Raw genomic sequence first — 144,179 nt, 5'->3', positions numbered from 1 at the left:
GGAGGGATTACTGTATTCTGATTCTGATTCAGTGTGGAAGCACCCAAGCCTGCATCACGACACGGGCTCCGCTCCGGCCACAATGCCACGCCTCCTCTTTACGTGCGGCGATTATTTATTTTAAACTGGCCTTTCCTTCTGAGCTATATCACAGCTGGAGAAAAAAAAAAGCAAAACCTGCAGGGGTTACAAAGCCAAAAGACCACCCAGCCCTCACTGGACATTCAACCTAACAGAAATGCCCTTAACTCGTTCTTTATTGGGTTTTTTTAGGCTTTGTCTTAGAGCAGTGGTTCACAAACTGTGGGGTGGGCCCCCCTAGGGGGGTGCGAAGTAACAAAAAGGGGGGCGCGAAGATGTGAAAAAAAGAAAACAAGAATCGAAAATATGAAAAATACATCTATTGAAACCAAAACAAATTAACTTAAACTACATTCTGATACTAGATAAAATAAATATAGAGTTAGATAAATGTCGATAAAAGTTAAGTAGGTATAATAGAATTATACATCTCATAATTATAAATATATAATGTATATTATAAATGCATCTATGATATATCATTAATTAAAAAAGAACAAATTGGTATTAGTGGGCTCCTTTCAAAAAAATGTTAGGGGGCCACGATTAAAACTGTTATGAAAACTCGGGTCACAAATACTTAAAGGTTGAGAAATGCTGTCTTAAAGGATTTGACTCACTCACGCGTCCGCCTCCATTCTAGTCATTCTACCTCTCGCCACGTGTCGGAGTGCACCTTGCCTCTGCTTAGCTAGCGATACCTGTTTGTTCAGCAGACATTATCATCTACAGATTGTTAAGGAGTAACGTTTGACGTTTTTGTGACAGAGATCAGAGCTACGTGTGTTTTAGAGGGTAGCTGCTGATTTCGCTTTCCCCTCAGAGCTGAACTCGATTAGATATAGTGCCAGCGTCTATTCATTTTTAAAGTTTGTCCTGTTTCACTATTACGTGGGCACAGCCGTGGGGAGACAGCTAGTATGATATAAGACGAGCATAACACATCATTTAAACAACTTATCATAAGAACAACCTTTTCCTGTAAGACCTAAACCATACTTCTCACTGTGAATGAAACTTAGGCTTGCAGCCAGAACACAGAAATGTTTACAAGTGGAACGCCTCTTATGCCAGCAGTTGATGCCCCATGCACCGCCTTTTGACACTGATCGGTCCTTTGATTACATTCGGTTTTGGGGTGATTAGCGTGTAGTCTTGAATTGAAATGCAACACACTCGGAGTAGCCGCTAAGTGAAATGCAATATGTTTACTTTACTTTTAGATAAGACACACAACCTATGATCACAAATTGAAATATAATACACTTTCTTAATTGCATTTTAAGGTAATGTGTATTATTATTATAATTATTATTAACATGAAAACTGTGCTTTTCAGTGAAAAGCAATCAATCACTTGGTGATAAAACCGTATCAATGTTAAATGCACCGTGTCGGCCTTGCTCTCTTTCTCATGGGTGGGGGTTGATTTGAATTTAGTTTTGTCAAGTTTGACGGGCTTGTATGGAATGATAGTTGCTTTTAACAAATTCAGTAAAAGGCTATAAATAAATAAATGCACCATGTGCTATGCATTGCATTACAATGTAGCCAGCCTGTCGGATTTCTTGTAATTCTGTCACACATAATCTTCTTCCATACGTATGAGCTTTACTGTAAAGCCACAAGCAAATGGCAAATTACTTATCCCTACGACTCTGTGACCACCAGGGGCGCACCATCTTCCCAAACCTGACACAGACAGACATTAGCACGGGTTCCAGAACAACACACATTTACTTTCCAGTGGGAAACGCTTCTCACTCGCTTCCCACCTGCACAGCACAATGAAAGTACAAAGCACGGCACTTTTCTTGTTTCCTCCCTTCTGCCTCCACTCATCCTCTGGCAAGCTTCATCCCTCTTCTTCCTGACTCTGGCTCCCTGAAAGGAGTGATGCTCCTTTTCTATAGCACCTGGAAATGCACCAGGTGTCCCATGAGTTCCTTCCAACAGCATTGCCGGGAGTGGCGGACGTGCTGCAGTAAAGGCCTCCTCAGTTTGTCATAGATAGATAGATAGATAGATAGATAGATAGATAGATAGATAGATAGATAGATAGATAGATAGATAGATAGATAGATAGATAGATAGATAGATAGGAAAGGCACTATATAATAGATAGATAGATAGATAGATAGATAGATAGATAGATAGATAGATAGATAGATAGATAGATAGATAGATAGATAGATAGATAGATAGATAGATAGAAAAGGCACTATATAATAGATAGATAGATAGATAGATAGATAGATAGATAGATAGATAGATAGATAGATAGATAGATAGATAGATAGATAGATAGATAGATAGATAGATAGATAATAATAATAATAATTCTTTGCATTTATATAGCGCTTTTCTCACTACTCAAATAGATAGATAGATAGATAGATAGATAGATAGATAGATAGATAGATAGATAGATAGATAGATAGATAGATAGATAGATAGATAGATAGATAGATAGATAGATAGGAAAGGCACTATATAATAGATAGATAGATAGATAGATAGATAGATAGATAGATAGATAGATAGATAGATAGATAGATAGATAGGAAAGGCACTATATAATAGATAGATAGATAGATAGATAGATAGATAGATAGATAGATAGATAGATAGATAGATAGATAGATAGATAGATAGATAGAAAAGGCACTATATAATAGATAGATAGATAGATAGATAGATAGATAGATAGATAGATAGATAGATAGATAGATAGATAGATAGATAGATAGATAGATAGATATGAAAGGCACGATAGATAGATAGATAGATAGATAGATAGATAGATAGATAGATAGATAGATAGATAGATAGATAGGAAAGGCACTATATAATAGATAGATAGATAGATAGATAGATAGATAGATAGATAGATAGATAGATAGATAGATAGATAGATAGATAGATAGATACCTGCAGTACACAATATATAAGCACAGTATAAGCACCAAGCACACGTTTTTTCTTTTCTTCTTTGTGTCTCCTTCCACCTTCATTCCTTCTCCAGCAAGCTTCATCTTCCTCCTTCCTTTTATGCTGTACCTAGGAGTACTCCAGGTGGCTCTTAAGTGAGGTCCAGAAGCACTCCCAGGTGTGGTGGAAGTCCATCCAAGTAGGGCTCTGCAGAACCCGCAGAAACCCCTGGTGGTAACCACAGACCCCAGCAGGGCTGAGTTTTCAAGCTCCAAACCCCATGACACTGCTACCCTCTGCCATTCCGGGGGAGGTAATGTCCCATACAAGCTCTGCCCCCCGGTCCTTTCATCAACAAGGCGTCCCAGCCAGGTAAGACCCCCAGCCGTCTATCACAACACACAATAGTCTTTTAAAAAGGGGCTGGTCAGATGCAGGGTGGTCATTTCGTTTTGATGTTCAGTAAATTCTAAAGTGTGATTTTTTTTTTTTAGTTTTCTTCAATTATGTTTTCAAAAGGAATATTATGAAAAAAACAAAAATGTTGTTTCTCCACAAGACTGAAAAGATGGATTTTGCCCGAGTGCTACTTTAAAATTGAAATACATCAACATACAACATTAAAATAAAAAGATCACAGACAATGAAAAAATTGTGTAATAGTGAAGTACTCGTGCTGTCTGGAGACATAATGAAGAAAGCAAATCAAAGGGAAAATGAAGGACTTTGAAGCCCTTGGATTCTTTCACAGACAAAAGCATACGTCCCTCACGTCTTTTACTCTTTGTCTCGTTTCCTTTGAACTCGATGCCTGCCTGCCACTTCAGAGTGATTAGGATCGCCAACCAAATAATTACACTCTGCTTCTCCATGGAAAATAACAAATCACAGTTTTATACAAATGTGCATGGGTGTTTTTGTAGATTTTTGAAGTGGTGTGTTTGAGGCAGACAGGCAGAGCATCGGTGGACATCTCGCTACGAGAAGACCAAGATGAGGGCGGTAGGTGGGCAGCTTGGACCCCGCACTTCACATTCGTCCGACCCACTCTGCTTCAGCCCAGGAGCCTCTCGTGTGGGGTTTCAATCCAGGCCTGCTTTGTGTAATCCTCAGAGAACAAAAGAATGCCTAATGCCTTTCCTGTTGTTGGTCCATTGTAACATTTTTAGGAAGGATAATTGTTTATTTATATATTTATTTAGATTGCATTCATTTAGTTCAGCATCTACTGTCTATTTATGGTAAAACAATGACTTGGCTCAGCAGACTGGGAAAGGCGCAGCATTACAATAAATTGAATTACAATCTAGCAGAAATGTAGAAAAAAAAACTACAAATTATGTGAAAGAGAATAACTACATTAAAAATGTTAAACCTTCAAATAAGAAAACAAGCTTTCCAGTTGGCAGCGAGTGAACTCGCATGAGGCCTGCCAGCATGAAACCACAGGACAGCTTGAGGCCTTCAGTGGGAAAGCAGATCAGTGCACCTTGAGCTCACCCAGGGATGGAAGTCGGTCCTGTTATTAGAACGCTTCAGCGTCACCGGAGAGTGGGGACTAAAATACAGCAATTAGCAAAGAAGATGAATACATGAATTAGATCAAAGCTGTGTAAGGCACCATATAACACAAAGAGAGATGAGGAAGACACTACAGAGTAGAGAGATATGAAATTCACATAGATAGATAGATAGATAGATAGATAGATAGATAGATAGATAGATAGATAGATAGATAGATAGATAGATAGATAGATAGATAGATAGATAGATAGATAGATAGATAGATAGATAGATAGATAGATAGATAGATAGATAGATAGATATAACATAGAGAGAGACCAGAGATATGAAAGGCACTATAAAACACAAAGATGGAGGTGAAAGGTACTACATAATAGATATGAAAGACATTATATAAGATAGATAGATAGATAGATAGATAGATAGATAGATAGATAGATAGATAGATAGATAGATAGATAGATAGATAGATAGATATGAAAGGCACTATATAATAGATAGATAGATAGATAGATAGATAGATAGATAGATAGATAGATAGATAGATAGATAGATAGATAGATAGATAGATAGATAGATAGATAGATAGATATGAAAGGCACTATATAATAGATAGATAGATAGATAGATAGATAGATAGATAGATAGATAGATAGATAGATAGATAGATAGATAGATAGATAGATAGATAGATAGATAGATAGATAGATGTCAGACAGCCAGTGTGGTGTCATGGTTAAGGCTTTGGACCTCGGACTCTGAGCAAGCCATTTGAACTCCTTGTGCTCCAACTGAAAAAACCAAAAAGATATGGAACCAATTGTATCATAAATGTAGTAAGTCACCTCGGAAAAAGGTGTCATCCAAATACATAAATGTAGACAGATAGGGACTTCACTGATCTCAAAGGACATGGTGACAGATGCTGCAGCAGTTATATGACACTGACCACTGCCACAATACATTTCAACAAGTGAGATGTAAACTCCTCACCAGTAGTAGGGGGGCTCACTAGATGGCACACTCATGTTGAGGCCAGAGACAGCATTCAACTTCAATGCCTTGACCCACAGATCCAACCGCCTACTTAAAATTAGAAATCTAAAAAAAGAAAAGATGCATTTCCTAATTTACAACATCATTTTTATCTGGGACTGTTACTGTTCTCAATGTAACGTATAAAATAAAGGTGTTAAAAGTATTTCTGAAAGTGTTAACCTTAGTCTGATTACATGTGTTGTGATGTGTTGAATTGTTTTACTTTTAACTGGAATAATTTTAGCATCGATACACATGTGATGAATGAATGTCACACCTGATTCTGTAATTGGCTGCCTTAACACTTTAACAGTTTTACTCCTAATGCTAATTAAAATGTATGAGCCTCACTCTTGCAATACTTAAACTTTTATACATAAAGCATAGTAGGGTGCTACTCAGCTGACCACCAAACCCAAATAAAGCTAAAGAGGCCATAAAAGGTCTATCTATCTATCTATCTATCTATCTATCTATCTATCTATCTATCTATCTATCTATCTATCTATCTATCTATCTATCTATCTATCTATCTATCTATCTATCTATCTATCTAGTTTATAGTGATGGTCTAGAAAATTTCTTAATCTCATGTTTTTTTGGAGAACAGTGTCGTACGAGGCTGGGGGTCAGACCTGGCCGGAACACCTGGAAGGACCGGGTTGTGGCATATTCGTCCTCCGGGCCACGACCGGGCAACCACCCTGGATTAGAAGAGGCCCACGGAAGGGGAGCAGGGAGGCTCAAGCTCGTTGGGGCCAATATCCACCGCCAGGGGGCGCCCAGAACCTCATGGAGCCTGGGACATATTTGCTTCCACCACACCTATGGATGTTGATCCTTCCAGGGACACCCGGAGTGCTTCCGGGTGCTCTTCTGACACTTCCGCCACACCAGAAGGTGACGTCAGGCAGAGCACCTGGAGTTCATCCAGGTAAAGATAAAAGGGGCCGCCTCCATCCACTCAGTAAGCTGGAGTCGGGAGCAGGAGCTGTGGGACCTTATATAGACAGGTGTGTGCCTTTCCAAATCATGTCCAGTCAACTGAATTTACCACAGGTGGACTCCAATGAAGCTGCAGAAACATCTCAAGGATGATCAGGGGAAACAGGAGGCACCTGAGCTCAATTTTGAGCTTCATGGCAAAGGCTGTGAATACTTATGTACATGTGCTTTCTCAATTTTTTTATTTTTAATAAATTTGCAAAAATCTCAAGTAAACTTTTTTCACATTGTCATTATGGGGTGTTGTGTGTAGAATTCTGAGGAAAAAAATGAATTTAATCCATTTTGGTATATGGTTGTAACATAAGAAAATGTGGAAAAAGTGATGCGCTGTGAATACTTTCCGGATGCACTGTATGTTCTTCTCCCAGTTCCTTTTTTTCTTATTATAATGTTTTATAGTAGTTACCAAAATGCACTGTAAAAATACATTTCACCTTCTTGGACTCAGTGAAGGGCTGCATCAACGTGCATCCGTAAAGGAAAATACACCTTCAAGATTATTCCATGCTGAAAAAGATTGAAGGTATAAGACACAACATTTTGGCTGTAGAGCCTTCATCAAGTGTGCAACTAAAAGATAAAGAGCGGGTAACACGAGGGAACAAAGCCAGGGCTGATACAAGGAGAGAAGGTGAAGCGAAGCAGGTGAGAAAAAGCTGCCATTTGGGAAGATGAAGGGCGAGATGAAACGAGTTGGTCATTAAGACCTGGAGAAATATGAGGTCTTAGGCTAAGAATGAGCTTAGGATCTTCAGATTTTCTTTGGAATGTGTCTTTGAAACCCTGTGAAGGAACACAAACACAGAGACCAGTGTGGCTATGATGGAGAGATGTGAAGTGTTCCGCCATTGGCTATTTGAGATCTTTGATTTGCCCACCACAGCCTTGTCGTTCTGGCCCCCAGTCATCCCCAGTCTCTAATTGGCTATCTCTCTTTCACCACCTAACAGCTAATGGCTGCCGTCACATCATCCAGGTAGATGCTGCATATTACTGGTGGCTGAAGTGGCTCCTCACCCACTTGTCTTTAAATACAGATAAAACAGAGATGTTAATTGTTGGAGGGAATGATGCTGATCATAACAATATTTTGTCATCATTTAACTCAGTTGGAATCCCAGTCAATTTTACTGAATCAGCCCACAATTTAGGAGTTATCTTTGACTCTAGCATGTCATTTAAAGCGCATATTACAAAGTTGTCCAAAACATGTTTCTTCCATCTTAAAAATGTTAGGAAATTAAGGCACTTTTTAAATAAACAGGATTCTGAGAAACTAATTCATGCATTTATCTCTAGTAGGATTGACTACTGCAATGCGGTGTTCACTGGATGTTCAAACTGTTCTTTATACAGCCTCCAGTTAATCCAAAATGCGGCTGCAAGAATTATTACAAGAACAAGAAAATACGAACACATAACTCCAATTCTTAAATCCTTACACTGGCTCCTGGTTAAGTTTAGGGCAGATTTCAAAATCCTCCTTTTAACATATAAAGCATTAAATGGCCAAGGTCCGGCTTACTTGTCTGAACTTATCATGACTTACAAACCTGAGCGCACATTAAGATCTCAAGATGCTGGTCTGTTTGTGATTCCAAGGATTAATAAAATAACAGTGGGAGGTCGAGCTTTTAGTTACAGGGCCCCTAAACTGTGGAGTGGTCTGCCTGCTACTATAAGAGATGCCCCTTCAGTCTCAGCTTTTAAATCCTGGCTGAAGACTCACTACTTCAGTTTAGCACACCCTGACTAGAGCTGCTGATTAACTGTATAGACTCCATCTCTGTTGTTAGTCATTAGCACTAAAACATAAGTAACATGATAGTTATATTTGTATACTAACCCTCACTTATTCTGTTTTTCTTCTTGGTACTCAAATGTGGCACTTGGTGCCATGACCCACCTGCCAAGTTGTTTTGCCTGCCTAAGGTAAAGTCATCCCAGATGGAGGATCGCAGGAATCGTGGGAAAGAGGGGTCCTTTCATCGGATTGGCTGGCCCAGCGCTGTTTCAGCCGTGGAATGGCCAAATGGGGGAGGCAGCTTGAAGGATGAGGTCTCTAGGACTCTACACAAATCCAAATCTTATTATGGGATATATCATCTACTGTTAAATTCTGCTCTGTACTTCTAAAATTTATATTTTTTATTTCTTACTGTATTGAGGATTTGTTCTATTCTGTGTATAGTATTGTATTGACCCCCTTCTTTTGACACCCACTGCACGCCCAACCTACCTGGAAAGGGGTCTCTCTTTGAACTGCCTTTCCCAAGGTTTCTTCCATTTTTTCCCTACAGGTTATTTTTTGGGAGTTTTTCCTTGTCTTCCTAGAGAGTCAAGGCTGGGGGGCTGTCAAGAGGCAGGGCCTTTTAAAGCCCATTGCGGCACTTCCTGTGTGATTTTGGGCTATACAAAAATAAACTGTATTGTATTGTATTGTATTGTATTGAAGTGCTTTAAGTAGTGAGAAAAGCTCTATGTAGATGTAAAGAATTATTATTAATACCACTTATTTTTCAAACAAAACACAAATATGATACTCATCTTTATGTACAGAGTATTTGTACTTTAAATAAAAAGGTAACAACAAAACTGTAACCATACAGTAAAGACAACATAAAAAAAATGCAAATCAGTACCACACTCACCAAACAAACTGAGAATAAACAGAAGAGGTGCCAGCGGTGGGATCATCGCCATGGCCTGGTAGTAAATGAGATTGTGCAAACATGTAAATGGAACCTTCATATACCTGTATTAGGGGATATCTGCAAAAAGCTTCCTCTTTTTATGTCACATTTTTGACAGAAACATTTTATTCTGCTCCCTGTGAGCCCAAAACTTGGTTTAGTGAATTCAGGTAATGGATGAAGCATAGATGGACAGACAGGATAAAAATCTTAATTTAGGGGGCCTGAGAGGCGGACACTGAATGTCTGAAAACAGACTGAGGTGAAGTGAAGTTCTTTCCCAGACTTCATCCGCACACTTTGCCATTGTTCGTATACTCTCTGACAATAACATTTACCAAAGAGGTTTCTTGCAGCTAAAAATAGAAGGTTCCTCTTATAAACAAAGGTTCATGCACAAGTTAAAAACGAGTCTGATAAATCTTGCCTGTGTAATGAAAACACATAGAATAGTAAATTATATCAAGATGACATGTGCCTTACATTTGCAGTTAATAATAGGAGCAATTTTAATAAATAATCTTCTGGCACAGGATAATCCTGCAGCTGTGAAAATGTTAAATCCACCATGAAAATTAATGAGATTTGAAAAAAAGAAGTGCTAAATATACCCAACTGGCACAAAAACACCTTGTGACCGGGCAGCTGCCGTGGCCACCTACTCTCGTTTTTCAAGACACATATTTTTAAAAACAGATAATCCAATTCAGGGCCACCAGAGACTGAAGCCTATGCAGGTAGCACAGGGTTCAAGGCAAGAAAACGACCCTGGACAGAGCAGACGTCCATTTCCGTTAACACATACCCACACTTGGCCAATTTCGAATCCTCGATTAACCTCTCAGACATCTTTGAGGATGGAGGAGGAAGACAGCAGTGTCTGGACAATACTCATAAGGAAATGTGATGTACATAAAAGATCTGGATAAGAATATACATAACAAGATGGTGAAGTTTGGAGATGAGGCTAAAGAAGGTGGAAGGGTAGATCATGTACAGTTACGTTTATTTGCTTAGCAGACACTTTTATCCAAATCAGCTTACAAAGGAGGTCACCATAAGAGAGCAAGGAGGCCAACATAATCAAGTAGAAGCAGTCGAATCATTGCCGTGGGACTTGGACAGCTTAGAGGCAGATGACTACAAACTAAGTCAGAATCATTACAGATGAACTTGATAACATACACACTTGGGCAGATCTCTGGATAAATGATATAAGGAAATGTAAATTAATTCATGTAGGAAGTAAAAATGTTAGATGTGAGTTCACAATGAGGGGGACTGAAACTGGAAAGTACTCTGTCACACACAAGCGATTAGGGGGGGCAGCTAAAGGACCCGACGAGTCGCGCAAAATGCGTGACGCAAAAGGACGGAGTGGTGGCTCTGAGGCTAGGGATATGCACTGGCAATCGGAAGGTTGCCGGTTCGAATCCTGTAAATGCCAATAGGGACTCTGCTCTGTTAGGCCCTTCAGCAAGGCCCTTAACATGCAATTGCTGAGCACTTTGAGTAGTGAGAAAAGCGCTATATAAATGCAAAGAATTATTATTATTAAAACCACAAGACGGGGGACTAAGACAACGTGGTAACATCTCTCTCTTTATTTTAACAGGAAAGACGAACAACAAAAACCCACGGCACCTTGAATTTGTGTCAAAAGCCTCGAACAGACATCCGAGCCGTGTTATGAATTCACCTCCGGTCGCTTACAGATGACGTCACCACCATCTCAGTTTTACTCAACAACGGACAATTACATATCACTGGTCTACAAAAAAAGATTTTTTGTTTGCTTCTGGGAACTTTAGAGCAGCTCTTTATTAAGTTTTTTACACTGATTCCACATATGAAATCGGAATTGAGCTAGCACGTCAGGTTTTTGAGATACACATCATTGACGTTTTGACACTTTTGAATATCAATATAATATTGAGTAGTGCCTCTACTAAGAAGGTACTAAGGGATTTGGAAATTGTAGAGAGGGAAGTGCTGCTTAGATTAAATAGGCTGAAATGTTACAAATCACCAGGAACAGGTCATACAGGGTGAGCCAAAAAGAAGTACATTTCAAACATTTGTTCTATAAAAACACTACAAGATAAAATACATTTCATTACGACACAAGAAATGGTATACAAAATAGATTTTTTCACTGTGGTTTACAAATGATGTCTTCAAGGTGGTGGCCGTCATTAGCGATGCACTCTTCAAGACGATTTCTGAACGCTCGCATGACTCATTCGGCCATTTCAAGGGGAATAGTGGTGATTTTGTGGGGAATAGCATCCTCGAGGGTTTCAAAGTTTTGAGGTCGGTGTGTGTATACCTTCAACTTGAGATAGCCCCACAAGAAGAACTCACACGGAGCAAGAACGAGATGGCCACCCGTCATCGCTGCACAGGGAGATCAGCTTCCCCGGAAACATCTCCTGTCAAACTTGCATGGATCTCCGCACCATATGAGCTGTTGCTCCATCCTGTTGAAACCAGGCATCCAACACATCCATTTCTTCCAGCTGGGGCCGCAAGAAGTTCTCCAGCATTTCAATGTAATGGTCTGAAGTGATGGTAACCATTGATCCTCCCTTCTCAAAAAAGTAAGGGCCTACAATGCAAAATTCTGCAACGACACACCAAACTGTAACACGCTCACTGTGCAGGCGTCTCTGATGAAGTTCACGAGGGTTGGTTTCAGCCCAGTAGCAAACATTTTCCTTATTTACGCAACCATTGAAATGGAAATGTGCCTCATCGCTGCACATGACGATGGCATCTCGATGAACGGTTTGCAGAATGTTTTGTGCACAACTCTCTATGGTTCTCCCAGTCTCTCTCAGTGAGTTCCTGCACTACCATCATTTTTTATGGATGGAAATTAAGGTCCTCATGCAAAATCCTCCTCAAAGATGTGTTGGAAATGCCTAAGGCATTAGCAGGTTTGCATGCTGAACATCTAGGAGACTGCAAAATTGACGCCCTTACAGCTTGGATGTTTTCAGGTGTTCATACAGTCCAAGGACGGCCTGTAGATTTTCTGCTCAATGTTGTACCCGCCTGTCTAAATTTCGCCACCCACTGAAGAATTGTTTTCCAATTTGGGACGTCACCTTTAGCAGGAATGCTGAAGTGTGTTCAGAAGGCGCATTGCGTAGTGATGATGGATTCGTTTTTTTCAAAGAACGCTTTTACAGCAAAAGCGCAGTGCTCACCAGACCAAGGCATGTGGCTGACTGAAAACTACAAGGGATTACCTATCAAAGGACCCCCTCATCCCAACCCACTCAGCTGCCTCTACCTGTCGCAATGACCTTGAGAAATGTGGTACCTCATTTTGCCACACCCTGTATTTATCTTCAAGTGCTTAAAGAAGTTAGTCAGTAAAGAAATAAACCCTTGCCACATATTTTCAGAAAGTCACTGCACACTTCAGAAATTCCTAAAGAGTGGAAAATGTAAATATTATCCCATTATATAAAAAGGGTGATTGAGCAGATCCAAACAACTACAGACCAGCAAACTTAACGTGCTTCACAGGGAAAGTAATGGAAGGAATTATCAAGGAAAATGTTGAGCAGTACATGTCCAGAACAGGAGTGTTAGTGAACAGTCAGCATGGGTTTAAACGAGGAAGGCCATGTTTTACTAACATGCTGGAATTTTGTGAGAAACTAAGATAATGTGCAAGTATTATTTATCTGGATTTTCAAAAAGCATTTGATATGGTGCCACATAAGAGGTTGGGCATCAAATTAAAAGAAGTGGGATATTCAGGGTGTTGTGGGTGGATAGGTGCAGAACTGGCACAGACACAGGAAGTAGAGGGTGATGGTGCGAGGAACCTCATCAGAATTGGCTGATGCTAAAAGTGGTGTCCAGAAGAGGTCAGTGCTAGTTCTGTTGCTATTTTTAATATATATGAAAGATATGGATAGGCATAAAAGTTACAAATTGGTTAGGTTTGCAGATGATGCCAAGTCTGGACAGCAGGAGGCACTCCAGCTCCCCAAACACCCAACACAAAGGATCGGACAAAAGTATTAAATGAACAAGAGGATTTATTTCCAGAAACTCTTCCCCAGGAATCGTTTTCCACAGTACAGTCATAGAACAAAGCATGAGCAATAAAGCACAATTCTGTCTTCTTCTTTTTCTTTCACTCTCTCTGTCTTGGTCACTGTCTCCACTGCTTCCAACAAGCTTTGTCCTCCTTCCCTCTGACTCTGGCTCCTGGAGCTGAGGCAGCTAGCCTATTTTATGCAGCCCTGGAGAGTACTTCTGGTGTCCCAAAGGATTGTACCACCAGGTGAAGTGAGAACCCGACAAAGTAGGGTTCCCCGGTTCCCGTAGCACTCCCTGGTGGCACCCATGGAACCCAGCGGGGCTTAATCGGAAAACATCCAATTCCCTTGTTACCTTATGGGAATCTGAGGTACTGCTGTAAACCAGGGGGACTTCCACCTAGTAGTTCAGGGAAGGCAGTGCCTTACAGAAGCTGCCTTCCCCCATCTTTCCCCTTCATGTGCATTCCAGCCAGGTAAGAATGTTGGCCATCCATCACATAAGCAAGATGGACTAGCAGATAATTTAGAATCGATCAAATCATATAGAGGGACTTGGGCAGCATGCAGGCTTGGGCAGATTTTAGGCAGATGAAATTGAATGTAAATAAGTGTAAAGCATTATGCATAGATAGTAGAAATGTTACATTTGAACAAACTATGGGAGGTCTGAAACTTGAAAGTACCCCTTATGGAAAGGATCTAGGAGTTGTATTGGGCTCATCACTATCAACCTCCAGGAAGTGTTCAGATGGCAAGGCCAGTCCATCACAGAACCCAACCATATACAAACCCCCAGTCACCTTCTCATTGGGCTGATCTAAAATTACAAACTAACCTAACGTGGATTTGGGGTTGCAGGAGGAAAACCAGAACATTCAGAAGTAAAAACTGTGCACACACATGGAGAACATGCAAAATCCATAAGTCAATGACCAGGCATGGGATTCAAACCCTGGATGCTGAATCTTTGAGGCAGCAATACCAATCCCTGTGCCACTCACATCCTAACAGTGCCTTTTGTTTCAGGGGTGGGTATCAACATTTCATCTAAACACCAGAATGCAGGTTCGCTTTTGCTGCTGTTTCTTCTCTGGTGACTGTGATGCCTCCCTGTTCACTTTAGCCATCAATCTGTTTCAGGTTACTGTTGAAGGTTCAGCTCTGCCCAGGCTGGTGCTCCTCACAGTTATGGGGAGCAGAGACACTGATGAGAGCAGAGTGACTGACGACTGGGTGAAAGGGTTGGCTCAATTGTGTGAAATCTTCAAAGTAGGCTATAGTCAGCAACAGAAGCAGGGCGAAAGTCAGGGAATGAAAATAAAGTGAGGAAGCAGGCAGGAGGTCAAGAAGACGTGCAGCCAAAACACGAAGCAAATGAAAATCAGACAAAAGATGAAGGACTCGTGAATATGAGGGGCTTAATAACTGAGGGATGACATGGGGCCTGCATGTGGACATTTCTCACATCTTAGGTGTGACAGAACCACTAGGGGTTCCATCCCATCCTGACACAGACAGAATCAGGAGGCACACTTATAAAACACACAAATTTTATTTTTGTTTCATCCTCGCTCATGGGCAACGCATTCCCTGTTCCCACAAGTATAAAACACAGTCCCAAGCACAAGCACAATATTCTTCCTTTTCTCCTCCACTCCTCCTCTACAAGCTTTGTCCACCTTCCACCCGACTCTGGCTCACTGAGTGCTGTCTGCTGGCCCCTTATATAAGGCACCCGGAAGTGCTTCAGGTGCTTGTTTTCCCACTTCCAGCTGCACTTCCGGGTGTGGTGGAAGAACCGTCCACACTGGCTCAGAAACCACTGCAGTGCCCCCTGGCAGTGCCTCCGGATCCCATTAGGGCTGTGTCAAACTCCATCTACCATGAAGTCCGAGGCATGGCATCCCAACCGGGCAAGAGCTACAGGCCATCCACGAGAGGTGGTCTTTTATTTTTTGAACCTGTTTCATTAAGGACTGACAGATTTGGATATTTAGTTCCTCTGTAAGCAGGATGTGGGTCACTACACTACAGATGGTGTGTCACTTGCTCACAGATTCCTCTAACAAATGCCTCCTTATGTGTCCTCAGAGCCCTTGCAGCTGTCCTTCTCAGTTCCCGGTACAGACCAGAGTTGCCATCAAGCCGTCCTTCTGCGATTCCTCTCGATGATATCCAGGGTGCCCTGCAAGATGAAACACCACCTTCTGGGAACACAGGATAACACCAACACAACCCTCAGCGACCTTCAGCGTCTTGTCACATTACATTAGGATCCACAGTTGCACCCAAATTTGTAAGTTCCTCACACAAACTGTGTGCAAACTTGTGATCCTGGAGTCTGGTCTGGTCCAGCCTTATTCTCCTAGGAGGTGGTAGCCTACTGGACCTAAGCTGGATCTTTAGAGTAGCAACAACAAGTCTATGGTAAGAATTCACAAACTGGGCACTCCTGTAGACCTGGCAGTTTTGTAAGAGCCTCCAGCATCTGCCCACGACAATATGATCGATCTCCTTCAGCGCACCACCAGTAGTGGAGTACCAAGTCCAACGATGTGGCTCAGGGCTCTGGAACCAGGATTCAGCGATCCGCAGCCCGTGACCTTTAGCAAAGTCAAGGAACATGGAGCCACTTTCACCACAGTCACTAGAACTCATATTGTGAGTAGATTGGAAATGGTCATCCAAAGGGACTATTGTGGTGTGAAATTTTACATATAAGTGGATAAATATTTTGTATGTCTTTATTTGTAACTTATAACACTAATGCCTATCATTGATAAGAACAGCAATGGTTAGATGGTTAAGAACCCCTTCACCTCTTTTAGGAATGAGTCTCTTTGTAATTTTACGACAGGAAAGTGCCTCAGACAAGTTTGGCAAATGTTTCTAGGACTCTCTCAATCAACCCCCACAGGAAAGCAAGACTGTCTATTTGGCAAATTTCACCTCAACAAATGGTTCTGGGGCAGGTATGAAGGTATTCTGTGCCCCATTGGTCTGAAGTATGGCTGTTTGGGGTTGGCTTATATCAGAATCCTTTAACACCCATAACACCCTATTGGCTGTAGGGTTTGGACAGAAAATCTATACATTTGCTTGCTTTACCCAGCTCTCTCTCTCAACAACAGATAAAGGAACATTTCACACACCATGAACTGAAACGGACAACACAATGAAGAGCACAGCTCGGCAGCCATATTGAGAAAGGCCTGTTCTGAAGAAAGCTGACCAAAAATGAGGACTTAACTAGAGACATTGTAAGTAACTAACAAGTCTGTGTGCCGCCTAGGAAATCCATTCCTGGGCTCCCGATTACCGGGAGCCCGGGATTCCCGGACATTTTTCATTCCCAGGACTGCTGTAATTCCCGGGAAAACATACATAGCGTGTAAAAGTGTAAAAATCGATCAAGAAATAACAGAGTTATAGTTGAAAATAATTAAGATGGCGCCATTGCTGCAGGCTGCATCAGACAACAGCTTTGAACAGCAACTTGAAATTGCAATGTGTCAGTCTGTTGCATCCGCATTATCTGTGCCAAGAAACTTGCCATCACAGAATGATGACAAGAAGCTGGATGCATCAGTAAAAACTGAAACGGCGGTGTCTCAGAGCAATGGCAAGCGCGGGCATTGTTTAGAACAAGTGTATCAGTATCTGATGATTGTGCCGCCTACTTCAATGGAGGCAGAGCGTGCATTCTTAGCGGCTGGCGTACTCTGCATGAAGATGCGCTCTAGCCTGGACGACCGCACGCTGGACACGTTGTGCTTTCTACGCTCTTATTATTGCAACTCACTAGATACATGTACTTATATGACGGCATGAACTGCTTGTAGATAAGGTTAGTCTTTTATTTGTGTCAACATATTGCAATAGTTTTATTAAAAATAAGTGTCGGTCGTTCTAAAACCGTTCACATGTGAGATGCCCGTGCACTGTGTCATCCCCGGGTGCCCGGGATTCCCGGGAATGAAATGTGGGATTCCCGAATTCCTGGGAATGGATAAACCTGTCCGGGAATGGATTCCCTAGTGCTGCCTGAAACTACACATCAGCATTTATCAAGCTGAATGGCTGCCAATATTCAAATGTACTTGGCTTGTTATTATTAATGAATATTACCAACTAGCCAACCCGCGGCGTAGCATGATGGCTGAACAGTTCCGGAAAGACACAGTTGTCTAAAACTGTAGTTTTGAGGATACAACAGTAAGTGAATGAAAAGATGGAACTCTGGAGAGAGCAACATACAACTGTCCGTGACTGAAAACTGGGTTAGGCAGATACATGCATATCTTTTTGAAAGTTTGGCCCTGTGCCTTATTAATTGTCATCGCAAAGGCCAATCTGACAGGAAATTGTCTTCGTGTAAAAATAAAAGGAAAATTATCCGTGACAAACAAACTGTTTTACATGCTGCATACCAACCCGCGGCGTAGTATACGCTGCATAATCACACCGCTTTTTTTAATGTTTTTTAAGCAGAGGGAAAAAAATGAACATTTGCAAAATCCGGAACACTGCTTTCAGTTAAGTACAATGCACACACGTTTAATTTGTCGGCCACTTTTTGCCAGCCATCTTTTCTGGTTTGGACTGCTTTTGCAGTGTTACCGCTTGTGCATATTAAATCTTGAAATCTTTCGAGTAACTAACTAACTAACTAACTAACTAACTAACTAACTAACTAACTAACTAACTAACTAACTAACTAACTAACTAACACCCACACACCCACACACACACATAGCTTGTGTGAAAAAAATAATAATAATAATTTTGTTGCAGCCTATCAAAGACTTGCTGATCACATTTTCTAGACTCGATATACATTGGCTTTTCACTCAGCGCGGGGGCGCGCATTCATCTCGGATTATTACATCCAGCTAGTCTGCTAAACTAATCTGCTACACGGCTGCGTTTGAAAAACCGACTTATCCCGGATGAGTTTCACCGGCATTAATGATTAGGAATCTGGTTGGAACAAAACCCTGCAGCCACAGGAGTTCACCAGGACCGAGTTTGGGAAACACATGTTCACATTGCCTCATTCGGTTAGTGTTGTGTTTTTTTAAATGTGCGTTCAGATATCTCTGCACTCGGAAGCTTTTGGAACAAAAGGTGCATTGAAAGTCCTGTGTGGAATGCATGTGTTCAGGGGAGTGTGTCTTTAAATGTTTTTCAGAAGAGGAGAGCGGGCAGGTGACGTCACATTAGTGTGGCAAGCAAGTGGGTGTGCATACCGACAGCATCAAAAGATGTCATCAGAAGGTTATCACGTGTGTATTTGAGAGACATGAGAAACTCGTAATGCCCATGATCCAAAGGGCTGCTAAAGAGCAGGGATATGGAGAGACGTTGGGCCGGATTGTAAACTCGAGGAGAGGCATGAGGACGTTCTTGGAAGTAAATGGTGATAGTAGCTGGAAGCATTTGGGACATTGCCACAATTTCTGCCTCGCCACCATAGACTCCGGACGTATTCATGTAGTCAATGTATTGTTGAGCAGACTGTATAACAATGCCTCTGTGACTAACAACAACGGACACCACGTCGCCAAAGTTATCCCAATGTTGGCAAACAAAGCCAACAACCATGTTACGAAGCTTGAGAGCAACAGTTTCGTCAATGACATTTTTCCAGAAAAACCCGACTGATAGAAACAAACAGTTACCTGATGCAGAATTTGTATAACATTGAAAGAGGTGTTGTTTCCATGAAATACATTTGAAGCGGTAGCCATGGAGAGCAAATGAACAGTCAATGTGGCTCACAGCTGGATTTGGACTGCAGCACAGACCAAAGCGAGTGAGTATGTGTTTGGTGAGCTATTGGGGGCGGGCACATGAGTAAGCCATGCCTCGAGAGCGAGGGTGGACATGGGAGGACGTTTCGAGTTGGCGGGCGGTGCTCTGAGGTGCGTTCCCTATCACGTGGGAGGAGGGTTAGAGTTTGTGGACGGGGCTTCATTGTTCCTTTCCAATGGTTTTCGATGGTGAACGCGGTCGGGTGTCGTAACCGAAAAGAATAATGAAAAGTCAACGTGGCTCAGAGGTGCATGTGGACTGTAGCACAGACAAAAGCATCTTACGGGGTGGTTGGTGAGTTGTTGCGTCCGGGCACATGAGCAGGCAGCGTGAATGCCTGGAGAGCAAGGGTGGACGCGGGCCGGGGAATAAGGAGTGTTGGTGGGCGGGGAAACGTTTTCCGTGTTCCTGCAGGACCATCTAAGAAGACGCATGTTTGTAGTGGATGCGAATTGCTGTATGTAGCGTGTAAAACAGTTTGCGATGGTGCACGCGGTCGTGCGTCATAACCGAAAACTCAACGTGGCTCAGAGGTGCATGTGGACTGTAGCACAGACAAACATGAATGACGGCGTGTTTTCCGAGGCGTCGCGTCCGAGTTGGTGGGCGTGGTTCTGCGAGTTGTCGTCGTATCCAATGGTCTTAGAGTTGGTGGGCATGGCTCCATCCTGCGTGCGCCATGGGTGTCTTACTTGTCGGCGGCTTAGTGAATTATATATATAGATAATACATTATATAAAGTGTCACTTGCTTGTCTTTTACTACACCTAATTGCCTGAGGTTATAGATGTAGAAGGGAAGGTGGGGAGAAGTTATATGGTACAGTACCTTATAAACAGTGATAAGTCTGTGAGATCTGAGGCATTCTGACAAAGGCTACAAATTAATAATACAAAAGGGGAAAGTAGAGGAATAGAGAACTCTACCAAGACAAAACAGGACTGATAATGAAGATTAAGGTATTAAAAGGGAGACAACAAGAAAACGGACATGCAGAAGAATGACAGATTAAAACCAGAAAGTCAATGGCACTTGGCAATGGCAATGATTAGCACTCATCGGGTGTTTTTACATTTGCTGCAGGGTTTTATTCTAGACAGGAATTCAATTCTTAAAAAGTTTTTTGAATTGAGGTGTACATTAATAGTTGTGATTTTTTTTTTTTTTGTTAGTTTTTTATTAATATATTTTTTTCTTTCTGATTAGCCATGAAACCTTTAAAACATTTTTCCTTCCTTGTCAGAAAAATTATTTGATGGCCTCATTTGAGTCTCTTTAAAATGATCGAATTCGCATGAGATTACCCTACAATAAACAGGTCAAGCTAATAAATTAATCCTTCTGAAAGAAGGGCATTGTAAATACCAACCCAAATATTTAATAGCAATAAAATGGTATGGCATTGAAAAATGCACATGATGGATGTATCTGCTGCAGCTTGGCATTAAACAAATGCCCACAATAAAATCCACAACTTCTCACTTGCGAGCTTCCAAATGCCACACTTTGATTCAAAGCCCATCTGAGAGCCCTGAGCTGCCGATTGAAAGAGCTGGCAGTCAACTGGTGCTTAATGAGTCGCAAGGCTGAATGTTTGTTTTTATAACAAATTCCTTTTATTAAATTGACGCTGCAGCAGTCTGGAGGCCTCGCAACATCTGCAAACTGCAATTCAGCAGATTTCCTGGTAGAGGACAATACATTTTTACTACAGAATTCAAACGAAAATTCCCAAGAAACTGCTTTGATGTTGCCCATGTGAGCCCCCCTGCTTCACCTTCATTGACGTGTGTGGCAAATTTCTCTGCAGCATTTTTTTATCCGTTCATCCATCTCTATATTTATTTTCTAAAACCGCTTAACCAGTTCAGGGTCGTGAGAAGTCGCCGTGTGCAGTAAGACAAAATAAACAATAAAAATTGGAGCAAATTAAAAGCCAACAAATCCGCTAATGTAGCCTGACATAAAAATCGATAGGGGATATGGGAATCCAAGCATTACTTGTGTTCAATCTGGGTAGTTTTGAAGATGTGCTTGGGTTTTCTACCTACCTAGCATATTAACCTCCTTAGCGTTACATTTTTTATCAAAAAAGTTGTAAAAAGCGTTGTATTGTTTGGCTTGAAAAATTACATTTTTATTAAATCTCATCTTTCTACTGTAAAACGTGCAAAACACTTAAAGTAGAAAGTCAGAAATGTAAAAACTATAACAATGATACAAATAATAATGATAATGATGAATAATAATAATAATAATAATAATAATAATAATAATAATAATAATAATAATAATATGAACAGCACACTGCACATGTTCGGATTCCCAGAATCCTTTTTGGTTTCACCGACCGTTTCAGTTTCAACCTAAAGACAGATTCACCTCGTCAGTACTGCTAATGAGTGGCGTTTCTTATGAGACGCCATTATGAGGCTAGAAGAAGACGCGTCTACACTATTTCCCGGGTAACGCTTGCGTCTGACGCTTATGCAAGTCATGTCTATACCGTTGCCCGAGTGACACTTAGGACTAATGCTAAGGAGGTTAAAACAATAGAACAACTGTGACGAGAACAGACCATTCAGCACAACAAGTTCTCCAGTCTTGTTCAGTCCAGTAAGGCGTTAGACTTCAAACCATGAGGTTATGGATTCAAATCCTGATAATGACGATAAGCAGGTCACTTCACCTGCCTGTGCTCCAACTGAAAAAGCAAAAGAAATGGAACCAATTGTATCTCAACTGATCTTGACTTTGCTGACGAAGCTGTGATCTTCGTGGAGTCAATGGAGGCTCTGATCTGGGCTCTCGAAAGACTGAGCGAGGAGTCTGAGTGTCTGCTGGGCTTGCGAGTGTCCTGATAAAAACCAAAGAGCCAGGCCTTTAATGACCTCTTGGGCACAGCCATCAGCAGCGTGTCTGTCTGCAGAGAGAGTGTCGACCTCATTGAGAGGTTTACTTACCTCAGTAGTGACATTCAGGTCTCTGGTGACTCTTCCTATGAAGTCAGTAGACAGATTGGGAGAGTATGAGGGGACATGAAGTCGCTGGAAACGGGTGGTTCAGGTTCAAGTTTGGTTCACTCTTTCCGGTTGAAATATGTTTTCATCATAGTGAGTTCGAAAGAGCTGTCTGAGGTCTTCACAAAGAAAGTTCTAAGTACTTAGGAGTCTGGGAAAGGATCTAAAAAGATCTCCAAACAGTTAGAAATTAACCATTTCAGTTAATCGTCAAGTGGAGATTTCATGCAACTGCCAACTTGTCCAGGCCAGGCCACCCCAGCTAATTCAGCCCAAGAGCAGAATGTAAGATGCTCAGAGACGTCTCTAAGAACCCCAGACTGTCATCATGGGACCTCCAGGTAGCTCTTGCTACTGTAGAAGTCAAGGTGTATGAGTCTACCAATAGAAAGAGGCTACATTGGAGGTGAGCCTGGAGGAAACCTCTGCTGTTTAGAAAGAACATCAGGTCAAGTCAGGTCAGGTTGGGGAGTATGCACTGGTACAGCACGTTGCCACTTCTACCACAGCTGCTTGGGATCCTGGTTGGCAACCCCCACAGGCAGATGTGTGGTCCAGTTCCACCCTCCGGAAATTACCATCTATCTGCTGCAGCCATGTGTTACATAGGCATCCCCTTGGCCTGGTCCAGCCACTCAGGTCCTCAACAATGAGGATCCTGTGAGTCGGATCACCCTCAGAGAATTGTGCCACATGGCCATAGTGCTGTAACTGACTCTCCCTCACAATGCAGGTAATGTGTCTCATTCCGGACTCCATTAGTAACTGCTCATTTGAAACAAAGTCAAACCAGCGATACCAAAGGATTCTCCGACGAGACACAGTACGAAAGGAGTCCAGTGTTTGTCTCAGGTCACTGGATAGCATCCTTGTCTCGCAACCATATAGCAAGACAGGAATCACCAGGACTTTAAAGACTTGGACCTTCGTCCTTTTGCGGAGATATCAGGAGCACCACACACCCCTTTCCAGAGACCTCATGATCCCCCATGCTCTCCCAATCCGTCTACTGACTTCATAGGAAGAGTTACCAGAGACATGACTGTCACTGCCAAGGTAAGTAAACCTCTCAACAAGGTCGACACTCTCTCCGCAGACAGACACACTGCTGAGGTCATTAAAGGCCTGGATCTCAGTTTTTATCAGGACACTCACAAGCCCAGACACTCAGACTCTTCACTCAGTCTCTCAAGAGCCCCAATCAGAGCCGCCATCAATGGAGTTGTGGAGTCAATGGAGGAACATCAGGGCAAGACTAAAATTAGCCTATGAACATCTACTCAGACACCAGAACATCTGGAACTACATGCCCTGGACAGATAAGTCAAAGATAGAGTTATATAGTCATAGTACCAGAAGACAAAACAAAAACACCATTGGACAAGAACAACCTGATAGCAACTGCAAAGCATGGTGGTGGAAATATTCTGGCTTGGGGCTGCTTTGCTGCGCTGGAGTCTGGACAACTCCCATTCATGAATCCGTTAGAAATTCTTCATTGAACCAGAGGATGCTTAAGGATAATGTGGGATCACCTGTCAGAAAAAGGAAGCTCACCTGGCAACATGACAATGACACTAAACATACCAGTAAAGAATGGCTGAAAAGATAGAAAGAAATGGAGGATTCTGGAATGGCCAAGTCAAAGTCTTGATCTGAATTCCACCAAGATGTTGTTGGGGGAGGGGATTTGAAAAGGGCTGCACATGCAAGGCATCCCTCAAACATCACACAGATGAAAGAATTCTGCATGGAGAGGTGGCAAAATATCCTTCTCCCAGTCGATGTCAGAGACTGATAGACAGTTATAGGAGACGCTGACTTGAGGGGGCAACACCAACAATTTTCACTCATGTGAGAGTTAACTGGAGAACCCAAGTGAAGACCTGCAAGAAGAATTTGCAGACTCAGCACACAAAGTCTCGGGCCTGGGAACTGAAATCCGGTCCTTCTCTCTGGTTACCTTTCCAGGCTAATCGCTGAGACGGTACAGACCACTAAACAGAGAACACAAAACAGAGAAAGTCCAAAGTGAAACAGACTGATGTTATTTGAGCACTTGAACTCTGTGCAGTATGTCTGCTGGCTTCTTCTGTCATTATTTCAAGCAGGAGGAATTTATTTGCTAAGAAAATGAGCTTAAAATTCAATTACAAAGGGTAGATATAAACAATTCAATTATGTTGAAAGAGTCACTTATGACAACAAAGAGATGCTGAACTTTTTACACCTTCTTAAGCAATCTTAGACAAAGTTGAAAAGTCACATGAAGTCCTGAGCTCTTCCAGTCTGGCTCTCTGAGAGTCTCCTCAATCTAATGTGTGTGGGCGTCTTCACTTTTTATGAGAAGTAAATAATTACAGGCGGAAAAGCTCTTCACTACACCCCAAGTTAAACCACAGGGCGAATACATGAAATGAGAACAAGGAAAATGGAGTGGGTCATCGTCAGATGGATACCTTAAGGGTGAAAGCAGCAGAACATGGGACAACTGGTCATTTGATAGATAGATAGATAGATAGATAGATAGATAGATAGATAGATAGATAGATAGATAGATAGATAGATAGATAGATAGATAGATAGATACTTTATTAATCCCCAAGAGAAAATTCACAAATTCCAGCAGCAGCATACTGATAAAAACAATATTAATTAAAGTGATAAAAAATACAGTGCAAGTTAAAAAATGCAAGGTGGAGAGTGCGAGGCAGGTATAACAGTCAATAACTTTGTATAATGTTAACGTTTACCCCCCCCTGCCCCCCCCGGGTGGAATTTAAGAGTCACATAGTGTGGGGGAGGAACGATCTCCTCAGTCTGTCAGTGGAGCAGGACGGTGACAGCAGTCTGTCGCTGAAGCTGCTCCTCTGTCTGGAGATGATCCTGTTCAGTGGATGAAGTGGATTCTCCATGATTGACAGGAGCCTGCTCAGCGCCCGTCGCTCTGCCACAGATGTCAAACTGTCCAGCTCCATGCCTACAATAGAGCCTGCCTTCCTCACCAGTTTGTTCAGGCGTGAGGAGTCCCTCTTCTTTATGCTGCCTCCCCAGCACACCACCTCGTAGAAGAGGGCGCTCGCCACAACTGTCTGATAGAACATCTGCAGCATCTTATTGCAGACGTTGAAGGATGCCAACCTTCTAAGGAATTATAGTCGGCTCTGTCCTCTCTTGCACAGAGCATCAGTATTGGCAGTCCAGTCCAGTTTATCATCCAGCTGCACTCCCAGGTATTTATAGGTCTGCACCATCTGCACACAGTCACCTCTGGTGATAACAGGGTCCGCGAGTGGCCTGGGCCTCCTAAAATCCACCACCAGCTCTTTGGTTTTGCTGGTGTTTAGTTGTAGGTGGTTTGAGTCACACCATTTGACAAAGTCCTTGATTAGGTTCCTATACTCCTCCTCCTGCCCACTCCTGATGCAGCCCACGATAGCAGTGTCATCAGCGAACTTTTGCACATGGCAGGACTCCGAGTTGTATTGGAAGTCCGATGTATATAGGCTGAACAGGACCGGAGGAAGTACAATCCCCTGTGGTGCTCCTGTGTTGCTGACCACAATGTCAGACCTGCAGTTCCTGAGACGCACATACTGAGGTCTGTCTGAAAGATAGTCCACGATCCATGCCACCAGGTATGAATCTACTCCCATCTCTGTCAGCTTGTCCCTAAGGAGCAGAGGTTGGATTGTGTTGAAGGCACTAGAGAAGTCCAGAAAAATAATTCTTACAGCACCACTGCCTCTGTCCAAGTGGGAGAGGGATCAGTGTAGCATGTAGATGATGGCATCCTCCGCTCCCACCTTCTCCTGGTATGTAAACTGCAGTGTGTCGAGGGCGTGGTGGACCTGTGGCCTAAGGTGGTGAAGCAGCAGCCACTCCATGGTCTTCATTACATGTGATGTCAGGGCGACAGGCCTGAAGTCATTCAGCTCAGTAGGACGTGATACCTTTGGGACTGGGGTGATACAAGATGTTTTCCAAAGACTCGGGACTCTCCCCTGTTCCAGGCTCATGTTGAAGATGCACTGAAGAGGACTTCCCAACTCTAACGCACAGGCCTTCAACAGTCGTGGCGATACTCCATCTGGACCCACTGCTTTGCTGGCACGAAGTCTCCTCAGCTCTCTGCTTACCTGCGCTGCTGTAATTGTGGGTGGGGGAAAACTCTCTCCTATGCTGGTATCAGCAGAAGGATGGGTGGAGGATGCAGTACTCTGAGGTGAGAGTGAGAGTGGGTTAGGGTGATCAAACCTTCTAAAAAAGTTGTTCATCAGGTTTGCTCTCTCCATGTCTCTCTCTATGGAGGCACCCCGCTTCAAGCTGCAGCCAGTGATGATCTTCATCCCATCCCAAACTTCCTTCATGCTGTTATTCTGCAACTTTTGCTCCAGTTTTCTCCTGTACTGCTCCTTTGCTGCCCTGAGCTAGACTTGGAGTTCCTTCTGCACGCGCTTGAGCTCATGCTGATCACTATATGCTCATTGAGCAAATTCTTAGGACCATTATACTAATACTGGGTAGGACCTCCTTTCGCTCTCAACAGCGCCTCAGCTCTTTGTGACATGGTGTGACACCCCGTGTAGTGGAAAGGTTGGCACTAGACTACACATTGGGCATCTTGTAGTTCGGGGCCGACCGGGATCAGACTTGCGAGAAGTCAGACCTGGAGGCACAGACACAAAAAGGTGGCATTTCCAAAATAAAAGTGGGTTTAATTTACAGGTGCACAAAAAAAATACAAAAAATAACGTCCCAATCAAAAATATTTACAGTGAAGGTGTGTCAGTCCTAAAAATTAAAAATAAAGACAAAAATGTATATACACAAAATTGTAGTCTTCCTAAAGGAAAAACAAGCAGGAAGAAACTACACACAATTAAGGCCAAAGAATCCACAAAAATATTTATAAGTAAGAACAAAAAAGTGTATATACAAGAAGTGCACCACAAACCCGAACAATAAGATACCACCGGCAAAGCAATACTACAACTAGAAGATATCTATATCTATAAAAATATTTACATAAATAAGCACAAGCCACAGTTTAGTACAATAAATGAATTCGCTTTACCAACCACGCTACACACACCGCCGAGTCTAATGACAACCCCACTGAGGCAGGAAGTTCCTCTTATAGTCTGGGAACAAATCTTTAGCCAATCCTGCGACACGCTGCTCTCTTTCACCAATCGTGACTGATGCAGGTGCCTTCTGCACCAGGTGCTCCTCTCAATCCTTGCAAGGCATGTAATTAAATAGGGATAGCGGCTTGCGTACATCCCGACGCATTCCCCTCGGAAGAACCGTTACACACTACAAAAGTAAGGTATTTTTTCTTAGGGATCCCCTTCTCACACTAAGGCATGCACTAACTAAATACTCTGCACCTTTTTCTTTGCCAGAGCTAAAGAGACGCTCGCCTTTATGACGGGGTACGCCAGCATCCTCCAGCAGGCCTGACCTAGAGGCGCGCCCAACCCGTCGCCGGTGTCCTGCTGTGTGAACCTGCCAAAGACAACGTTAAAATGATCACAAAAAAACGCACCCCACACTTCAACAATTTTAACAGGTTAAGTGCTTTAACTTTAATTCCGTAAAAATCAACTTTAGCTTATTCTTAGGACTTTTTCTCCTTTGAAGTGGTAATGCCTGGTAGGCGAATGACCACACATGGATTCCATAAGATGTTGGAAATTCTTCATCTTTCATCTGCTCCCATATAGGGGTCACCACAGCGGATCATCCGTCTCTATCCATCCCTGTATTTTATGTTATTTTTGCCACTCTGACTGCCTTCATGTCCTCCCTCACCACATCCATAAGCCTACTCTTTGGCTTTCCTATTTCTCAAGTCCATTGTCAACATTCTTTTCATGACATACCCCTCATCTCTCCTCTGCACGTGCCCAAACCATCTCAATCTAGCCTTTCTGACTTGGTTATCAAACTCTTGTACCTGTGTCATCCCTCTACTATACTGATTCCTGATCCTGTCTACCCTCGTTACTCTTCAACTCTGCCACTATGTCAGTGTCACCTTCTCCAAACCACACCACATAAATATAAGATGTTCCAACATCAACAGATAAGATTTCAGAAACGTTCCTTTGAAATTCTGGTCCAGGTTGACATGACAGGTAATGAATTGCAAACAGTCTGCATTGTATACTTTAATGTACCACAACAATGAATTAAAAGAAGTTAACAATCCACACCAGATTGTTCTCTATGTGCATGATACTTTCTGCTAGCTACTCATGTTCCTCCCATATATCACAGGGACATGCGTGTTGAGTTGAGTTCATTGGTAATTCTCAATTAACCTCATGTGAGCGTTAAGACCCTGCAATGCCATGCCGGTGCATCTTGGGTGCACTCATCTGTATTGAGGTCCAGCATACTTTTCATTAAGGATCTCTTGATGTCTTCTTGGTTACGCTCCAGTTTCCCCGTGACAAGGGTTTGGATCAGCAGGTTTCAACTAACAACTAACTAACTTGCAGCCATCCATTGGCCTGGCATGAACCTTTTGGGGACGTGGAAGTATAGCAGAGTTCCTGGAGAAAATCCATGCAGGCATAAGGGACAGAACAACCTCCACCCAGCAGCACCTGGGCCAGGGTTTAAGGCCAGAGCTCCAGAGTAATAGTATAAACATTTAGACTCTTCAATTATCAATAATCCAAATTTGTAAACAGAAGAAAATAATGCATGAAACTAGAATATCAGTCCTCACAAGAACAGCACTCTGCAAATGTTAATGGTCCACCGAAGGACCTGCTCCTCCGCCTCAGATGAATAGTTTAGAGGTTCCTGCCTCTTGAAGTTCCTCCCACAAAGTAAAAGGAACAAAGGAGAACACAAAATACACAGAAACTAATTCATAAAAAAAACAGAGCAACATGAACAATATTTACATCATTAACGAAAACACATCTTGTGATTTCCCCTTGGGATTAATAAAGTATCTATCTATCTATCTATCTATCAAAAAAACAGACACATGGAATAAATTACCAGTAATGCGGTAGGGAGGAGGACTTTAGAGACCTTCACATCTCAACCTGATTTTATTTTGGACAATCTAGGTGAAAATTACAGTCAAGATTTGTTTGACTGAATGTCCTATATATGTGCTCACCCGACTGGAGCTGTACCCCCAAGTGAAGTAGGTTGCCATTGATGGTGATGTCTTACCACTCTCTTCTCCCCTTAGATCTATTTATCATATAGTGCCTTTCTTATCTATCTATCTATCTATCTATCTATCTATCTATCTATCTATCTATCTATCTATCTATCTATCTATCTATCTATCTATCTATTATATAGTGCCTTTCCTATCTATCTATCTATCTATCTATCTATTGTCACACACGTGCGCATGGGAGGCAGCTAAAGGGCTTTAGTGACGGCAGTTCTGAAACAGGCCGGGAGGTGGCAGAGTGCACTGACTCTTTTTCTCTCTTCCCTGTAGACCATTCCCGGGAGATCCCATCTGCCTCTCTTCACGTCACTTCCCGGGACCTAACCAATGGAAAGTGACCTTACTGGCTCCGGCCCCTGTGATGTCACGTCCGGGCCCAATCCTTATGACCTCACTTCCTGTATTCCCCTTTAAAAGCCTTCCCCTTTCCCCAGTTTGTCAGTCTTGTTTTGGACTCAGTTGTATGCACATCACTGCTGTTTAATGAAAAAACGACTTTGCAGCCAGGACACCATATTATACGGGTGGCTGCCCCAAACCTTTATCTGTTTATGTCTTGTTCTTGTGACACTATCTATCTTCTTATATAAAAAGCTACCATGGATGACCGTTTGTCTGTCCAGGATTTTAAATCACCTGTAGCTCACAAACTGTTTGACCGATTGACCTGAAACTTGGTACACATATACTACATGATGTCTATTATCCACTTTCGGAGTGATGATTGACCTCCAAGGTTATTCCTCATTTTATTTTTATTTTATTTTATTGTAGAACAACTCTCGGCAATGGTCAGCAGGGTGGCCATGCAGCGCCTGTGTATGGGCGTCATTCTCATGTCAATTCTTAGTGAATTTCCCCTTGGGAGTAATAAAGTATCTATCTATTTATCTATCATCCTTACCACCTTTGCCATCACTTCCCCTACCTCTTCATATCTTAAATAATTCTTGAGGAAGATAGAAGACTTAAGTGCCAACTTATGTGGAAAATTAAGAAAAATGTACTAAGTGATTGCAACACAAAAACTGATGTAATCAGTTTTAATGCGAAAAGATGGCGATGAAAGAAGAGAAGAAGTGGGCCGCTAGGATGGAGAAAAGAAGAGCTGCTCAGGAAGCAGCAAGTGCATCAACTTCTGAGCAAACAAATGCTAAATATACAGAGAAAGAAAGTCAAGTGTATTCACTGCATGTTATCGTGCAGTGCACCATTACTGGTAAAAAAATAATAGATGAGAAAATACAAAAACAGACAAAAGAAATGAAAATAAGCATAAGCAGGGAGGAGGCCTTGGCTAGTCCCAATCAGTGATGTTGGAAATCTGACAACCCCTACGCAGGCGCAGAGTGCTATGACAAGTTCTCAAGTCTAAATTTTACAAATGACTAAATGCAGAATTAGTACACCCCACACTTCTCTTTGACCTTGAACGAGATAAGCAGATTAGTTAAATGGACAGCTTTTCAATCACCCGCCGCTCCTAAGGGCCACGCCATTCCGATTCTGGGTTTTTATTCACCATCCCAGACCTACAGATCCATGAAGGCTGTGTGAACCAACCCTAAAAGTGACTAATAAGCCGAGCTCTCACGTCTGCCGAGTCGATGGCCCCACAAAGGAAAGCACTTGGGAGTTTTGTATAAAGCTGAAGATCCGCCCAGTCAGATATGGGCCAAGTCCAACCAGGATGCCAGTTAAAATTGATTAAAAGGAAACACAAATTCCTCCTGAATAATTCTTGGGCTTTCAGTCATCACATCTGCACATGGAAAAACAATCAGCCCACCAAAGCAACTGCCAGGTTAGACACTTGGGGGAGGAAGTTTTTTTTTTTTTTTACCTCTTACATCGATTTGTCAGATTCCCGGCATTCCAGTTTACAGTCTTGTGTAATTATGTGTTGAGAAATTCAAAGAGAGGAAATCGATTTGGTTAAAGGTTTTCCACTTTCTTTAATATCCTTGCGATATAAATTGACATATTATGCCCAACTGGTTTTTCAAAAAAGCACAGTTTTAGGAAACTACAATATTTTTTAAGGATCAAGAAGTAGAATCACATCACACACCTGTGGCCAAACACAAGGAAAACATATATCAGAAGAAAATAGAGGAGACTAAATCAAGGGAGAAAGTGACACAGTCTGAATAAAAGCCAATTGTCCTACCAGAACAAAAATGGCAGAACAAAAAAAAAACATTTCAGCAATTCAGGGCCAAAAATACCAAAAAAGATTAAAAAAAAAAAAAAGAGCCAAACCCCAAACTCGCAGTGCAGAATGGCCTGACTCCCTAAATAGACTTTTGTTTTGGTGTGACCCTAACCTAACCTTTTGATAAGTAGACCCTCCCTGTCACACACATGTGCATGTGTGGCAGCTAAAAGACTTGAATGAGGGCAATTTCTGAATCAGACAGGATGTGGCAGAGTGCACTGATTCTTTATCTCGCTTTTCTGCAGACAATTCACGGAGAAATATCCACCTGGCCCTGTTGACATCCAAAACTATGGATGAAGACCTTTTCAGTTCCGGCCTCTTTTTATGCCATGTCTGGGCCTGAGCCTACGGTTGAAGACCCTTCTAGTCCCGGCCCCTTTGACGTCACTTCCTATACTCCATCAATTTTCCAACCCGCTGAATCCGAACACAGGGTCACGGGGGTCTGCTGGAGCCAATCCCAGCCAACACAGGGCACAAGGCAGGAAACAATCCTGGGTAGGGTGCCAACCCACTGACTTCCTATACTGACCTTTTTTTTGTTTTTTTTTTAAATATATTTTATTTATTAATTTTTATTGTAATCATTCCATACAAATAGATCAATTTATAACCTAACAAAATTGAAGACATATCAAACCCCACCCCTGAGAAGGAGAGCTAAGCCAAAGGAGAATTGCTTAGGGCTTTTTAACTCTTTCAGGGCTGATGTCGACTTTTGTCAAAAGGAGGAGTTGACGATGGTAATCAACTGTAAACGTTGACAAAACCAACCGTTATGTTTTAGTTGGACTCTCGTTGCTAGAAGGAAAGTTAGCTTCATTGGTTTTCCAGTGCTCGTGTGAATAGTAAGGCACAAACAACGACAGAAATGGCACTGACATAATGATGAGAGATCAAAGCGAATGGGTAAAGCAAAATAATCCGTGGACGAAGTTTGGCCTATTATCTCTGAACTGGACTATGACTTGTCGGACTCAGGTTTGATACAAGTGATCGAAAACAAAGGTGAAGTTCCAGCTGACTGGTCCCCAGCTAATCGTGGTGCTGACAATGTTCGCCAGGAGGACTGCCACTTAACAATGATAAGAGGTAGAAACCAGATTGCAATGCACTGCAACTGTAACTGCTGCTGCCTCAGCCACGTGAAGACAGCCTGGCAGCAAGCCTGACGCACATTCTTGGCAAACTGGCAGCCGCAGCATGCAGCAACAGATGTTTAATGTTGATTTCTGTGTGCAACCATTGCTTTTCAGAAACTATTTTTTTTGGAAAAAAATATTCAGCCCTCAAAGAGTTAATAAGGCAACAATAAATAAAAGAAAGGGAGAAATAAATATATAGGTAAATAAAAAATGGAAAAGGGAATTAAATGCGGTAATAGTTATTTCTCTTTTTCTAAAATAATATTGAATAGATCCTTCCAGGTTTTGAAAAAATTTTGTACAGATCCTCTAACTGAGAATTTGATTTTTTCCAATTTCAAATAATATAAAACATCGGTTTCCCACTGACTTATCAGAGGAGAGTTAGGATTCTTCCAATTTAACAGAATAAGTCTGCGTGCCAAAAGTGTAGTGAATGCAATCACCATTTGCTTGTCCTTCTCCACTTCAAGTCCATCTGGAAGAACACCGAACACAGCTGTTAGTGGGTTAGGAGGGATTGTGACCCCAAGGCTGTCTGAAAGGCACTTAAAAATTTTGGTCCAAAATGATGTTAGTTTGGTGCAGGCCCAAAACATGTGGCCCAGTGAGGCAGGAGCTTGGTTGCAAAGTTCGCAGGTTGGATCTTGCCCTGGAAACATTTTGGACAGTTTTAAGCAAGCCTATACTGACCTTTAAAAGCCTCCACTTTTCCCCTATCCCCTCAGTTCTGTTTTGGACTCTGATCTGTGCACATCAGTGCTCTCATTTGTTTTTTCAATTTTGCAGCCAGGATACACAATATATGGGTGGCTGCCCCAAACCTTGCTATGGCTCTTGTTCAAGTTTGTGACAACCCACAAATGTGTCCTCCACCCCAGCACTTGTCCTCTTTTCTTTATTGCATTCACCAGTACAAGCTGTACTGTTACATATATACATCACTACCCTGCACTATTACCAAGCCATTACCACCCGATCAAAGCACCGTACAGTCCTTACATTGATGGATTGAAGGCCAGAAGTCCACATGACCATCATCATCAAATTCTTCCATGTGAACCCTGAAAACCACGAGGACTGATTGAGGTTATTGATATTAGGTAGAATGCTTAGAAGGGGCTGGGTGGTCTCGTGGCCTTGGAACCCCTACAGATTTTTTTTTTTTACTCCAGCCGTCTGGAGATTTTTTTAACTTTTTTTCTGTCCTCCCTGGCCATCAGACCTTAATTTTATTCTATGTTAGTGTTCCCTAATTCTATTTTCTTATTTATTTTGTCTTTTTTCTTTTTCTTCATCCTGTAAAGCACTTTGAGCAACATCTTTTGTATGAAAATATGCTGTATAAATAAATATTGCTGTTGTTGTTCTCAAAAAAGCATTATCATCATACATAAATCATCAAAAATACATCACACATCATTTACATGTCGAAGGGTGGAGTGGTGGATCTCCACTGGTATCTGGAAGGCTGCCGAATCAAATCCTGTTTCTACCAGAAGGGATACTACTTTGTTGGGCCCTTGAGCAAGACCCTTAACCTGAAAGTTGCTCCATCTGTGCTGTAAAATGGCTGGCCCTGTGCTATGACCCCCAAAAGGTCATGTGAAAAGACAATTTCCCCTTAGGGATTAATAAAGTAGATCAAAGAAAAATAAGGAATATACAATATAAACAATTTGAGGTATGTCCTACAGTACTTACATTAACACATTTCAAACTTTGAAATTACGAGAAAGTATACCCAAATAGGAGTAACAATAGTTAAATGACAGAAAACATTGCTTGTTTAAGAATATTTGTTAGCTTATTGTAAACTCTTCAAAAAAACAAAGCAAGTTCTTGTTTTTTTAACAATTAACAGTTAGACAATGTACGCATGGCATGACTTTATGATACGCTGTAATTTTTAAGGGGTTTTCCCACTTCTAGTCTTTTTGCTTTGTTCCGAATCAGGGGATGTTTTGTTACTTTGTTTCAGTTTCCAGTTAGTTTGCTTGCATTTCACACTGTAAACTTTCAAGCGAACTAAACATATTGTCAAGGTTGCGTCGCAAAGTTGCACAGGGGAGCACGGAAGGTTTTCCAAGGAGTGGAAACTCTTTTGCTGTTCTGCCAGATACAGATCCAGCCTCACAAGGAACAGCTGTCAAACGTGACGCCTCAGCCCCGACTCCTGCTCAAATGAACACAAAGTTTTCTTCATCAACGGGGTCCAGAGGCCCGGTAGCAGCGGCCGGAGCAGAGGGAATCCGGGGGAAGAGAGACAGGAGAGTGAGAGAGCCCAGGATGGCTGCTGCTCAGCCTTTTAAATATTCAAAGCCCCGTGCAAGAAGTATGTCACTTGGCAAGCCAGCAAGCTAGCAGCTGATCCTGCAAAGAGGAGCTGTAAGAGTGAGTTTGTTTCCCATTGAAAAACTTTTTAGGAGGGAGTTCTGAAGGGCTGCCGCATCCTGAAGCAGCAGTGGTCACAATATCCATAAAAGTCCCGTGGGCGTATCATGTACATCTTTCAATGGGTGGTCTACTGAATGAGATGTTTTTTTTAAAAGAATAATAATATTAATAGCATAGCGTAATAATAGTTAAAATAATAATTAAAAGGTTGTTAATAAATCATGTAGGACAGCCATAAATGAAAAAACATTAACATTTAAAGATTATCTTGACTGTGGTCTTTTCTATGTTTTATTTCATCATTCTGTTATGCATCATGCATGCATATAACATTTCCCTAATTTTCATCCCCTAACTCTAAAACTATAAGGTGTTGGAAATTTTTATTCACTCCAGTGATTTTGACATGCAAATGAATCCAGGACACCAATTTGAATCAAAATCTGAAATGCGGTGGTTAAATTTAAAAAAACTAGAGGGCTTTGCCCACTACTCACTTCGCACACCAACCCCCGGGCAGGCGCTATGCACTAACCACTTCGAGGATCTGCCGCTCGCGTATAGGGAAGCGGATGTACAATTTAAACAGATTGTTATATTATTCATATGTAACAATTCCCATGAAAATAACTATTTTACATTACATCAAGAAATTAACAATAGTAAAAATTAGTAAAACATAATAAATTGAAAGAAAACTGTTTCATGTTGCGTTGGAGGTATTCGTTGCATTATACATTTTTGTTCTGTTTGGCTTTGAAATTAACACGCAAATACTTTTTGAACTTACACTTTTACTGTAAAACTTCAGTAAAACCAATATTTGGAATTAACTTTTCGCCAATATTACATTGAATTTTGATTCCGTGTTTGGAGTTACATCGTGACAACGCAACGTATAACTGCCCATGAGTGAATATCATTTCTTTCTCTCTAATAAATAAATCGACTTTTTCGAATGTTTGTCTGTGTGATTTGTTAATTGTCTTTGCAAAAGCTATTCTAATTAGAAACTGTAAATGTTTTAATATGAACTGGCATATCAAGATCTCCTTTGGTGTCTAATGTTATGTGCAGAAGATGTACTACATTACTTTTCTTGTCACCTGTTAAAATTGTCAGAATTGTTCGAACAATTTTGAATACAACTAATCTTGTCTTATTGTATAGCCCATCACTCATATATAAATTACACAATAATATTACGATACATCTTTCTTTCAACAGTAATTCAGCCGGTGCAAAGCCAGACGATGTTAATGGTTGTAGATATTCTACGGGATATTGTAAGTTGATGTTTTCATCTTCCGCACCATCACCACCAACTGTTTCAGCATAGTCTATTGATACATTTAACCAGTTTGCCGTGTAATCGATTGCCAATTTTCGCGTTAATTTGTTTGACTTCATCGTTTCTCGGTGCTAGGATTGCCCGTATACTCATTTCTTCTGTTGATAACCCTTTGGGATAAAATTCTTCAATAAGATTTGGACGTAATAAGTCTTCTTTTATTGGGAACTTAAAGTGAGGAAAATGTAAAAATTTATAAGAGCTGAGAGCGCAGGAACTGTGTCTGTCAAAAGCATTCACAAGAATGAGAGGTGAGAGGACTGAGGGGGTGGGCCGTTAACTGGAAATGGCTGAGAGAAGGGCGGGAACCTGTCTACCAGCTTGAAAAAATCTCTTGGCAATAGTCTCGTCTTGTCTCAAGATTTTCTTTTATAATAGAGAGATTTACAGCAATCTGTCATGGAACAACCTCACTGAAGAAGATAACGGTGGTTACCCAGACCTCTATGAAGGGGCCTCAAAAATGTAGGCCGGCCGCTGCCAGACACATGCAGGTTAGTTGGATTGGCGTTTATAAATTGGCCTCTGTTGTGTGTGTGTGTGTGTATGTAAATCCTGTGATGGGCGTCTTGTCCAGGGCTTGTTCCTGCCATACAGTAGGCTTGATGTCTGGTGGGATAAGCTCCAGCTTCTATATGACCCTGCTCTGAATCACTGGGTTTCAAAAATGGAGGGCTGAATAAATTAATGATTACTATAATTTGAAATAATTAGGTAATTAGAAAATTGCCCAAACAAAAATTACAATCTAAACATCAACCAGCATGTTATAAGAGGACGGTCCTGCCAAACAAACTTGTTAGGTTTTTTTGAACAAGCAACTGGAATAGTTGAGAAAAACAAATCATATAACATAATTTACTTAGTCTTTCAAAAAGCCTTTGATATAACCTGACAGCGAAGATTAATTCTGAAACTAGAAACTGTAGGCATCAGAGGTGACCTACAACACTGGATCTCAAGTTGGTTAACCGGCAGATAGATAGATAGATAGATAGATAGATACTTTATTAATCCCAATGGGAAATTCACATTCTTCAGCAGCAGCATACTGATACAATAAATAATATTAAATTAAAGAATGATAATAATACAGGTGAAAAAAAAAAACAGACAATAACTTTGTATAATGTTAAATGTTAACGTTTACCCCCCCTGGTGGAATTAAAGAGTCGCATGCAGGAGACAAAGAGTGATTTATATTGGTGACATTGATTCTGATGTAGTTATTAAACTTGTGAAATTCACACATGACATTATAATTGGAGGGATGGCAGACACCAAGGGGGGCGTCAAAAAAATTTGAAAAAGACCTGGACAAGCTTCTGAACGCTTGGAAAATGCAGTTTAATGTGGAAAAAGTGCAAAGTATTGCATGTGGACTAAAGGAATATCAATTACAAATATAAGATGGGTGACAATGATCTGCAGGAAACAACCTCTGAAGAGGATATAGGGGTTTATGTTGACGCAACATTTTCATCATCTAAGCCACGCACAGAAGCAATTAAAAAGGCAAATAAAATGTGAAGTTATATTGTTAAAACAGTTGAATATAACTCAAGGGACGTCATGCTCAAACTTTAGAATGCACTAGTGAGCGTTGTATGCACTTTTGGTCACCACAGTACTAGAAAGACATAGCAACACTTGAAGCTGTGCAGAGGAGAGCAACCAAGTGCATCATGGGACTTAAGGACATGTCCTACTGTGACAGACTCAGAGAATTAAACCTGTTTAGTCTCATGCAGAGGAGACTGTGTAGGGACCTCATCCAGGTATTTAAAATCCTTCAAGGCATCGATAAAAAGGAGATCCAGCAACATTCTTTTGGCTTAAGGGTGAATTATGAGCTTGAGGACATCAGTGGAAATTAAAGGGAACTGAAGACTGAAGCCAGGAAGCAATTCTTTGCACAAAGAATTGAGGGACTTAGGGACAAACTACTGAGACATGGGGTTGAAGGAGACACCTTGACAATCTTGAAGAGGAATCTGGAAAAGATATTGGGACAGCTTCGCTATTAGCCCAACAAACGGGCTTCATGCACTGAAAGGTCTTGTCTCATTTGTCGAATTTCTTATGTATTCTTATGTATGAGCTCCATATTCCATTGATTTGTTCATTTCCAAGGATTTGCATTTCAATCTGGAAGGGCTGCAAGGCAGTGATCCACTCTGGATGGCTGGTTATCAATTAATCACAGATCTGCATATTCTGTAATTGTATTTTAAACACTTTAAAACAATGTGTGACAATTTTTTAGCAGCTTTCAAAACAGGTACTGTGTGACACGGTTCCATTATATTCAAAGCAGGTGACATTTATTTTCCTAGCTGTTGAATCATTTTTAGCTGCCAGCCCTGAAGCTGACTGAGTCACATCTGCTGCAGTTAAATTTAGACTCCGGCTCACTCATATTAATAATTCCTAAATTGATATCAAAGCCGTAAAACGAAAGTGAAAGCTGATTTGAGGCTCAGAAGACGATGAAGACAGTGTATTGAAAGGCTCGAACCTGCAAGACAGCGGGATCCTGCTGAGATGGCTGATTAAGCCTCCTTCACAATAAATGTGTGACTATAAACTGCTGGGCTTCACATGGAATGATGTTCACCATAAAATGTCTATCAGGATCTTCAGGGAATTAACTTTGATTTGGTTTCTGGTTGATATTTCTTCCACATTTCTCTTCAATTGAAATTTACGCTATTCTAGTTTTCCTTACACATCCCCAAAAATACATGGATTGAGTTAACTGGTGACTTTGAATTGACCCCAGTGTGAGGGTGGGCACCTGCACAATGGACTGGCGACCTGCTTGGGCTGATTTCTTGTCTTGCTCTCAGTGCTGCCAGGAGACACTCCAGCTGTTCAATACTAAACTCGTGTCAGTCACATGCAAGTCGAATGCAACCAACTCCCTCAAAAGATGATGATATCATGGTGAACCAGTGTGTGCTAACTCTTTCTCACTTTCTCCTGCAGACCGCCCGAAGGAAATCCCACCTGAGCCAGTCAACATCACTTCTGGTTCCATCCCCACTGACATCACTTCTGGTTTCAGCCCCCAATGATATCACTTCTGCTTCCAGCCCCAAGTGACATCACTTCTGGTTTCAGCCCCCAGTGACATCACTTCTGGTTCCCGTCCCACTGACATCCCTTCTGGTTTCAGCCCCCAATGACATCACTTCTGGTTTCAGCCCCCCAATGACATCACTTCTGGTTCCAGCCCCCAGTGACATCACTTCTGGTTCCTGCCCCACTGACATCCCTTCTGGTTTCAGCCCCCAGTGACATCACTTCTGGTTCCCGCCCCACTGACATCCCTTTTGGTTTCAGCCCCCAATGACATCACTTCTGGTTTCAGCCCCCCAATGACATCACTTCTGGTTCCAGCCCCCAGTGACATCATTTCTGGTTCCTGCCCCATTGATATCACTTCTGGTTTCAGCCCCCAGTGACATCACTTCTGGTTCCCGCCCCACTGAAATCCCTTCTGGTTTCAGCCCCCAATGACATCACTTCTGGTTTCAGCTCCCAATGACATCACGTCTGGTTCCAGCCCCCAGTGACATCACTTCTGGTTCCTGCCCCCAATTACATCACTTCCGGTTCCAGCCCCCAGTGACATCACTTCTGGTTCCTGCCCCCAACTACATCACTTCTGGTTCCAGCCCCCAGTGACATCACTTCTGGTTCCTGCCCCACTGACATCCCTTCTGGTTCCAGCCCCCAGTGACATCACTTTTGGTCTGCCCCACTGACACCACTTCCTCTGACCCGCCATTTAAAAACACCATCTTGTTCCTATTAATTCAGTTCTGTCTTGAACTCAGCCTGCAATGACCCTTGGATTGCTGATTTTTTTTTTTTTTTGCATTTATTTCAAACCTTTTTCTGTCTCCCTGTTATCTTTTCACACTTGATTTAAAGAAAATAAACAACTCTTACAATTCCCTCTTTTTATGAAGAAACATATGAAGTCTCACTACTTCAGTTTAGCACACCCTGACTAGAGCTGCTGATTAACTGCACCGACTCCATCTCTGTTGTTAGTCATTAGCACTAAAACATAAGTAACATGACAGTTATAATTTGTTACTAATCCTCGCCTATTCTGTTTCTCTTCTTGGTACTCAAATGTGGCACTTGGTGCCACTGCCCACCTGCCAAGTTGTTCTGCCTGCCTAAAGTAAAGTCATCTCTGATGGAGGATCGCAGGAATCGTTGGGTAGAGGGGTCCTTTCATTGGATTGGCTGGCCCAGCACTGACTCAACTGTGGAATGGCCAATAGGGGGAGGCCGCTTGGTGGCTGAGGTCTCCAGGACTCTGAACAAATCCAAATCCTATTATCTGATATCTTCTACTGTTGAATTCTGCTCTGTACTTGTAACATTTCCATTGCACTATTATACTGTATTGATGGTTACGTGTGTTCTATTCTGTGTATTGTATTGTATTGATCCCCTTCTTTTTGACACCCACTGCACGCCCAACCTACCTGGAAAGGGGTCTCTCTTTGAATTGCTCTTTCTCAAGGTTTCTTCCATTTTTTCCCTACAAGGGATTTTTTGGGAGTTTTTCCTCATCTTTTTAGAGAGTCAAGGTTGGGGGGCTGTCAAAAGGCAGGGTCTGTTAAAGCGCATTGCGGCACTTTTTGAGTGATTTTGGGCTATACAAAAATAAATTGTATTGTATTGTATTGTATTGTACAGTGCATCCGGAAAGTATTCACAGCGCATTACTTTTTCCACATTTTGTTATGTTACAGCCTTATTCCAAAATGGATTAAATTCATTTTTTTTTTCCTCAGAATTCTACACACAACACCCCATAATGACAACGTGAAAAAAGTTTACTTGAGATTTTTGCAAATTTATTAAAAATAAAAAAATTGAGAAAGTACATGTACATGTGCACAGAGCAGGGAAAGAAGTACTGCAAGATTTTAATTGTATTGCAGACCAGGCTTATGTGTGTTTATCAATTTGTGTCAGTGTTCAGGTCTACAGCCTGTATATTTGCTGCCCAGTAATAAAACTGAAAGTGTGACAGAACCACTAGGGGGCATAGCAGCCACCCAACCAGACACAGACAGATGCAGAAGGCACACTTATAAAAAACACAAATGTTCTTATTTTTCTTCACCTTGTTTTAGGGGGGTCTGCCATCTAGCATTCTGGGGGAGGTAATGCCCTGACCAGGCTTGCTCCTCCGATCCTTCTGTTTTAGTTCATTGTAGAGTCACCATTGGAAATGTGGACGTTTTGAATTCCAAATCAGCCTCTAAACTGATGCGCTGTGCAAGAAAGGACAGAGCCGGTTATACTACCTTAGAAGGCTGGCGTCCTTCAACATCTGCAATAAGATGCTGCAGATGTTCTATCAAACAGTTGTGGCGAGCGCCCTCTTCTACGCAGTGGTGTGCTGGGGAGGCAGCATTAAGAGGAAAGACGCCTCACGTCTGGACAAACTGGTGAGGATGGCAGGCTCTATTGTGGGCATGGAGCTGGACAGTTTAACATCTGTGGCAGAGCGAAGGGCGCTCAGCAGGCTCCTATCAATTATGGAGAATCCACTGCATCCACTAAATAGTATCATCTCCAGACAGAGGAGCAGCTTCAGCGACAGACTGCTGTCACCGTCCTGCTCCACTGACAGATTGAGGAGATCGTTCCTCCCCCAAACAATGCGACTCTTTAATTCCACCCGGGGGGGTAAACGTTAACATTTAACATTATACATAGTTATTGTCTGTTTTTCAACTGCATTATTATCATTCTTTAATTTAATATTATTTATTGTATCAGTATGCTGCTGCTGAAGAATGTGAATTTCCCATTGGGATTAATAAAGTATCTATCTATCTATCTATCTATCTATCTATCTATCTATCTATCTATCTATCTATCTATCTATCTATCTATCTATCTATCTATCTATCTATCTAAACTCACACATACAGATGATTAACAATTTGTGATGGTGTCAGGAATACCATGGAGTCTGTCTAGGCTGTAAGCTCAAATGAGGTGGGCCAGGTTGAGATCTCCCACTCTAGACTCTGTGCCACTTTTCTTGTTGGGTTGCCCACAACGTTCGTAGGCACAGCATGCAAGCGCTCATGTCTGACAGCTCTTTCTCTCTGTGAACTGCACACACACACAGAGCCAGCCATTATCCCTGAGCACACTCAGGCCCGGCCACTTTAGTGAATTAGATTAACTGAGTTTGCACATCTTTAGGGATGTGGGAGGAAGCCATCATAATAGAAACTTTTCCATGTTTTGATTCCCACCTGTTGTCAGATGGTTAACTACTTTCCCCGAGTGCTCATCATCATTTAGAATTTCAAAGTTAAAGAACATTGGTTCTGCCCTGTAAAGTTTATAGACCTTTTTTGTTTTTACAGTGACCTACTTTGGTGCCCCTAGAGGGGCGTTACTGTTGGCACTATTGTAAGACTACACAGTTTTGTTTGTGAATGATCAAATAAAGAGTGTTTTTTAATTACTTATGTATAAATGAAAAATCTTTTTTATCATATGAACATGAAGCAGGGAGAAAATAGCATCCTGTTTATCACAGTTTATGTCATTCTCAGTTTGCCAGCTGTGACCAGATTCCTCATTTGAGTGCTGAGAAAATTGAGACAAAAATATCCTTTCACTCTGATTATTAGATGCTTTCCAAAAATGTCTTTACTGCAGTCCTGTGATCCTCCTTCAGCTCTGCTGCAATTTTTACAAATTTGCTTGTGCTGGGTTAGTAGCATTGCGATCCATAATGTTTGGAACAAAGACATATTTTTCTTTGATTTCCACCACAGCCTGCTCCTCAGTTTAAAATTACAAATCAAACAATTCAGACATCGTGATTAAAGCGCACATTGAGGACTTTCATTTAAGGGGATCTGCAAATATTAAGGTCACACAGCACTTTTTCTACATGGCTTCCCATTTCAGGGCACCATCATGTTTGGGACAATTAGCGTCACAGGTGTTTGTGATTCCTCAGGTGAGTTTCACGGCTTCAGAAGACACCTCGGCTTGGTGCTACCCTTTGGAGTCTGTAATTATGATCGTTCAACATAAGGACAATGAAAGTCAAAAAAGCCATTATGAGGCTGAAAAAAAGAATAAAACCATTGGAGACATCAGTAAAACTTTAGGATGACCCAAATCAACTGTCTGGAATATCATGAAGAAGAACAAACACACTGTGTGGGTTCAGGAATCACAAAGGAACTGGTAGACCAAGGAAGACCTCTACTGCTGATGACAGAAGAATCCTCACTATGGTCAAGAAAAAGACCCCCAAACGCCTATGCCAGTCTGACAGATCAGAAACCGTCTTCAGGGGGCCAATGTGTGTGTGTCAGAGACAGCTATCAGCAGAAGACTTCATGAACAGAAATACAGAGGACACACTGCAAGATGGAGACCACAGAAACAGGATGGCCAGATTACAGTTTGTGAAAAAGGACTTCAAAGAGCCTGTAGAATTCTGGAAAAAGGTCTTGTGGGCAGACGAGAAAAAGATGAACCTCATCAGAGTGATGGTGAGAGCAAAGTGTGGAGATGAGAAGGAACTGCCCAAGATGCAAAGTAGACCACCTCATCTGTTACACATGGTGGTGCTGGGGGTGTTATGGCTTGGATTACACACGTCCTGGCACACTTCTCTTCATTGATGATCAAACTGATGTGAGCAGTGGCCCAATGAATTCTGAGGTGTAGAGAAACAACTGATCTGCTCAAGTTCTAGTAATTGCATACAAACTCAGTGGACGGAACTTCATCCTACAACAAGATAATGAGCCAAACATACTGATAAGGTCACACAGGAGTTTATCAAAGGGGAAAAATTGGAAAATCATTGAATGGCAGTGCCAGTCACTTGATTTCAATCCAATTGAGCAGGCCTTCCATATGCTGAAGCAAAAACCTAAGGGGTCAAGCAGGAGGTGAAGATGACTGCATTACAGGCTTGCAGAGCATCACCAGAGAAGATCCTCAGTAACTGGTGATGTCTGTGAATCGCAGACTTCAAGCAGTCACTGCATGCAAGTGATTTGCAACAAAGGACTAAATATGACAGCTTTAATAGACCTGACATTGCTATCTGCCAAACGTTATGGTGTCCTGAATTTGGGAGATCATGTAGGAAACAGAGAAAAATATATAAACACAGTATCATCTGAAAACACAGCAGAATGACACATTTCTTTTGCAAAAAGCAAGAAAATTTAAAACAAAAACAAAAAACAAAAGAAAACAGACCAGCAAAGTCCTAGTGAGGCATTATTCAAGCATTTTGCTGTTGGTATAAAGGAGCCACCGCCGCGTTTCTTGGCACACATCTGCTGAATAATTCATTGGCTGAAAGTCCTCAGTGTTAGTGTGGCAGAGAGAGGTTGTGCAGCATTGTTCATAATTGCACTCAGTTTTATTTTCATTCTCTACTTTAGTAGAACCTCCAGAGGGTCAAGAGCATGTCCCATAACTGAGGCTGCCCTTTTAATTAGCTTGTTGATTCAGTGGGTTTCTCTTGAAGTGATGTTACCAGCCTGGCACACCACACACTGGCCATCATAGAGTTATAGAAGATGTGAAGGATGCCACTTCCCACATTAAAGGAGCACAGTCTCATAAGGAAAAAGAGCCTGCCCTGCCCCTTCTTCTACAGCTCCTCTGTGTTATTAAACCAGTCCATCCTGTCACTGATGTGGACCCCTAAGTACTTGTAGTAGTGCACTGCCTCTACACCACTCTTTCAATAGTGACACTATTGGTATGAAGAAAGTCAATAAGCAGTTCCTTGGTTTTGCTGATGTTAAGATGCAGACAATTCTCAAAGTTCTTCACCTCATGTCTCGTCCTCACTATTAATATTCCCCATGACTGCAAATGATAGATAGATAGATAGATAGATAGATAGATAGATAGATAGATAGATAGATAGATAGATAGATAGATAGATAGATAGATAGATAGATAGATAGATAGATAGATAGATAGTACAGCAACATGTGGCCCTTCACAGGGGGAACTGGCTTTAAAAGTATGCAAATAAAACAGAAGTCCCAAAATACTGAAAAAATGCCCTAGAGGAGGGTGACCATAAACCTCTGGCAACACTGACTCTTTATAAATTTCTGGCAAACACTACATTTCACAGACGTCATCATGGGAACTTGATGTACAGCAGTAGCATACTACTACTGCTGTCCCCCAGTGGTTTAGGGAAGTATAGCTCATTTTGAAGCAGTCTGGCACTAAAAAAGTCATCAGCATGGTGCCCCGACCAAGTAAAATCATCAACACCAGGATGCATACTCACATACATTTTTCCCCTTTCTCGATAGATAGATAGATAGATAGATAGATAGATAGATAGATAGATAGATAGATAGATAGATAGATAGATAGATAGATAGATAGATAGATAGATAGATAGATAGAACTTAATTTGTCCCCAGGAGGATATTTGGCTTTTTACAGAAGTCTGAGACTAGTAGGATTAAAATGTCCAGGCAGTCCAGAGTTCAGGTATACTTAAACACTGAGCAGAAGCTCAGACTAATCAGTCAGAGTAAATGCATGTTGGAAAAAACAGTTTAGGTGACGTGTTGTTTGAGCTTTTACTGCATGAAGACATTAAGTAGATGATGCCCTGGGTGAGTTGGATCAGCTTCCTCTCCTTGGACTTGAATGACTGATACGTTACAGCCTACAATCTTTTCACATGTTCTGAAGATGCTTTTCAGATTGTCCTTAGCCTGAGATGAGGCAGCACCAAACCAGAACATGATAGATGAAGTCAGAATTGACTTCATGATGGCTGTGTTGTATTGGTCCAATATTGCTTGAGGGAGACTGGATTTCCTCATCTGATGCAAAAAGATCTTTCTCTAATGGGCTTTCTTGATAATGCATGTGATATTATCATCCCACTTAAGGTTTTTTCGATAGCACAGTGCCCAGAAACTTAAGGGATTCAGTCATCCCAATGGCCGAGCCATTTATAGCAAGTGATAGGTGAGCAGGTGGTTGTTTCCTGAAATCGATGATCATCTCCTGAATGCTAAGGTCCAGATTATTATGGCTGCACCACACTGTCATATGTTCCACCTCTCGTCTATTTATGGACTCATCATTGTTTGAAATGAGGCCCATTAGTCTGATGTCATCTGCAAATTTAAGATGTTTCATAGACAAATTGCCAGGTTCAGACATTTGTATAAAATGAGAAGAGTAGCGGGGAAAGGACGCAGTCCTGCTGTGCACCAGTACTAAGGGTCAATGGGGCAGACATGTGTTTTCGATATCTAAGAAGGTATCTGATCCAACAGTTGTATTGGGTGACTTTCTTATTTAGGTCCTCTGGGATGATTGTGTTAAAAAGCAGTGCTAAAGTCCACAAACAAGATCCTCTACAAATGCTGCTGGCTTGTCAAGGTGTTGGTAAATAAAGCTCAGAAAACTGAAACATCAGAGAGCACCCAAACAGCAGCAGAAGAATTATGAAAAGAGGGAATGAGTGAGGAGTCCAAACTACTAAAAATGTGCCCCCTTAGATTCTAGAATCCCACATAAGCACTGGTTGAATGTTCAAAGTAGGCACCTAATCCAAGATGTTAGCTGGGGTTCAAATGCCGTAACGCTGCAAAGCTACCCGCTCTGTCACTTTGCCACCACAACTCCTTAACCCAGTAAAGTATTAAGTTTATCTCCCCTGCAAAGTTCTTTCTGGTTTGGTGGTCGTATGTTACAGGAGGGCAGATACGCAGTTGGCATCCCAAGACAGGTGCCCAGTGCTTACATTTTACCTGGTAATTAATCACTCGTGAAGTACAGGTGGGCATAAATTCTCATCATTTCACATAAAAGACTTGCCTTAACTCATCGAAGACAACTTTAAAGCCATCAGCACAGTTGTAGAAGTTTTGAAACTCTAAATGAAACATCAAATAAACAAACAAACCAATGAATCAGCCATTGACATTTGAGCGGGATGACAAGTGTGTTTTTTGCTCGCCCCTGATCTTGTGTCTATAATTTAGGCATTATTTGTCACAGCCCTACCCAGGACTGCCCTGCTGTCCTCCATTGCCTTCTCTTTAATACAGCTGAGCTCTGTGCACAGCCACAACACACATGGCTGACAGATTGGATAAGGTTATTTATCCTGCTCTCCAGCGTGTAAGCCCACTGTGTGCAAAGCAAAGCACATGCATCACCCTGGCACGTTTTATCGTTCATTACTATAATATCCTTAGGCGCTGGCATCTTGCCTTTTATTGCTGGCTGCATGCAAATACATCCATGAGTATAATCTGACAGATGTGCGATTAAGCTGAGAAAAGCTGATTCATGCCCATGACCTTGATTAGGCCTCCACGGTGACACGCTGGACTGGAGACACGTGAATTCTCAGCACCGACTTCTTGCTAAGTAGATGTTCACAGAGGAGAGCCAGCTGCTGGCAAGAACCACTCTTGGAATAGCCAACTGTTGGAAAATAAGTACATAACAATGACACCTTCATTATCTCTTAAGTCGTTACACATGTTATTTGTTCAGCGAAAGAGAAGTTTTAATTGATTTTAAAGAAAATACGTTACAGCATATTGCATCAAACACAAATGACTTCACTTCTCCAATTACATTAAAAAACAGTCTTCAAGATGCAGATCAGTCACGGAAACTGGCACATTCAGATGATTTATCCAGTGCCTTCAGTACCATCCAGCTATCCCTGTTAAGGGTGTGGCAGATGGATGGGACCCTTACCCAGCCGGACGCCTCCACACTGGAAGGACCTGGGGAGCAAGCGTGGTGAGAGCGTTACCTCCCCCGAAGCGCTAGATGACAGCCCCCCCCTGGGTTGCAGTGGTATCTAGGACTCCCGCAGGGCTTCATGGAAGTTGGAGTTTGGTGCAGCCCCGTTAGCATCCGTGGGCACTGCCAGCGGAAACTGCAGCTGCTGCTGAGCCTTGGAGAGCGGCTCTTCCACCACACCCGGAAGTGCTGCCGGAATTTGGTCAACGAGCACCTGGAGCACTTCTGGGTCCCTTATAAAAGAAGCCAGCAGCCACTACTCCGGGAGCTATAGTCGGGAGGATGAAGATGAAGCTTGACCCGAGGAGTGTAGGTGGAAAGAGAAGGAAAAGGATTTGTGTATTGTGTGCTGTGCTTGGGGACTGTGTTTGGCTTGTGGGAGATGGGGAAGATGAAAAGAAAATAAAAGATCACATGTGCTTTGAACTTGTGCTTCTTGCGTCTGTCTGTGTCGGTTAGGGTGGCAGGTACGCCCCCTGTTGGTGCCACAGGGATAAACTCAGAGATATGCAGGTGGATGAGCCTGTGGGGTCCTGGATGATGAACTATCTGTCAGGCAGACCACAGTTTGTGAGACTCACAAGCACCACAAGGACCAGGCCTGTCTGCTTTACTCTTCACTCTGCACACCTCCAACTAGAAATATAACAGCAGGTCAGGTCACTGAGATTACTCTGCAGTTATGTGGAGTATTGATAAGGGGGACGAGACAGAGAGAGGAGTCAGGGGGCGAAGTTCAAGAACTGTCATCATCTTAACATCAGCAAAACCAAGGAACAGCTTATTGACTTTCACTGCACCAAAGAGCCTCTGTGTCTAGTCACTATTCAAGGAGCGGATGTAGAGGTGGTCTACTCCTACAAGTACTTAAGGGTCCACATCAGTGACATGCTGGACTGGTCTAATAACACAGAGGAACTGTAGAAGAAGGGGCAGGGCAGGCTCTTTTTCCTTAGGAGACTGCGCTCCTTTAATGTGAGAAGTGACATCCTTCACATCTTCTACAACATTGTATGGCCAGTGTGTGGTGTGCCGGGCTGGTAACATGACTTCAAGAGAGACCTACCGAATTAACAAGCTAATTAAAAGGGCAGCCTCAGTCATGGGACACTTCTCTGGTCCCCCTGGAGGTCATAGTGCAGGAGAGAGTGAAAACAAAGCTGAGTGTCATTATGAACAATGCTGCACATCCTCTCACGGACACAATAACACCGAGGCTCCTTTATACCAACAGCAAAATGCCTGAATAATTCCTCACTGGGACTGTGAGGGTCAAATAAAGTTCTATCTATCTACCTATACTGTTCAAAAAAATTAAAGGAACACTTTTTAATCCGAGTATAGTATTAAGTCAGTGAAACTTGTGGGCTATTGACCTGGTCAGTTAAATAGCAGAGGGGCTTGTTCATCAGTTTCAGCTGCTTTGGTGCACTAGAGGGGCAACAATGAGATGACCCCCAAAACAGGAATGAATGGTTTAACAGGTGGAGGGAGGCCACTGACATTTTTCCCTCCTCATCTGTTTTTATCACTCGTTTTGCCATTTAGCTACGGTCAGTGTCATTACTGGTAGCATGAGGGAATACCTGGACCTTACAGAGTTTGGTTGTACAGGTAGTCCAACTTCTCCAGGATGGCACATTGATACATGCCTGTCACTGTCAGAAGGTTTGCTGTGTCTCCCAACACAGTCTCAGAGGCATGGAGGAGATTCCAGGAGACAGGCAGATACTCTGGGAGAGCTGCACAGGGCTGTAGAAGGGCCTTAACCCATCAGCAGGACTGACTGGTGTCTGTTCCTTTGGACAAGGAGGAATTGGATGAGCACTGCCAGAGCCTACAAAATGACCTCCAGCAGGTAGGCCACTGGTATGAATGTCTCTGACCAAACAATCAGAAACAGACTTCATGAGGGTGGTCTGAGAGCCTGATGTCCTCTAGTGAGCCATGTGCTCACTGTCCGGCACCGTGGAGCTCGATTGGTATTTGCCATAGAATACCAGAATTGGCAGGTCCACCACTGCCGCCCTGTGCTTTTCACAGATGAGAGCAGGTTCACCCTGAGTACATATGACAGATGTGAGAGGGCCTGGAGAAGCCGTGGAGAAAGTTATACTGCCTGTAACATCGTTCAGCATGACCGGTTTGGTGGTAGGTCAATGATGGTCTGGGGAGGCATATCCTTGGAGGGATGCACTGACCTCTACAGGCTAGATAACGGCACCTTGACTGCCATTACATATCGGGATGAAATCCTTGGACCCATTGCCAGACCCTATGTGCTGGTGCACTGGGTCCTGGGTTCCCCCTGGTGCACAACAATGCCCGGCCTCATGTGGCGAGAGTATGCAGGCAGCTCCTGGAAGATGAAGGAATTGATACCATTGACCGGCCCCCACGCTCACTCATTAGACCTCATTCCAATAGAGCACTTCTGGGTGGGACATTATGATTGGTTGCATCTCAGACTGTCCAGGAGCTCAGTAATACCCTGGTCCAGATCTGGGAGGAGATCCCCCATGACACCATCCGTCGTCTCACTAGGAGCATGCAGACGTTGTCAGGCATGTATACAAGCACATGGGGGCCATACAAACTACTGAGTACGATTTGGAGTTGCTGCAATGAAATTTTGGCCAAATGGACGAGTCTGCCTGCCTGATTATTTTTTCCCTTTGATTTTCGGGGTGTCTTTGAATTCAACCCTCTGTAGGTTGATCATTTTCATTTCCATCACATGATGTGCCATCCTTTTGTTCCTAACACATTGCCATATCAGTCCATAGCAGTAGAGATAGCCAGCAGTATAGAAATCCCATTGATATCTGATGTGTTTTCAAAGTGTTCCTTTAATTTTTTTTGAGCAGTTTATACAGTATATTCAGGTGACAGTCTGCAGTCATCGTGTTTGCCATCTACTACAACCTGAAGTTGTGTTATGTGACGTCCGCTTCCATTCATTCCAGTTACTAAATTTCTTTTCCTTCTATTTGGATTGTGTTGAGGTTGATAGGGGGCTGCAGACAAACACACCCACCTCATAACCTGTCCAAGATGGGAGAGAGTCATATTAAATCCATCCATCCATCCATCCATTATCCAACTCGCTATATCCTAACTACAGGGTCACGAGGGTCTGCTGGAGCCAATTACAGCCAACACAGGGCGCAAGGCAAGAAACAAAGCCTGGGCAGGGTGCCAGCCCACCACAGCCATATTAAATCAAATTTCTTTTTTAATTATGTACGTTTAAACACAACAATTGGGCTGTATAAAAACTCAGAATAAAAAAATAACTTTAGAATAAAGTCAATACATGTATTAACTGTACAAGCATGTTATGCAAAACTTAAAATAAAATACATAAACAATACACTTTATTATTGTATAGCCCAAAATCACACCAAAGAGCCTCTGTGTCTGGTCACTATTCAGGGATTGGAAGTAGAGGTGGTCCAGTCCTACAGGTACTTGGGGGTCCACATTAATGACAGGTTGGACTGGTCTCAGAACACAGAGGAACTTGAGAAGAAACGGCAGAGCAGACTCTTTTTCCTTAGGGGACTAAGCTCCTTTAATGTGGGAAGTGACATCCTTCACAATTCTATATATATAAAATCCAGTGTGTGTCTGTCTGTCTGCTTTTCACGAGAGAACTACTTAATGGATTTAGATTGGGTTTTTTTCTAGAATTTGCTTGAACATTCCGGTTGATTTTGCGACTTCTCTCATTGTGCTAAGTATCAGAGTTCGCTTGCGGTTCCGATTTATTTGCGTGAATCCGAGAAAGACGCAGCGGGCTGAGGGGAGGGGTGCGGGGCCCTCCTTACTCATTTCAGCCTCAGGATGTATCTTACAGCCGCTTAGCTAGCAAACGAGAGAACTGCTTAATAGATTTAGATTGTGTTTTTTTCTATAATTTGCTTGAACATTCAGGTTGATTTTGCGGCTTCTTTCATGGCACTAAGAATCATAGTTTGCTTGCAGGAGTGATATATTCACTCTAATCCGAGACAGAGGCTGCGGGCCGAGGGGAGGGAGAAGCGTGACATCAGGAGTGGGGAGCCGGGCAGGGCCTTCCTCACTGTCCTCTTTCACTTCTACGTGGGTGAAGCCAACTTCTATAACTCTGTGATGGCCAGTGTGTGGTGTGGTGGGCTGGTAACATCACTTCAAGAGAGGACCACCAAATTAACAAGCTAATTAAAAGGGCAGGCTCAGTTATAGGACACACTCTGGAAATATAACAGCAGGTCATGTCACTTGTAGAAATTCTCAGATGATTCTGCACTACACAGCACAATGTCATTAGTACAAAGTCTGCATAAGGGTGATTGGTCTTTTATCCCACAAGTGAACGCATCCATAACCAGATCAGTAAGGTGAGGGCTTGAAGAAGATCCCTGGTGCAGTCCTACTCAAACTGGTATCTCATCTGATACCCCAGCACTCCTTCATCCATATCTTGGACAATCCTCACACACGTCTCTGGTCCTCCTTTCTCTCCTACACAGCACAACGTCATTAGTACAAAGTCTGCATGAGGGTGATTGGTCTTTTATCCCACAAGTGAACGCATCCATAACCAGATCAATAAGGTGAGGGCTTGAAGAAGATCCCTGGTGCATGTCCTACTCAAACTGGTATCTCATCTGATACCCCAGCACTCCTTCATCCATATCTTGGACAATCCTCACACACATCTCTGGTCCTCCTTTCTCTCCTACACAGCACAACGTCATTAGTACAAAGTCTGCATGAGGGTGATTGGTCTTTTATCCCACAAGTGAACGCATCCATAACCAGATCAATAAGGTGAGGGCTTGAAGAAGATCCCTGGTGCAGTCCTACTCAAACTGGTATCTCATCTGATACCCCAGCACTCCTTCATCCATATCTTGGACAATCCTCACACACGTCTCTGGTCCTCCTTTCTCTCCTACACAGCACAACGTCATTAGTACAAAGTCTGCATGAGGGTGATTGGTCTTTTATCCCACAAGTGAACGCATCCATAACCAGATCAATAAGGTGAGGGCTTGAAGAAGATCCCTGGTGCAGTCCTACTCAAACTGGTATCTCATCTGATACCCCAGCACTCCTTCATCCATATCTTGGACAATCCTCACACACGTCTCTGGTCCTCCTTTCTCTCCCATGCACCTCCAGACCTCTTGATGTGGTCCTCCATCATATGCCTTCCCCAAATCCATAAACAGAACATGGGGTCCTTTCTGTTTTTCTTGATGTTTCCCAATGCAAAGACTGCATCATTTGTTCCTCTCCCTGGTATAAAAACCAAACTGCTCCTCCACTATGGTGGTCCCTACCCTAAGCCTTCTCTCTAAAACCTTTTCTCAAATTTTCATCTGCTATAGCAATTACAGTTTTTTTTGCTATTTACTTTGCATGATAATAATCTCAATACACCCCCTTGGGCAAGACTGATTGGAAAACCAGAACTAATTAAGCCTAATGCTATCCTGACCTTCGTTGCTGAGTGGCCTTCTAAAAATAACTCCAAGAATTAGTGCTTTGTGTCAGAGAGTCACAGTCAGTTGAAAGACCCTCCAAGCCTGATGAGAATTCCCATTGTGAAGGCCTGTCTTAAAAAAAGACCTCGGCCCAAGCCCCACGCCTCGGTGTCGTGCTGTTTGGCACATAAATCAAAGTCTCTGTGAAGCTGTCTGAGAGGAGTCCTGATATAAAAAAACTCCTTTCTCTTTCTATCTGCGTCTCATCGACTGCTCCTCTTGCTATTTTGCTCACTCCTGGGATCTTGCTGATGCAGTATATCGGGCCTATTAGTGATTTGGCTGTGCTCATTGATTTCCACTGGCTGTATTAACTCTCAGATTAATCAGAATGAAGGTGGGCATGTCTCCCCTTTCAGTCAAATGTCTTTTCTGCAAACATTCATTTCTGCTAAAGAAAATTCTTCTTCGATCAACCGCTGCCTTGTGAGTACAGCAGCTCGGGTCTTCAGCTTTCAAATGGCAGATAAAAAAATACAAGAAAGGATTTAAAGAAAGTGTACGTGGTGTCCAGCCTTGCTGAGGCAGATGGGAGTGAAGCTAATTCAGGGTTAAATACCAGAAAAGATTAGAATTTATGCCATTTGTTTTGAGTGAATTAAAAGTGTATGTTGTTTAGTTGGCACCTCAAGCATTTATCTACAGTGCATCCGGAAAGTATTCACAGCGCATCACTTTTCCCACATTTTGTTATGTTACAGCCTTATTCCAAAATAATTAAATTAATTTTTTTCCTCAGAATTCTACATACAACACCCCATAACGACAACGTGAAAAAAGTTTACTTGAGGTTTTTGCAAATTTATTAAAAATAAAAAAACTGAGAAATCCCATGTCCATAAGTATTCACAGCCTTTGCTCAATACTTTGTCGATGCACCTTTGGCAGCAATTCCAGCCTCAAGTCTTGTTGAATATGATGCCACAAGCTTGGCACACCTATCCTTGGCCAGTTTCGCCCATTCCTCTTTGCAGCACCTCTCAAGCTCCATCAGGTTGGATGGAAAGCGTCGATGCACAGCCATTTTAAGATCTCTCCAGAGATGTTCAATCGGATTCAAGTCTGGGCTCTGGCTGGGCCACTCAAGGACATTCACAGAGTTGTCCTGAAGCCACTCCTTTGATATCTTGGCTGTGTGCTTAGGGTCGTTGTCCTGCTGAAAGATGAACCGTCGCCCCAGTCTGAGGTCAAGTGTGCTCTGGAGCAGGTTTTCATCCAGGATGTCTCTGTACATTGCTGCCGTCATTTCTCCCTTTATCCTGACTAGTCTCCCAGTTCCTGCCGCTGAAAAACATCCCCACAACATGATGCTGCCACCACCATGCTTCACTGTAGGGATGGTGCCAGGTTTCCTCCAAACGTGACGCCTGGCATTCACACCAAAGAGTTCAATCTTTGTCTCATCAGACCAGAGAATTTTCTTTCTCATGGTCTGAGAGTCCTTCAGGTGCCTTTTGGCAAACTCCAGGCGGGCTGCCATGTACCTTTTACTAAGGAGTTGCTTCTGTCTGGCCACTCTACCATACAGGCCTGATTGGTGTTTTGCTGCAGAGATGGTTGTCCTTCTGGAAGGTTCTCCTCTCTCCACAGAGAACCTCTGGAGCTCTGACAGAGTGACCATCGCGTTCTTGGTCACCTCCCTGACTAAGGCCCTTCTCCCCTGATCACTCAGTTTAGATGGCCGGCCAGCTCTAGGAAGAGTCCTGGTGGTTTCGAACTTCTTCCACTTACGGATGATGGAGGCCACTGTGTTCATTGGGACCTTCAAAGCAGCAGAAATTTTTCTGTAACCTTCCCCAGATTTGTGCCTTGAGACTATCCTGTCTCGGAGGTCTACACACAATTCCTTTGACTTAAAGCTTGGTTTGTGCTCTGACATGAACTGTCAGCTGTGGGACCTTATATAGACAGGTGTGTGCCTTTCCAAATCATGTCCAGTCAACTGAATTTACCACAGGTGGACTCCAATTAAGCTGCAGAAACCTCTCAAGGATGATCAGGGGAAACAGGATGGACCTGAGCTCAATTTCGAACTTCATGGCAAAGGCTGTGAATACTTATGTACATGTGCTTTCTCAATTTTTTTATTTTTAATAAATTTGCAAAAACCTCAAGTAAAATTTTTTCACGTTGTCATTATGGGGTGTTGTGTGTAGAATTCTGAGGAAAAAAATGAATTTAATCCATTTTGGAATAAGGCTGTAACATAACAAAATGTGGAAAAAGTGATGTGCTGTGAATACTTTCCAGATGCACTCTATCTATCTATCTATCTATCTATCTATCTATCTATCTATCTATCTATCTATCTATCTATCTATCTATCTATCGTACCTTGTGGGTATCCGATGGGGACCTAAATCCCAAGGACGCTGCCCTCTAGAGTATCGGGGGACGTAGTGTCTCTCCTAGCCCTCCCAACATACTGGCTTCCCTGCCGCGTTAGGACTCTTGTTCCCGTCCAGTCAAAGAGCCTGTCCTTCCATTTTCTTTTATCATCCTCCGGGATGTCCGTCCATCTCCTGCAGCATTCACAAGGAATGCTCATCTGGACGTGCAATGCTTATAACAAGACAAGAGAGGTTCAGACACACTCAGATACTGAAGAAAGGCATACAAGGAACACTGAGGGTACACAAAAGGCAAGAGATATCAAATAGTTTTAAAAGTATTCCTGTCTGTGCCTAGTTATCTATAATGTGAAGAGCAGAATCTGAAGCCTGGTAAGTGTTGGTGGGAGCCATGATGGATTAGCATCCCATCCTGGGTTGGTTCCTGACTTGCAGTTAACAACTCCCTGTGACACTGTAATATGCAAATGAATGGATGAATAATAAAAACTAAACTGAAGAAAAAAAAATATTAATTTTAACATTCCAGCCTGTACCTTTGTGGATTTCTGGATGACGTCACTTATGGCTGCATGCCAGGCAGAGAAGCATTTACAGCAAAAAGTTACAGTGACCTCATTTGATCAGCCTTTTCCTGTGGTGCCAGCACAAAGGCCCTTTTGTCTACTGAGCCCCCCCACTTTGTCCGCCACAATCTTCAGGACTGACTGTTATCTAATGGCCAGCTTGTGAGCTGATTGTAGGAGTCAAAGGCAGTTTTGTTCAGGGCAAAGTCTGCTGACGGTTCTCTTCCGATGCCTAAATATACCCGACGCTTTAATTATTCTGTGGCAACTTTCTAATTTTAGCTCTCATTTCACAAATACTCCGTAGAGTCAAAAGCCCCATGACTTCATGCTGTCATGTTGCACCAGAGTGGCTCGCTGGCTTGATTAACCCTTAGTCAACCGGCTGGCAAAGGTCACAGACACGATCAGGGGGTCTAATTAAGTAAATAGGCTTGATTTCATTTTCAAGAGTTAGGCCCCTGGGGAGGAAAGGTCACAGCGTTCAAAGTTCTTTGCAAATTAAAGAAGCCATTGCTGAATTAGCCAGCAGGGGGCTTGCTGGTGATACAGCACAACACAATGGTTAAATGGACAATAGTCATGCATGTTGGCAATCCATCCATTCATCCATCCTACCATCAAACCATATATCCATCCATCTGGCCATCTATCCATCCATCCATCCATCCATCCACTCATCCATCCTACCATCCAACCAACCAACCATCCATCCATATATCCATCCTTGCATCCATCTGGTCATTCATCCATCCATCCATCCTACCATCCAACCAACCAACCAACCATCCATCCATATATCCATCCATCTGACCATCTATCCATCCATCCATCCTACCATCCAACCAACCAATCATCCATCTGTCTCCTGTTGATCTAGCCATCCATTCATCCATCCATCCAAACATCCATTCATCTGTCTATTGATTTATACATCCATCCATCCCTCCATTCATCCATTTATTTTTGTAAGGCACTTACCCAGGGCAAGGCCATGGAGATGCTGGGTCCTATCCTACAGGAATTGGGCACAGCACCGGAACAATACTTGGACAAGGTGCCAGCCCATTTCATGGTGAATACACACACAGGCAAAATTTTGCCAATCTACCTAGCCTGCATGTTTTTGGACTACAGAAGGAAACCAGAGCACCCAGAGAACAATGAAACAACAGTTGATCCAGTTTAGGCTCCTGAGGAACACAGTACATCCCAGGAGTTTCAGGTGCAAGGAAGGAACGACCTCTGGATGGCACGCTCCATTCAAGCACTCTGTCAGTCTCTCCTTGTAGCTCATACCGCTCTTGATAGATAGATAGATAGATAGATAGATAGATAGATAGATAGATAGATAGATAGATAGATAGATAGATAGATAGATAGATAGATAGATAGATAGATAGATAGATAGATAGATAGCAGCATTGAATGGGATATCTTTTGCTGACGACAGTAGATGTGTGGAATCTGATAAGATAGACGGAGCTTCTTAGCTCAGGAGTTTCCTGTCTTAAATGTCTTTTATGGTTGGGGTTAATGACTTTTGGGCCATTTTAATTACCAGATGCAGGGCATTGCAATCTCCTTCAGTGTATTTGCTCTACCTGAGTGAGATGCTCAAATGCACTCTGCTGAGCATCTGTAGAAATTAGTGAGGGTCTGTATGAAAAGGTGCTATATAAATAAATGTTGTTGTTGTTGGGGGACAGATTGACTTGGGTCATCCTCCACAAAAAGTAAAGGTGACTCTGAACTGCCATGAGAGAACATCAGTGAAGTGGACTCCTAAAAATTTTAAAGTTACTCCTATTTTCCACATCAGATGACTTCTGTAAGCCCCCTGAAGTCTTCAGTCCTTAATGGTGTTGTTTTGTTCCTTCTTTTTCCACCCTGACTAAGAAGTTTCATGAACATTCACATTGCAGGTCTATTTTCTGATGACATGGCCCATTTCGCCAGTTGTCTTAAGTTTAATAAATTCCTTCCTGTACCAAAGAAAATTGCTTCATGTGACGAGGCATAGAATTAGTGGGATTTTTGTTCACTTTCTCAAAAGATTTTTAAAGATAGTTAACTGCTCTGGGGGAAACACAGCTGGAAGCCACAAAACTTACAAATTCCCATGTAAGGCTGCTGCTCCTTATTACTATTTTTTTAATAGTGTGTATAACAGAACCCGCTAAACATGGAGACTGCAGCTGGCAGATTGTGAGTGACAAACTAACCGTAGAGGAGTCACAGGGCACAGTGAGGAGAATGGCGAGCCTGACATTAATTGGACTTTTAATTACAATGTATGAGACATTCAAATTAGTGGCTTCCTCGACTGCGCGCTGCAAGCCCAAGTTTAGAGGGAGACAGCATCTGTCACAAAGTTAAGCTTTATTACAATAGTTGGAGATGAAAGCCATGTTGTGATTTTGATGCAGCTGTACAAAATTAATAGAAATGAGTAATAAGCAGTGGCAGCATGGTGGCACAGTGGATAGATAGGCTGCCTTATACATCCTACATCCTGGGTTTTAATTCTGCACCTGTTGTTGTCCCTGTGAAGTTTGCACATTCTCTCTTTGTCTGCAGGGGTTGTTCTCATACATACCTAAAGTGGGTTTGAGTTTGTTATGTTAATAAGAAACACCCATCAGCTCATGGCAGTGCAACATGGGACTTTACAAACTTGCCCTATTTATTGCTCAGTCACTCACTGAGGGATTGAACCTGCAGCCTTAGGCATTAGGTGTGACATGTTAGGAGTGTGTGGGCCTTCCATCAAGTAGATCAAATTAACTGGGCTTTATTGTCATCCATAAATATGCCATGGCACGTCATGCAGTGGTAGGACATTACATTTCTCAGGGCCACAGTGCAATATTTAGACAAAAAATATGACAATATAACAATACAGTCAGTCACTCTATAATATCCCACATAGGATTCCTTCCACTTAAGTACATAAGAGTGATGCTTCAAGCTTGTCACTTCTCAGTACTCCACACAGGTACTCACTATCATCAACACTAACAAATATTTGGTTGTCCTCGAAACAGCGGAAGGTTCAGTAGCCCTTTGGTTATATCCCGCTGACCAGCAAATGTCGTCTTACTTCAACCATACTTGACTCTTCCTATTAGGGTGACCTTCTCAGCCTTGATAATCCCGTAAGAAAATCAAGTGTCAATCTTCTCTACACCAGATTGTGTATTACCACTTAATATATGCACATATTCACACTCATTAAAACATGGTTACTGCAGAGTCCTGCCGACTACGCCAAGTCTTGATAGGGCCCTAAATGACTCTGTTTTCCCCTTGTATACTATTAATTATGTAGACCTTAACAAAATGTTGCAAATCTGTCTTTAGCCTTCATAAGTTACTCTGCCTTTTTTACCTCTACCCTCAGGCAACAAGATAGATCAAACAAGAAAGCCAGTAACACATTTAATTAATTATCTATCCATATTACTAACCGAGAATAAACCGGATATGGACGCAGGTACACAGCGATGGGACCATGAGACGTACTGCACAGGCGCGCGTCTCATAAACCGCAAGCGAAGTCTTATCCACCGCGAACGAAGGAGTCACGGCCCATGAACGAAAGAGCTCAACTAACGTGAATGAGAAATGAAGCAACAACACGCCCATAGCTAACGACTAACGACACAACCACACAAAAAAGAGGATTCTGCGCTGCACCCCAGAGTCAAACGTGAGAGGCTACGGAGGCCCCACAGGTCCACAAAGATAGTACTGAAGGCGCAGGCGTCACCGCCATAATGTGAGTGGCACTACTGCGGAGTGAAGGTGCAGGCGTCACCGCCATATTGTGAGTGGCACTACTGCGGAGTGAAGTTAGGAATAATGTGCTGCTTGGGATTGTACAAACCGCTGAACGCTTTACACCAAATTCAAACACAATACAGCTCAACGATACAAACACGAGCCCACCTGGATAAGATCAATGAACGCAGGCGCCTACAACGCGTGTCTGAAACTGCAGAAACAAAGCAGGCACGGGTTCAAAATGAATGACCTCGACTGATGGATATACAAACACGAGCCCGCATGGATAAAATCAATGAACGCAGGCGCCTACAACGTGCGTCTGAAATGCCGCGGGCAAAGCGGGCACGGCTCCAAAACGAACGAGTTCGACTAATGTATTTCAGGATACCCGGGGGTAGGCGAGCGAAGCGAGCAGGGGGGCCGAGCCCCCTTGTTAGAGATAATATGCACAAATTATTAAGAAACAGAGTACCGTGAGTGTTGGTTACAAACCAAACAACCTGATAATACTAGATGTGTAGGTTCAGGTTGTGCACTCAGTTCATTTTGTAGTGTTTCACACACACAAACACACAGATCCTAGTCACACAATTACACATGAGTGATTCCCTACTGCCATGCACATAGTATTCCTTCCACATAAGTATGTAAGAGTGACGCCTCAAGCCTGTCACTTCTCAGTACTCCACTTAGGGACTCACTATCACCAACAATAACAAACAAAAGGTTGTCCTTGAGACACAGAAAGGCTCAATAACTTTTTGGTTATATGCCACTCTCCAATCAAGGTTGTATTACTTCAACCATACTTGCTCTTCCAATTGAGGTGCCCCCCTCAGCCTTGATATCCATGTAGGAAAAGAAAATGGCAGTCTTCTCTAAACCATGTGCTTTATAAGCATTTTTACACATACAGTACATGCTCTTCAAAACATGGTTACCCCAAAATCCTGCCGACTACACCAAATGTTTAATCTTGATAGGGTCCTAGGTGATCCCATTTTCCTTTTATTTATTCTCATTTGTCCAGACCTTATTAAAATGTGTCAAATCTCAGTCTTTAGCCTTCATATGGTACATTACCTTTCATACCTATGCTCTCAGGCAACAAGACAGAGCAAACAGAAGAGAATATTATAACTAATTTTCTATTATAGAAAATATTTCCAAAGTATAAAGAAGCAGAGCACCTTGACTGTTGGTTACAAACCAATACACCCTGTGTAGTTTCAGGTGGTGCAGTCACTTGCAGTTACATACAATTCCTCCTGGTCAGCTCATCATCTGCACAGGCCCAGACACCCTGACTGTCTCAATATGGCTGCTGAGACAGGGCTGACTTCTCTTTATGGAAGAATGGCAAGAGAGAGTGTGACTCTCCTACACTGGTGAGAGAAAAGACAAGAGAGAGAAGAGACTAAGGTTCATGATGAGCGTTGTCTTTATACTGGTCCAGTTTCCTTGGCATACGTCTGGACCAATGGGCGGAGGCAACTCCCTTGGTTCATCCAATTGTATTTCAGCATAACTGGAGTAGTGAGGCCTCATTGTACAGAAAAGCCGTCTAATTCATTGATCAAAACTGATCAGCCACACTTCAGTCCTCCAGGTCCTGCTTCATACCAGGTCTTGTTTAAACAGACCCTATTTCAGCTCTGTTCTGATGTCTTGATGAGGGGGGGTGTCTTGTGAGCTCATATTATGTTCGAATACCCTTGCCCTTGCCAAAGCGGTTTGATGTATGCTCCAGTCCCACACACGATAAATTACACCTCCAAATCCAGCACTTAAACAAAAGTAATTGAATTTCTAAAACTTGTAGGGGAAGGAAATTACAATGGAGTATTTTTAAAAAGCTTCTTCTTTCTTTAAGTAGTTAATTAATTCTTAAATCACAATTTACAAACAATTCTCAAAATATTAAATATTTACCAAAGTACACTGAGAAGCAACAATCAGTGACAATAGGAGATGTTCATTGGGCAAGGAATGCAATGGAACGCAGAACAGAAAAGTAATACCCAACAGCCATTAATAAGGGGGCACACACAGGGCTAGGGGGGTACCTCTGTGTGTAGCAGCCACGAGAGTGTCTGTGGGAAGAAGCCGCTGTTCAATCCAGCAGTGTCAGTCTGCTCAATGGAAACAGAGAAAAGAGAAAGTGAGCTGACTGAAGAGCAGTGATGTCACTTCCAGTTCACTCTAGAAGCTCCAGCCTTCCAGTCAACACACTACATAAGAAACAGTGCAACCAGAAATCTATGTTTATTAATCAGACCATATTTACTGGGGCCAGACTGCCAAAAGAAGCATTGTTAATCAGATCATGTAAGCATTCCCAGAATGGCTTTATTTGTACCTCCACGGGGACTCCAATGATTCATTTAGTCCTGTTTTGTTCATATATATCTTATATATAAACGTGAACGCATGGAAGTGTGTGTGTGTGTCTGTCCGGCCCAGAAGTGAGAGGTGGAGTTGGGGTAAGGGCTTGCTTAGCCGCTAATAACACAAGCGATGCCAGCATGGCAGCAAAACAAAACCTCCAAAGAAAGAGACACTCTCTTAGCTGCTAATACACAAGTAAGGCGAGCACATTGGCAAAGTGAATCCTCCTAGGAGAGAGATGCCCAGAGTAGTTCCTTTCAATTACCTGACATTTCTACATTTCATTTATGTTTTTTCAATAGTATGTAGGACCCCGGGCTTTTTACAGCATGGGCTTACATGGCTAGTATATATATATATATATATATATATATATATATATATATATATATATATATATATATATATATATATATATATATATATATATATATTGTAATATGGCACTATATAGCGCCTGAACTGGCACAGACTTACGCAGAGGCACGTGTAAAATAAAGTCTTTTTATTTCTCTTCAGCTGGAGGGCACGTCTTCCCTGTAATCCCTCCAGCCACAACACAGTCCCACAAGCATTTTATACAGCACAAACAACACTTTTTCTCTCCACCTTGGCACCACCACTCCTCCCAGGCAACCTCGTCCTCTTCCTCCCGATTCTGGCTAATGAGTGGCGGTTGCTGGCCCTTTTTATAGCCCACCCGGAAGCGCTCCAGGTGCTTGATCACCTGTGGCTAATTGCACTTCCGGATGGGGCTGCAGAGATGTCCAGGTGGGTTCCTGGCTCCATGCAGCACCCCCTGGCACCCACCCCAGCTACCCACAGGGTTGTGGAGAACTCCATCTCCCAGGAAACCCTGCGGGAAACTGAGGCACCATCGTCAGCAAGGGAGGCTGCCACCAAGCGTCCCGGGGGAGGCAGTGAGATGTCCATAGCTGCTCCCCCGGAACATATGTAGAAGGGGCATCCCGGCCGGGCATGGGTTTCAGCTGGTTGGGAAATGGATGGATATATATATATATATATATTCACGGCATTCGAAGTCTGTGTCACAATCTGATAGTGTGGGTGGTTACCTACCAGGTAACGCTTTGTGGTTGGCCAGCAATCTGCTAACATCCGCCACGGTGCCCTCAGTTTGTGAAGAGCAGATCATAGAATGGTTGAAAAATAGTTTACTGTCAAATAAATGCAAAGAGTACACGACACGTGTTTCGCCCTCATTCTGGGCTCATCAGGTGTACACACTCCACTGCACTCCCTCTCGGGATATTGAACCTCGGACGTCAGCGTCAGAGACGATGCCCCTAACGTTGCGCCACGGCTATATATATATATATATATATATATATATATATATATATATATATATATATATATATATATATATATATATATATATATATATATATATACATATATATATATATATATATATATATATATATATATACAGATGTTACGGCCAAAACCCAAAGTTCAGCCAGTTCCCGAATTGGCCAGCCGTTTTGCATTTTGGCCACGAGGTGTGGCCAAAGTCCGAATTACTAGAAATGACCAGCGTATATGCTACTTTGGCCAGCCATTTTGCAAAGTGGCGAGAACTCCCTGGCCAAAATCCGATGCGCTGATGTAAGACTGTCCACTCAAGGTGTGAAGATGCTTAAAAACTTTCATATGCAGATTCAGAAGTGAGTTTTCCATTCTGCACAAGAAACTGCTCAAGACGGGTCTTGTTCAGAAAGCGGACTCCACTTGAGACAGCCTTTCCCCTCGCCCAAACACTAACCTTAAGGTCAATAAAATAGGTCCCTGATGTTCATTCACTATTTTAGGGTTAAAATGATAACAGAAATGTGAAACCTACTTATATACCTAATCTTAATTATTGTGAAACAACCAAGTGGCGTCCGCTTTCTGAACAAGAGCCGCCAAGGCTACACTCGATGCAATTGCACTACTAAGTGTGCAACAAATTGCTGCTCATGCCTTTTTTCTTCCGACTTTGGCTGATCTCCCCATGCCATTTTGCAAACTTGCTGGCCAAATCCCGAAATCGAGGAAAAGATCAGACATTGGCCGATCAACTTACAGTGACATTGGCCATTTCCCACTTTGGCCAGTTTATATATATATATATATATATATATATATATTGTCACACACGTGCGAATGGGAGCAAGCCACAGGGACCAAAAGAAAGGAATTCCATGCCCAGCTGGAGGGTGGTGGGGTGCATTCAACCCTCTTGTTTTGTCCCCGCAGACCAGACACGGGAAATTCAACCTGAAGAAGAAGACGTCACTTCCGCCTCAGCTCTGAAGATGTCACTTCCTGTCCCGGCCCCGAGGACCACATCACTTCTGCCAACCTCTCTATAAAAGCCCACTCCCTTCCTCTGTTGAACAGTTCTGATTGGACTCCGTTCTGTACATTATTGTGTTGATAATTTGCTTATTTTTGCAGCCATGGTCAAGTACACGGGTGGCTGCCCCAAACCTTTGTCTTGTGTCAAGGCGTCTTATTTTACAATATATATATATATATATATATATATATATATATATATATATATATATATATATATATATATATATATATATATATATATATATATATATATATATATATATATAACTTGCACAAGAGAGGTGGAGGCAAGTCCAGGTTTCCAAAAGAGAAGCAGCTTTATTGTTGTTAAGACAGGAACATTATCAAAGCATGTATCCAAATGGGAGCTGTCACTCAAACACACGCAGCATGCATGACATTGAACTGCATCCACTCGTTTCTCAGATCAAAAGAACAAAGAGCATTCCTGCACAAGCGCAGAGACAGAAAGTGAGCACACGGCCAGGTCAGCCATCGGGTGACAGACGTGTTATGCAAACTTGCAGTTGCACTGGCAGCCGACAATCAGTCCCTGCCTGTGTTAACCAAGTGTGGACACACTGCCCAGTTGGGGGGTTGTCGGGGTCTCTCACATCCATCCCCCCCTCCACTTAAGCGACAGTCCAAGCCTCACATGAGAAGATGTCACCGAACCAGGACAACAGCAAACAGCTGCAAGCTAATAAACTACCTGGTGAGTTGGGATTTCATATCCTTCTTCCTGTAAAGCCACTGGAGAGGTGTGTGGCCAGTCACCAGGGTAAACTGCCTACCCCATAAGTAATATCAGATCGTCTCCACCGCCCACTTGATAGCCAAACATTATTATTTTTTTTTGATCTTTCATTGAATTTTTTTAAAAGCATATAACATTCCATACAATCAAGTCAAACTTAACAAAACTAAATTCAATTCAACCCCTCACCCATGAGAGTAGTATAGAGAGAAAGGAGTCTTTCTCCCCAATATAAAGTGCTTATTCTAAAATATTATTGATTAGGTCCTGCCAGGTTTTTTAAAAGTTTTGAAAAGATCCTCAAATGAGAATGATTTTTTCCAATTTCAAATAGTATAAAACATCAGTTACTCACTGACTTACTGTAACAGAGGCCGGTTAGGATTCTTCCATTTGAGCAAGATAAGTCTACGTGCTACCTGTAAATGCGATTACAGTTTGTTTGCCCTTCTCCACTTTAACCCCATCTGGTAGTCCACCAAACACAGCAGTTAGTGGGTTAGGAGGGATTGGGATACCAAGGCTGTCTGGTAGACATTTAAAAATGTTTGTTCAGAATAATATTAATTTGGTGCAGGCCCAAAACATGTGACCTAGTGAAGATGGAGCTCAATTGCAACATTCGCAGGATGGATCTTGCCCTGGAAACATTTTGGACAATTTTAAATGTGATAGATGTACCCGACATAAAATTTTAAGTTGAATAATCGAATGCTTTGCTCATACGGAGCTCGAGTGTATTCTGTGCATGGCTGCCTTCCACTCCGATTCTGAAATGTTGAGTTCTTTCTTGATGGTCGAGTAATAATCCCCCATGGGAAGCAGCTACCTGCTCGGAAATATGATGGGATGTTCTTCCCCATCGAAACACTGAGAGAGGACCACCCCAATCCAAACATACCCATATCAGTCTGTGAAATGATCTCCTTAGAAAAGTCTGGATTCTGCAGAACTGGGAGTGAAGACAAAGCGGACTTTTAGTCAGTGAAGGACCTTTCACAATCCTCAGCCAAGCCCACATTTTGTTATGTTACAGCCTTATTCCAAAATGGATTAAATTCATTTTTTTCCTCAGAATTCTGCACACAACACCCCATAATGACAACATGAAAAAAGTTTACTTGAGGTTTTTGCAAATTTATTAAAAATAAAAAAACTAAGAAATCCCATGTACATAAGTATTCACAGCCTTTGCTCAATACTTTGTCGATGCCCCTTTGGCAGCAATTACAGCCTCAAGTCTTTTTGAATATGATGCCACAAGTTTGGCACACCTATCCTTGGTCAGTTTCACCCATTCCTCTTTGCAGCACCTCTCAAGCTCCATCAGGTTGGATGGGAAATGTCGGTGCACAGCCATTTTAAGATCTCTCCAGAGATGTTCGATCGGATTCAAGTCTGGGCTCTGGCTGGGCCACTCAAGGACATTCACAGAGTTGTCCTGAAGCCACTCCTTTGATATCTTGGCTGTGTGCTTAGGGTCGTTGTCCTGCTGAAAGATGAACCGTTGCCCCAGTCTGAGGTCAAGAGCGCTCTGGAGCAGGTTTTCATCCAGGATGTCTCTGTACATTGCTGCAGTCATCTTTCCCTTTATCCTGACTAGTCTCCCAGTTCCTGCCGCTGAAAAACATCCCCACAGCATGATGCTGCCACCACCATGCTTCACTGTGGGGATGGTGCCAGGTTTCCCCCAAATGTGACGCCTGGCATTCACACCAAAGAGTTTTCTTTCTCATGGTCTGAGAGTCCTTCAGGTGCCTTTTGGCAAACTCCAGGCGGGCTGCCATGTGCCTTTTACTAAGGAGTGCCTTCCGTCAGGCCACTGTACCATACAGGCCTGATTGGTGGATTGCTGCAGAGATGGTTGTCCTTCTGGAAGGTTCTCCTCTCTCCACAGAGGACCTCTGGAGCTCTGACAGAGTGACCATCGGGTTCTTGGTCACCTCCCTGACTAAGGCCCTTCTCCCCCAATTGCTCAGTTTAGATGGCCGGCCAGCTCTAGGAAGAGTCCTGGTGGTTTTGAACTTCTTCCACTTACGGATGATGGAGGCCACTGTGCTCACTGGGACCTTCAAAACAGCAGAAATTTTTCTGTAACCTTCCCCAGATTTGTGCCTCAAGACAATCCTGTCTCGAAGGTCTACAGACAATTCCTTTGACTTCATGCTTGGTTTGTGCTCTGACATGAACTGTCAACTGTGGGACCTTATATAGACAGGTGTGTGCCTTTCCAAATCATGTCCAGTCAACTGAATTTACCACAGGTGGACTCCAATGAAGCTGCAGAAACATCTCAAGGATGATCAGGGGAAACAGGATGCACCTGAGCTCAATTTTGAGCTTCATGGCAAAGGCTGTGAATACTTATGTACATGTGCTTTCTCAATATTTTTATTTTTAAGAAATTTGCAAAAATTTCAAGTAAACTTTTTTCACGTTGTCATTATGGGATGTTGTGTGTAGAATTCTGAGGAAAAAATGAATTTAATCCATTTTGGAATAAGGCTGTAACATAACAAAATGTGGAAAAAGTGATGCGCTGTGAATACTTTCCAGATGCACTCTATCTATCTATCTATCTATCTATCTATCTATCTATCTATCTATCTATCTATCTATCTATCTATCTATCTATCTATCTATCTATCTATCTATCTATCTCTTTGCTACTTTAATTTCCAAATTGGCCCCATGTGTGGAGTGCGCACGAATGAGCATAATATGAGAATGCCCCTAATGTTGCCTTGCACCCTGGACCAGTGTGATGAATTATTAAGACATTTTGAGGATGGAATGTCATGCTTTGCAACGCTTTATTTTTCTCTACCCAATGTCTCAATCTACATATTACAATAAAGAACTGTGGAGAGATTTGGTTTATGACAGCAGCGTGAGGCACAAGGTAGGAATGAACACCACCACATGTCCTAAATCTGTAAGGATGGAACATTGAATTTTTAGTTAATTCTTTTGTTCCTTTCCTTAAGAGAGAAAAAAAAACCTAAAAAGTAAAACTCATATAAAATAGTTAACTAATCTCTCAACACTGCACCCAACCTATTTGAAAATAAAGGTTACGTTGTAACATGTTTGCAGCCCTTTTCCAAACTCAGACACAAATGATACATCATTTATTTCTGGCTCCTTTTTTGCTTATTACCTCAGACAGCTGGCTCTGTGATTTGTTATTATCTTTATAAGTAACAGATGGGAGAAGAGCAGGTAACCTGACAACAGCTTCATGTAAAGTCTCTGCCAGCCGCCTGCACACCTCTTTGTGTGAGTCGAATTTCAATATGAGTTAAGCTCAATTCTTTCCATAAAAAACAGACAGACAAACAGATAGATAGATAGATAGATAGATAGATAGATAGATAGATAGATAGATAGATAGATAGATAGATAGATAGATAGATAGATAGATAGATAGATAGATAGATAGATAGATAGATAGATAGATAGATAGATAGATAGATAGATAGATAGATAGATAGATAGATAGATAGATAGATAGATGCTGTTGGTATAAAGGAGCCCCCCACAGTGTTTCTTGATCCACTTCTGCTGAACGATTCATTGGCTGAAAGTCCTCAGTGTTAGTGTGTCACAGAGAGGATGTGCAGCTTTGTTCATAATGTCGCTCAGTTTTGTTTTCATTCTCTCCTTTGGTACAACCTCTAGGGGTCCAGAGTGCATACCACAACTAAGCTTGCCCTTTTAATTAGCTTGATGATTCGGTGGGCCTCTCTTGAAGTGATGTTATCAGGCCAGCACAACACACACTGTCCATCACAGAATTGTCGAAGAAGTGAAGGATGTCACTTCCCACATTGAAGTAGTGCAGTCCCCTAAGGAAAAAGATCCTGCTCCACCATTTCCTCTCTAGTTCCTCTGTGTTCTGAGACCAGTCCAATATCTCATTAATGTGGACCCCCACGTACTTGTAGTAGTGCACCACCTCTAAATCCACTCCTTGAATTGATGTGGTAAAAGTCAATAAGCAGTTCCTCAGTTTTGCTGATGTTAAGTTGTAGACAATTCTTAAAGTTCTCCCCCTGACTCCTCTCCCCTTTCTCATGCCCCTTATCAATACGCCCCCTAATTGCAGAGGCATCTCAGAATTTCTGCCAGTTATATTTCTAGTGTGAAGTATACACAGTGAAATGACAAGCAGACAGGCCTGTTCCTTGTGGTGCTTCAGTGTTGCTCACACAGTCCTTGAGCCTCACAAACAGTGGTCTGGTCAACGGTGAGTCCATCATTCAATGCCCCACAAGCTCATCCACCTGCTTATCTCTGTGCTGACCCCTTAACAGGGATGGCTGGATGGCACTGAAGGGATTGGAGAAATCATATGAATGTGCCAATTTCCTGGAGTCCATTGTCGATAAGAGCCCACCCTGGATGGGATGTCCAGCTCATGCACAAGTTACATTCTCCACACAGCTCAGGATCTGAACCCAGACTGATGGTGTTTGTGGCTGCCGCATCAAAGCCTTTATAAATAGACCCAGTAACTTGTATCTACTGATACTGCGATGATTGCTGATGATATAAAAGACATTTTTCATTTCAGTATCTTTCACTCGTTGTCTTTTAACAAGCTGCTTATTACTCACTCCAACAAACACAGTCCCAAAATGGCACTTTAATAGGGGTTTACCCCAAGAATGTGAAGACTGTAATTACATTCCTCATCAGTTAATTCCAATCAGCTTTCAAGGAACTTTGCCTTGACGCCCACGTTTTGATCTCGCCTGCTGGCAGAAGCACCCTGTAACTTTTCAGTGACACTCCTTCATTACAACCCAATAATTGTTACATTTCTCACAGCCATTAAGCTCTGCTCTCCAAGTCTACAAGTGTGTGATCCTAAAGGAGAGAAGTCTTCATCATGAGCTGATTGCTGGCATTCTAAAAAATACAAAGCAATCTGCACATTTAACCTGACATCATGATCTGTAGCTTTAGTAGGGAGCAGGTTAAGGAGACCCTGGAGAGGTGGAGATATGCTCTGGAGAGGAGAGGAATGAAGGTCAGTAGGAACAAGACAGAATACATGTGTGTAAATGAGAGGGAGGTCAGTGGAATGGTGGGGATGCAAGGAGTAGAGTTGGTGAAGGTGGATGAGTTTAAATACTTGGGATCAACAGTACAGAGTAATGGGAACTGCGGAAGAGAGATAAAGAAGAGAGTGCAGGCAGGGTGGAATGGGCGGAGAAGAGTGTCAGGAGTAATTTGTGACAGATGGGTATCAGCAAGAGTGAAAGGGAAGGTCTACAGGACGGTAGTGAGACCAGCTATGTTATATGGGTTGGAGAAAAAATACTTCCGGGTCATAGACTTTAAAAGGACTGTGGGAAACCCCAGCAGGCCGAGCCGGAGTTGGGTGGGAGTGTGATGGAGCTGCTGGGAGTTGGAGGATTGTGTGATTATTGATTATTGTATTGATTTATTTATTGGAGAATTGTGGAAGGTGCGGTGCTTTGGGCACCTTATTGAAGAAGTATTAAAGATTATTCTACTGTGCTTTTACACTTGTGTCTGGGACGTCTGTCTAACAGGTTCAACGGGGCAACAGCGACACCTAGCGTCCACAACCCTGAATGATGGCTGAATAAAAATTGAACAACATACATCTTGATATGCCAAGCTTCTTAAACTGGCAAAGGAAGAACAATCTCTGCATGGCTTTCTTGATGATGGAGGTACTTAATCCATTTTAATGTATTATTGAACCACTGACACAGTCTGGCCATTAATTTGCATAGGTGGACAATTGGTGACATGTTGGTGGAATCAGTTCTCATTTCCACAGCATTGAGCTCCATGTTGTTACAAGAACACCATTCTACAAGATGGCACACCTCTCTTTGATAGGAAGACGTCATTATTGGAAATGAGGCCCACTACGCTTATGCCATCTGCAAACTTTAGGATTTTTACGGATTTGTCCATTGATCTACAATCATTTGTATGAAATGAGAACAGCAGGGGTGAAAGAACACAGCCTTGGGGGGGAGCCTATGCTAATTGACATTGGATCCGACATGTCCAGTCCCACATACTGCTTCCCACCTGTGAAGAAACTCATAATCCACTGGCAGACACTATAAGATACGCCTAACTGGATTAGTTTACTCTGATGCAACTCCAGAACAATGGTATTGAAAGCTGAGCAGAAATCCACAAACAAGACCATCACATTGGCGTCAGTTAAGTCGAGGTGCTGAAGAATATACTGGAGACAGAAATTAACTGTACCCTCCACTGAATGATTTGTCCTATATGTGAAATGAAGTGGATCAAGGGGAGGGTCAGTAATGGACTTTAGGTAGGAAACCATGAGACGTTCAAATACACCCATATTCACTATGAGCGGCATGCGACAACTTTAATGAACCTCAGCTCAGACCAACTCCACCTAAATATAAAAATGGAGGGCGGGCCCAGCAGCAGTGATAAATTAACTGTACCCTCCACTGAACAATTTGTCCTATATGTGAAATGAAGTGGATCAAGGGGAGGGTCAGTGATGGACTTTAGGTAGGAATGCATGAGACGTTCAAATAAACCCATTATCACCAAGGTCAAAGCAATTGGCTCATAGTCATTAAGTTCAGAGATTTTATCCTTCTTGGGAACTACAATGAAAGTGGCTACCTTAAAGCACTCCAGAACTTTGCCCAGCTGCAGGGAGGCAATGAATATGTCAGTGAAGACAGGGGCTAACTGGTCTGCGCAGTGTCTAAGAGTATCAGGTTAGACTTCATCAGGTTCCACCGCTTTCCTAATATTCCGTTCTTGTAGTGCCTGTTACTTCACAGACAGTATAGCATGGAGTGAGGAGAAGTGATAGGGGGCAATAGAAATTGAAGAGGGTGAATCAGGCTTCAATGAAGGGGAGACGGTGTTACAGCAGATATGACAGCAAAGCTGCCTTTCTTGAATATGGACTGCAGTACCGCGTATCAGACACGCTGGAGAGACTATGTCTCTCGGCTGGCCTGGGAACGCCTTGGGATTCTCCCGGAAGAGCTAGAAGAAGTGGCCGGGGAGAGGGAAGTCTGGGCATCTCTGCTCAAGCTACTGCCCCCGTGACCCGACCTCGGATAAGCGGAAGAGGATGGATGGATGGATGGATAGTTAACATAGAAAAGGAGTAAGGTCCGATGGCCAGGGTGGACAGAAAAAACAAAAAAAAACTCCAGATGGCTGGAGAAAAAAATAAAATCTGCAGGGGTTCCAGGCCACGAGACCGCCCAGTCCCCTCTGGGCATTCTACCTAACATAAATGAAATAGTCCTCTTTGTAGTTAGGGTTCTCACGGAGTCACTTGATGCTGATGGTCATATAGACTTCTGGCTTTTAATCCATCCATCATTGTTGGAACATCATGGTACTTTGAGTAGATGGTGGTGGCGCAAGCACCAGAAAACAGAAGAGAGAGTAGGGGTTAGTACAAGGCTAAACCATGAAGGGCTTTAAAGGTGATGAGAACATTTTTATATTTGATTCTTGAAGAAAAAGGTTGGCCGAAAAAGGCAGCCCTAACCAAATCGTAACATTAATGAACAGTTTCCACAAAACAGAAGCAAAAAATTAATAAATTAGAAAACAATCCAAACCATGCTCACAATAAGCGGCACACAGCAACTTTAATGAAGCTCAGCTCAGACCATCCATTCATCCATCCATCCATTGTCTCCCGCTTATCCGAGGTCGGGTCGCGGGGGCAGCAGCTTGAGCAGAGATGCCCAGACTTCCCTCTCCCCGGCCACTTCTTCTAGCTCTTCCGGGAGAATCCCAAGGCGTTCCCAGGCCAGTCGAGAGACATAGTCCCTCCAGCGTGTCCTGGGTCTTCCCCGGGGCCTCCTCCCGGTTGGACATGCCTGGAACACCTCACCAGGGAGGCGTCCAGGAGGCATCCTGATCAGATGCCCGAGCCACCTCATCTGACTCCTCTCGATGCGGAGGAGCAGCGGCTCTACTCTGAGTCCCTCCTGGATGACTGAGCTTCTCACCCTATCTTTAAGGGAAAGCCCAGACACCCTGCGGAGGAAACTCATTTCAGCCGCTTGTATTCGCGATCTCGTTCTTTCGGTCACTACCCATAGCTCATGACCATAGGTGAGGGTAGGAACATAGATCGACTGGTAAATTGAGAGCTTCACCTTGCGGCTCAGCTCCTTTTTCACCACGACAGACCGGTGCAGAGCCCGCATTACTGCGGATGTCGCACCGATCCGCCTGTCGATCTCGCGCTCCATTCTTCCCTCACTCGTGAACAAGACCCCGAGATACTTGAACTCCTCCACTTGGGGCAGGATCTCGCTACCAACCCTGAGAGGGCACTCCACCCTTTTCCGGCTGAGGACCATGGTCTCGGATTTGGAGGTGCTGATTCTCATCCCAGCCGCTTCACACTCAGCTGCGAACCGATCCAGAGAGAGCTGAAGATCACGGCCTGATGAAGCAAACAGGACAACATCATCTGCAAAAAGCAGTGACCCAATCCTGAGCCCACCAAACCGGACCCCCTCAACGCTCTGGCTGCGCCTAGAAATTCTGTCCATAAAAGTTATGAACAGAATCGGTGACAAAGGGCAGCCCTGGCGGAGTCCAACTCTCACTGGAAACGGGTTCGACTTACTGCCGGCAATGCGGACCAGGCTCTGGCAACGATCGTACAGGGACCGAACAGCCCTTATCAGGGGGGCCGGTACCCCATACTCTCGGAGTACCCCCCACAGGATTCCCCGAGGGACACGGTCGAATGCCTTTTCCAAGTCCACAAAACACATGTAGACTGGTTGGGCAAACTCCCATGCACCCTCTAGGACCCTGCTAAGGGCATAGAGCTGGTCCACTGTTCCGCGACCAGGACGAAAACCACACTGTTCCTCCTGAATCCGAGGCTCGACTATCCGACGGACCCTCCTCTCCAGAACCCCCGAATAGACTTTTCCAGGGAGGCTGAGGAGTGTGATCCCTCTGTAGTTGGAACACACCCTCCGGTCCCCCCTTCTTAAAGAGGGGGACCACCACCCCGGTCTGCCAATCCAGAGGCACTGTCCCTGATGTCCATGCGATGTTGCAGAGGCGTGTCAACCAAGACAGTCCTACAACATCCAGAGCCTTGAGGAACTCCGGGCGTATCTCATCCACCCCCAGGGCCCTGCCACCAAGGAGTTTTTTGACCACCTCGGTGACCTCAGTCCCAGAAATGGGGGAGCCCACCTCTGAGTCCCCAGGCTCTGCTTCCTCATTGGAAGGCATGTTAATGGGATTGAGGAGGTCTTCGAAGTACTCCCCCCACCGACCCACAACGTCCCAAGTCGAGGTCAGCAGCGCACCATCCCCACCATATACAGTGTTGACACTACACTGCTTCCCCTTCCTGAGACGCCGGATAGTGGACCAGAATCTCCTCGAAGCCGTCCGAAAGTCATTCTCCATGGCCTCCCCAAACTCCTCCCACGCCCGAGTTTTTGCCTCAGCAACCACCAAAGCAGCATTCCGCTTGGCCTGCCGGTACCTATCAGCTGCCTCCAGGCTCCCACAGGACAAAAGGGTCCAGTAGGACTCCTTCTTCAGCTTGACGGCATCCTTCACCGCCGGTGTCCACCAACGGGTTCGGGGATTGCCGCCACGACAGGCACCAACCACCTTACGGCCACAGCTCCGGTCAGCTGCCTCAACAATAGAGGCACGGAACATGGCCCATTCGGACTCAATGTCCCCCACCTCCCTCGGGATGTGGTTGAAGTTCTGCCGGAGGTGGGAGTTGAAGCTACTTCTGGCAGGGGGCTCTGCCAGACGTTCCCAGCAGACCCTCACAACACGTTTGGGCCTACCACGCCTGACCGGCATCCTCCCCCACCATCTAAGCCAACTCACCACCAGGTGGTGATCAGTTGACAGCTCCGCCCCTCTCTTCACCCGAGTGTCCAAGACATGTGGCCGCAAGTCCGACGACACGACCACAAAGTCGATCATCGAACTCAGGCCTAGGGTGTCCTGGTGCCAAGTGCACATATGAACACCCCTATGCTTGAACATGGTGTTCGTTATGGACAATCCATGACGAGCACAGAAGTCCAATAACAAAACACCGCTCGGGTTCAGATCGGGGGGGCCATTCCTCCCAATCACGCCCTTCCAGGTCTCACTGTCATTGCCCACGTGAGCATTGAAGTCTCCTAGCATAACGAGGGAGTCCCCAGAAGGTATGCCCTCTAGCACACCCTCCAGGGACTCCAAAAAGGGTGGGTACTCCGAACTGCTGTTCGGTGCATACGCACAAACAACAGTTAGGACCCGTCCCCCCACCCGAAGGCGAAGGAAGGCTACCCTCTCGTCCACCGGGGTAAACCCCAATGTACAGGCTCCAAGTTGGGGGGCAATAAGTATACCCACACCTGCTCGGCGCCTCTCACCGGGGGCAACTCCAGAGTGGTACAGAGTCCAGCCCCTCTCAAGGAGATTGGTTCCAGAGTCCAAGCTGTGCGTCGAGGTGAGTCCGACTATATCTAGCCGGAACCTCTCAACTTCGCGCACTAGCTCAGGCTCCTTCCCCTTCAGAGAGGTGACATTCCACGTCCCAAGAGCCAGCTTCTGTAGCCGAGGATCGGACCGCCAAGGTCCCCGCCTTCGGCCACCACCCAACTCACACTGCACCCGACCTCCTTGGCCCCTCCCATAGGTGGTGAGCCCATGGGAAGCTCAGACCAGCTCCACCTAAATTTAAAAATGGAGGGCGGGCCCAGGAGCTGTGATGCCAGGGTGGCCCCGCATCTTGGGGTTTCACTCATAGAAAACAAGGAACATAGGAAAACAACATAGATTCACAATGCATACTTGTACAATATGATACAATACAATTTATTTTTGTATAGCCCAAAATCACACAAGGAGTGCCGCAATGGGCTTTAACAGGCCCTGTCTTTTGACAGATACCCCCAACCCCCCCGATAGCCTTGACTTTCTAAGAAGACAAGAAAAAACTACCAGAAAGACCTTTTTAGGGAAAAAAATGGAAGGCAGTTCAAAGAAAGACCCCTTTCCAGGTAGGTTGGGAGTGCAGTGGGTGTCAAAAGAGGGGGGTAAATACAACACAATACACAGAACAGAACACAAGTAATCCTCAATACAATACATTAGTGCAATAGAAATATTACAAGTACAGAGGATATGGTTTGGATTTGTTGTTGTTGTTCTTCATCTTTTCCCATTTGTAGTGGGGTCAATGTGCTTGATCAACCTTCTGTATATAAATAATATTTAAACATAATCATATTAACAAAAATGACATAAAAATATATGAAAAATAACAGTTGAATATCAACAAAAATAACAAAAAAGGGAAATACACTAAAGTCAGAGAATCAGACTCTTTTCCTGTGTAGCTGCCCAGCTCCATCTGAACCGCTGACTCCCTCAATGCGTTTGAGAAGCGTCCAAAGAGTCTCCAGTTTGGTGAACTTCTCTCTAACTGCTGGTGGCTTTGAGAGGTCCTTGTAACTAAGGAAGTGACACTCAGTTGTATTTTGTGAACTTTTCAATTGTAGTGATTCATTTTTATACCCTTGACCTGTAACGCTTGTTCTTAAAAAGCCCCCATGTTTACTCGATTATGCTGACCTGTTTTGTGAGGTGCCTTGGATAAAAACATCTGCGAAACGAATAAGCGAATAAATAAATCCTGGCTGAAACATAACACCTGTGAGTTAAAGATTTATTTGTGCAATTACTAAAAGTATTATTAATGTAGGCATTGCAGTACAAGTCATACCTTGTTAAAAATAAAACAAACATGAAAAGTAATTCTGGTAATAGCACATTGTGAGTAATTTATCACTGTACTGTAAAATTACGGGCACAGAAATCCCACGTTCATTCACACTTTATAATACCGCACTGTATATATTTTTAAATAATCCGCAGATGTTGAATTTCTGATGCAAATGTATTCATAATCACATTTTCTGTTACATGTGCATATGGTCTACTTTACTAATTTCAACCAGAGAGTAAAAAATTTCATCACTGAGGACAAAGCATTGAAAAATGGGAATTTTCACACTGGGCGCTTAAGGAAAATGCAAAATATCGGCCAATGAGGACACTCTTATGTGCTGCTTGTGATCAGCTCACCATTTGTGGGGTATGACATCGGAAATATTTTGGAGTTCCAAGTGGGGAAACACCTGCTTAACGAAGTGTCCGTCTGATGTGGCGAGAATGAACAGCTTCAAGTGCAACTGTCAGTGCTTCTCGTGTAAGAGACACTGCCATCAGGTCATAAGACAACAGGCCACGCGAGGAGGTGACCCAGAAATTCCGAGAACTGGTCGATAGCACAGGAATAGGGAGCAGTTATTGATTATTAATGCTAGGTGTCTTATGCTTGCAGTCCATCATGTCTCAGACAGGATTCCTTCCCTGCCTGGGGTTCAGACTCTTGTTTATGTCTACTTTGTCCATTTTTGCTTCTTTTGTTTATGTTGATAATGTTAGTGTACATTATTTGTTTTTTTGTATTTTTTGTATATTGTCTGTGTATCGAAGCCTGTGTTATGTGTCTTCTGCTTTGTGGGTGATTCTCTGAGGGATACGATCGCCTGCCCCTCACCAGGGACTGCCCTCACTCCTTTATAGATGAGGGGTCTCCCACAGTTCCTAATGGTTCATTTGAATGCGCTAGGGTGTTGGTGAGCATTTATTTTGTCTCTGCTTATGTTTTTTGTGTTTTCTGGATTTTGGACCTTCTGCTCTGTTTTTCTGATCTTGCCCTGGATTACTGTAGTAGGACTTTGTTTTCTTGGATTGCCATTGCTGGAAACTCATTTTTGTTCTCTACAGAGCTTCACGTTACATTAAGAATAAATGTTTTTTTTTACTTTCTAGTATACAAAGTATTGCGGTGAGTTGGCACCCTGCCCAGGATTGGTTCCTGCCTTGTGCCCTGTGTTGGCTGGGATTGGCTCCAGCAGACCCCCGTGACCCTGTGTTCGGATTCAGCGGGTTGGAGAATGAATGGATGGATATACAAAGTATATGGAAAGTATTGGAATCGTGCAAAAAATTACATTTCAAGATTTTGCTGAATTTCGACATTTTACACCTCCCTGAGTCTGAAACTACCATTTTTGGAATTATGTTTGTGTGTGTGTGTGTGTGTGTGTGTGTGTGTGTGTGTGTGTGTGTGTGTGTGTGTGTATGTATGTAAACACGATAACTTGAGTATGCTTTCACTTACCATATATACTCGCGTATGAGTCGGGTCTTGAAACCCAAAAAATCGGTCATAAAATCAGACACCGATTTATGTGCCTGTTCAAAAATACGACTCTTAATTTTTTTTTTTTACATCATCTTACTTCCTCCAATCTCACACCAGTTTCTCAGACACATCGAATTTTCTTGCAGCAGCGTAGTTGCCAAATTCTTTCGCCACTTCAACGATATTTAATTTAAAACCAGCTTCATATTTTCTTCTAATTGAATAGCTCCATCATAGATAAGGGATACTCTTACGATAAAGGTGTATGAGGGCGTGAGATACAAAAAACACTAAACAGTTCAAACGTCACTTCAGAATAGTTTGGGTATTACCGTGTGGTCACATAGTTACAATATGTAGAAAAAGAAGATAGATAGATAGATAGATAGATAGATAGATAGATAGATAGATAGATAGATAGATAGATAGATAGATAGATAGATAGATAGATAGATAGATAGATAGATAGATAGATAGATAGATAGATAGATAGATAGATAGATAGATAGATAGATAGATAGATAGATAGATAGATAGATAGATAGATAGATAGATAGATAGATAGATACTTTATTAATCCCAAGGGGAAATTCACATACTCCAGCAGCAGCATACTGATACAAAAAACAATATTAAATTAAAGAGTGATAACAATGCAGATATAACAGACAATAACTTTGTATAATGTTAACGTTTACGCCCCCCGGGTGGAATTGAAGAGTCGCATAGTTTGGTGGAGGAACGATCTCCTCAGTCTGTCAGTGGAGCAGGACGGTGACAGCAGTCTGTCGCTGAAGCTGCTCCTCTGTCTGGAGATGACACTGTTTAGTGGATGCAGTGGATTCTCCATGATTGACAGGAGTCTGCTCAGCGCCCGTCGCTCTGCCAGAAGGCAATGTGCTTTGTGGTTACTCTCTCAGGTGGGCATTAGCATATCATAATCTCTTGAACCAACAGTGTAAGTTTTCTGCATTCAGCTTATACGACCGACATTATAAAATACCGGAAATTATACGGTAAAATCAAGCCCCGACTTATCCACGGGAGAACTTAAACATAAGTATATACGGTAGGTCAACCGAATTTTTCATGCAAGTATTAGGTATAAAATGTACATTTCTATCAACTTTTGGGCTATTTCTGCTAACCAGAAGTGGTACTTTACTTTTTATTCATGCAGCTGCAGAGTCAGAATTATTCAACTTTACTTTTATAATAATTGTTCAATATATTATTAAATTGATTTAATTTGTTGTTGATGGTTCTTTAATGTACATAATATAAAAATATAATCATTGTTTTGCAGTTTACTACCCAAATGTCCATCCCCATATCTGAGTATCACCTCCCAATTTTTTATAGATATTCTGTGTGGCCTTCTGTGTTACCAGCCAGGGTTTCTGAATGGAATTTCCCCCTCTAGTGGGCATTTTTTAAATTGTTTGGGACTTGCATGCTTTGGCACTCTCAAGCAGTGTAACACTGTCTTTTTAATCAGTGTTAAAGTGTTATCAGCAAGTGACATCTCACTGAGTTAATCGACTCCATATTCTTGACATTTATTATGCATTTTTGCAGATGATTGGGGTTTTTTTTCTAGCCATAAAAATGCATGTCAGGGTATATTGAACATCAAGTCAACAATGATTGTGTTTTTCAACATTGAAAGTTTGCTCCCCCATGAACAGACTGTTAATCTACAGAATTTCACTGTCATGGGAAAGCATCAGGAAAAAAAAATCCAAAGGAGTGTTGCACACAAAACTGCATTTTCCACCATGACAGCGCCCTGACACACTCCACGTGGTCAATCTAAGAGTTTTTGACCAAAATCATTGTGGTTTTTGCTGAAGACAATTTGCTCCTGTGGAAGAAATCCAGGGAAAAAAATTCAGGAGGTCTCAAGACACGGTAGCAAAAAATGAGTACAGGAGATGTTACCAGAAATGATAGAAACGCTCAGTCAAGTGTACAACATCTCAAGGGGAGAAAACTGACAGTGACTGAAAGGTAATTGAAGTCAATGTGTATAATAAAGGTTTTTTTAAGTAATTTTGAGAATTTCTGGGACCCCCTTGTATAGTACACTCCAGAGGAAGAATGAGATGGAATAAAAGGCAAAACTTAGCCAAGATCACGGATCTTTGTAAAGAATGGCTACTTCCTGACTATGGACATTAAATCAATCTTTGACTTATGCTATAACTTCAATCAGTGTCCCCATGTGTCCCCATTAAATTGCCCCCACAAGATTGGCAGAATCTGTAACGGCAGTCTGGGTTTTAAGAAAGGAAAGTTGTTGTAAATTTGGAGTCCCAAAGAACATAAGTCCCAATAAATGCTCAAAGCACTTCCAAAAAACACACACTAGAGGGGGATATCACCATCAATCCCCGGCAAGTCATAAGTGTAGGTCGTGTACATGCCACATGGACTGGACGGGCATCCTGGCCAGAAGAGGGGATAGTTCCTTACACAGATGGGAAGCTCCTAACAGGCAGATAGGCATCCTGGCCAAGGGAAGAGAAAGGGTTCAGCGCTAGAAGGAAGGACCAGAAGGGATGGGATGGATGGACAGCCCACTCAAAAGAAAAGATGTCACTGTGGGCTTTTTACTCCCACTAGATGGCAGCAGCCCTGGATATCAGTGCCCAGTGGGAAGCCAGCAGAGTATGCTGGGAAATGTAGTCCGGCAGAGCAGCCCTGCTTGGGTCACTGGGTGCTGCAAGAGGGCGCTAAGAGAGACAAACTCCTTGCTGTAATGGACTTTTATGTGACCCAGAAGTGCTTCCATTGGGCAGTGGCCCTGGCACCAGAGGTTCTCCCGGGTCCTTAATTAAAGGGACCTCACTCCCTTACCAAGGTAAGTCGGAGCTGAGAAGAAGAAAGGCAACACTGAACTGGAGGTGGGCAGTGTGGTGGTAAGAGTATTGTGGAAATTATTGTGTATTGGGAAGAGAGAAACTTGTGCTTTGGTTCTACTTTGTGGTATTGTGGAAGGAAGAAGGTTGAATCATCCATCCATCCATTTTCCAACCCGTTGAATCTGAACACAGGGTCACGGGGGTCTGCTGGAGCCAATCCCAGCCAACACAGGGCGCAAGGCAGGAACCAATCCCGGGCAGGGTGCCAACCCACTGCAGGACACACACAAACACACACACTCACCAAGCACACACTAGGGACAATTTAGAATCACCAGTCCACCTAACCTGCATGTCTTTGGACTGTGGGAGGAAACCCACGCAGACACGGGGAGAACATGCAAACTCCACGCAGGGAGGACCCGGAAAGTGAACACGGGTTTCCTAACTGCAAGGCAGCAGCACTACCACTAAGCCACCGTGCCGCCCGAAGGAGGAATCAACCATTCTTTATTTGAACCCGGGACTCTGTGTGTGTTTATGTTGGGAGTTTGGGCTGTTGATGCCCTGGTTTCTATCAATCAATAACTACTCCGTCTCACTAAGAAGCCCAGAAGAGCACAAAAGGCAGCAGCAAGGAAATCCCGGGCATACAGTGTCCCCATAAACCCAATCCAAAGGAGAAGTCCAAACCAGAGCAAGAAGTGAAAAGTTCCGTAATCACAAAATAAGCACAGCAAGACCCAAATAAACTCAGCACCCCCAGGCACGATTGAAATCAACCACCAGAAACTGTGGGAGACCCTCCAGATTTGTAGGACAGTAAGCAGGTCCTGGCCGTGATTGGCAGGTGGTCCTGCTTCTTAGGGGATCCCCTACAAAACACATGGAGCAGATAGCTTATATACAGAACATAAACAGAATAAGAACAAAGAACAATTGACTTACTGTTAACATAATCAACACAGAAAGAACAAAGAATCCAAAATGAACTAAAGAGACATAAAAGATAAATTTGAACCCTGGGCAGGGGAGGAATCCTGGCAGAGACATGACAAAAATGCGACGCAGGACATGGATAGAGCTGAACAAAGCCTTGATAATGAGTGAGAAGAAGACACCTCAAGGGGGTGCGCTAGATACTCCTCCCAGGGCAGAAACAATGGAACTACCTTGTACCCACATTGGGTGTCTTGGAGGAGCAGTAAACAGGAGGGACCACAAACTGCTTAGAAACTGCTGTGGTCAGATAGAGTAAAGGACCATCTGATCAATGGTCCAAAACAGTGAATGCAGGGGTCAGACTGCCCTTTACAGCTGTCCCTTTAGAGATACCAGGTGCCAGGAGTTGCCTTATTTTACACACCCGGTTTTTTTGTGATGTAATTGTTACATAAACAGAACTATTTATCAAACAGTGACTTACTCATTGGTTAGTTTCCTGGAAAGCAAGTAATTCAAAGGTGTATAGTAAATAAAATGAATATAGTTTCTAAAAACCTTACGAAAAACATTTATGCATTTTCTGTCTTCTGATGATGAATTCAACAGACAGATTATCAAGTAGTCCTGTGGTGGGTTGGCACCCTGCCCGGGATTGGTTCCTGCCTTGTGCCCTGTGTTGGCTGGGATTGACTCCAGCAGACCCTCGTGACCCTGTGTTCGGATTCAGTGGGTTGGATAATGGATGGATGGATTATCAAGTAAAGCAGAAGGGCACGAATCTTTCACTTAATAACAAAGTTGAGGTGGCGGGGTGCGGCTGGCTGATTACCTGGCTGTTCTGAGAGGAAAGTTGTCAGCCAATCAGCTCCACCCACCAACTATTATTACATAATAAAACTGTACATAGTGTACTGTATGTGCACAGGGACGTGTAACAGTATTTTTCTTTGTTTCCTTTTGAAAAGAACCAAATTATGTTTCACATTTATTTTTCACTTAGCTGTAAGATGAATACAAATAAACATCATTGCATGAGATTTAGGCATTGTACTCATCACAGTCTTCTTATCTTAGGGTGACAAAATAAACAATAAATACCCAGTTAATAAAAAGAAAAGAAAATCTACTGGCATTGCAGAGCAGTGACAGGTAATTACATGTTGACTGGCAGTTTATGAAAGAATAGAAAGACAAATTAAATATATATATATAGTATATATAGTATAAATTAAAAAGAAATATAGCTGCTATAATGAAAAGACTGAAGATGATTGTCAGCAAAGGCAGTCAAGTTCAATGACAGCTGAGAGACGTTAATAAATGTGGCAAGCAAACAGCAGTACGCCAGAGCAGAGAGCAACGATTGTTACTTTAATGTGTACAGCGAGGAGGGGACTGATAAAAAATTCAAGTAACAATGCAAAATTCTAAGAAGAGCACGGTCGGATCGAGAGTTCTTCTGGAAGCGATGTTTGTTCTTTGTTCTCTTTCTTTCACAAAGACAATTCAAGGATGAAGCTGCTGACTAATGTTTCCTCAGAATCCACAAACCAAGCCCGCATAATGCTCAGATGAGATCTCGGAGACAGGTTTGCTTTTTTGATGGATGGCCAATCCCATTTCAAAATGACAAATGAGTCACAATGCTTATTTAACCTCGTCTCTCTCTGTCTGTCTCTGAGAAAGCAACGAGTTGTCACTCTAAATGTAAAAGAGCCACTTTAAATAGAAGCCGTTACACTACTCTGTTGTCTTTTATTGCTCCCTACAACAGACCCCTGAAGTCTCTTGATTTACAGAATCTTATGGAATTGGAGAAAATGTGGCAGATAATGTCACCTCTGTGCCCAAATGAAAGGTGAGAGGTGGAACCGTTGGATTAAATGGACAGACAAGGTAGATGAGGGCATGTGGATACAAATGGAAGGAGCCCTGGAAGGTTGGTTTTCCCTGAGTAAGATCGTACTTGCCTGCTTACTCAGTATGACAGCCAAGGAAGAGTCCTTGTGGTTCCAAACTTCTTCCATTTCACAATCATTTGTTTGAAGAATTCCCTGCAGAGGTTTCGGCTCAACTCCAGTTTACACCTTTGATGTCAGATGAAGTTCAGAGCTCACCGAAGTGTTACAGTTATTAAGTTCAGATTGATGGGCAAAAATAGCAAATTGATCAATTTAAAATGATCTCTGCAACACGATAAAATGTGCAGAAAGTGGAGAAGTCTGAATACAATCCAAGTCGTCTGTACTTAAACAAAATTAACTGTTTTAGCTTATTTTAGATTTGATTAGATTTGATTAGATTACATTCGATTAGATTAGATTAGAGGCAAGGAATCGCATTGCGTCTTTGTGGACCTGGAGAACGTATATGACATGGTGCTTCGAGAGGAGCTGTGGTATTGTATGAGGAAGTCAGGAGTGGCAGAGAAGTACATAAGAGTTGTACAGGATACGTACAAGGGAAGTGTGACAGTGGTGAGGTCTGCGGTAGGATTGACAGATGCAACATGGAGGTGAGATTACATCAGGGATCGGCTCTGAGCCCTTTCTTATACTCAATGGTGATGGACAGTTTGACAGACGTGATTAGACAGGAGTCCCCGTGGACTATGATGTTTGCTGATGACATTGTGATCTGTAGCAATAGTAGGGAGCAGGTTGAGGAGACCCTGGAGAGGTGGAGATATGCTCTAGAGAGGAGAAAAATGAAGGTCAGTAGGAACAAAACAGAATACATGTGTGTGAATGAGAGGGAGGTCAGTGGAATGGTGAGGATACAGGGAGTAGAGTTGGAGAAGGTGGATGAGTTTAAATACTTGGGATAAACAGTACAGAGGAATGGGGATTGTGGAAGAGAAGTGAAGAAGAGAGGGCAGGCAGGGTGGAATGGGTGGAGAAGAGTGTCAGGAGTAATTTGTGACAGACAGGTATCAGCAAGAGTGAAAGGGAAGGTCTACAGGACAGTAGTGAGACCAGCTATGTTATATGAGTTGGAGACGATGGCACTGACCAGAAAGCAGGAGACAGAGCTGGAGGTGGCAGAGTTAAAGATGCTAAGATTTGCATTGGGTGTGACGAGGATGGACAGGATTAGAAATGAGGACATTAGAGGGTTGGCTCAGGTTGGACGGTTGGGAGACAAAGTCAGAGATGCGAGATTGAGTTGGTTTGGACATGTGCAGAGGAGAGATGCTGAGTATATTGGGAGAAGGGTACTAAGGATAGAGCTGCCAGGCAAGAGAAAAAGAGGAAGGCCTAAGAGAAGGTTTATGGATGTGGTGAGAGAAGACATGCAGGTGATGGGTGTAACAGAACAAGATGGTGAGGACAGGAAGATATGGAAGAAGATGTTCCTCTGTGGCAAACCCTAATGGGAGCAGCCGAAAGACGAAGAAGAAAAAAATGATTAGATTAGATTAATTAGATTAGATTCAATTAATTAGGTTAGATTGGATTAGATTAACTTTATTAATCTCTTGGGGAAATTCAGATACATACTGCAGCAAAAACATAACAAAAAGGATACAGAGTCACAGGACAGATAATATAGCCAATCCATCAATCAATCAATCGATAAATAAATAAATGTATTTTGTGCAAATATTTCAAATTGAATTTAATATGTACAAAGGGAGGAACCTTTGAAGTGCCTAATAGCAGTGGGCAGAAAAGACCCCCGGGGCATTTCTTAGCACAACATGGTGGAATGAGCCCATGTCTGAATGTGCTCCAAGACAGCGCCTCCTCGAGGGGATCTTCCATGATGCCATCCAATTCAAGTAGGACAAAAATGGCAAAGCAAAAGAAAATAAATCCAATCTGCTTCTGACATTGACCGTCTTCTTTTTTTTTGTAGTTGTGACATGAAGAGAAAAGTATGAAATAAAAGAGGAGCCCAAACATCTAACTGTGCTCAAGCATTGTGCCCTTTTGCCTCCATGAGAGCCTGCAGCATTTTCATTCCTTTATCTTTTTGAACGTTTTTTTTTTATTTGCCTTTCTATTTTTGCTTGCTTTTGGCTGCCTACCTATGATATCTTTCATCATCTGTCTGCTCATAAATCCACAGACTATTCCATTTTTTTTTTATTTTCTTGACATATCTTTTTTTCTTATTATTGCTGCCTTCCAAAATATTGCCCAATCTGCCCATCCAAATCCATTAATAACATTGGTTATGTGTGGCCAGCAGTGCATTGCAGTCTGTTTACACACTTCTGGACCACAGAGCTGGCCGACTGCTCACCTGGAAACAGGCCGGAGCCTAACATGAAGTGCTGGCAGGTGTGGACGTGACTTCAGCGTTCAAGAATTGGACCGTATTTAATGTTAGGAATAGGTAAGGTCCTATAAAATAGAGATCAAAAAGATATAGAAGTTCCATTGCTGCTTGAAACTGAAATATATGCCAGTCTTGTAAACTCTCTTTATTTTTTAGCTTATATTGTTGTGATTTCCAAACTTTTTACTGAAACAGGCACCTTGGCAACTGTTCAAATTGAATGGAGATAAGGAAAAGTATAGGAAATTGGTGGTAGACTTTGTCATATGCTACAGGCAAAACCACCCGGATTTAATAATACAGTACCAAGTGTCACACACGTGCGCTTAGGAGGCAGTCAACAGGCCTAGAGGTGAGTGAATGGTTATCAGATGGGGGGGTTGTATGATAGTATTAATGCCTCTCTTTCTGACCTTACAGAAATAAGACAAATAATGAACTACCCGAGTTAATTAACATTACAGATAAAGATCCATCATCTATTTCACTATCCATAACACTTCCGGCTCCTGTTTACAACGCCTCTTCCAATTCTGCCTTGATGACGTCACTTCCGACCATTACTGATGACGTCACTTCCGGTCCCACAGTGATGACATCATTTCCGGCCACAACGGATGACATCACTTTCGGTCCCACATTGATGACGTCACTTCCGCCATTACTGATGACGTCACATCCTGTTTTCGTCATTTCCTGTAGCCATTTTGATTGCCTTGTTGTATATAAAAGCTGACAGAAGAAATAACGGTTGTCGAATGTCTGATAAATGAAAATCTATCATCTTGACCAAACAAATTATTATAAGGGGCTAATCCCCAAACCTTTATATTTCGTTTTGTGGTTTAATTTCATCACACAAGATAATGGAGCTGGAGAGTCAGGACTTTGGTTTTATGTCTCATCTGAAGGACGGTGCCATTTTTTACAACACAGTGTCCCTATCACTGCACTTGGATCCATATTCAGAGCACAGTGTAAGTGCCCCCTGCTGTTCTCACCAGCACCAGCCCAAGCCTTTCCTAGATGGTCTCCCATCCAAGTACTAGCCGGGCCCAAACGTGCTTAGATTCAGGCGGATGACCTCTTCTGAAGTGTATGTGGCATGGCCACTGTATGGCTCCAGTATCACTAACACCAAAGCACTTACTCATCTTATGAATTCATTTCCTATGAAAGTTTCCTCGCTCTTTCTCAAGTGATCCCAAAGCTTATGAAATGATGCGCTCCCTGTTAAGCATACCAGATGTCTACTGCTGTTCTCCATGTGAAGAGCTCACAGATTGCTGATCCTGCCTTTGCAGGGAAGAGCTGGCTGCTATAACACTTTGTGATGTAGTCAGTAATGAGCACTGAGAGATTTAAAACATCATTACATGCTGCGATCACAAAGTCAGTAGGACAAGTGAACAGCTTCAGTTTAAACAGATGCGAGGAAACATTAGGCATTGCATGATCGCATTCAATGAGTACTGTGAATGGCCCTTCAGAGTGTCCAGAACACAGTTTAGCGTATTTGCAGTGAATAATAATACAAAACTGCTTACCTGTAGTCAGTCTTTGCGGGTTGGTCTTTTCCATTCTTTAAAGCGTTTCACACTTATTACTAGCCGTCCCTCATGCCTCTGCCCACGTAGTAGTGAAACAGGACAGTGAGGAGGGCTCTGCCCGGCGCCCCACTCCTGACATCACGCTTCCCCCTCCCCTCGGCCCGCAGCCTCTGTCTCGGATCAGCTTGAATATATCGCTCCTGCAAGCAAACTGATTCTTAGCGTGATGAGAGAAGTCGCAAAATCAACCAGAATGTTCAAGCAAATTCTTGAAACAAACCTGATCTAAATCCGTTAAGTAATTCACTTGTTCACCAAGTAAGCGGAGGTAAGGAACACCCCGAGGCTGGCATGTTAAGTGAGGAGTGCAAATAAATCGTCACTGCAAGTGAACTATGATATTTAGCACAATGAGAGAAGTTGCAAAATCAACCGGAATGTTCAAGCATATTACAGAAAAAAACCTAATCTAAATCTGTTAAGTAGTTCTATCGTGAAAAGTGGACAGACAGACAGACGTTGGATTTTACATATATAGAGATGAGGGATCAATGGGTGTCCCTAACGGGATGGGACCTGCTGGCCTGAATGCCAGGAGATATGAAGCACAGCCGTGCCAGGACAAGGCTGCAGGAAGAGGCTGCTGCTGCCACTCAGGGGTTGGCATTCTAGCAACACTCAGGATGGACTGAGGGACAGGGAAGAGCACAGCACAGTGGGCAACGGCCTACTATGTGCAGTACGTCCCCCTTTATATGTGATGGCAGCATCCCGTCTGGGGAACCTCAGAGTGGACACCCGCAGGGCAACACGGGAGTTGTGGTCTCAGGGTTTCGTCCTGCCGGGTTCTTTGGGGGGCTTTGGAATACTGATGGCACAAAGACTGTTGGAGTCCTGCCAGACCCGGAGGTGCTTCATGGGGGAATAGATTGAGCACCGGAAGTACTCCCAGATCTGGAATTAAATGTGACCCCTCCACTCAGCTCAGGGGTCAGAATCGGGAAGAAGTAGCTGAGACTTCATGGGTGACGAAGGAGGAGAAACTTTATACCTATTGTAAATATTGAAGTAAGGGAACTGGAAACCTTGTGAAGGTGCTGTGGAATAAACACTTTTGTTCAACCCTTGACCATGTCATGCAGTTGTGTCAGAGGGTTTAGGGTCCTGCAACGCCCCCAACAGACCATAACACACAGTCTCTTGTCATTTAAACGTGGCATCCTGGCCAAGCACAAGTGTAGATACAGCAGAACTCACAAAGACAGGCTTGGGGGAAGATGCCTTATTTTGTGTTAGTATTTCTGTTTCATGTGGGGGACAATGAAGAGACAGCACTAGCAAGTTTTGGTGCTTAGCAGGTCTTCAAGGAAGTTTGTCGTTATTTTTAATTCTGTTACGGCTCGTTATTTTTTTGTTTCCTTATGGCCCCGGGAGAGGCGTAGCTAGGGTTTTCAGTGCCCGGGGACAACTGAAGATTTCGTGCCCCATGGAAATGGAAAACATTTCATTGTAAAGTTTTGTAACATCAATTTGGCGCCCCCTGGATTCTGCACCCGGGGACAAATGTCCCCCCCCTTGCCCCCCCAGCCCCCCTAGCCCAACACCCCCGGCTACGCCACTGGTCCCAGGGCTGAAAATCTTTCCAAAAAAATTCAGTTTTCCAAAAAGCACACAAAACAGTGGTTTCACACATAAATCAACATAAAATGCTTATTTATGATAAATGTCACTCTATTTAATATTTCATGAGCCTCTGCAGTATGTAAATTCACATACTTTTTTATATCCCTTGTGATCGTGGACACTAAGAGGCACTATTGCTCACCTTTTCCCCAACAGACAACCACACTGGACACAGGTTAAAAATACTAAGAATATTTTTACTTCTTTTATAAAGTGCCCCAAAGTACCTCCACCACAACAAACAGGCAGTAACTATAATAAAAAGATAGATAGATAGATAGATAGATAGATAGATAGATAGATAGATAGATAGATAGATAGATAGATAGATAGATAGATAGATAGATAGATAGATAGATAGATAGATAGATAGATAGATAGATAGATAGATAGATAGATAGATAGATAGATAGATAGATAGATAGATAGATAGATAGATAGATAGATAGATAGATACTTTATTAATCCCAAAGGGAAATTACATACTCCAGCAGCAGCATACTGATACAAAAAAAAAAATATTAAATTAAAGATTGATAACAATGCAGGAAAAAACAGAAAATAACTTTAATATAATGTTAACGTTTAACACCTCGGGTGGAATTGAAGAGTCGCATAGTGTGGGGGAGGACTGATCTCCTTAGTCTGTCAGTGGAGCAGGACAGTGACAGCAGTCTGTCGCTGAAGCTGCTCCTCTGTCTGGAGATGATCCTGTTCAGTGAATGCAGTAGATTCTCCATGATTGACAGGAGCCTGCTCAGTGCCCGTCACTCCGCCACAGATGTCAAACTGTCCAGCTCCGTGCCTACAATAGAGCCTGCCTTCCTCACCAGTTTGTCCAGGCGTGAGGCGTCCTTCTTCTTAATGCTGCCTCCCCATCACACCACCGCGTAGAAGAGGGCACTCGCCACAACCGTCTGATAGAACATCTGCAACATCTTATTGCAGATGTTGAAGGACGCCAGCCTTCTAAGGAAGTATAACCGGCTCTGTCCTTTCTTACACAGAGCATCAGTATTGGCAGTCCAGTCCAGTTTATCATCCAGCTGCACTCCCAGGTATTTATAGGTCTGCACCATCTGCACACAGTCACCTCTTGTCTGGGCCTCCTAAAAACCACCACCAGCTCTTTGGTTTTGCTTGTGTTCAGGTGTAGGTGGTTTGAGTCACATCATTTAACAAAGTCCTTGATTAGGTCCCTATACTCTTCCTCCTGCCCACTCCTGATGCAGCCCACGATAGCAGTGTTGTCAGCGAACTTTTGCATGTGGCAGGACTCTGAGTTGTATTGGAAGTCCGATGTATATAGGATGAACAGGACCAAAGAAAGTACAGTCCCCTGCGGCGCTCCTGTGTTGCTGACCACAATGTCAGACGTGCAGTTTCCGACACGCACATACTGAGGTCTGTCTGTAAGATAGTCCACGATACATGCCATCAGGTATGAATCTACTCCCGTCTCTGTCAGCTTGTCCCTAAGGAGCAGAGGTTGGATGGTGTTGAAGGCGCTAGAGAAGTCTAGAAACATAATTCTTACAGCACCACTGCCTCTGTCCAAGTGGGAGAGGGATCGGTGGAGCATGTAGATGATGGCATCCTCCGCTCCCACCTTCTCCTGATATGCAAACTGCAGAGGGTCAAGGACGTGTTGAACCTGTAGCCTCAGGTGGTGAAGCAGCAGCCTCTCCATGGTCTTCATCACATGTGATGTCAGAGCAACAGGCCGGAAGTCATTCAACTCACTAGGACGTGATACCTTTGGGACTGGGGTGATGCAAGATGTTTTTCCAAAGGTGTGGCGGAAGTTCTGAGGGCCAGGGCTCCACAGGCATTGGGGCGCCCTCTGGCGGTGACCACGGGCCCCTATAAGGTTGAGCTTCTAAGCTCTGTTCCCGTGGTCCCCAAAGCCACCAGGGTGGTCACCCCCTCATGGTCTGGAGGAGGTGTAAGTCCTCCTCCGGTCTTCCTGGGCATCCTGGCTGGGTACCACCCCCAGCCTCTTGCCACATTATATATGGATGAAAATGACGGCTTGCTCCTCTCCCCTTAAACAACAAGAAACAGTCTCACTGTGCTTATCCTCGGTACGTTGGTGTAGTCCCGTTGGCAAGATGAAGTTGTCAGGTGTTGAAAGTGACAAGTAGAAAAAGGTGTAAATGATCTGGATCGCTGCTTTCTCCTGGCCTTGCAATGAATTGGCAGTAAAGTAGAACGGGATTTCTTTTTTTTTTTCCTTCTTCTTTTTGACCTCTTGTTTAAATAGTGAATGTTCCGGATACAGATGATGGGATTGACAGGACAAATTATCATGAGGGTTCACGGTTCCATGGTGTTATCCTTCCCGCTTTGCTTCCATATTTAAATAGACAAACAGACCATGTAAACGAAAGACGTGACTCAGCTCAAAACACATTTATGACGACAATAATCATGTAGCACCAATACAAGTATGCCCTGTGATGGCCTGGCACCCCATCTGGGGTTAGCATCACATCAGCTCAGGTCAATTTAATGTCAGCCTTTACAGTTTTAGTAATTTGGAGGTGTTTCGAGTTGCTGTTGCATTTTGTCAGTTTCTGAAGAGGACTGTAAGGTCTCTGGCACTGGCATTACATAATTCGTTTTTCAAAGCAACACTAACGATTAAGTGTTTACCCCACTTGGCAAGGCTAACATAATTACACCTTATGATTGTGAGCCTATCATTAAACAGTATTTCCATCACAAGTGCCCAGTAGTTAGCCTGCTGTAAACACATGTACCATTAATTGCAGGCATTACCTTTCTCCTTGGCTAATAAAAAAATAAAAAAACTAATAAAAAAATTGTACTTTTGAAAAAAAATGGAAAAATGGATTTAATTCACAGTGCTTAAGGTCTGGGTGATGATTGCACCTTACAAATTACAGAACAATGCTTTCTGGGTCTGTGGAGGCCACGTGAGCTACTTGAAAACAAAGCCATTTTTGTGTTTTAGGCATTTGGCATCCATGAAGAATGACTTCTCTTGTGGTATTATGTAATCCTCCATTTTGCTTATGTTTGTTGAGCTGACAACATAATTTGCCCCCTTAGTGGAGGATAATTATATTGTTGAGACAGCCTCTTGGTAAAGTGAAGACTTAAGTAGGCATGGAAATGGAATAAACCTTTTATAAAAATGTAGAAAATGTGAGATTACAGCCAAAAATGTTAACACATCATTATGCCAGTGCCAGTCTTTTTAAGGTGTGTTAGGGTCTGACATGTCTGAATCATTTTTAATTAGTTTAATTAGGGAATATTTGTTGTGACCTGTTCTGATTGCTCCCAGGTGAGAGGGCAGAAGCGAGAAAAGCTCTCACAAAACCCCCAAACCGACATCAAATAATTCTCATCTAATTTATTCCATGGTATCTAAACTAGTGGTGCAGTGGTCACACTAAGGAGACTGCACGTTCTCCACATACCCACGTGCTCTGGTTTCCTCCCACAGTCCAAAGACGTGTGGGTTAAGTGGACTGGCACAGCTAAATTGACTTGTGTGTGTGTGTGTATGCCCTGTAATGGACTGGTGCCATCTTCAGATCTTATATAATAGGCTGTTTGTTTGTCTGTCCAGGATTTTAAATCACGTGTAGCTCACAAACCGTTTGACCTATGGACCTGAAATTTGGTACATACGTAAAATGTGACGTCTACTATCCGCCTTTGTAGTGATGATTGACCTCCAAGGTTATTCCTCTTTTTGTTTTTATTTTATTTTATTGTAGAATCAACAGCAAGGTGGCCGTACGGTGCATGCATACAGGAGCCGTTCTCATTCCCTACCACCTTCACCATCACGTCCCCTCCCTCTTCATATCATAAATCATTCTTGAGGCAGATTGAAGATTTAAGTGAATGAAAAGTTAAAGGAAAATGTAAGTAATTGCAACACAAACACTGACTTAATCAGTTTTAACGCAAAAAGACGCCAATGAAAGAAGAGAAGAAGCGGGCTGCTAGGGTGAAGAAAAGAAGAGCTGCTCAGGAAGCAGCAAGCGCGTCAACCTCTGAGCAAATGAATGCTAAACGTACAGAGAAAGAGGGTGAGAACTAGGAATGCTCAAGTCAAGTGGATTCACTTCATGTTATCACACAGTGCGCCATTACTGGTGTTACATAATTCCTGGGATAGGCTCCCAGTTGCCCCAGTACCCTGTCCTGGATTAGCGGTTTAGGAAGGTGGATGGATGAAAGTTATCCAAACTAAGAATTGTTATGTCTGCAGGGCCAACGAGGTTTGGAATAACCAGGAGAAGGAATTGAAAGAAGAACTGGGAGATCAAAAAAGGTCAAAAAGGAACATCAAAATTCCAAGTCAAGAACAAAAGTGAAAGGTCAATACACAAAAGAATGAAGCACAAAGATTTTTATCAAGCGAATGAATAGATAAGAGCCCCTGGAAGACCCTTTACAACCTCTGAGAACACGACCATAGCAACCATCATGTGTACTAACAAAGGGCACACAAAATTGTGGAAAATATGGGCGTGAAACCATGTGTAGTGGAAATTGGCGCCATGCTACAGTCTGGGCTCTTGTAGTTCATGGACCGAGCGTATTGATGAGGAGAGCAGAGGGACACTGACACACATTTATAAAAGGGAAGGAAAGCCAGCGTTCTTCATTTAGAGGTGCTTCAAACAAAAGAGGCGCAAAAACAAAATTCCCAAATCAAAGTAAAGCCGTGTCATTAAATAAAACCCAGTCCTAATGACACACACACAGCAAGAAAATACTTTGATTTGATTGTATAGAATGTTCCATCCATCCATCCATTTTCCAACCCGCTGAATCCGAACACAGGGTCACGGGGGTCTGCTGGAGCCAATCCCAGCCAACACAGGGCACAAGGCAGGAAACAATCCTGGGCAGGGTGCCAACCCACCGCAGGACTGTATAGAATGTTAGTTTCTCTTAATAAAAATTAAGAAAAATAATAAAAAAAAAATAAAAAGCAAATATTTACAGAAATACAGTCCTTTCCCTTCCTGTTGTGCCAACCGGAAATCAGGAACGGAAAAGAAAAAGAATTATAAACTCTTACTCAAAAATATTATTTTCACAAAAAGAAATGTGTCTTCTTCCTCCTTCCCAAATACAATAAACAAGTGGAAAGAGGGAAAAAAACTGTATACTAAAACAAATTTCTTTCTTCTTCTACATTTTACGGATCAGGGAAAAAGAAATCAACAAGCTATTTACATAAAAGAAAAGAAACAAAAACACTGTTGAAGTCCCCGATTGACACTCAAGGGCTTTAATGCTCACTCACCACTCCACCTTCACTCATCACGGTGGTCTGAAGGTTAGCCAGACACCCAACCTGGTCAAAAGATGACCTCTCGTGTCCTTATATGTCAAAAGGGGATTGTGGCATCCAACCCCCAATGACACACTCTTGTTCTTCCAATCAGGGAGCACGGAGCGACTCTACACATGCTACGGCTCCCCATCCAGTCGGATCTCTCCTATTTATCAAGCCCATCTAGTAAAAGCTTGGGCTGGTGGAGCCTGCAGGCCAGCAGCCATTCATGCAGCAGTACGCTCACCACACATGAGCTATTAGGTGGCAAACAGCGTGTGAGAGACTGTTAGCCAACAAGGGGAGGAGATGAGTAAGGGCACAAAATGGGCAAGGCCATGATGGGCAATTTAGCCAGGGTCTCAGTTTATACCCCACTCTTTTTGAACGACTCCCTGCGATATAGACGGTCCACGGCTTAATTCAAAAGGCCAGTTTTAAATAATCGCGGCACTCGCAGCTTAAAGAGGGGGTGTGGTAGTGAGGCCGGAGTAGTTCTCGAATGCGACGTGCTTTGGGCGTTTTCTCGTTTATGTGCACAGGTGAGGAATTGTCCACAGCCGTAATTGATGCCGGGAGCTGCTAATCGCCACACCTGAGTCATGTCCCCATTATATATAGTGGAAGCGCGAGTGCGAAGGGGGAGATTAAAAAAAAAACAAAATAAGTAAAGAGGTTAGGAAAAGTATAAGAAAACAGGAAGCTGAAAGCCGGTGTGTGTGAGCGAGCGCAGGCTCACGGTATCGACAGGCCGCTGAGAGAGGTGAGCTCTGGAGGGGTGTTTGGCCGGCACCCAGGAGCAGACAGATTGGGTCACTCCTTCTGAGTTTTGCAGAGGAGCAGGAGTGACCACGATTGAGGACGGCTTGCTGCGTAAGACATCTAGAAAAATCCAACAAAGACAGCAATACTTAATAACATTCCTCAATAAATGAATGATCTTCGGCTGCTGAGCCTTTTCAGGTGTCTTACATAGTAAGGGGGAGGGCTTAGGAATGGTGATGTGAGGAAGTGCCCTGCCTCTGGGTGGCTCCACCCACAAGGAACGGGGATCATAAGTGAACCTTCAGTCAAAGTACATAGTTTACCAATAATAAAAAAAATTGACCAAAATACTATAAAAATGTGGGAAAAAAATAAACTGACTTGGTTATATTTCTTTTGTTTTTCCAACTGGACCCCAAGCAAGTGAAGTGACGTACTCATTGTCACATGTGCCTGTAGTTAGATTTAAATCCATAATCTCAAGGTCTGAAGTCCAAGATATAAAGCCTTCAGCACTGCAACATTGCCTGACAAATAATAAAGCTAAGACAACAAAAACAATATTTAAGCAATATTAAATAACATACATTAATAGATAAGAAAAATAATCAATAGATAGATAGATAGATAGATAGATAGATAGATAGATAGATAGATAGATAGATAGATAGATAGATAGATAGATAGATAGATAGATAGATAGATAGATAGATAGATATGAAAGGCATCATATAAACAAGTCGGTAGAGACTGCTTTGACGTATTTCTAAATTAACATGTATTAACACAAGTGCCCCCCATGCATTTCATTTCAGCTCCCTCTGCTCGTTTTGTTTATAAGGCCAAGATGGATCATTTCATCTACTCAGCATGACATAACTGGATAAAATAAAACTGTGGCTTAGCAACTGACATTTGTGCATAAATAATCACAGATCATCATCTTGGCAAAGGACTTCTATCCCCAGCGCCTTTAGCACCTTACAAGTCGAGGCCCCCTTGGTTTAGACAGCTGCCGCCGTGTTGTTCTTCATGACTAAGCCAATGCCGGAGGACACATAATGGATGGATGGATGGATGGGCTATAAATGGGTGTTTAAAAGAAAAAGACATTTCTTTGTGTTGCTTTTAGGAAAAACACAAGTAAATAATAAATGAACTGTAAAAGCCAAGAGATGAAGGGGCAGTAGGCCCTTGTTTGAGACTGGGATAAGTGAAAAGGGAAATTTCCTGAATAACTGTTACAGGTTATTGTTGATGGCTCTCTACAGGACATAGATGTTTACTTGTCTTGCAAAAGAATTACCTGCTTTGAAAATGAACAAGTTCTGGGAACATTGGTTTCTAAACAGTGTGAAAGTAGTCACCCTCGGACACACAAAAAGATTTGCGGTAGCCACCCATATATTGTACCTAGCTGCAATGGTGAATTGACATTGCACAGATGTGCTCAGGACGAGTTCTCAACGTGAACTGATGAGTAGTGGCAAAGATGGCAGCTTTAAAGTTCATCAAAGGAAGTGATGTCATCTATGCTGGAACCGGAAGTGACGTCACTACTGGGCCTGGAACCGGAAGAGACATCTTACTGGGAGTCGGCGCCGGAAGTGACATCACTCTTGACTCTGGATCCAGAAGCAATGTCTTTGCTGGTGACAGAACTGGAAATGACGTCACTCTCAGGCCCAGAACCGGAATTGATATCGTTCTTGGTGCCAGAACTGGAAGTGGCGTCTTACTGGGAGTCGGAACCAGAAGTGACATCACTCTCTGGACCAGAACCGGAAGTGACGTCATTCTTGGTGCCGGAACTGGAAGTGGCATCGTACTGGGAGTCGGAACCGGAAGTTACATCACTCTCTGGACCAGAACCAGAAGCGACGTCGTTCTTGGTGCCAGAAGTGAAGTGTTACTGAGAGTCAGAACCAGAAGTGATGTCACTCTTGGCGTTGGAACTGGAAGTGATGTCTTTGTTAGTGACGGAACCGGAAATGATGTCACTCTCAGGCCCAAAACCGGAAGTGACATTGTTCTTGGTGACAGAGCTAGAAGTGGCGTCTTACTGGGAGTCGGAACTGGAAGTGACATCACTCTCGGGCCCAGAACTGGAAGTGACATCGTTTTTGGTGCCAGAACTGGAAGTGGCGTCTTATTGGGAGTCAGGACTGAAAGTGACGTCACACACGGGGCCAGAACCGGAAGTGACATCGTTCTTGGTGCCAGAACTAGAAGTGGCGTCTTACTAGGAATCAGAACCGGAAGTGATGTCTTGTATGAGAAATCAGGCAGGTTTCCCATGTTTGGTCTGCAGAGAAAATAGAGAAAGGTTTAGTGTGCCCAGCACCCCCTGCCTGGCATGGAATTACCTTCTTCTGGTCCACTCAGCTTCCTTCCTTCTACTCGGAATGTGTGTGATGACAGCATATAATGGTAGCTGATAGCTGACAACAACGCTATTGTTTAATCAAAGAAAATGTGTTTACATTATTGATCAGAACAAAATTTTGATATGTACCATCGTTTAATTGATCATCATGTTGATCTAGGCAGAGACTAAAGCAGATATATACAGTATGTCTGGGTAAATCAGAATATAAAAAAAACAATGTATGGTCCGAGACTCCTAACTGCTGCCTGCTTCTTTTATACTTTTGGCACCATATCATTGCAGCTACCCCCTGTAGCAACAGTGGCTTGTACCTGACCCAGGTTCCCCTTGGCCTGAACCCAGCGGCCATACCACATGCAGTTCAGAAGAGGTCATCCACCTGAAGCTAAGAATGTTCTGGCCCAGCCAGTACTTGAATGGGTGACCAACCAAGAAAAGCTTAGGTTGCTGCTGGAAGAGGTGATAGTGAGGCCAGAAGGGGGCGCTGACTGTTTGGTATGAATGTGGATTCCAATGCATAAGTGCAGTGATGGGGAGACTGTCTATAAAAACGGCACCGTCCTTCGAATGAGACGTAAAAGTGAGGACCTGATTCTCTGTGGTCATATAAGATCGTTGGGCATCCTTCGTAAAGAGCAGGGTGCATCCCAATGTCTAGGCTAAGTTGTCCCCCACAGCGCAGTCATTCTGGCCCCCTAATCATCCCCTGTCTCTAATTGTCTCTCTTTCACCACTTCTTCACCTAATAGCTCATTTGTGGAGAGCGCACTGGTGCAAAAATGGCTGCCATCACATCATCCAGGTGGATGCTGCACATTAGTGGTGCCTGAAGTGGCTCCCCACTCACTGTGCAAAGCGCTTTGAGTAGCGAGTAAAGTGATATATAAATGTAAAGAATTATTATTATTATTAAATATGTCTCTAAAGGACTAGCAATGAAAAAGTGTGGATGGTTGTTTAAATAAAATTCTACTTCTGGTTGAGAAAAGCCAAGCAAAATGACACCTTTTATTGGCTAACTAGAAAGATTACAATATGCAAGCTTTCGAAGCAACTCAGGCCCCTTCTTCAGGCAAGAAGGGGCCTGAGTTGCATCAAAAGCTTGCATATTGTAATCTTTCTAGTTAGCCAATAAAAGGTGTCATTTTGCTTGGCTTTTCTCTACATTCATAATGGCTAACACGGTACAACACCCTAGTACTACTTCTGGTTGAGTAATTTTTCTCAAATTTATATCTGTTTGCTTTTGTATCATTATCTGATTATAACTATAGCTTTACTTGAAAATTCGTGAAAGTATTCAGTGAAACTACCACTTCTGGTTGCCTGAAAACGATTTTGGATTCGCAATGGAGGGAATATTTAGGTGTAGTAGGAGGAAGGGTACCTGCCTGGAGGGAGCTGTATAAGCCTAAGAGCAACAAAAGGACAGCCGACCTACAATGGAGGACTGGCCGCAAACTCCTTCTTAAAAAGAACTAAAGTGACAGAGGATGACAGGTGTGGTTTTTGTGGGCAAAGGGAAACCATTTTTCATCTGTTTGTGTCATGCATAAGTTTTTAACTGAGTTGTGTACAAAACTAAGATCAGATTTTAATGCTGTGATGTTTATTTATGGAGCCACATACAAGAACAACAGGCACAGGGCACAGTTGGTGAACTTCTTGCTTGGTGAAGCAAAACTAGCACTTTTAAAAAGTAGAAAAAATAAACAGTGTGGAAAAGGACCTGTGGACATCCACTTACTATTTAGACAGTGGCTTACCTAGAGGCAGGCGGTCCGCCCCGGGCGGCACATTTTTGGGGGCGGCATTATTGGCCAAAAGGCTCAGAACACTTTACGTGTAAGCAGCAGGGTTCGGAAAAATATCACTCATGAATGAAAAAAGTCAAATTCTCTGATTTTCATCCACAAATGCTTCAAAAATCATTTCCAGACGGTCCTTCTGTGACGGCATCAGACACGGCAGTTGATATTTATGAGGCAATAATAAAAATAAACAGAAACATTACACCGATAATAACTTCTAGGAAGATAAACAACTAATTCACAATGTATAATTTCGTTTCGTTAACAATCCGAATGCGTTCTTGCTCATCCCCACCTATCGCTTGTACACTACACCGGTTCCGGTTTTCGCAGCGTAATTATATTAAACTAAGTAGACAAAGAGCCCGTTTCGACAACGTAAGATGAAACAGGCACGAGTGAAATAGTAATAAGTATAAGCACCACAAACCTGATATAGGTGTATTGAATGAATGCGTAATTGAATCAGAATGCTTAATTAGGCCTCAAGCTGTAGTCGAAATCGCCTTTCAGGCCTCTAAAGCTTTAATCGAACTCAAATTTCTCTTTGAATTTTTGCGGCCGTAAATCCGCCGCCTGCCGCGATGTTGGGGTTGGATGTCGGTCGAAGTCGCCTTTCTCTTTGAATTTTCGCGCCCGTAAATCTGCCGCCTGCCGCGATGTAGGTCTCGTAAGGTTTTTCGGGCAGCTGTGCAGAAGGCGACTGTGCATTTGGCTTCGGACGGACGTGAGTGAGTGAGTGAGTGAGTGAGGAGGCTGGCGAATTATGTATTAAGATAATCAGAACACGGCTTATCAGTGCGTCTGTACTATATTCTTGTCTAGTTGATGCTTATAAATAATTATATATGAAAAAATATTGCTGTTTCTCTATATATAAATAAATATATGCAAAATGTATCTTAATTTTTCTCCATACATCATTTTAATTTTCTATTTAAATAGGTTAACATATTCAGATACATTGGACGGCGGCAAATTGAAGCCCCGTCCGCCCCGCCCGGCGCGAACTCGAGCTACACTATTGTATTTAGACTGAACATTTGCTCGAGGATCAAACTGGAATTTACTTATTATAAACTAATGCACAAAATGGATATTTTTGAGGATGTGTGGTGTGCAAAAGGGGTACTGTGTGCTATAGAGGAGGGAGAACTGAAAATCAATTTATAACTCACCATTGAAAAATTGTAAAACTGGAAGTTATATGTAGCAAGTAATGCTCTGTGAACAACACTGGGAATTTTATTTATTATGTACATAAACGAGGAGGGCACTGGAGAGGAGATGAGAAAATATAAAATAATTATACATTTTTATTTGTAGGCGCCTTTCTAAACACTCAAGGACACTGAACAATAGATAAAACACAGATTATAAACAAAATTAGAATCAGACAGAGCAATTGTAATTAAAGAGAAAAAGCAGTATTAAACAAATGATTTTTAAATTTAGATTTGGAAAGTGAAAATGATTCAATACTTCTAAGCTCAGATGGTTAGTGAGTTCCAGAGCTGGGGAGCACAGCAACTGAATGATCTGCTCCCCATAGTGGTAAGACGGACGAAGGGGACAGTTAAGTGGATGGAGGAAGAGGACCTAAGGGTGCAGGAGGGAATGGCAACATGGAGGAGGTCAGACAGATATGGAGGGGCGAGGTTGTGGAGAGCCTTAAAAGTTAACAGAAGAATTTTGAATTAAATGCGGAACTTAACCGGAAGCCAGTGAAGCTGCTGCATGATGGGAGTGATATGGTGAGTAGAAGGGGTTCTAGTAATGATGCGGGCAGTTGAAGCTTATAAAGAGATTTGCGAGAAAGACGAAAGAAAAGGGAATTGCAATAATCCAGACGAGAAGTGACCAGGCTATGAACAATGATAGCAGTGGCGTGGGGAGTGAGGGAGGTGCGAATACCATTAATGTTACGCAGGTGGAAATATGCCGACCAGGAGATGTTATTGACGTGGGAATGAAAGGATAAAGTACTGTCAATGATGACACCCAGACTCTTAACCTGTGGGGAAGGGGAGACAGAGGAATTAGCAATAACAAATGAAAAATGATCAGTTTTGGATAATGTCGATTTTGTACGAATGAGGAGAACCTCAGTTTTGTCACTATTTAATTTAAGAAAATTTGAAGAAAACCAGGATTTGATTTCTGCTATGCAATCAATAAGTGAGGAGGGTGGAAAGGAAACAGTGGGATAGAGCTGGGTGTCATGAACATAACAGTGGAAGCTAATGTTATATTTATGAAAGATGCTTCCCAGGAGAAGGAGGTAAATAAGGAAAAGGAGGGGCCCCGGGACAGAGCCCTGGGGCACACCTGAAGTAACAGCGGTGGGTTGGGATGTGAAAGTTTTAAGCTGAATGAACTGAGTGCGGCCTAAAAGGTAGGATCTGAACCAATCTAGTGGAGTGTGGGTAATGCCAATCGAAGATAATCTATTGAGAAGAGTAGTGTGACAAATAGTATCAAAGGCTGCACTCAGATCAAGGGGGATGAGAATAGTGATTAAACCAGAATCAGCTGCCATAAGGAGGTCATTAGTAATTTTTATAAGTGCCGTTTCTGTACTGGGGTTACACAGGGTTAATAGGGATGGAATGTTTTAATAATAAAATAATAATAATTCATTACATTTATATAGCGCTTTCTCAGTTTTGAATTTTTTTCCTACTATTCATTTCTTTGGTTATTTATAGCACTTTTTGTTGTATGTGTACTTTTAATATATTGGTGTTTGTTCTTGTTATATTTTTTGTTTCGATAAAGTACTTTAAAAAAAAATAATAATAAGTGGCCCTAAAGTTGATAGGATTCCTTTTTTTTTTTTTTGATAGATAGATAGATAGATAGATAGATAGATAGATAGATAGATAGATAGATAGATAGATAGATAGATAGATAGATAGATAGATAGATAGATAGATAGATAGATAGATACTTTATTAATCCCAAGGGGAAATTCACATACTCCAGCAGCAGCATACTAATAAAGAAAATATTAAATTAAAGAGTGATAATAATGCAGGTATACAGACAATAACTTTGTATAATTTTAACGTTTACGCCCCCTGGTGGAATTGAAGAGTCGAATAGTGTGAGGGAGGAACGATCTCCTCAGTCTGTCAGTGGAGCAGGACGGTGACAGCAGTCTGTCGCTGAAGCTGCTCCTCTGTCTGGAGATGATACTGTTCAGTGGATGCAGTGGATTCTCCATGATTGACATAAACATTATTTATTTATTATTTATTGACATAAAGCCGGTGTATAAAATCTCATTGACCGAGGTCAAAGCGTTTGAGTTATCGTATTTACACACAGACGCACAGACACACAGACAAACATAATTTCAATAATGGTATTTTCAGACTCGGGAAGGTCTACAACGTCAAGATTCATCAAAATCTCGAGGTCAAATTTTTTCACGATTCCTATACTTTTGCTATACTATGTATAAGAGAAAGTAAAAAAGAGTTGAGCTCTGCTCTTCAAAGATCTAGTCCTCATGAAGGCTGGGTCAACAAAGACAGCGTCCTTTGGAAGTTGGAGGCTTTAAGTAGCTGAGGGTTGGTGGAAGGGGTGGGTTGATCACAGTTCCTGATGAAAATGACATCAGTGGTCTCCCAGATGGTCCTTCTCCATGCTAGGGCAAAAAGAAATCAGGTTAATGGTGTCCCCTATGACTTCTTCCCTAAAATGCTTGATCAACCCGTCCTCATTAGATGATCCAATTCCCTCTGAAAGAGACTTGTTCTTCATTCTTAAAACAATGTGTGTCCCTGGTCTGGCACTCAAGTATCTAGCCCCACCCAGTTTATGGCCACTGAAACATTTAGCACCACCCAGCCAGCTGCCACTCAAGTGCCTTGCCCCGCCCAGTCCTTGTAGAGTTCACAGTTGCTTTCCCACACCATCAGTGATGAGCTGTCTGGCTGGAGCACTGCAATATTATTTTGCATCCCCAGTTATTTATAATAGTGAGTTTTTAACCTTTTTGACGCAGGCACCAACTGAAGTATAAGAAGCTTTTTGTGGAGTGTGTAGGTGGAAGTTGGAGAGTTTGGGTTTCCCCTCTTAGAGTTTCAAGTGTTCAGATTTATCAGCATTAGTGTGATGAGGAGCGGTCCGTGGCATTGCAGGTTTTAGGATAATGCAGTGCATTTATGCTTGGGGTGTGGTGTAGGTGAGAGGCACAGAAGCAGCTCCAGGGCAAGGGTTAGGTAATGGCTAAGAATCCAGTGTGGAGGTGTGCGGCGGCCACACCTCACGCCCTGGGGTTTGTGATTACGCTGCCTGCACCCACAATTCCAATTTAAAAAGAGCTGCGCAGGAAATGAAAAGGAGGAGGCTTTGGAAAGAAACCAGAGGCAAGGATGAGCAAGCAGAAGAGAGGAGGCAGTGTGGTTGGGCCCCTGTGTGGGTGTGGAGCCATGGCGCTCCAAGGGGTGACCCTGCTGAGATAATCAAAGACTCTGAGGGGATCCAAAAAGCGTTGAGGGAGCGTGAAGGATGATAGACGCTAGAGGAGGTTGTGGTGTTGCGGGTCCACAACTTCTGTCAAAAAGGCCAGTTTTAATAAATAATCACCGGACTCGTGGCTTAGCAAGGGGGCATGGTAGTTGTGTGGCTGAAGCAGCTCCCGGGATGATTCGTGATGTGGGCGTTTCTCACCTAAGTACACAGGTGAGAAACCGTCCGTATCCGTGATTGTTCTGGGGGCCGCTAATTTGCCACAACTGCCATGTCCTCTTAATAAATAGAAGCACGAGGCGGCTAAGGGGGAGAAAGAAAGACTGAAAGAAACGGAGGTTGCAGGAGAAGGCAGGAAGAGAAAGCCGGTGCGGTAGAGCGAGCGAGCGAGTGAGTGAGTGCAGGCTCGCGCGCAGCTGAGCAGGAAGCCTGGGTGTTGGGCCGACACTCAGGGAGTAGTCGTAGTGGTCGCTCCTGCTGAGTTCATAGTGAAGAGCGGGAGTGACCGGAAGGCAGATGACTCTCCACGTAAGGCCGCAGAAGGCAGCAGGAGTCGGGACTTGGGACGTGGATTTCCCAGCGTGAGAGCCCTGGTCGTTGGGGAATCCTAAATCACTGTTTGGTGGAGCCTACCGGACCCAGGGATCGGTAAGGCGAACCGATCAGTAGGACAGTGGAGAGAAGGCCAGCTGCAGGTAGGGTGACTCCCCTGTTGAGAAGCCCAGACGGGAGAAGCAGGGGAAGCCGCCAGGTAAAAAGTCACTGGGCTTGTTGTTTTTTTAAAGGACTGCTTCCAGCATTGTTTTAACCTCATTGCTTTTAAAAGACTTTTTCCTATAGTGTTTTTAACCTCCACTCCACTTTTGTTTTATGGATTATTTATTTAATTAATACTTTTTAGAAGGCAATGCACTTTATTTAATTTGAACATTGTTTTGATTGTTGTTTTAATAAAAGCACTTGGTACTTTTATACACCATCCCCTTGCTCCATTGTTATGCCTCACTACGAGCTCATCGGTGACATTACCAGCGGTGATGGGTTCATGGGCTCCCGGACGGACAATGGGAGCATGGAGTCGAACCTGCATCATCACAGAGGTCTGAACGGGATGGGTGTTGGGTGCTATGAAAAGGAGGCCGGTTTCCCTAATGGATTTTGATCATTTTTATTGGTTTTTAGCCTGCATGTGAGTGCTGGATTTTATCATTATTTATTTAAGAGATTTGCACAATTTTCAGGTTGGGGTTTTGAAAAGAAATAATAGCACATGGCATAACGTTCCACCATCTCTCCTGTGTAAGTGTCAACATTGCATTGGCTCATCTCGGTTTATGACTATCGATGGTTTGGTTTGGGTTCAAAAGGGACTATGGCAGCTGCTGTCAACCAGGACCGTCACAATTACATCAGAGAGCTTGTCCTTCCCTGAGTTTCGAGTGTCCTGATTTACTACCATAGGATCAGAGACCCTTTCCTCTTGGAGTTTTTAGCGTCCAGATGTATTACCTTTAGATTGGATAGCTAGGGAATGGGTCCTTCTTGAAGTAAAATGAGTATTCATAGTTATTAACAATAGATCACTGAGTGGGCTAAAACACACGACCTGCCTGATTTTCATGGACCACCAAAAAAATTAAACAGACTGGTAGATGCCAAATGCTCATTTATAACACCATATTGTGCTTTTAACATTTATTTTCAGAGATACCAACCCCCCTGCAGACCAGATTTCCAGGCTTTGAAGGGTTAAAGTGTAATTAGAAGGTCCCAGAACCCAAGAACTTCCTTTGAGTATTTTTGTGATCCCAAAACTGAAGGCAGACCAGAGGATAAACACATTTGTGGGGTCTCTCATGTGCATCTTCTATTTTGTGCCAGCCATAACCAAAATGAGCTGCACAGACTGAGTAGACTTTTGGCTGATGTCCACAAGTGTGGCGAGGTGCCAGCTCTATCCGCTATGCCACTACCTAATCATGGCGTTAGGGACCCTTAAAATCTTTGCAGGTGTTGCATTTCAGCCTCCTAGCTGTCCACCACCGTCCAAACACATGCATTTCGAATTAATTTGATGAAACATGCCTCAGTGTTATTTCTTTGTCAAGGTATTTGTGGAAAATGAGTAAAAAGGCCAAAAGCTTTAGCTAGCAAATTAATAGATAAAAATAAAACTACAACTGAAATGTTGGATGATTTCCCAGGAAAATTCATCTTGACTCCTGACTTTCCATTTTATCCTGAACAAAGAAACAGGCAGAAGAAACATGAAATATGATGAAATGTGATGATAGGATCTCTAGCTATATAAGGCTGTCAATATTTTTTTTCTATGTCACTGATATTTTTAGATGCCTTTTGGTATTCTGTTGGGCACCAACCTTTAGACTTAATAATGGGGCAAACTGTAGGGGGCAGTAATGGGCTGTCCCGAGGCTACATTCTGATGCAAAAAGAATAAAAATAAGGCTATACTTATAAAGGGGTTGTAACCCTATCACACAGCAGATCAGGAATAGGAGCAGACCCCAAAATTAACCACCGAAAAGGCCAGCCCTGCTTTACAATTCTGGTCTGGGCCTACTGGATAGGCCTCATCTCCAGGCTGCCTAGCCCCAAACTTGAGTAGGCAGGCTTTTGGGTCTGCAAAGGCCCAAAATGAGCTAAGATAGATCAAACTTTATTTGTCCTCAGAGGGATATTTGGCTTTTTATAGAAGCTCTTTAACCCCTTAACCGCCCTCTGCCGGATATATCCGGCACCGTTGTTTTATTGCTAACGCCATACTGCCGGAATTATCCGGCACATTTGCCTGTGGTTATATGAATGCCTGGCAAGTAGTATAACTGACGGTTTGGCGTGGGTATTATTACTACGTTGTATTTCGACAAGTCTGTGGTTGTTTTGGCCGGTCATGTGACGTGATTCGCATGTAACAGCTGTGAATATGGCGAAACGTAAACTGAGTTCAAGTGAGGCTTTGCAGGCGATTTTGGACAGTTCTGATCATGATTGTAGCAGTTCTGAAGAAGATTTTAGCGACAGTGATGAGCAGCAACGTGCGCTGCATGATACTGTGAATGAAGACGCATCGGATGACGGCGCTGAGTGGGTGTATCCCCAGCATCTCAGCTGGGCTGCTGCCCGTGGTGAACTACCTTTTCTGCATTCATTTGAGGGAACGTGTAGCTTTATTGTTGATGTAAACAATTACACTGCTGAGCAGTTTTATGAGCTGTTTGTGTCACCTGATTTGATCAGACATTTTGTTCATCAGACAAATCTGTATGCAGCACAGTTTATTGAGAAAAATCCCAATTTACCTCCACATTCCCGTGTTCGTGCTTAGTTTGACACTGATGAAAACGAAATGAAAAAATTCATTGGGATTTTGATGTTGATGGGAATAATCAGAAAACCAGATATTGAGATGTACTGGTCTACAGATCCTATGTATGCAACACCTATTTTTGCAGCTGTCATGACACGTAACCGATTCTCTTTGCTGCTGAAATTCTTTCATTTGAATGACAACAGAAATGAGCCAGATAAGAAAGATCCAAACCGCGACCACTTGTTCAAGCTACGTCCTTTGATTGATCATTTATTTGAAGCATTTCAGTTGCCCTAAATGCCAGGACCGTCAGTTGCAGTTGATGAAAGTTTATTGTCGTGGAAGGGCCACTTACAGTTTCGACAGTATCTACCATTGAAAAGGGCACGGTTTGGTATCAAGATGTTTTGCTTAGCTGAGAATTCAGGTTACATTTATAGATTTCGTGTATACACTGGCAAAGAGGATCCTATGAGTAGTATTTCAGCAGTGTTGCCAGATGAATGTAAGGACTTTGGACTTTCAGAAAAACGCTGTCATGTCTGTTCAAAGAAGGGTCAGTGTAGAGACGTCAAGACCTTCTGCTCAAAGTGTCCCAGCAATCCAGGACTTTGTGCAGTTCCCTGCTTTGGCCTGTGGCACAGCAAACTCAAATACTGAGAATGAAACTATGATTGACTGAACTACTTTTGACTTTTGAATTACTTTTGACTGTTCCGTTTTTGTAGTTGACAATAAATCCAGAAGCCTGAGAAAAGGTACATTTTGTGCTTTATTATGTGTTTGCCCATTTCTAGAACTTGCACAACATTTAGTGGTCAATACTGCTTGAATAAATGTAAAAAATGTAAAAAAAATGTAAAAAAGTAAAAAAATGAAAATTGTTCAGATTTCGCCTGGCGTGGGGAATATTTAGGGAGTTGGCGGTTAAAGGGTTAAGTAAATAAATACATAAATAGGTAGATAGATAAATAAATAAATATGTGTTAATATTCTTGTGTTTTATAAATACGTTCAGTCCTTTATGTGCAGTCAAGTACAGTAATCCCTCCTCCATCGCGGGGGTTGCGTTCCAGAGCCACCCGCGAAATAAGAAAATCCGCGAAGTAGAAACCATATGTTTATATGGTTATTTTTATATTTTCATGCTTGGGTCACAGATTTGCGCAGAAACACAGGAGGTTCTAGAGAGACAGGAACATTATTCAAACACTGCAAACAAACATTTGTCTCTTTTTCAAAAGTTTAAATTGTGCTCCATGACAAGACAGAGATGACAGTTCTGTCTCACAATTAAAAGAATGCAAACATATCTTCCTCTTCAAAGGAGTGTGTGTCAGGAGCACAGAATGTCACATAGATAGAGAAAAGCAAACAAATCAATAGGGCTGTTTGGCTTTTAAGTATGCGAAGCACCGCGGCACAAAGCTGTTGAAGGCGGCAGCTCACACCCCATCCGTCAGGAGCAGGGAGAGAGAGAGAAAAACAAACAGTCAAAAATCAATACGTGCCCTTCGAGCTTTTAAGTATGCGAAGCACCGTGCAGCATGTCGCTTCACAAAGCAGCTGCACAAAAGATAGCAACGTGAAGATAATCTTTCAGCATTTTTAGACTAGCATCCGTATCGTCTAGGTGTGCGAACAGCCCCCCTGCTCAATCCCCCTACGTCAGGATCAGAGAAAGTCAGCACAAGAGAGAGAGAGAGAAAAGTAAGTTGGGTAGCTTCTCAGCCATCTGCCAATAGCGTCCCTTGTATGAAATCAACTGGGCAAACCAACTGAGGAAGCATGTACCAGAAATTAAAAGACCCATTGTCCGCAGAAATCCGCGAACCAGCAAAAAATCCGCGATATATATTTAAATAAGCTTACATATAAAATCCGCGATAGAGTGAAGCCGCGAAAGGCGAAGCGCGATATAGCGAGGGATCACTGTAAATCACATGACTGGCCGCTGCATCACACTGTTTCAATGTATCTATAGCAAGAAGCTGGGTTAAAACTAAATGGACACTTTATTAATCTCCTTAGAGTTGTCACAACACATGTGCTACTTGTAGTCGGGACCGACCGGGACAATAGTTGAAAAAGAAAAAAGAAACATACAAAGATGCCAAAAACAAAAGATGTTGCAGTTTATTGCATACAATCCTTTTCAATCGTTCTTAGGGTGCAACCATATATACAGTGAAAAAAAATATAGGCTCTGTTACAGCCCAACCCCGAAACAAAAGAAATAAGACTCCCCAAAAAAAGAAAAAAACAAATCAGGGGTCAACACTGGCTTACTGGGGATGTCATTTTTGACGTATACCCAGAACTCGCCAGCCACTGAGCCACACAATCTCTCTCAACCGTGCTTTCAATTTTTCAACACTCCCGTCTACCACTTCTGTGCAGTGCTATTCAGCCTTAAATAACCTAAAACCAGCCCATCTAATGATAGGCTTCACCAAGGCATCTCCATTCTTATCCTTGATTTAATCACTTTTTTCCAAATCCCAACAGTGACAAAAACAAAAACAAAACTGACGTTAGCACCCTTAACAGATACTTTTATTATATTAGCAACCTTCAAATCACAAGACATCAACAATACACCCAAACGTTCCCATCTAAACAAGCCTGACCCTCATGGCACCCCCCCTAATACTCGATCTTCCACCTACCCACATGATCTCTTGTTACAGTATAGACAGTGCGCCATGTTTTAAACTGACGACGGCTCCCCGCACGCATGTCCGCCCCCCACGCACAGCAACATCTCAGCAAACCTAATGGAAAAAAAAAAATAGAACGAGCATGATGTGCACAAAGCCCTCTATGATGGTAAGTTTAGTAAAAGTTTTTGTTCTTCTTTTTATTTTTCTTTCCCCTCTTTTTCTTATAATCCTCGCCTAGTGCAGTGTTTCTCAACCTTTAAGTATTTGCGACCCGAGTTTTCATAACAGTTTTAATCGTGCCCCCCCTAACGTTTTTTGAAAGGAGCCTACTAATACCAATTTGTTCTTTTTTAATTAATGATGTATCATAGATGCATATTTTATTATACCTACTTAACTTTTATCAACATTTATCTAACTCTATATTTATTTTTCTAGTATCAGAATGTACTTTAAGTTAATTTGTTTTGGTTTCAATAGATGTATTTTTCATATTTTGACTCTTTTTTTCTTTTTTCACATCTTCGCGCCCCCCTTTTTGTTACTTCGCTCACCCCTAGGAGGCCCACCCCACAGTTTCAGAACCACTGGCCTAGTGAAACAGGTAAATGCGTGTTCCCCAAAGCAAACACTGGCTTCTCTTATCACTGGAAGGCTCGTTACCCATGTCTCCATGAGACTCACGGTCTCACAAGCGTTACATTTTTTTCTGAAAGAAACATGTAAAAAGCGTTGCATTTTATGGCTTGAAAAATGACATTTTTTTATTAAATCTTATCTTTCTACTGTAAAATATGCAAAACACTAAAAGTACTGTACAAAGTCAGAAGTGTAAAAAGTATAATGATACAAATAATAATCATGATGATGATGATGCTAATACCGTATATACTGTCAAAATATGTCTTTTAGTGTGGTATATCTTTGAACGAGAAAACCGCTTAGACATACGGTCGTTTACCTGACACTGTTCAGCGTAACGGTTCATCTCAACAACATTCCTTTCGATCACATGATCATTAAGAAATAACTTCAAATAAGTAAGTGGATTTTGGCTTCTCAACATTCACTTTTACCGTATATACTTGCAGATAAGTTCTCCCGCAGATAAGTCGGGACTTGATTTTACAGTATAATTTCTGGTATTTTATAATGTCGGTCGTATGAGTCGAATGTGGATACTCACGCTATTGGTACAAGAGATTCCATCCATCCATCCATTATCCAACCCGCTATATCTTAACATAGGGTCACGGGGGTCTGCTGGAGCCAATCCCAGCCAACACAGGGTGCAAGGAAGGAACAAACACCGGGCAGGGCACCAGCCCACCACAGGGTACAAGAGATTGCGATATGCTAATGCCCACCTGAGAGACCACGGAGCACACTGCATTTTTTCTCTATGTGTGTGTGGCAATGCGCTGTATCAGCGTGTGCTCCTAACCTCTCTCTCTTTTTCTATTGTGCCTACGTGACCACACGGTAATACCCAAACTATTCCGAAGTGACGTTTGCACTGATTTGTGTTTTTTGTATCTCACACCCTAATACACCTTTATCATAAGAGCATCCCTTATCTACGATGGAGCATTTGATCAGAAGAAAATATGAAGCTGGTTTTAAATTAAAAGTCATTGAAGTAGCGAAAGAAATTGGTAACAATTCGAACAAAATTCGATGTGTCTGAGAAAGTGGTGCGCGTGTCGCGTTTTTGAATGGGCGTATAAGTCGGGGTGTGATTTTACGATCGATTTTTCAGGTTTTAAGACCTGACTTATACGTGTGCATATACGGTATTCCCGGCTGCCCCACAAAATCAAAACAAGGTGCTACTTGCTGGTTTATTTGAAGCAGGGTCAACAGAAACCTAAACGCAAGCAAGCGTCACTTTTGGATTCATCAAATTCACTTTTGGTTTCACTGTCCGCTTGAGTTTCACTGCCTGAAGACAGATTCACTTCATCATCACTGCCAATGAGAGCCTCCTCGTCATCACTGCTCGTATCACTGTCAAGATCGTGCAACAGCTGGGCTGCTGAAATTTGCTTCTCATGAGACGCCACTATGAGGATAGGAGAAGATGCGTCACACCATTGACCGAGTGACGCGCAGCATTAACGCTGTTAGCACTTTTATACCACAAGTAATTGTTGGGTCTAACGCTTACATGAGAAACGTCTATACAGTTGCCCAAGTGACACTCAGGACTAACGCTTTTAGCACTGTTTTCACAGTGTGAATGATGCTCAGATTGAACACTGCTCACTCTTTTCTGCTTGGCTGTGCAATTGAGCCCTGCAAATGAGCAACATACTGGCACGTGTGCTTCTTGCCTTACTCAGTGCCCATTCATTCATTCATTCATTCATTCATTTTCCACTTCTTATTCAGGACTGGATCACGGGGGCAGCAGTCTTACCAGTGAGGCCAATATTCTGTGGGACCTCAAGGCATTCCCAGGCCATCAGTGAGATAGAAATCCTTCCAGCAAGACACAGGATCTTCCTTGGGGTCTCCTCCTATTTGGTTGTGCCTGTGAAACCTCCAAACCTCAATTGGCTCCTCTTGATGTCAGCGGCTCTACTCTAAGTCTTTCCTGGATGTCTCCATTTAGTAATAATAATACTAATAATAACAGTACAGTAATACATTTTATTTATCTCACCGTATCTCGAACGGAGAGCCCAACCACCCTGCAAAGAAAGCTCTGATCTCATTCTGGTTCCAAAATCTGTACTAACCCCAACTTCCTCTTCTAGATAGATAGATAGATAGATAGATAGATAGATAGATAGATAGATAGATAGATAGATAGATAGATAGATAGATAGATAGATAGATAGATAGATAGATAGATAGATAGATAGATAGATAGATAGATAGATAGATACTTTATTAATCCCAATGGGAAATTCACATTCTTCAGCAGCAGCATACTGATACAATAAATAATATTAAATTAAAGAATGATAATAATGAAGGTGAAAAAACAGACAATAACTATGTATAATGTTAAATGTTAACGTTTACCCCCCCGGGTGGAATTAAAGAGTCGCATAGTTTGGGGGAGGAACGATCTCCTCAGTCTGTCAGTGGAGCAGGACGGTGACAGCAGTCTGTCGCTGAAGCTGCTCTTCTGTCTGGAGATGATCCTATTTAGTGGATGCAGTGGATTCTCCATAATTGATAGGAGCCTGTTGAGCGCCCGTCGCTCTGCCACAGATGTTAAACTGTCCAGCTCCATGCCAACAATAGAGCTTGCCTTCCTCACCAGTTTGTCCAGGCGTGAGGCGTATTTCCTCTTAATGCTGCCTCCCCAGTACACCACCGCATAGAAGAGGGCGCTCGCCACAACTGTCTGATAGAACATCTGCAGCATCTTATTGCAGATGTTGAAGGACGCCAGCCTTCTAAGGTAGTATAACCGGCTCTGTCCTTTCTTGCACAGCGCATCAGTATTGGCAGTCCAGTCTAATTTATCATCCAGCTGCACTCCCAGATATTTATAGGTCTGCACCATCTGCACACAGTCACCTTTGATGATCACGGGGTCTATGAGGGGTCTGGGCCTCCTAAAATCCACCACCAGCTCCTTGGTTTTGCTGGTGTTCAGGTGTAGGTGGTTTGAGTCGCACCATTAAACAAAGTCATTGATTAGGTCCCTATACTCCTCCTCCAGCCCATTCCTGATGCAGCCCACGATAGCAGTGTCATCAGCGAACTTTTGCACATGGCAGGACTCCGAGTTGTATTGGATTCTTCTGTACTGGAGGGTGGAGAGTGGAGGGTGCTTTGTGCACATTTATTATTATTATTATTATTATTATTATTATTATTATTATTATTATTAATAATAAACTATTATTTGGACTTTTATCTGGTGTCTGACGTCTAGTCTGAGGGTTCAAGGGGTCACGGAGACCTTAAACTGTCACACTGTATATGCATTTAAATATTGTTTTTATCATTGCTCCGCAATCTGTACTAACACCTGCGCCACCACCACCTGATCAAAGCACCGTGATGTCCCTACATTGATGGATTAAAGACCAGAAGTCCCATGACCGTCATTATCAAGTTCTTCCATGAGAACCCTGAATACAGTGAGGACTGATTGAGGTCATTGATGTTAGGTAGAATGCCTAAGGAGGGGACTGGGTGGTCTTGTGGCCTCAGAACCCCTGCAGATTTTATTTTTTTCTCCAGCCGTCTGGAGTTTGTTGTTTTTTCTGTCCTTCCTGGCCATCGGACCTTACTTTTATTCTATGTTAATTAGTGTTCCTAATTTGAATGATTTATTTTGTCTTTTTTTCTCTTTCTTCATCCTGTAAAGCACTTTGAGCTCCATCATTTGTATGAAAATGTGCTATAGAAGTAAATGTTGTTGTTGTTGTTCTATCTGTCATTACCCAAAGCTCAAGACTATAGGTGATGGTAGGGATGTAGATTGACCGATAAATCGAGAGTTTCACTATTCTGGCTCAGCTCCTTCTTCACCACTACTGATCGCTATATCGACCTCATATCTGTACTTGCCGCCCCAATCCATCTGTTAATTTCACTGTCACTTACTCATGAACAAGACACCATGATACTGCACTTAAACTTCTCCACTGAAGGCACTGTTCGGAGAGGACAGTCCACGTTTTTCCTACTGAGGACCATGGTCTCAGATTTGGAGGTGCTGGTTTACAATCCCAGCTACTTCACACCCGGTAACAAGTCATCTCAATGCCTGCTGGAGTTCACAGCCTGATGAAGCCAACAGGACCAAATTATCCAAGGGCACTGATCCTGATGACCATACAACATTGAAAAGGAGTATCAACCATGACAGCCCAACAATGTTTTGGTTCTTCAGTATTTCTGGGCTAATCTCATCTACCCATGGGGCCTTGCTATCTACAAAGACATTTAACTACTTCAGTGAGCTCCTTTAGGGAGATGCTGTGAGATTTTTGAGCTCTTTTGACACCCTCCCTAACGGTGATGCACACCAAAATGCAGTTGATGCATCTGTCGTGGGTAGCTTGTCCATCGCAGAGGCAACTGCAAGTTTACAGCATCCCCATGTAGCATGTCTGTCACCTGATGGTTGATGTGGGGCACATTCTAACCCGGCCACTGACCTGGCCCCGTCACTGCTTGTTTGCTGTGTCTGTGGGTATTGAAGTGGTGGCTCCCATTTGAATAAAGACCCTGACTGTTCCTGTTTTGATTGGAATAAAATTGGTTTTCTTGAAACCTTCAGACTCAATGCCTTTTCTCGGGTGCAAGACAGTGCGTCACACGTCACAATGCACACTGACACCCAGTGCTGCTGGAATGATAATAACAAAGGAATTTTTACTTCGATAAAATACCATAAGTAGTGCATTAGGTTACTATATACTTTAAAAAATAATCGGACTACGTGACGCACTTTACTTTTAATGTTCCCGAGATTGTGCTACTGAGCTGAGCACTACTCATCAGCATTAACGTAATGTAAATATTGAGACAGATTAGGTCAACCAAGGGAAGGAATAATGCAATCACCAGAGCAATGGCCTCAGGAAATTTATCTTTGTGGATCTTCTATCTGTGGCTGCTGAAAGCAAGTGAGAAGCACATACCTGTGCAGACTGACAGAGTGCAAGGGGCGCGCGCAGACTACAAAATCCATAACAGTAACCTGGTTAAGGGTTTACATGGCCACACAGTCAGTTTATTTGAGGAGAAATCCACCTCTCTTAATCAGGTTTCTTAGATACCAACAGCCCAGTTGCTCCATCCAGGGCTGGTATGGCATTTTAGAAATCAGGTTTCTGTAAAATAATCGGGTTACAACAACAACAACATGAACTACAAATGATGTAGCTCAAAGTGCTTTACAGGATGAAGAAAGACAAAAAAGACAAAATATAAAAAATAAGATTAGGCAATACAGATTAACAAAGAATAAAAGTAAGGTCCGATGGCCAGGGGGGACAGAAAAAACAAAAAAACTCCAGACGGCTGGAGAAAAAAAAAAACAAAATCTGCAGGGGTTCTGAGGCCACGAGACCACCCAGCCCCTTCTAGGCATTCTACCTCACATCAATGATCTCAATCAGTCCTCACGGTTTACAGGCTTCACGTGGAAGAATTAGATGATGACGGTCATGTGGACCTCTGGTCTTCAATCCATCAATGTATGGACATCACGGTGCTTTGATCAGGTGGTGGTGGCACAGGTGTTAGTACAGATTGCGGAGCAATGATAAAAACAATATTTAAATGCATATACAGTGTGACAGTTTAAGGTCTCCGTGACCCCTTGAACCCTCAGACTAGACGTCAGACACCAGATAAAAGTCCAAATAATAGTTTATTATTAACCCTTTAACCGCCAACTCCCTAAATATTCCCCATGCCAGGAGAAATCTGAACAATTTTCGTTTTTTTACTTTACATTTATTCAAGCAGTATTTACCTGCTGAAATACCTGCTGAAATGTTTCAAATAAATGGTCAATCAAAGGACGTAGCTTGAACAAGCGGTCACGGTTTGGATCTTTCTTATCTGGCTCAGATAACGGGCAGCAGTCCCGTTGAGATGCTGGGGATACACCCACTCATCGCCTTCATCCGATGCGTCGTTATTCACAGTATCATGCAGCGCACGTTGCTGATCATCATTGTCGCTAAAATCTTCTTCAGAACTGCTACAATCATGATCAGAATTATTGTCCAAAATCGCCTGCAAAACCTCACTTGAAGTCAGTTTACGTTTCGCCATATTCACAGCTTTCACTTTCGAATCACGTCACGTGAGCGGCCAATACAACCGCAGAGTTGTCGAAATACAACGTAGTAATAATACCCACGCCAAACGGTCAGTTATACTACGTGCCAGGCATTCATATAACCACAGGCAAATGTGCCGCATAATTCTGGCAGTAAGGCGTTAGCAATAACGCAACGATGCCGGATATATCCGGCAGAGGGCAGTTAAGGGGTTAATAATAATAATAATAATAATAAATGTGCACAAAGCACCCTCCACTCCACAATACTCAAATAATAATAATAATTCCAATAAACAATAACCAATCCTCCACTCCCAGACGCGTTGCCACCCTTCCACCCAGCTCAGCTCCACATCTGGGATTTCCCATCGTCCTTTTATATTCCCTGACCCGGAAGTGTTTCCCATCTTACTTCCGGGTCAGATAAAAAGTCCTTCTTTTCAACCCGGAAACACGACGTTCCCTCTGGTCATATGATTATGACATGCTTCCGGGTTATAGGGCACGTATAAGTCCTTGAGCCTCCCTGCAGCGTCCTCTGGTGGGCCCCACGGTGTCCAGCGGGGTTGGGAATAAAAACTCCATTGTCCATAATTCCCTGTTGGTCTTCGGGGCACTTCCATGCTACAGGGAGGGCTCCATCTAGCGGCCTGGGGGTATTGGCCGGGGTAAATGGTCCGGCCATCCCTCACAACAGATATCAGGGTTTCACTAAAATGAAGCTTTAAGAAAGTCATGTTAAAATAATGTGTTTTCTGCAGTTTTTTTAAGTATATTTTTATTAGCCTGGTGAATTTCTATCGTTAAGCTTATTTCAGATTTTAGGTGCATAACAGCAGAAGGCCGCCTCACCACCTCTTTTAAGTTTAGCTCTTGGACACTTATTTGAAGATCTGAGGTTAATAATAATAATAATAATAATAAATATTATTTATATAGAACCTTTCCCATAGCTTTGGATTTCTTGCTTGAGTTGTTGTCTTGATAGAAAGCAAGTCTTCTTCCAAGGTGTGGGTTACAGCTTAAATGCATTAGAGTTTTTGGTGTGTGTGTGTGTGTGTGTGTGTTTTCACCCTGTGATGGACAGGCATCCTGTCCAGGTATTGTTCCTGCCCTGCACCTTATGCTTGCTCCACTCTCCAGGATATACAACAAAAACAGCAACATTTATTTCTATAGCACATTTTCATACAAATAATGTAACTCAAAGTGCTTTACATGATGAAGAAACAGAATAAAGACTAAATAAATAAGAAAATAGAATTAGGGAACACCAATTAACATGGAATAAAAGTAAGGTCTGATGGCCAATGGAGGACAGAAAAAACAAAAAAACTCCAGACGGCCGGAGAAAAAAACAAAATCTGCAGGGGTTCCGAGGCCACGAGACCACCCAGCCCCCTCTAGGCATTCATGTGACCTCACAATCAGTCCTCATGGTATTCAGGGTTCTCATGGAAGAACTTGATGATGACGGTCATGTGGACTTCTGGCCTTTAATCCATCAATATATGGACATCATGGTGCTTTGATCAGGTGGTGGTAGCGCAGATCGACCACTACAGAAAACCGGAAAAAGAACAGAAGAGAAAGTAGGGGTTAATACGGATTTCAGAGCCACCATGAATGATAATGTTGAATATACAGAGCATCAAACTAAAATGAAGCTATGAGAAAACCATGTTAAAATAATTCGTTTTTAGCAGTTTTTTAAAGTGCTCCACTGTATTATCCTGGCGAATTTCTATCAGTAAGCTGTTCCAGATTTTAGGTGCATAACAGCAGAAGGCCGCCTCACCAGTTCTTTTAAGTTTAGCTCTTGGAATTATAAGCAGACACTCACTTGAAGATCTAAGGTTACAATTTAGAATGAAAGGTGAAAGACATTCTGAAATATAAGATGGAGCAGATTATTTAAGGCTTTATAATCCATAAGCAGTACTACCAATGTAGTGATATCAGAACTGGGGTGATGTGCCCAGATTTTCTTTTCCTAGTTAAGATTCTAGCAGCTGTATTCTGCACTCGTTGCAATCGATTGATGTCTTTTTTGGGTGGTCCTGAGAGGAGTGCATTACAGTAATCTAGGCAACTAAAAACAAAAGTGTGAACTAATTTCTCAGCATCTTGCAATGTTATAAGAGATCTAACTTTTGCTATATTCCTTAAGTGAAAAAATGCTGTCCTAGTAATCTGATTAATATGTGATTTAAAATTCAGGTCAGAGTCAATAATTACCCCTAAATTCTTTACCTCCGTCTTGACATATAAAGCAGGTTTAGGGAATGGATGGATGGACGGACCAGTGGGTGCCACTCAAAAAACAGAATGGAGTTGTAGACTATGGCATCAGAGCCATTCCCAATTGCTTGTTCCACCAAATCTTCATGTATATCTCCAGACTCCAGGGATCGATGGCATTACAGCAAAGAAAAAAAAAAATAGAGATCCCATTCAATTGAGTATGCCAGCCTGATCCTTAAACAAAGCACGAACACATCTGACAAATCACTCCAGCAGCCCGTGTGAGGCCCGCGTCATCGAATCGTGAAACTTGTCACGTAGATCGAGATTCTGAAACTCGAATCCAGCACTGACATCAGCTAATAAGCTTGTGAGGTTATTTCTGCCAGGAAGCCAAATGAATTATCAGAACATTTACGTAAAGACTGAACACAAACTTCCCAGCAAGAGGGAATTCTGCATATAAATGTTCAAGAATACAAGCAAAAGAATAAATCAGAATGTCCTTTAAAGAAGAAAATTGAAACCGCCGTACTCCGGGAAAAGCTTACAGCGTGTTGAATTCAATACTTTACAAATTAGAGGTTTGTAAAGAGTGCCCTAATAAGAAAACTATTTTGAAATGTTCCTTACATCTTGTGCTACTCACCATCTGCGAAGGTCTCTCGCGTTACGGCTTTTGGACTGTAAAGAGTGAGAATGCTGGTTCAGTCCTCACCGAAGAGTGCGTCGGCTCCTCTGCCATGACTCTCACTGCCAATTGGAGTGAAAGGCACTGTAAAGAATCCCAGGTTAACTGGTTAAGACCACTGTGTGACCCTCGGGCAGGTCGATTCACCTTTAGGACTCCCGCTGATGATAATACGGCAATTAAAATAAGCAGTTCTACAAAGAAGAATGGGGAACAAATGTCAGTGTCCAGATGAGGTGGATAAAGAGAAAGACCTGTGTACACAGATTCAAGGCTGTCATGGCTGCCATCCGCTAAACACTGACTTGAAGGGAATGAATAGAACATGTGATCAATCACTTTGTGATTTCTATTTGTAATTCATTTAGACCTCTTTGCGGAGATCTGTTTTCACTTTGACATTTGCCCTGGGGAATACAATCATTTTTTGAAACTGTAGACTGCTTAAATTAAGTTTTCAGTTTTGCTCAAACGAACCATGACGGACTATAAAGGGTCTCATTTACAAAGGAATTTACAGGACCCTTAAGGCAATTTAACTAACTAACGTTCAGAGGCAATTTACATTGAAAGCATCCGCTCTGGTGGATGAACCCTAACCCTAAAAGACTGACATATTGGTGGAGTTCCCAAAATAACCCTGACCCTAATTTATGACTAAAATATATTTGTACATTCTTTGCATATTGTATCTGTAATATATAAAACTTCAATGAATCTTCTGTGTTATCCAAGGAATTTATGATAATGATGATGAAATATTTTATTAATCCCCAAGGATGTATGGAGCTTTTAGTCTAGAATGGTCAGACAAGTTTTATAACTTTATAGTAAAATGAATGGAGACCCTATAGACACCCACAGGACGCAAAGCTTTTGGGCAGAGCCATCCGTAACCAGGACAGCTATCCAGTCACAGGTGAGGAATGTCACATGTTGTCCAGGAGCTAAATCAATATTAAAAAAAAAAGGAAGTGACATCAGAGGCCAAAAAACATCAGAGAGAGAGAAAGAGAGAGATCATCTCGTCTAGACATCAGAAAGTACAACTCATCTATCCCTGCAGAATCAAAAGGCCACCCTGGGCGACATCCATCCTTGACATTGCTGATTTTCAGTAAGCTTTCTAAGACTGCTGTAAATTAAGCACAAACAAAAAATAATGGTTTGGGGCACCCTCGGGCAAACTCTGTATAATCACAGAACAAAATAACAAACAAGAAATTAACTTGTGGTGCGTGTAACATCTTCACAGATGCAAATCTATGACTAGAATGACTCCAGGATGGTAGAGTAACCGGTTCTTTGGTCGGAAGAGTTGGACTCAGGGGACTGGAACCCAAAAGCAATGAGCGCACATGTGTGACACTATATATATATTTAGACTTTGCTATCTATTCTGTTTTCTATTATACTTTCTTCTGTTGGTATTATAAATATAAATATAATATGTAATAATATAATAATAATAATAATAATATATATATAATAATATATATCTTAATACATAATTCGCCAGCCTCCTCACTCACTTACTTACTCACTCACTCACGTCCGTCTGAAGCTGAATGCGCAGTCGCCTTCTGCGCAGCTGCCCAAAAAACCTTATGAGACCGACATCGCGGCAGGCGGCGGATTTACAGATGCGAAAATTCAAAGAGAAAGGCGACTTCGACCGACATCCAACCCCAACATCGCGGCAGGCAGCGGATTTATGGCCGTAAAAATTCAAAGAGAAAGGCGACTTCGATTAAAGCTCTAGAGGCCTGAAAGGCTATTTCAACTACAGCTCGAGGCCTAATTATGCATTCATTCAATACACCTATATCAGGTTTGTGGTACTTATACTTATTACTATTCCACTTGTGCCCGTTTCATCTTACGTTGTTGAAACGGGCTCTTTGTCTAGTAATTAATAATATATTATATATATATATATATATATATATATATATATATATATATATATATATATATATATATATATATATATATATATATATATATACAGGTATATATACAGTATAGAGTAATCCCTCCTCCATCGCGGGGGTTGCGTTACAGAGCCACCCGCGAAATAAGAAAATCCGCGAAGTAGAAACCATATGTTTATATGGCTATTTTTATATTGTCATGCTTGGGTCACAGATTTGCACAGAAACACAGGAGGTTGTAGAGAGACAGGAACGTTATTCAAACACTGCAAACAAACATTTGTCTCTTTTTCAAAAGTTTAAACTGTGCTCCATGACAAGACAGAGATGACAGTTCTGTCTCACAATTAAAAGAATGCAAACATATCTTCCTCTTCAAAGGAGTGTGCGTCAGGAGCAGAGACTGTCATAAAGACAGAGAAAGCAAACAAATCAATAGGGCTGTTTGGATTTTAAGTATGCGAAGCACCGCGGCACAAAGCTGTTGAAGGCGGCAGCTCACACCCCCTCCGTCAGGAGCAGACAAAGAGAGAGAGAGAGAGAGAGAGAGCAAAAATCAATACGTGCCCTTTGAGCTTTTAAGTATGCGAAGCACTTTGCAGCATGTCGCTTCACTAAGCAGCTGCACAGAAGGTAGCAACGTGAAGATAATCTTTCAGCATTTTTAGACAAGCGTCCATATCGTCTAGGTGTGCGAACAGCCCCCCTGCTCACACCCCCTACGTCAGGATCAGAGAGAGTCAGCGCAAGAGAGAGAAAGAGAAAAGTAAGTTGGGTAGCTTCTCAGCCATCTGCCAATAGCGTCCCTTGTATGAAATCAACTGGGCAAACCAACTGAGGAAACATGTACCAGAAATTACAAGACCCATTGTCCTCAGAAATCCGCGAACCAGCAAAAAATCTGCGATATATATTTAAATATGCTTACATATAAAATCCGCGATAGAGTGAAGCCGCGAAAGGCGAAGCGCGATACAGCGAGGGATCACTGTATATATACCTGTATATATATATATAAGCGGTACCTGGTAGGTAACCACCCACACAATTCAGGTCGTCGAGACTCAGACTACGAATGTAATGAATATATATATATATATATATATATATATATATATATATAGTAACATATATATTTATTTTGTTCTTTATTTCACCTTATACAACTGCTTGTATTAAGAATTTGTTAGTTATCGCATACCCCTTGGGCTCAGAACACAGGGTCAGCCATTGCACAGTGCTCCTGGAGCAAGTGCAGGTTAAGTGCCTTGCTGAAGTGCCCAGCAGAGTAGAATCTCTTTTGGCAGTAATGGGGAATTCCACGTCTACACATAGAAGTGTGTATGCCTTTCTGTCTGTCTGGCCTGGAAGTGAGAGGTGGACTCGGGGTAAGGGCTCCACCTCCAAAGAAACAGAAAACTTCCTTAGCCACTAATAACACAAGCAAGGCGAGCACATTGGCAAAACAGTATCCCTTTTACTTTTCCTCCCGCCGCTAATACACAAGCGAGGCGAGAACTTCAGCAAAATGACTCCTCCTAGGAGAGAGACGCCCAGAGTAGTTCCTTTCAATTACCTGACATCTCTACATTTCAATTTTTTTTCTGACGATTTCAATAGTTTCTAGGACCCTGTGCTTTTTACAGCACAGGCTTACACAGCTAGTGTATGTACATGTATATGTATACGTCACACATGTGCGTGTGGGAGGCAGCTAAACGCTGGACCAGGGGGTGGCAGAGTGCACTAACCCTTTCTGTTTTTCTCTTGCAGTCTAGGGAAATTCTGCATGGGCCTGTCAACATCACTTCTAGTTCCATGCCTGATGACGCCCAATCTTCAAGTATACGGGGTGGCTACCCCAAGCCTTTTTCTGTGTTCCTCTCTTTTACTCACTATATCTATCCATCCATTATCCAACCCGCTATATCCTAACTACAGGGTCACGGGGGTCTGCTGGAGCCAATCCCAGCCAACACAGGGCACAAGGCAGGAAACAAACCCTGGGCAGGGTGCCAACCCACCGCAGGACACACACAAACACACCCACACACCAAGCACACACTAGGGACAATTTAGAATCGCCAATCCACCTAACCTGCATGTCTTTGGACTGTGGGAGGAAACCGGAGCGCCCGGAGGAAGCCCACGCAGACACGGGGAGAACATGCAAACTCCACGCAGGGAGGACCCGGGAAGCGAACCTGGGTCCCCAGGTCTCCCAACTGCGAGGCAGCAGCGCTACCCACTGCGCCACCATGCCGCCATATATATATATATATATATATAGGGCGGCACGGTGGCGCAGTGGGTAGCGCTGCTGCCTCGCAGTTGGGCGATCTGGGGACCTGGATTCAATTCCCGGGTCCTCCCTGCGTGGAGTTTGCATGTTCTCCCCGTGTCTGCGTGGGTTTCCTCCGGGAGCTCCGGTTTCCTCCCACAGTCCAAAGACATGCAGGTTAGGTGGATTGGCGATTCTAAATTGGCCCTAGTGTGTGCTTGGTGTGTGGGTGTGTTTGTGTGTGTCCTGCGGTGGGTTGGCACCCTGCCCGGGATTGGTCCCTGCCTTGTGCCCTGTGTTGGCTGGGATTGGCTCCAGCAGACCCCCGTGACCCTGTGTTCGGATTCAGCGGGTTGGAAAATGGATGGATGGATGGATATATATATATATATATATATATATGGAAGAGAAGGTCTGTGATACGGTTTGCATATTTGCAGTTGGAGATCCACAAAGGGAGAAAAAACAAATCACGTATCATAAAATAGTTTTATTCCTGAGCTTTCAACCCCTATCAGGGGTCTTCATCAGAGGATAACGCTTAGACTTACAAGAATCAAAGGCAATATATAGCAACACATTCAGTATGGGGGGGGGGGGGGGGAATTTAAGGCCAGTACAAAAAGCGCCAGAGAGTTGGCTGAGTGTTGGCTATCAGATGAAAACGCCATCAACAGACACTTGGACATAAACCCAGCATATGCCAACTTAAAAAGGACATATACACAATGATTAAACTATACAACCCCCCCCCCCCTTGATCATACTGACTTAGTTACCTCCAATCCCCCCCCCCCCCCCCATACTGAATGTGTTGCTATATATTGCCTTTGATTCTTGTAAGTCTAAGCATTATCCTCTGATGAAGACCCCTGATAGGGGTTGAAAGCTCAGGAATAAAACTATTTTATGATACATGATTCGTTTTTTCTCCCTTTGTGGATCTCCAACTGCAAATATATGTATATATATGCAGTATATACATATATATAGTTTATACAGTATAGTATATATATACAATAAATATAAAAGAAACTTAAAAAAGACATTAAAAATATAAATAGTAACATATACTGCATGCTGCTTATATACGCAAGAAAGATGAAAGAAAAATATGCAGTGTAAAGAGAACAGAAATAGGACAAGGTGAAATTTTTCGGTCTCATGGAGATCTCCATTAAAAAAAAGCAAAAGATAAAAGAAGAAACCAAAATAGATCATTCCATGTGGTCTTCAAATAGTTGCAGCTGCTGGCTAGTGCAACTTCAGCAGATGCAGGTCCAATAATGAACAACAACTTTCAGTCATCTTGAGTTGTTATACAGAGCTGGGACCAGAAAGAATGGGAGACTTCCAGGAAGGTTCAAAAGTGAAGTCAGTGCCATTCTGTGGGCTCTTCCTCCACTGAAGGGCTAAAAGAGATAGAGAGGTTAGTCACAAAATCAAACCTGTCCTGCAGTTCACCTCCTGAGCAGAGCCTTCAACACACTCCATCAGACATGTGTGTGATTAGAGGAAAACGTTAGTCACTTCAGGTCTTCTGGGCTTGTTAAAAGGGGATTCTTGAACCAGTGGTAATTATGAAGGGGTTTTGAATGACTCCTGAAAAAGTCCAAATATACAGTTAACCAATTAGCTGACACCTTTCAGGGCTTGAAGTTAATGGAACTGGATAGTTGTTACGGTATAGTGGACAAACCAACTTTATAACACCCATATCAAGATAGATAGATAGATAGATAGATAGATAGATAGATAGATAGATAGATAGATAGATAGATAGATAGATAGATAGATAGATAGATAGATAGATAGATAGATAGATAGATAGATAGATAGATAGATAGATAGATAGATAGATAGATAGATGGTGTCTTGTCACCACTCCTGTTTGTCGAGGCACAGCCAAGGACATGCGGGTGTTCAGCTGAGGAGGCTAGTGGTAGCGTCATTGCTTCATACAGATGATGTTGTCCTCTTTGCCTCATCTCACTATGAGCGATTCACTGCCGTGTGTGAAGATGGGATGAGGATCAGCAGCTCCAAGTCCAAAGTTTTAGTTCTCTCTCTCTCTCTCAGAAAAGAATGGACGTGTGCCTCCTGATGAGGGAGGATAACTGCTCTTAGTGGAGGAGTTCAAGCATCTCAGAATCTTGTTCACATGTGATGGCTACATGATGGAATGCGAGTTCTACAAGTAGAGTGCTGTATTGGTCTGTGGTGGTGAGTTTAAGGACAAAATTCTCGTCTGACCCGTCGACACACATCTCTTTCCTCACCTATGGTCAATGATTAAAAGAATGGGAAGTTGAGTACAAGTAGCAGAAGCGAATTTTCTTCACACAGAGGCAGGGCTCACACTCCATAATAGGATGAAAGGCTCAGCTTTTCGGGAGGGCCTCATAGTAGAGTCACTGCTCCAGTTGGGGTGGTTTGGGAATGTCATAAGGATGTTCCCCTGGGCAGCTCCCACTAGAGCTGCACTGGCAAGTCCCACTGGGTGGAGACCCTTTGACATACCCAGGACATACTGGAGGGATTACATCTCTGAACTGGCATGGGAACGCCTAGGAATTCCCCTGACAGAGCTGGAATTTGCAGCTGGAGACAGCGAAGTCTGGGCTGACCTTTTTGGTTAGCTGCCACTGTGACCCTCACCATGGAAAGCTTTTTTTTAGAAAATGAGTTTTGACAGGTGGCTCTTAGTTACTTTAAGATTGTGTACAAGCGACCAAACACTTTTCATATATTCTCCATAAATGCAGATATAAACCTTCTAGTATCACCAACCCGTTTATTGGCATTCTTCTGGGCAGCAGCATACTGCAGCCGGCTGGATGTGGTCCACCACTTTGTCCAGTCGCCGGTGGTGTGGAGTTGCAGCTGCTCAGTGAGCAGTGATGCAGCCCAGATGTGGCTTCCCAGTGGAGAACAAACACGTCAAACTGAGCCCCATGGCCCCGGCCCAAGCTGTCATTTGTCTTTCATTTACGACTAATTGGCAAGTTGGCTGTATCAGATGGATTTCGGCAGTCTAATTCAAGTTTACATTCTATGAATTTTCATCTCTTAAACTCATTTAGTTCTTCCATTTGTCACTGGAGACTTCCAGATGGACGGCACTCTGGAAAATGTGCACACAAAGGCTTTAGTTTAGTGCTCTGTTCATGACAAACTGAGGCGGAATGGCTGAAAAAAGGCTGTGTTTTGTATTAAAAGTAACTTTTCAAACCTACGTCATCCAACCCAAGAGCACCGGGTACAAGACAAGAACCAACCCTGGTCGCATCACTTTCATCTTTGGGATAAAAACAAAAATAAAATCATGGGACGCCAGAGAGAACATGCAAACGGCACACAGATGGTGGGGGATGTCAATTCATAAGGCAGCAGTCCTTTCCACTTATTGTAGACACCTTATAGAGAAGCTCCGATAAAAGATATTAAAACTGTTTTTTTCTTATTTCTTTATTAAATTTAAACAGATTAATAAAGGTGCAAAATGCAAGCAGGACAGAATTTGTTTGCCCTGTTAACATTTTATATAGCATCTTTCCCAAATGGCTGCATAGCCCAGGGACCTACTTTCAAATGACGGCTTACTCTCTCACCCTCTCTGTGGAGTTTGCATGTTCTCCCTGAGACTGCCACGTCCCTCCAGCGTCCTCCATATGCTTCTAAGATTCTGACGGTTTCCTGATCTCCATGGTTTTAAAATGTAACAAGTGAGCACAGAAAATTAAGTGCTGATGTTCAGTTTGTACATATAGTGCTTGTAAGTAGTTAATACAATGCCTAGAAAAAGTATTCACTCCCCTTGGAATTTTTTTACATTTTTTTGTTATACTAGCCATGCTACCTTTCTAAGACAGGTTGAAATCTAAGAAATCAACATAGACCTTAGTATATTTAGCATGAACATTTGCAGTGCACCATTTTGTAATGCATGCAGCAATAAAATGCATTGCATTAGTCATTCCAACAGATGATGCATCACAAACATTTGTACTCATAAAATGCATGACTACAAATGTTTGTCAGGCACCATCTGTTGGAATGGAAACTACCATGCATATGTCTCTGTTATATGACATTTGGTATGAGATTTGTAGAAGGAGTTTCAATGTTTATGGTGTCCCATGTGCCTCCTGACGAAATTAAGATATCTTGTGTGTCCCATAAAGCTGTTCTTGGTGAAGCACCAAACATATTTGTGAACCCCAGTTCCATGCAGTTCCTCCTACTGTAGATGTGCGGTCCATGAGTTTAGTTAATCAACATGCAATCCAGTTTACGAATGTGAGATTAAACATCTACTCGTGAGACCACAGAGCACCAGGAAATACAAAAAAGTATCATTCACGGTTCCAAACAAGTAAGGAGTTGCCACAATTATGGAATCCAACATCTGTCTGTCTGTCCGCTTTTCACGGCAGAACTACTTAACAGATTTAGAGCGGGTTTTTTTCTGTAATTTGCTTGAACATTCTGGTTGATTCTGTGTCTTCTTTCAGTATCATAGTTCGGTTGTGGCAACGATTTATTCGTGCGAATCTGAGAGACAGACTGTGGGCCGAGGGGTGGTGACCTCAGGAGTTCTCCTCACTCACTCATACACCAGCCTCCATTCAAGTTGGTCTACCTCTCGCCATGTGTTGGAGCGCACCTTGCCTCTGCTTAGTTAGTGATACCTGTTTGTTCAGCATACATTATCATCTGCAGTTTGTTAAGGAGTAACATTTGACTTCTTTGAAAGAGAGAGAGAGATCAGAGCTACAGTAAGTGTGTTTTTGATGGTCATTCGCAGACATATCACGGTCACATGCTCTTCTCCTTTGGAAGAATCATTTTAAGGTAACATGGTATTCATCTTAAAGAAATAGCATAAAGGCTTAATAAATGTCAGAAACCTGTTCAGGCACACCAGGAAACCAGATAAACGTCAAGTGAACAACAAAATGTACACTGAAATATAACAATTGGTTTAGGAAAAATACTGAGATGGTCAAGTAAATAAAGAATGTACCAGAAGAAAGGTTAATGTAATATACAAAATGAAGTGAAGGATGACTAAGATGACTAAGCAGATGTCCTATAAATGAGAATGGACACAGAAATTTCAAGAGTGGTGACACAACTCAAAGGTATAAGAAGAACCAGAATATAATATAACAGAATTTTATTTTATATAAATCATTTGGGTGTAAACCAAGTAACCAACCAGAGTAAATGTATGACACTGTATGTAAATGGAATAGTTTATAAAATGAACCTCCATTCTTTGTTTCTCTGATCATTCTGACCAGGCTGTAATGGACTGCTTTTGATGAATGTTCCCTCCAAGGCATTTTGCTGAGGAGTAATTAAAAGATACAATGAACAGCTCTTCTCCTGCCTTATTACTGAATTGTCCTGTTAGAGGATGATTCTTTCTTTAAAAGACTAGTGGGTTCTGCCCCCTGACCGCTTTGCTTGGCAACCCCCGGGCGGGTGCCACGCACTTGCTACTTCGCATATGGGGAAGTGGATGTACAATTTAAACAGATTGTTATTTTCATGGGAATTGTTAAATATTGTAAGAAAGGCTCTGTCTTGGGATGTGCCTTCTGAGTGGCTGTGCTGGACACATGCCTCGCGCTGCTTTGCTGGGTCCTTACACACTTTAAACTGCTTTTAATCCCTACTACGCCAGTGTAAGAAAGGTGCTATATCTGTGAATTTCCCATTGGGATTAATAAAGTATCTATCTATCTATCTATCTATCTATCTATCTATCTATCTATCTATCTATCTATCTATCTATCTATCTATATTGCGCCCGACCCGACACAGATTCACACGGAGGCACGTATAAAAATAAAACAAATATTTATTTTTCTTCACCTGTGGGGCACGTGTTCCCCGTGAACCCCACAGGCACAACACAGTCCCAAGCAAACACAATTCACCAACCAAAACTCTCCTCTCTCCTACCACCAGTCCTCCCAGGCAACCTTGTCCTCCTCCACCCGACTCTGGCCGCTGAGTGGTGGTCGCTGGCTCCTTTTATTGGGTACCTGGAAGTGCTCCAGGTGCTTGATTGCCACTTCCGGGCGTGGCGAAACCAGTGCCAAAAAGGGGCCAGCAGCTCCTGCTGCAGCACCCCCTGGCAGCGCCTACAAAACCCAACAGGGCTGCACAGAACTCCAAACCCCATGAAGCCCTGGGGGAGTCCGAGGCACCGCTGCAACCCAGGGAGGCTGCCATCTAGTGTCCGGGGGAGATACTGGGCTTCCGAACCTTGTCCCCCAGGTACATATGTTGTAGGGGCGTCCCACCCAGGCATGGGCCATCCGTCACAATATGCATAATAGAACTAACTATTTTACATTACACCGAGTAATTAACCATAGTAAAAAAATTGTAAAACGTAATAAATTGAAAGAAAATTATGTTTCATGTTGCATTAGAGGTATTCGTTGCATTATACGTTTTTGTTCTGTTTGGCTTTGAAATTAACACGCAAATACTTTTTAAACTTACACTTTTACTGTAAAGCTTCAGTAAATATAATATTTGGAATTAACTTTTCGTCCACATCGCATTGAATTTTGATTCTGTGTTTGGCGTTACATCGTGACAACTCAACGTATAACTGCCCGTGAGTGAATATCGTTTCTTTCTCTCTAATAAATAAACCGACTTTTTCAAATGTTTGTCTCTGTGATTTGTTAATTGTCATAGCAAAAGCTATTCTAACGGGAAACTGTTAACGTTTTAATACGAATGGCATATCAAGATCTCCTTTGGTGTCTAATGTTATCCCCTGAAGATGCACAACATTACCTTTTCTTGTCGCCTGTTAAAATTTTACATGTCAGAATTGTTTGACCAGTTTTGAATACAACCCCAATTCCAATGAAGTTGGAATATTGTGTAAAGCGTAAATAAAAACAGAATACAATGATAGGCAAATCCTTTTCAACCTATATTCAATTGAATACACTACGAAGACAAGATATCGAATGTTCAAACTGATAAACTTTATTGTTGTTTTGCAAATCTTCACTCATTTTGAATTTGATGCCTGCAACACGTTCCAAAAAAGCTGGGATAGGGGCAGAAAAAGACTGGGAAAGTTGAGGAATGTTCAATAAACACCTGTTTTGAACATTCCACAGTTGAAATGAGAAAATGAATTTAAAAAATTAATTGGAAACAGGTGTTTGTCATGATTTTGTATAAAAGGAGCATCCCCAAAAGGCTCAGTTGTTCAAAAGCAAGGTTGGGGCGAGGTTCACCACTTTGTGAACAACTGCGTGGGCAAATAGTCCAGCAGTTTAAGAACAACGTTTCTCAAAGTACAATTGCAAGGAATCTAGGGATTTCATCATCTACTGTCCATAATATCATCAAAAGATTCAGAGAATCTGGAGAAATCTCTGCACGTAAGCGGCAATGCTGATTACCAACAGTGGATGCCCGTGACCTTCGATCCCTCAGGCGGCACTGCATTAAAGACCAACATCATTCTGTAAAGGATATTACCACATGGGCTCAGGAATACTTCAGAAAACCATTGTCAGTTAACACAGTTCGTCACTACATCTACAAGTGCAAGTTAAAACTCTACCATGCAAAGCGAAAGCCATATATCAACAACACCCAGAAAGGCCGCCAGCTTCCCTGGGCCCGAGCTCATCTGAGATGGACTGATGCAAAGTGGGAAAGTGTGCTGTGGTCTGACGAGTCCACATTTCAAATTGTTTTTGGAAATCATGGACGTCGTGTCCTCTGGGCCAAACAGGAAAAGGACCATCCAGATTGTTATCGGTGCAAAGTTCAAAAGCCAGCATCTGTGATGGTATGGGGGTGTGTTAGTGCCCATGGCATGGGTAACTTGCACATCTGTGAAGGCACCATTAATGCTGAAAGGTACATACAGGTTTTGGAGCAACATATGCTGCCATCCAAGCAACATCTTTTTCAGGGATGTCCCTGCTTATTTCAGCAGGACAATGCAAAGCCACATTCTGCATATGTTACAGCAGCGTGGCTTCGTAGTTAAAGAGTGCGGGTTCTAGACTGGCCTGCCTGCAGTCCAGACCTGTCTCCCATTGAAAATGTGTGGCGCATTATAAAGCGCAAAATACAACAACGGAGACCCCGGACTGTTGAGCAACTGAAGTTGTACATCAAGCAAGAATGGGAAAGAATTCCACCTCCACAGCTTCAACAATTAGTGTCCTCAGTTCCCAAACGCTTATTAAGTGTTGTTAAAAGGAGAGGTGATATAACACAGTGGTAAACATGTCCCTGTCCCAGCTTTTTTTGGAACGTGTTGCAGACATCAAATTCAAAATGAGTGAAGATTTGCAAAACAACAATAAAGTTTACCAGTTTGAACATTCAATATCTTGTCTTCGTAGTGTATTCAATTGAATATATGTTGAAAAGGATTTGCAAATCATTGTATTCTATTTTTATTTACGTTTTACACAACGTCCCAACTTCATTGGAATTGGGGTTGTACAACTAATCTTGTCCTGTTGCACAGCCCATCACTCAGACATAAATTTCACACTAACATTACGATACATCCTTCCTTCAAAATTAATTCAGACTGTGGAAGACCGGATGGCGTTAACGGTTGTAGATATTCTGTAGGATATTGTAAGTTAATGTTTCCATCTTCCGCACCATCACCACCAACTGTTTCAGCATAGTCTATTGATACGCATTTGACCAAAATGCCATGTAACTGATTGTCAGTTTTCGCGTTAATTTGTTTGACTTCATCATTTCTTGGTGCTAGGATTGCCCATGTACTCATTTCTTCTGTTCACTTCGGGGTGAAGTTCTTCAATTAAATTTGCTCATAAAACATCTTCTTTTATTGGGAACTTAAAAATTTATAAGAGCTGAGAGCGCAGGAACTGTGTCTGTCAAAAGCATTCACAATACTGAGAGGTGAGAGGACCGCGGGCGTGGGGCATTAACTCTAAATTGTTGAGAGGAGGACAATAGTCTCGTCTCAAGATTTTCTTTTATAATAGAGAGATGTTAAATTTCTACCACACTCCCCATGCGGGAGACGCTCTCCCATCAGAGCTGAACACGATCAGATACAGTGCCAACGTTTAACACTGGACCGTATCTACCTTCCGCTTGGCCAGAGATACCTTGCCAACTTTTTACATTTTTGTCAAAGAGATCACAGCTACATTCTCGCCCCTCATAGCAAAACCAAAAATATTTTATATCAAGAAGCCCTGGTATACGAAATTCATCAATATAAATTCTTTTCAATGCAAATTATTACACTTTTTAAAAAAAAAATTTTATTGATTTTTAAAGTTTCTCCTGTTTCACTACTACACAGGGGACAGCTAGTCTGAGTATACAAGAAAGTCTAGGGGACACCACTCCCGATTTTTTGCTCTTTTATTTTTATTTTTTTTGCATTAAATATTATTTTTCTGGGACTTTTATAGTCTTTCTGAAATTTCTAAGCCAGCTGCCCATTTTAGGGCCTGCTAGGCCAGGAGCCAGCAGGTAGTGTTCTGGGCCAAGCTTTTCTGAAGTAAGCCTCTTCTTGGCTGGTCAGGAAAGGTTCCTGGCCTTCTTTACAGAAATTCTGGAGGCCTCCAAACCCCCTTATTGCCATGTTTGTGTCTCCACAGCACAATACATTAAGCTACATTTATACTACCATTAGTTGAAACCACAGACAGGTTGTCTCCATTGACAACTATTGCACTATTAGTGATTTAGGAGTGTCATATTAAAGGGTGTGAGGACGTACTTATGCGATCAATTATTTTTATACGTGTAATTAATTTAGACCACTCCGCAGAGATTAGTTTTCACTTAGACATTAAAGAGTCTTTTTCTGTTGTTCAGTGTCAAAAAAACATGAAATCCCCCATCATTCAATGGTGTATAAGAATAAAATGTGAAAACCTCCAAAGGGTGAATATTTTTTTATAATCACTCTACCATCCCAAGGTGCTTTACAAGGACAAGAAGACTCAGAGTAGATGCTTGTAAGGTGGATGGCTGCCTGTGTGGAGTTTGCATGTTCTTGCCATGTCCGCTTGGGTTTGGTTGAGGTTCTCCCACAGACGTACTGCACAGATTAAGTTGACTGGCAATCATCAGTTGCTCCTGGATGAGACTCGATGTCTCTGTGGTTGGATGACATCCCATCCACTGTTAGTTTCCAGCTTTCTGCTTCATCCCCCAAGAAATTCGAAAGTTAATAAGTGAGAATCCAGGACCTGAGCTCAGTCTGGTGTCTATCTGTGTGGAGTGTGCTTGGTCTCTCTGTGTGTCCACTGTCACACACGTGCGCACGGCAGGCAGCTTAGTGGCTCGAAAGAAGATGATTCAATGCTGGACCAGGGGACCAGCTGCAGACCAACTGCAGGAAATTCCACCAGGGCCTGAATAGCATCACTTTCTGGTTTCAGTGACATCACTTCCAGTTCTGGTCTCACTGACATCACTTCCTGCTTTAGTGATATCACTTCCATTTCAGATTCCCGCTGACATCACTTCCCGTTCCAGCTTTAAAAGATGCTATTTTGTGTTTGCAAATCAGTTCTGTTTTGGACTCAAGCGTTTCCCACGAATAAAACCTCTTTAGTGCTTTTATACCATTGTCTGAGCCTGTCTATGTCAGGTCCGGGGTGCTAGACTACCCCACTACAAGCCACAACAGAAAAGTACTTAGTTAGGTCCACCATATTTCTGATACACCTGATTTGTAACAGCACAACAACTGAGGCCCATTCACTTAGAAAAAACGGGGTGACCCAGCTAGCATTCAATAAAGCAATAAAAGAATCTCCTACAGGTCTAAAACTATCAGCAGTGATGCACAGTGTGATCAACAACCCATCTCAACGCGTCACTATCAAGTTGTCCAAGAAGCAGATGGCCCATCTAAAGATAGCTCCATTAAGATGAATGACTGGAAATGGCGATACTTCATTCACGCTAGCCAAGTCCAACATTAGATTTACTGTTTGGAGTGCATTTGCGTTTCTTGAAAGCTGACCAAAGTGAAGTGAGAGCACATGTGCACTTCAGAGCTTTTTCTAGGATGATTTTGGCACTCGGTGGCGTTGATCCTCGGTGAGAAAAAAGCTTGGGTGATTATTACTGTAAACAAAACCAATAATGAGAGACACTGTCACTGACAGTTCTGGGATTAAAGCCTGCTGGGCGGCACAGTGATGTGGCGTGTTACAGCACTTTGACTTGGACACGGGATTGATTCCTCTTTGCCGTGAAAAGTTTACAACCCCAGTTTCATAAGGGTGGGGATCATGAGCAAGATGCTAACAAAAACATAAAAGGAGTGTTTTGGAAACTGGCTTCAGCCCTGACGTCTTTTGAAAACACAGAGAATTACCTTGTGAATTTAATTGTTTTTAAAATATACACTGTGGCAGATTTCTGGGGTCCTTACCTGACCTGGAAGGACCAGAAGAGGGCATGTATAGCTTCCGGGCCACGAGACGGCAACCACCCTGGATTAAGAGAGGACCACGGGAGAAGAGGGAAAAGCGGTTAACCCATTGGGATCCGTGGCCACTGCCAGGGGGCGCCTTAAACCTCAAGGAACCCAAAAATAGTTACTTCCGCCACACCTGGCAAGATGGCGGAGTAACCTGCCAGGGACGCCAGGAGTGCTTCCAGTGCAAAGGGCAGCACTTCCGCCACACCAGGAAGTGCTGCCGGAAGGACGTAATCAGCCACCTGGATCACATCCGGGTAGGAATTAAAGGGGCCGCCTTCATACAGTCGAGGAGCTTGAGTCGGGAGTGGGAGCAGGACAAAGCTCCCAGGAGGAGACAGGTGGTCAAGGACTGAGAGAGAGAAGCCCTTATTGTGGTGATATTAGCTGTGTGCATTGTCTATGGTGTTCTGGACTGAAAAACCTGTGTTTATTTGTGCAAAATAAAAGTGTGCTTTTTATAAAGATGTGGTTTCCGACTGGTGGTGTCCGGGCAAGTCTCACAACACTCATGTCAAATATGAGGACTGCAACATGTGACAAAAAAGTGGACAGTTGAGTGAATCGGAACCTTAGATCCTCAAATGAGTGTCTGCTTAGAATTCCAAGAGCTAAACTTAAAAGAAGTGGTGAGGCGGGTGGCCTTTTGCTGTTATGCATCTAAAACCTGGAATAGCTGACCGATAGGAATTCACCAGGCTAATACAGTGGAGCACTTTAAAACACTGCTGAAAACACATGACTTTAACATGGCCTTCTCATAGCTTCATTTTAGCTTAATTCTGATACTCTGCATATTCAATTAATTATCACTATCATTCATGGTGGCTCCAAACTCCGTATTAACCTCTCTTCTGTTCTTTTTCTGGTTTTCTGTGGTGGTGATCTGCACCACCACCACCTGATCAAAGCACCGTGATGTCCCTTCATTGATGGATTAAAGGCCAGAATTCCACATGACCCTCATTATCAAGTTCTTCCATGAGAACCCTGAATACCATGAGGACTGATTGAGGTCATTGATGTTAGGTAGAATGCCTAGAGGGGTCTGGGTGGTACCAAGGAAAGGTGTCTACATGGAGGATTCCATGGATGAACTAGAAAAATGGAGCAATCTTGGCAAGCTTGGCAATTGGCAAAGCTCCTTTGAAGCCCTATCAGAAGATCAATATCTTCAATCAGTATGCCATTCCTCGTCTCTTGTACTCACTGCTCAACATGAAATTTTGTCTTATGACAATCAAGAAATTGGATGTGCATATAAGGAAGACAATAAAAATGTGGTTGCACCTACCACAATGCACTACCAATGGGTTAATTTATTCCAAAAGAGCCAACGGGGGGTTGAGCGTCCTCAAGTTGGAGGCCATTATGCTCAAATCCTCCTTCAAGACACTAGGAAGAATTGCACTATCTGAGGAACCCCTGCAGATTTTGTTTTTCTTTTCTCCGGCCGTCTGGAGTTTTTTTGTTTTTTCTGTCCTCCCTATTCTATGATAATTAGTGTTCCCTTATTTTAATTCTTATTTATTTTGTGTTTCTTCATCATGTAAAGCATTTTCAGCTACATTGTTTGTATGAAAATGTGCTATAGAAATAAATGTTGTTATTGTTGTTGAATGAGTGGGGGGGGGTTCAAATATAAAAATTAGTTCACATGAAACAATCAGTCACTGAATAACTGACATGACACATGGATGGATAAAGTAAAGGACAATATACAGGTGCTGGTCATAAAATTAGAATATCATGACAAAGTAGATTTATTTCAGCAATTCCATTCAAAAAGTGAAACTTGTATATTAGATTCATTCATTACACACAGACTGATGTATTTCAAATGTTTATTTCTTTTAATGTTGATGATTATAACTGACAACTAATGAAAGTCCCAAATTCAGTATCTTGGAAAATTAGAATATCAATTAAGACCAATGCAAAAAAAGGATTTTTAGAAATGTTGGCCCAACTGAAAGATATGAACATGAAAAGTATGAGCATGTACAGCACTCAATATTTAGTTGGGGCTCCTTTGGCCTGGATTACTGCAGCAATGCGGCGTGGCATGGAGTCAATCAGTCTGTGGCACTGCTCAGGTGTTATGAGAGCCCATGTTACTCTGATAGTGGCCTTCAGCTCTTCTGAATTGTTGGGTCTGGCGTATTGCATCTTCCTCTTCACAATACCCCATAGATTTTCTATGGGGTTAAGGTCAGACGAGTTTGCTGGCCAATCAAGAACAGGGATACCATGGTCCTTAAACCAGGTACTGGTAGCTTTGGCACTGTGTGCAGGTGCCAGGTCCTGTTGGAAAATGAAATCTGCATCTCCATAAAGTTCGTCAGCATCAGGAAGCATGAAGTGCTCTAAAACTTCCTGGTAGACAGCTGCGTTGACCTTGGACCTCAGAAAAAACAATGGACCAACACCAGCAGATGACATGACACCCCAAACCATCACTGACTGTGGAAACTTTACACTGGACCTCACGCAAAGTGGATTCTGTGCCTCTCCTCTCTTCCTCCAGATTCTGGGACCTTGATTTCCAAAGGAAATGCAAAATTTACTTTCATCAGAGAACATAACTTTGGACCACTCAGCAGCAGTCCAGTCCTTTTTGTCTTTAGCCCAGGCGAGACGCTTCTGACGCTGTCTCTTGTTCAAGAGTGGCTTGACACAAGGAATGCGACAGCTGAAACCCATGTCTTGCATACGTCTGTGTGTGGTGGTTCTTGAAGCACTGACTCCAGCTGCAGTCCACTCTTTGTGAATCTTCCCCACATTGTTGAATGGGTTTTGTTTCACAATCCTCTCCAGGGTGCGGTTATCCCTATTGCTTGTACACTTTTTTCTACCACATCTTGTCCTTCCCTTCGCCTCTCTATTAATGTCCTTGGACACAGAGCTCTGTGAACAGCCAGCCTCTTTAGCAATGACCTTTTGTGTCTTGCCCTCCTTGTGCAAGGTGTCAATGGTCGTCTTTTGGACAACTGTCAAGTCAGCAGTCTTCCCCATGATTGTGTAGCCTACAGAACTCGACTGAGAGACCATTTAAAGGCTTTTGCAGGTGTTTTGAGTTCATTAGCTGATTAGAGTGTGGCACCAGGTGTCTTCAATATTGAACCTTTTCACAATATTCTAATTTTCCGAGATACTGAATTTGGGACTTTCATTAGTTGTCAGTTATAATCATCAACATTAAAAGAAATAAACATTTGAAATACATCAGTCTGTGTGTAATGAATGAATCTAATATACAAGAGTCACTTTTTGAATGAAATTACTGAAATAAATCAACTTTGTCATGATATTCTAATTTTATGACCAGCACCTGTACTATCGAAAATAAAGATATACGACACAAGGAGGGCTGGAATGTTGAATAAGCAGGTGAGTCGATGGAGCAGACTGATGAGTTTTACAGAGCTGAATGGCTTGTACTTGCCATCATGTTTCTAATGTTTTTAACCAAAAAAAAATTAACTAAATAAATAAATGTAATATATACATATGAGGTCTGTCTATTAAATAACGAGGCTGTGAACTGATTAGGAGCACTTGCCATAGTCAGGTTTAAACCTGTCCAAACCGGCACGACAAACGACAACACTCTCTGCCATTTAGTTGATTGTCAGTCACCGTTTAATGCAGTTGTGTTTCCCCTTGTGTGCCGGAATCCTGCCAAGTTTAAAAGTTGAGTAACGTGTCAATTTGAAATTTTTAGTAAAATTGAACAAAACAAACTTTTCAAATGCTTACTGAGGCTTACGGGGAAAACTGCATGTCTCATGTGTGTTTTTCCTAAATTAAAATCGGTGCTTAAAGGAACACATTCTCAGTCAAGCAGGAAAGAAGGAAACGTCCGATATCTTGAAACAGCTGACAGAAACTGATGTGCTCCACACTTTCGACCGGTGGAGAGCACTAGTGCATAATTGAGAGTATATTGAAGGGGACAAGCATTAGAATTTTATATAAATAAAGGTGAGTTATTGCGTCGGTCTCGTTATTTAATAGACAGACCTTGTATATTCATACTGTATATAAATATATATGTGTATGCAGTATATATTGTCACGCCAACCAAGACACAGACAGGCAGGAGACAGGTTTTGCCACAGTACACCCTTTATTTACATAATACAGTGCCCAAATTACCAGTCCTGCAACACATCACACCATAATTCCATTTTGCCGCCAGTCGTTGTACCACCACTCCTCCTCAGGCTTTTCACTTCCTCCCAATTTATGGAGTGAGGCGGCTCCTTTTTATAGAGCACCCAGAAGGACTCCAAATAAGGCCCTGGAAAGGTCCATGCACCTCCTGGCGGTGGCAATGGGTTCTAACGGGGTTGAGATCTCATGCTCATAACCTTTGACCCCGCTGGAAATCAAGGGGGCTGCCCTCTATCAGCCCAAGGGAGAAACCATCCCGATAATACTCTCTCCCCCGGGCCTTCCACACTTTGGGTGTCCTGGCCGGGTAAGGACTCCAGCCACCCGCCACAATATATATATATATATATATATATATATATATATATATATATATATATATATACAGTGGTGTGAAAAACTATTTGCCCCCTTCCTGATTTCTTATTCTTTTGCATGTTTGTCACACAAAATGTTTCTGATCATCAAACACATTTAACCATTAGTCAAATATAACACAAGTAAACACAAAATGCAGTTTTTAAATGATGGTTTTTATTATTTAGGGAGAAAAAAAATCCAAACCTACATGGCCCTGTGTGAAAAAGTAATTGCCCCCTTGTTAAAAAATAACCTAACTGTGGTGTATCACACCTGAGTTCAATTTCCGTAGCCACCCCCAGGCCGGATTACTGCCACACCTGTTTCAATCAAGAAATCACTTAAATAGGAGCTGCCTGACACAGAGAAGTAGACCAAAAGCACCTCAAAAGCTAGACATCATGCCAAGATCCAAAGAAATTCAGGAACAAATGAGAACAGAAGTAATTGAGATCTATCAGTCTGGTAAAGGTTATAAAGCCATTTCTAAAGCTTTGGGACTCCAGCGAACCACAGTGAGAGCCATTATCCACAAATGGCAAAAACATGGAACAGTAGTGAACCTCCCAGGAGTGGCCGGCCGACCAAAATTACCCCAAGAGCGCAGAGACGACTCATCCGAGAGGTCACAAAAGACCCCAGGACAACGTCTAAAGAACTGCAGGCCTCACTTGCCTCAATTAAGGTCAGTGTTCACGACTCCACCATAAGAAAGAGACTGGGCAAAAACGGCCTGCATGGCAGATGTCCAAGACGCAAACCACTGTTAAGCAAAAAGAACATTAGGGCTCGTCTCAATTTTGCTAAGAAACATCTCGATGATTGCCAAGACTTTTGGGAAAATACCTTGTGGACTGATGAGACAAAAGTTGAACTTTTTGGAAGGCAAATGTCCCATTACATCTGGCGTAAAAGGAACACAGCATTTCAGAAAAAGAACATCATACCAACAGTAAAATATGGTGGTGGTAGTGTGATGGTCTGGGGTTGTTTTGCTGCTTCAGGACCTAGAAGGCTTGCTGTGATAGATGGAACCATGAATTCTACTGTCTACCAAAAAATCCTGAAGGAGAATGTCCGGCCATCTGTTCGTCAACTCAAGCTGAAGCGATCTTGGGTGCTGCAACAGGACAATGACCCAAAACACACCAGCAAATCCACCTCTGAATGGCCGAAGAAAAACAAAATGAAGACTTTGGAGTGGCCTAGTCAAAGTCCTGACCTGAATCCAATTGAGATGCTATGGCATGACCTTAAAAAGACGGTTCATGCTAGAAAACCCTCAAATAAAGCTGAATTACAACAATTTTGCAAAGATGAGTGGGCCAAAATTCCTCCAGAGCCCTGTAAAAGACTCATTGCAAGTTATCGCAAACGCTTGATTGCAGTTATTGCTGCCAAGGGTGGCCCAACCAGTTATTAGGTTCAGGGGGCAATTACTTTTTCACACAGGGCCATGTAGGTTTGGATTTTTTTTTCTCCCTAAATAATAAAAACCACCATTTACAAACTGCATTTTGTGTTTACTTGTGTTATATTTGACTAATGGTTAAATGTGTTTGATGATCAGAAACATTTTGTGTGACAAACATGCAAAAGAATAAGAAATCAGGAAGGGGGCAAATAGTTTTTCACACCACTGTATATATATATATATATATAAGAAGATCCTGGAATGGAAAGCAAATGCAAGGCTACAATACGTGATAATCACGAAAGACATTTTAAAGACCCGCGAGACCAAGGAGACTTGCCACGGTGCGTCTCGCGGGGACCGTAAACATGAGACTTGGTGCCAAGAGATTGTCCCAGGGCCGTAGCAAAAAGGACAGTGGCTGTACAGGCTTTAAAAAGATCGAAGGGCAGCGCATCAGCAGCTACCCCAAACGAACGCAAGCAGCGTTATACATCCTGCAAGAAAGAATTCAACCACACCTGGGGCCAGAAATAAAAGACAGGTATTGCTTTTACATCGTCACACGAGACCAGGCAGTGTGCCATCATTTAAAACAAATCAACAGACCTCTAAGCTAGCAGTTGTTGTATTGCTTTTGGCAGGCAAGCATCATGTGCTCGGAGCTCTTAAAACAACGACGTTCGACGGGCAGAAGAGGCAGCTAGCAAGCAGCGAAAAGACAGCAAATGATCCAAAGGCATATCCTTAGCGTACGTTCAGCCGCAACACCCTTCACAACACGAGCAGTATTATACATCTGGGAAGAAAGAGATGTAACCTTGCACAGGGCAGGAAATAAAGAAACAAGTATTGTTTTTACAAAAGTTTTTAATGTAAAAGTGAAAATAATGCATATGTAACAATTCACAAGAAAATAACAATCTCTTTAAATTGTAGATTGTCTGCCTTAGGTAAAGTCATTCCTAATGAATGAGGACGTGGGAATGAGGGGTTCTTTCATCGGATTAGCGCTATTTCAGATGTTGAATGGCAAAATGGGGGAGGCAGCTTGATGAATGAGGTCTCCAGGACTTAAAACAAATCCAAATCATATTATGTGATATCATCTAATGTGAAATTCTACTCCGTACTTCTAGAATTTTTATTTTTATACTGTATTGAGAATTTATTCTGTTCTATGTATTGTACTGTATTGTATTGACCCCCTTCTTTTTGACACCCACTGCACACCCAACCTACCTGGAAAGGGGTCTCTCTTTGAACTGCCTTTCTCAAGGTTTCTTCCATTTTTTCCCTACAAGGGTTTTTTTGTGAGTTC

The sequence above is a fragment of the Erpetoichthys calabaricus genome, chromosome 9 (assembly GCF_900747795.2).
Source record: "Erpetoichthys calabaricus chromosome 9, fErpCal1.3, whole genome shotgun sequence".
Taxonomy (NCBI): Eukaryota; Metazoa; Chordata; class Cladistia; order Polypteriformes; family Polypteridae; genus Erpetoichthys; species Erpetoichthys calabaricus.
Note: the sequence above shows the minus strand (reverse complement) of the source record.